Source organism: Clinocottus analis, unplaced genomic scaffold (assembly GCF_023055335.1).
Source record: "Clinocottus analis isolate CAN_PGR_092001 unplaced genomic scaffold, fCliAna1.0.p SCAF_18, whole genome shotgun sequence".
NCBI classification, from domain to species: Eukaryota; Metazoa; Chordata; class Actinopteri; order Perciformes; family Cottidae; genus Clinocottus; species Clinocottus analis.
The window spans coordinates 3,040,319-3,183,467 of NW_027175909.1; the positions used below are offsets into that span (position 1 = coordinate 3,040,319).

Consider the following 143,149-nt stretch of genomic DNA (forward strand, 5'->3'; position numbering starts at 1 on the left):
AGAAGGGACACAATCGTGGAAAAAAATATTGGTGGCGTCGCGGTCCCAAAGAAATCCACGTTGTTGTTTTCCAGTAACATCAGGAGCTCTGTGAGGAGCGCGGACCAGGACCCGGCAGCTTGAACAGAAACTTCACCAAAAGCACGTAAGACGACACGACACGCAGTTTGTACAAAGACGAGGACGCTTCTGCTCAGGTTTGTTTTTCCACTTAGGTTAATTCACTCACACACACACACACACACACACACACACACACACACACACACACACACACACACACACACACACACACACACACACACACACACACACACACACACACACACACACACACACAAACAGAGGGGTCTGTCCTCTGTTGTTCAAGTCCTCAGGTCACAGGTTAATGGTTAACACTGGTTGGAAGGGGAAGTGGGCGTGAGGGAGGAAGAGGAGGAGGAGGAGGGGGGGGATGATGTCACTAAGGTAAGTTTGGGGGGGACACGGTCGGTAACTCCAGTTCATCCAAGTGCCAAAAAGACAGTCCGTTAACGTTAACACTGATATCATTTTTCTTTTTACCTGATCCGAAAACCACATCACAGAAGAATGAGAAAAGAAAAAAAAAGAAGCTCCACGGTACAGAAAACCCGATCCAGTTCAGATTCTGCTCACTCCTTCAGGGAAGTGATGAGGTCGCCGGTTCGGATAATAATGCCACGCCCCCCCCCCCCCTTCGCCCCGGGAGCCAAAGGCCGCCACGGGGATCCAGTGTATGAGGGGAGGAAAACACCTGAATACTGGAATCCACCACATCACACGGACGTACACGCGTCACCACGGCATCACTCTCAACACGGTCCACGTGAGTCCGGATGGAGAAGGGGGGTGAAATCTGTACACCTTAATTTCATATTTTTTTTTTCATATTTCATCTATTTATTTTGTAATCTTCCTCTCCTTAAGTGCAACGCTTTTCGTAAACTGTCAATGAAGGTAAATTATATATCTATATTTGTCTCCCGTGTGCTTGGTCCACAGCAATGTTCAGTTGCGTCACAGAAAAGAGGGCAGCGGGGCGGGAAGAGGAGGAGCAGGAGCCCGGCGTCCCGCGGCGAGCGGGCGCCTCTACCTGCCGAAGATGCTCTCGTACTCCAGCAGGATGAGCTCCACGATCTGGTTCTGGTAGACCATGTGGACCGCGATGTTGCCCGTCTCGGTCTCGGGCCGCAGCAGCGTGGGTCCGAACACGATGGCCACGCTCTGGGTGGTCATGCGGTTGGCCTCGCCGTGGTCGATCACCCTGGGGAGGAGAACACGGGAAGGTTTTAAGAAGATGGGATGCGTCAGAAATGGTTTTAGCTGAGCGTATGTTTGTTTGACAACTCTGGGTTTCATCTCGCACACATCTTTAGGGCCTGAGATTGAGCCTCACGACTCACACACACACACACACACACACACCCACACACACACCCTCTAACACCACCGAACGCTCCAGGCTAGAGCATAATAGCCTTTTTAAATAGAATCTACATCCTCGCATGCAGATGCACAAAACAATAACATATTCATGGAAGGGAGAGAGAGGGGAAAAAAAGAAAGAAGATTAAATCCACGTAGAACTCCATACACTGAATGTCACGCTATAAATTTCCTGGAGAAACAGCACTTCATAGGTACTGAATTACAGCAAACACGGCGCCATATAAATGCAAATTGGAAACCTAGGCAAATGTCATTGTGAACGTATGATGTTGCCGCGGGCTGAGAATACACCCTGAACCTGTGGCTGCGCGGCAGATGGAAACAGAGACATTCATGCCCCGAGAGCCCGGAGCTGCAGGGTTGAAGGGTCAGCCGTCGGACTCGTGGAGGCAGATTTTATTTAACAAAAAAGGCCAAAATACATCAGTGTAAATGTAAAAGAACTGAAGATATAAAATAGTCAAATAAGCAGGAAGTCAGTACATACAAAAGCCTGAGAACTGTTCATTAATAAAGACACATTTGAGTGTGTACTAATATAGACGTTCAATACTCGGCCACGAGTGGAATCACAAGGTATGATCACAGTTTGTAAAGAATAAAATCGATGTTCCTGACAGATTTGGAGATTTCCAAGTAAAGCGTCTAGATGTAATAATATTGTTGGGACCAGTTCTTCCTAACGGTGTAAATGAGAGTATAATATCACCACGGGCTTTTCTCTCTTACCTCCTCAGGTGCTGGAAGAGGCCTTGCATTGTGTCGTGGTTGGGTTTTGGCAACTTCTTTATTAAGTCTTTGATGGAGTTCACTCGCTGCTTGTAGTCGGGGCATTCTGCAGCAGAGAAACGGTGGATGAGCGCACGTGTGCAGAGCACCACCTTGTGGCCACATTAGGGACACACACACACACACACAAAAAGGATCCCTCTCTAAACGTTGTCATGGTGCATCTGAACACGGGCCCCGCGTCACTCACTGATGGCGTCGACGAAGTCGTCGAAGGATCCGTACGTGAAGAGCGGCTCGGGCAGCTCCCTGAAGAACATCTTCAGAGCTCCGGTGGTGACGTGGATGTCCTCCCACTTGCTGTCGTTCAGATCCATCGTCTCATCTGACGGAGGGTTAAAAAAGAGGATGTTACAAAGAGTGCGCGAGGTCAGTCTGTGACCCACGAGTGTGTTTGTTCAGTTCCCCCGTGAGGGACGTGGTGTGTCTGAGGCGTGTTTGGGCAGAGTCCCGCTGCAGTCCTACCGTGGTTCACGGCAAAGCGCAGCTTCTGGATCACCGCCAGGTTCCCGCTCACTCTGTACAAGCCGTCGACGTCGAGTCCTGCAGAAGAAGGAGGAGAAGAGGAGTAAAGAGGGACGGGAGCAGCGAGTAGAGTCCATGACAGACCAGACAATATATTAATGATTCATCTTATTCAAAGAGCGCTTTCCAGAGTGACTTCAGATGATGAAATCATCATACTTAAAATATATCGCACCAACAATAATCTGCATGTTAGAAGCACTTTTGTCTCTTTGGTCATGTCATGAAGAATGATGCCGCAGGAGTTCACTCTGGATACCATGAAGCACCGACACAGACGCTCATATCTGGATCGGATATCGTTGATCATCAGTGATGATCCATTTAATTCATTTCTGAGTTTTGGTACATTATTTACTGGAATTCCTGTTGAAGTTTTGACAAATTATTAGCTGCACTTGAATTGTAGTCTGCCTTTATGTGGGAATATTCTGCTCTTTTGCCATCGTCTGTCTGTGTCGCAGCCTGACAGTAACGGGTTAAAGCCAACAGAAGGAGCACGATGTCCACAGGAATCGAGGTCTACATTTGTACGGATCCAAACCCCGGCTGACATTCAAAAGCACCTCGATGTCACAGAGCCTCGTGCATGATGAGGTGTGTTTAAACCAAACGAACCAAACCAGCAACGTGTTTGGGAATCTCAGCCTCTAAGATAGAACTGGATCTTTTACTCGACAAATGTTATCAGGGCTGGACAAATAAAAGACTTATGAAACACATTTCTGGCCTTGAAGCTGCTCATACCTGTGGTCTCCACGTGGTCGATGCACATTGTGACAAAGTTTGGTACTGAAGTGGTCTCCCGCTGGCACAGACTGGTCAGACTGCAGCCGAACACCTGATCTGTGAACCCCCAAACACACATTCATCACTGACTGTTCACCAGTCTCGTGGCGGCGGGCGGGCGAGGACTCGCGGTCTGCCGCCGCGTATTCAAACACTGACACGCGTCCGCACGTGGGGACCAGCGGACGACGTGTCCGGCCCGCGTACCTTTGATGTACCCCTTGTCTCGGACGGCCTGGTAGGTGGGTCGGCGCGTCAGGAACTTCTTGAGCTTCAGCCGGGTTTTCTTCTGGTCCGATGAGTCCATGCTCACGGAGGTCTTCATCACTGAGGAAGACGAGGAACACGTGAGTGTGTTTCTATGAGTCACCAACAAGAAGCAGTGCGTCTTCTCCTGACGGCCTCACCTCGGTTCTTCTTGGAGTCCCGGTGGTCTTTCTCCTTGTCCTGCTTCTCAGCTCCCGGAGACTCCGGCATGTCCTCCTCGATGGCCTCGTCTGACTCCCAGGCCTGGACAGGAGGAGACACAAAGCTCCATTAGATACACTCAGATTCAAGTCGGAGAAGACTAAAGTTTGAAAAAAGGACAGTTTGGGTTTTGTGAAGTGGGGTTGAAGGAGGTACTTCTCCAGAGTCTGTGTATTTCCCACAGTAGATGGAGAAACAGCACAGGAGCAAAGTGCTGTACTGATGTGGACGTATTTTAGACACCTAAAATAATCTATACCAGTTCATGTGTTCGGTCTGTTTAGAATATTTTCACCACCATTTTTCTGTCCAGCAGTAAACAATCTTTTCTGTGAGGGAAAAAGACTGTTTTTGTCAATAAAGTCTTGCTCACTTTAAAGAGATTCTACATAACGTCTTCAGCTCCGCGTCAAAAAGCTCTATCAGACAGCGAGAGAAAGCTGTGAAAATATTCTGAATGTAACATTCACGTTTGAACATGGCTTTGCTCATTTCTCCAAACTCCATCTCCTGGAGTCAAACACTGACTGTGGACTGGCTCCCACCACCAATCTCAACCATCACGTCAAGGCCCATCAGCGGCAGCCAGCGTGCAGCAGGAAGGAAGCGGTGACGCTGAGGGAGAGCAGATAAAACACCGGCTAATGAGAGACGCCCCCTCACATGCGTGTTGATGGCCTCCGTGAGGGCCCGGTGCCAGTCGTTGATGACGCTGTCGATCTCTGACTGGATCAGCAGCTCCGTCCCCTGACGCGTCTTCAGCTGAGGGAGCAAACGTCTGCGTCAGTCGTTTGTTTTTTTTACGCCATTAAACACGCAGAGTTTGATCAGAGTGTGGGCTCGGTACCTCGATGACGTGTTTCTTGCTGGACTTGTCCTTGGAGGCCCAATCCACCGACCCCCCTCGCAGATCAACGGTGAACTCGGGCTTCGACTGGTTGCCCCCAAACTTCTGGAATCAACCAAACCGTGTGAGTTGTTTGAGGAAGATTTACGCGTTTGCACCCGATCCCACACGCTCAGACACACGTCTTTAGTTTTTGAGTTACACAAAAAGCAAAAACACCGTTAGTTGTTGTTATTTATACGTTGTGCATTTCAACTTTTGCTTAAACTCTTAATAATAAACTAAATTGAAGCTATTTCAACGACTTTCAAGATGTCATTTTGAACATTTCCAAAACATTGAGTAAAAAAAACAACGTGATAATTGTTTCTGCATAATTACTGTCACATGTCATCATAAGTGGCGCTGTGATTGCAGTTTGTAAACCTGCCTTCAGGCCAGTGAGCTGCGTGTCAGGTTATCACGCAGAGCTTTAAAGAAATCTAAATGCACATGTTTTGGAGTAAGATGCTGGTTAGACGGCCGTCCGTCTCTCCTGCCATATTTTGAAAAAAAAAGAAGCATATCTGTACACTACTGTTCAAAAGTGTGGGGTCACTTAGAAATGTCCTTATTTTTCAAAGAAAATCACTTTTTGTCAATGAAGATAACATTAAAATAATCAGAAATACACTCTGTACATTGTTAATGTGGTAAAAGACAATTCTAGGTGGAAACGTCTGCTTCTTAATGAAATATCTCCATCGGTGTATCGAGACCCGTTTCCAGCATCTATCAGTGTTCTGGTGGTACGTTGTGTTTGATCATCGCCTTAGAAGAATAACGGATGACAGAAAACCCTCGAAGCTATACAACTGGCCTTCATTTGAGCTCATTGAGTATCTGGAGCTTCACATTTGTGGATTCATTTTACTCTCAAAATGTCCAGAAAAGAGAAGTTTCCTGTGAAACTCTCCGGTCTGTTCTTGTTTTTAGACGTGAAAGCTGTTCCATGCAAGAACTTATGAAGGAACTGAACATTTGTCTGGATGACCCCAAACGTCTGAATAGTAGTGTACAGATATAATATTTGACATTTTCTGACTAAATCAAGAAAATAAATACAAATTGAATTCTACTTAACAGTCTCTCAGAGGATTTCAAACTTCCAACTTAAGCCTGCCTCATGTCATTTGTTTACAGCTTGTTGGGGAATTGAACCAACAGGAGAGATGTTATGGTGAACACGTTAGCCAGCTGTTACTCATTTACACACTTCAGACACACAGACACATTAGCATGCACTGGGAGTCGTGTTTTGTTTCCACCTCATTAATGTTAGTCCAGTTTTCACTCTCCTTATAGCTCGGATTTGGTCTCCACCGACTACCGAGGGCTCAATAGCCCTCTTTAGCTAATAACAAACTTTTCCACACACACCCCAGAGTCCCGGTCAGTTAAAGCAGGAGTGATTGACAGACGTGACAGACAGGAGGAGCACACGCATGCAGAGAGAGAGGGAGAGAGAGAGAGGACATACAGCGGCAGCCTGCACAGGCCTACAGTTCACATAGGAGACAGCGGGGCGGGGCTTGACCGAGCGCTTCCAGTTGCTAAGGAGAGTGAGGAGCAGCTCGGGGATGGAGCCGCTGCGGTAGTAAGACTTCAGGAGGAGAGAGGAGAAGCAATGAACAGAGGAGGACACGTTTCACAGGGCGGGTGGCAAATGGGGAAGAGAGAGAAATAACACAGAGATGAACACTAAACGCTAAAAAGGAAATGAAGCTCAGAAACGTCACAGGAACATGAGCGCCCTGGGGCTGATGGGTAAACGTACCCAGCTGGTGCTGCCCCCTTGGCCCTTGGCGAAGAGCAGGGAGGAACCCTGCAGCACCGTCCACGAGGAGGTCCAGTTCTTCCTGTAAGGCACGATAAAAACACATTGCATTAATGTGTCGAGATTCAGACGAGTCTATGGATTCTTAAAAAAAAAATGCTACGTTTCCCACCTGACTTTCTTTCCATTCTCTGTGATTTTGGTGACATTGAGGACTCCGCACTTCTCTGAGGGCTGAGGAGACACAAACACAGGTAAGAAGCCGCTGGAACGCAACACACACACGCACACGCACACGCACACACACACACACACACACACACACACACACGCGCGCGCACACACACACACACGCGTTGAAGCTTGAGAAGCAAATGGGACTTGATTTCATGTCCAAATGTCACCAGCAGAGGGCGCCCTAACCGCTGCAAAGGGAATTTCTGCATGTGGTGTGATATGAAGTTAGATGTGATGGAAACAGATGTGGCATGCAGCAGAGTAGAGGAAGCAAATGCAATAGAGAGAGAGATGCGTTTTATATATTTGAATTTAGGCGGATGATGATGCGTTGCATTGCAAGAAGGGCTACTAACGGTCGAGGGGTGCTTAGGAGATGATGGGCAGGAGTCAGAGTCTGGAGAGCTCTGCTTGGGCGCCGGAGCACACTCCTGCCAACAAGAGGCACAACATGATGAGTCGCTAATAACTACCGGACGACGAGACACGTGAAGGCAAAGAGTGAGGTTAGTGAGGAGGAGAGGAAGAGAGGGCGGATCAGGAGCCTGGAGAGGAAATCACAAGGTCGGGTCAAAGGGGCACGGATGAAGGGAAGGAAAGTTAGGATCTATGTTTACGAACACAGCATGCGTTGGAGCGTTTGGACGGAAGTTATTTCAGAGTCAGAGATTCATATCGAGAGGCCGCTTTCCTCCCGGTTGTTTCTACGATTATCAGATGATTGAGTCAACGCACGGCTTTGATCATCATAGATTAACACGGCTATTTAACAAGAGATTCTACGGGACACGCTGCCGGGGCAATCGGCGCCGATCGTCTGTTGATTAGAGGAGAGGCTCTGTGGGGTACCAACTTTATGACGGCAAAGAGAGAGACCAAATCTCCTCTTGGGGGCGTCGGAAGTGAACCGCCAGAGTTTGAGTGAAAACTGCAACGAAACCGCCACAGAGTTAGCCCCCAGATGGTTTACCCGCTCTGTAAACCCCCAATAAACTTAAAATGTATGCCACAGAGTTTATTAAGCTTTTCCAAAACAAAATATGGACGTGAACCTTGTCTGTCTTTTAAAGAAAGATGAATTGTTCATTGAAGTGTCAGGTCACTGACAGAGCAAGGCATACGAGCTGTTATTAAAACAGTACATGTGGGAACACTTGGATAATGAAAGCTGCATCTGAAACTCTACATTTAAAAATGGGCCCTCCACTAATCCGACAAGTCAAGTTTGTGATAACAGTTTGTTTGAGAAACCTGCTGTGCAAACTGAGCGCATGGTGTTTTTATAGATGCAGGCATTCATGAGGCGGTATGAAATAACAATAATCTGTGGATACAATACATCATATAAATCATTTGCTCGAAAATACACAATTTGTCCATGAATAAACGCAACAGAACGTGAAGCACACTGCTTGCGTCTTAAGGGAGAGTCCGGATGTTTTGAAGTGGGGCTGAATGAGACACTTAGTTGAAGTGTTTCCTGCTTTTGGAGAAACAGACTGATATGGAGTTGTTTTTAGAGCGGGTCATAAGTATTGTTGCTCTCCCCGACCACAGCAGTACCGGCACATTGCTTTGCGTCCTTACTTGACAAGAACCTCATACAACCTGTAAGTATTCCTTTAAGGGTCATCAAGACTTTGTTGTTGAAGAGGAAAACAACACAATCTATTTCAACGTCTCCAATCCAAGCAGATCATGCTGCTCAGTTAGAGACATATGTATACGCACATATACATACATATATGCATTAGGTTACCCATATGTGTAAATATATACATATACACACACAGACATATGTGTGTAACCTAATGCAAAGTAAACAAAGACAGATGACAGGCCAATCAAAAATCAAAATAAGATGATTCTATTTAATATTTGTATTGTACGCAGAGATGAGTGAATGTGCATCTAGTCTTGTTACCTGTTGAACAGTGTTGAGTTATCTTTGATATCTAATCGACGTGTAAACATTTCCACTTTGTTTAATATTTTAAACATACTTTACACTTATACATACTGTAAGTATCAACACTTGTAGTTTTTTCCGCTTTGCCTTATAACTCTGGGAGGAGCAAAAGCCTGCGTCTGGTTGAGTGACTAAAAGTCGCTTTAATTCAGAGCATTCATTCCACGATTTGTCTAAAGGGCCACGACTTTACAGGAGGACCGTACTAACTCACTACAGCACTGTCTGCTGGAATGGTTGCTGCCACCTAAATCTCCACTGAAACGAGCCGTGATCAATGCAGAACAGACGACCTAAAGAGGGGCCTTCATTGTCCGATGACATTAAAACACGTGCACGTACATGGACCTTCAACAATACACCGTCCTTTGGCACGGCTCCCAAAAGTAAAAGACAGACAAATCCGGTGTGAGCCTGTTCCTGAACGTGTCATTAGCACTGGGGGATTAACCCCACCGCGCACAAGACAGGTAATGGAAAGAGCAGACGCACAGCCTGCCAGAAAACCTGCGGCGTCAAGAGCGCCCGTATCCACAGCGATCAGACTCCAGCGGTCCGTGGTTAGCTCATGGGCGCCCGCGTTTCCGACCCTGCCGCATCTTACCTTGTCGTTGAGGTCCAGCACGTAGGTGCTGTGTCTCCACTTGGTGAGGACGATGGGGTCCTGCTGCTTCCTCTCCAGACTGCGGCTCTTGGGCACCTCGCCGGACTGAGGGGAGATGTTGTACTGCGGAGACAGAGAGGAGCGCTGTCAGACGTCACAGAGCTGCTGCAGAGCACCCTTTCAGCATCTGTCCTCTCCCTACCTCTCCTTTCACTATCCACAGCACCATTGGACAAACGGACTTCTCCTTACAGCCCAGGCATTGTCTCGGACCGTCCATTGAAGGCACCCATGTCCCGCTACCGTCCACTCACGGACCGCTTTATTCAGATTAGCAGGTAAAGGGCCGGTAATAGTCCCGTCACCCGGGGTTCAACATAAACTTGGCTCCGGCGTGAGCTCGTCAGACGCTCATCCACTTACATTAACAGGGGCAGTCTTAAGGACACACAGCAGGAGTCACACAAAGAGGTGTCACTGGGTGACGTAAGGTGAGAGGATTGTCTCGTTGCTGTGAAATGGGGTGCGGTGCAGAGACCAGGACAAAAAGACAACAACTGTTCGTATCATATGTTCATAGCTTACCTTGGGCAGTTCCCATTCGGACCTGGATCCGTCAGCGCTGTAGTAGTAGGGCCGGCCCTGTTCATCCACATGTTTTATCCACTGCCAACACAAAACAGCCGTCAGCATCCAGGAAATAAAAATCTGCACATTTGACGCAGATGGAATTTGCAGGGGTGGATATCAAATGACACGCGGGAGTTGAGTTGTGTGTGTGTTCAATAAACCGTACCTTCTCCTGCGTGTATTCGGAGACGTAGAGCGTGTGTCCGTGCTCGTCCAGCTCCTCAGACCAGCCTCTAGGGGGCGACCCGTACTGGCTGTCAGACAGACTGGAGTGGGTGCTGTGACAGTTTTCCTCTGAGGACAGCGGCTTTGGAGGACGGAGGACAAGAGACAGAGGGCGTCACGATACACACTTTTTATGTGGTTCATTAGCAGCCAGTTAGCTTAGCAACAACTGGAATAATATTATTATTATTATATAATTGTGCTAAGTCAACATACGACAGGATAATGTGTTAATATGGGAGCTTTAGATTTTCTGGGGGTCTCATTATTTTATTTTTGGTCGGTTTCTTCCTGTTTACAGTCTTGCAAAGCTAAGCTAAGCTAACAGGCTGCTGTCTGTCGCCTCATTAACTAAATGACTGAATATTGAGTCTTTGTAAACAACATGTACATGTAATATACATTTGTTGGTCGACGAAATGCAAAAAAAAAGCTGATCCAAAGGCTGATCGTAATTTTTGAGATTCAGAAACTGGTTTAAACATTGACTCATAAAGTTACCACTGATTATATTCCAATAATACTACACACAAAGTATAATACCACAAGGCAGACGACCACATGGGGGCGGTGTTGGATCGTGAGGAAGAACTCTGCTACCTGACAGGAAACCATGACTTCCCCATATCAAAGGCACTCTTGTTCTCTTACCACAGTGACCACAACCCTGTGTTAAAAGTCATTTGAGGTCCACACCAGCATCACCACAGCCTGTTTGATCCTCACCGGCTGCCATACAGTCATACATGTACACACAGTTTATGTCCTCAGTTGGACTTCTCCTCACATACAATCACACACATCCTGCTGCGTTTCCCGCGCGTCGAAATTGTCAATAATAGAGTGATTGTGACATCTTTTGTGTGTGTGTGTGTGCTATGTCCATGCTGCTACGGAAGCCCTGAGAGGCAAGTGTAAAAAATAATAACGTGTGTGTCTGATCTAAAAAGTAAAATTCTTCAAAGTAACGTAGAAAGATCATTAGTTATTAAACACCTGTTATGAAGATAAAACAATGAAGATCAGACTTAAAAAATGGATCACTAGTAAAATTATAATCTCACCTCTCGGGGCTTCTGCATGCTGCCCAATGCAAGTTTTTAGTCACAGTCTCACGATTAAAACGACAAACTATTTTATTGATAAAATAGCTCAAATGGATCCAAGCCTACCCTCACCTCGCTCTCCGCCGTGCCCTGGCTGTCTCCCCGGATGCTGCTGCTGCTGCCGCTGGCGTCCCTGGTGCGCGGTGGCTTCCAGGTTCGCTCCCCGGTGGCCCGGTTGTAGTAGAAATGCCTGCCGCTGAGGTCTTTGTGGGTCTCCCAGTCGCCTAGGATGTGGAGAGGGGAGCTGGAGGGTATGGGAGGCAGGCTGGACTGAGAGAGCTTCAGCTCCTGGAGGTTGGTGTAGACCGGCGAGTCGGACCGGCCCTGACCCGTGGGTGATGTTGTCTGGTGGAGGAAAGGACGGAGGAGGTCAGATCATAAACAATTCTGTGCAAATCCTCAGGTTTTTACTCAAGATTCTGAGCTTTTTACAGTTTTCCACCTGACTTCTCCAGAGAAGCATCCTCTACTAATTCAATTATATTGCAGGAATTCCTCGACCTAAGACCCTCCAGAAACCCAACTTCTCTTTCTTAAAGCAGTGAGTTATGAGTCTCTATGACAGTCTGCACGGCAGGATGCAGCTGCTGATCAAATCACACGCCACATGTGGCTCGCAGATATCTTAAAAACCCCATCGGTCTTCTGATGAGGTCCTCGAACGGATGGATTTGGCACAAGAACATAATCATTCATCGCTCTACTCGGAGACCTGGTACAAAGAATGTGGACATAAAAGGCTACCACTATTAGCATGTGAGCGCTAACGTGCGTAGCAGTTCTCAAAACAGAAGTTACAAAGACAAGAGATAGAAGAGACAGAGAAGGTGATAAGTGAAAAAAAAACACAATTAATAAAAGAAGAAGAGTAAAAGATTTCAAGACGCATTTTAAAAAAATGGCCAGCCTAATTCTAACTTTTGTATTTGATTGTCCAAAGCAGCGCCTGGCCTGATGACACAGTGACAGCATCACCTGCTTCAAAAAACCTGGGGGTCACTGAATGCTGCTTTACAGTAGCTGACGTGGGGAAACCACAGATTTTCCAAATCTTTAGGCTGAAGCAGGAACCAGGAAGTAGACACCTGCAACCAGGGAGTAGACACCTGCAACCAGGGGGTAGACACCTGCAACCAGGGGGTAGACACCTGCAACCAGGGGGTAGACACCTGCAACCAGGGGGTAGACACCTGCAACCAGGGGGTAGACACCTGCAACCAGGGAGTAGACACCTGCAACCAGGGAGTAGACAACTGGAACCAGGGAGTAGACAACTGGAACCAGGGAGTAGGCACCTGCAACCAGGGAGTAGGCACCTGCAACCAGTAAGCAGGCACCTGCAACCAGTAAGCAGACACCCTGCAACCAGCGAGCAGACACCCTGCAACCAGGGAGCAGACACCCTGCAACCAGGGAGCAGACACCCTGCAACCAAGGAGTAGACACCCTGCAACCAAGGAGCAGACACCCTGCAACCAGGAAGCAGACACCCTGCAACCAGGAAGCAGACACCTGCAACCAGGAAGCAGACACCTGCAACCAGGAAGCAGACACCTGCAACCAGGAAGCAGACACCCTGCAACCAGGAAGCAGACACCCTGCAACCAGGAAGCAGACACCCTGCAACCAGGAAGCAGACACCCTGCAACCAGGAAGCAGACACCCTGCAACCAAGGAGCAGACACCCTGCAACCAGGAAGCACACACCCTGCAACCAGGAAGCACACACCCTGCAACCAGGAAGCACACACCCTGCAACCAGGAAGCAGACACCTGCAACCAGGAAGCAGACACCCTGCAACCAGGAAGCAGACACCCTGCAACCAGGAAGCAGACACCTGCAACCAGGAAGCAGACACCCTGCAACCAGGAAGCAGACACCCTGCAACCAAGGAGCAGACACCTTGCAACCAGGAAGCACACACCCTGCAACCAGGAAGCAGACACCTGCAACCAGGAAGCAGACACCCTGCAACCAGGAAGCAGACACCCTGCAACCAGGAAGCAGACACCCTGCAACCAGGAAGCAGACACCCTGCAACCAGGAATCAGACACCCTGCAACCAGGAAGCAGACACCTGCAACCAGGAAGCAGACACCCTGCAACCAGGAAGCAGACACCCTGCAACCAGGAAGCAGACACCCTGCAACCAGGAAGCAGACACCCTGCAACCAGGAGCAGACCCCTGCAACCAGGAAGCAGACACCCTGCAACCAGGAAGCAGACACCCTGCAACCAGGAAGCAGACACCCTGCAACCAGGAAGCAGACACCCTGCAACCAGGAAGTAGACACCCTGCAACTAGGAAGTAGACACCTGCAACCAGGAAGCAGGCATCTGCAATCAGGGAGCAGACAACTGGAACCAGGAAGTAGACACCTGCAACCAGGGAGTAGACAACTGGAACCAGGAAGCAGACACCCTGCAACCAGGAAGCAGACATCTGCAACCAGGGAGCAGACACCTGCAACCAGGGAGCAGACACCCTGCAACCAAGGAGCAGACATCTGCAACCAGGGAGCAGACACCTGCAACCAGGGAGCAGACACCTGCAACCAAGGAGCAGACACCCTGCAACTAAGGAGCAGACACCCTGCAACCAGGAAGCAGACACCTGCAACCAGGAAGCAGACACCTGCAACCAGGAAGCAGACACCCTGCAACCAGGAAGCAGACAACTGCAACCAGGAAGCAGACACCTGCAACTCGGAAGCAGACACCTGCAACTAGGAAGCAGACACCCTGCAACCAGGAAGCAGACACTCTGCAACCAGGAAGCAGACACCCTGCAACCAGGAAGCAGACACCCTGCAACCAGGAAGCAGACACCCTGCAACCAGGAAGCAGACAGGAGGTCCGGTGATCGAGCACGCCGGACTTGCTGAAGGGTTTTCATTGCAAGCGGCCAACGGCAGCAGAGTAACTTTGTGACAAATGTGACCCCCTGCAGTGTCGGCGTGGACAGACTTCAGAGACGGTTCAAACAGTGTTGTCTCTGGAAGAAGAAAAAAAATTGGCGGCATCTGAAGGCCGCTGAACAAAAGCCAGACGGCTATGTTACCATGGCTACTGTTCAGAGCTTTTAACGTTGTTGTGAAAGACTCCTGCTTTTTGACTGTCGCCAGCTCCGTGTCTCTGCAGCACCAAACGTTCTGTCAAACAGTGAGCGGATAAACCACCACCACGGAGTTAATGTCAGAGGCTCTGCCAGCACCACGCCTCTCCCCGTCTGTTCGTTTCAGGTGAGGAATGCACTGCAGTCAGAGTCTAAACTGTTCTCGGGACACAGATGGGACTTCCTGTCGGTTTTTGGAGTAACAGGAATATTGTTCACAGAAATGATTATTTAATATCCTGCACACATTCCGGAGCGGAGGAAAGGATTCAGCCGCGTCCTGCTGTTCTCAGTGAGGTTACACCCGCTGCTTCCCAGTTTCAGTCCAACGCACGGCGAGTGCTGCAGCGTTGGAGTCAAACTGCCGAGAGGTGAGCATTCGGCCGGCCTCGGGGCTCAGACTCGTGCCGCAGCTCTGTCTGCGTTTGGAGGGAATTATGTGGGATGGATTGAGCCGAAGTGCAGACGATTGAGTGTGAGGCTGGGACTGAGGGACGCAGACGTATCTGGATGTTCGTGACTGTAGCGCCATAAAGCCCTCGATTCATCATTTCCCATAATGCAACCCCTGTTGTGTCTGACAGTTATTTGAGACGGTTAGTTTAGGCTCGTACAAACTCAAGGAAAAGGCCGGTCTCAGTTTAAAGTTTAGACCTCTAACATAAGGATAAGAGCGAGGGGGAACGCAGACCATGTTGGAGAGCTGCTGAACCACGCTCACCTCCAAGCATTTATTTAATTTATATATATATATTATATTGTAACGTTCAGCTGTCAAACGAGAGTGTGACCCGGCCGTCAAGCTGACATCAGCAGAGCCAAAACCAAGCAGGAAACTGTTGAACACAAATATATCTCTGGAAACATCCGAGGCAAGAGACGCTCTACGCGGTGATAGAGTCTTGATTCATATTTAATCAGCGCTGCCTCGATTCAAAGTTTCATCAGAGTTTACGAGCAGTGACTGACTGCTGCGTCCTCGGCTCCGATTGGCTGTTTTCTCTTTAGGATTGTGGGATCTTGCAAATGTCAAGAGGGGGGAAAAGGAGGCAGAGAACCGTGTTTGTTTTGTTTTATCCCCAAGACTGTTTGAGCAAATATAACAAGTTATAAAGTGCAGCATTAATGAGCAGACATACAGAGATAAAGTCAATAGAGCTCAGTAACTAACTGCTCCCTTCAATCTTTAAATAGAAGTGATGTCAAAAAACAATAGGCGCCCTGCTTTTGCAAAGTTGGCCAGTTTTGTATCAGACCGAAACGCCTCATGCCATGTGCAGCATATGCTGGGGGAGAAGTCCAACACATGCCTGAAACAGCAGGAGACAGCGAGGGCTCTTTTCTGCAGAAGGTGACCAACTGAACTGCACATCAAGTGTTTTACTGGCAGGGTGTTATAGCGCGTGCTCCTTTCAGACAGGCAACCTGCTACCTGGAAGTCTATTTAACAGTTTTAAAATAGAACAAAGCGGAAAGTTCTCAAAGTAGAAATGGATACTTTGAGGAAAAGAAGGACACCGGGAAATGAATTGTTACGGCACATGCGATCCAATCTGTTAATAAGCAGCCCCACCACCACCACCACCACCTGTTCTACATTAAGAGTGGACACTGCCATGATTAAAATACCTCCTCACAAAAAGTCCACATATCTTCCTGTCTCTCGTGTCGGGTCCCTATGGGCTTTGTCACCTTGTGTCCGGAGCCGCACACAAACACCTCGTCGTCGTCCTCCCCGGCTCTCCTGTAACCTCGGAACGTACTGAACGCACGACGCATGGCGATGCTCGGCGGCCATCAAGTGTGACGGGAGACACTTTGCCTCCCTGCGAGGCACACGAGCTCCATGTTTTGTTTTTCCCTCTCCTCCCCCCCTGTCCGGTCTTCCTGGCTGTGTCAACGGTCCGGCTGTGAAGGCAGGAGGGGAATTTCAGAGCGACTGTGTGACAACTGACAAGAGGCGAAAGAGGGAACCGGATCCGTCTGCCTCACACAAACGCATCTGACGCAACAGGAAATGGCGTTAAACAATCCAGAGCTTCCTCTATCAGAGCGTGCTTCTGTGTGTTTGACTCAGGTCGGGGGCACCGGCAGACACAGTTGACAGATGAACCGGCCGGTCGGGTGGTCCTCAAACGCGTCACTGTGCATCTTTCACCTGGACAAATGAGTGCGAGGGCGACGGACGATTGCGCAACAACGTATCGGCAAAGTTGTCGCCTTGTTTCAAAGAGAGTCAGAGTTGGGGAATTAGACGGCAAGAGGAAGGAAGACAGAAAGGATGTGGCAGAAGAAAAAAATGAGAGATGAAGTGATGAGTGAGGAGTAAATTAGTATGCTCGTGTCTGTTATCAGCTTCAACATTTCCCTGCGTGTAATGCACATCTTTCAACAACACAGCGCTGGCCTTTCTGCTCTTTCAAACACATGTCTGGTTTTCTAATCACTAACAGAATGTTTGAGAGGTTTTATTTATTATTTGTAATTATACAAAACAGATCCATGAGTGATGGAATATTTTTGCATTAGCACCTGGTTGATACTGAAAAAAATATGATATACAATATTATGTGCATATTCATTTTCTATCATAAACACCTATTAATCCTGAAGTGGGCAAGATGAAGATTGAGTGCATTTTTCTTTCTTCTTTAACATAAACACATGCGATAAAACATTGTCTGTGTATAATAAACATGTCAAAGAAATTGTCTTAAGTATTTTGATACTTGACCTTGAAGTCATTATAAAATATGATATACTGTGTTATGAATATTGCCATGAAGCATTATAAACATATTAAATAGGTTCAGAAAGCATGATAGATGTAGGGATTGTAAACATGTCCTCTGCATGCTGTACTGCTTGCAGCGGATAAAAGTATATCTGATGTGTGATGAGCTAAACACTGCCTGCATCAATATCATCAGCTCACGGATCAACAACATCCAACAATGGAAGAAACTCTTAACTTTTACATATTCATAACTGGGGGTCAGTGAATCCTTCCCACAATGCACTGGTACAGAATCGCGCCCTGGCTCTGTGCTCATCCGCAGACCGTTGACTGGTTTGAGGTGAAGGAGATGTGACAGAGAGCTGGCAAGGCGGGGGCGGGGGTCTCTGACGGGCAATTAAAAAAAGAAAGCACCTGAGGGGGGGCAAGAGAGAGGGAGGTGTGCAGGAGGGATGATGGAGGGAGACACAAGACTGCAGGAGAGAGAGAGGGAGAGGTGTGCCGCTGAATGCAGAACACATCTTAGCAGCAGCAGCCTGTCTGCACGGCCGTGATGGATGAGTCCCAGACCGCGGGGCCGGCGCCGTATAGAATCCACCGCAAACTGGATGCATTATGCAGCCTGGAGAGCGAGCGTGGGAACGCCCAACAAGGAAACCTGCGACTTGATTCAACTCAGGGGGCCGAGGAGATGAGAACCGGCCCGATAATGGAGATTAGACTCGGCTGTGTGGAACACGGCTTACTGCAGCCCTCTTGTGTACACCCATGTTGGGAATACTACTCTGCACCCCCCCCCCCCCCCCTCCTCCTGCTCTAGCCTCCTGTCCCACTGGGCATGTACAATCCCGGGAAAATAACAGTGTGTGTGTGTGTGTAAGGGAGCGCAGGTCAGGGTGAGGGCAGCAATGGGGACGCGGGGCTGTAGTTGCACCCCGAGTCCCCTTGGTGTCTCTGTCGGGTCGGGCACTGCGAGTGGGAGGGAGTCTCCCCTCAAATGCGCCCGAGTCATGAGGGGCGTGGCCTGAGTGGGGAGGGGAGGGGCTTTCTCCCCGAGCACACATGGCAACCGGCTCTGCAGCATCGCGGCGCTGCACTCGCATCAGTGATGATGTTGTATCTGAGCAGCTCTTAACGCCTTGGACACATTCGGTCATGCTGCTGCGGCTGATTCACAATGTGCTGCTAAATCACGACACTGCTGCTGCCGCCAGGATCCCGACGGAGACGGAGAACATAGAAACCGTCACATCGGCCCTCCGGACCTCACAATGGGTTCTAGTTTGTCAAGGAAGAGACACATCTTGAAACTCGTACGGTGTATAAATCACCAAGTGGCGGAGCCTTGAGATATAAATCTGACCTGCTGGTACGATGTGAGTGCCAAGCCTCTTCAGTGACCAGTCGTTCACATCTCAGGCAAATGAGCACAATCAAGAAAAGTCAAAGCTTGACGTCTCCTCTCTCACTGACGTCCAGATCCATCCCCAAGAGCTACTGTTGTGTCTTTTGCGTGGCCCTTGGAGTTTCTACGTGAATTAAAATGACAATACTTTTGGACATTGTGCTGCTTTTGGTTGACATCAACTAAAGAAGTAGCTGTGCGAAGAATTGAACAAACATAAGGAGCTCTAATCTGGCCACTGTCACAAGCTCGCGTTAAGCGGGATCGATTTTATGGACATTGAAATGCATTGATGGTGGACGCAGCCCACGAGCCACGACCCATTTCAGACATTGTTATTAGTGCTTGAGACTGTGTGAAGCATACAGTAACTTTTAGCATGCTCCTAAAGGACGGCATACTGTCAATGTTGTCTTAAAAGTCACGTATTGAGCTGGTTAAGGTTAACCAACTACGCACTAAACCCTATGAAACAAAGTACCAGAGATGGCGAGGTATACTTAAAAGTAAAGTAGAATAAATTTGATTTAACAGAAGCACATGGGGGATGCTGAAGTGATCAAATTATATCGAGGTGTTTAAGACATTTTGTCCACCTCATGTACAGTACATCAAGGAGGGCAGATTATTAGGTGTACGTCATAAAGTTGCACTCAGTTTATTATCTGTGCGTCATAAATTGTCTTTTGTGTTCTCTTCCCCTTAAATAAATATTCTGTGTGACATCCTCTCTGATGTAAACAGGTCTTGAAGAGAACTAACGCAGGTAAAAAAAAGAAAACTGTGATGGAGAAAATATCCCAGCAGTGATGCTAAAATATTGACTGTGCTCCGTCTTCTGTCATGGACGTGGCACCATGTGTGCGTTTCCCCTTAACCTGGTTACGTAATGCGATTGTGTAATTCAATGAGATGAAAGCAGGTTTGAAGGAAGTGCGATGGGGTGGGGGGGGGGGGATATTATGTGGCGTGGAGACTGACGGCGCTGCCTCCGTGGCCATGGCGACAGTTGCGCTTGCACAGCCGATGGGGGTGGGAGGGGGGGTTATGGGAGGCGGGTGGGGGGAGTGTTTGAAGACAGGCCGCGGGGGGTCAGGGGGAGCCGGAGCATCAATCCACTCTGCTCCCTCTGTTCTTTTGTCCTCCGTCCTCTCATCCTCCTCCGCTGACCTCCTCCTTCATCTCCTGCTTCCCTTTCCCTTCTCTAACCCTCTTCTCTTTTTTCTGCACACACACAAACACACACACACAAACACACACACACAAACACACCGCTGCCTCCTCTGATGATCATGCACCAAACCTCTCCCTAGACCAGGAGGTATGACGCTGATCCATCTGACCAGATTAACATTAAACACCCCCCAAAATAACATTCACAAGCCTCGGTTCACTCTTCATAAGCAGACACGGACACACGCTGTTCAGCAAGGTGTGTTTAAACAACGTACGCGAGTCAGCAAAACACGAGTGGAAAAAACAACAAAAAATATATTAATTGAAGCCCGGAGATGAAAGTGAGTCAGCATCTTTTCTCTCTCGTCGGGATGACGACAGCTACTTTCATTTCACGGATCGGAGGACTCAGCGAGCCTCGCAACCTGGCGGCGACGAGAGCAATTAACCTTTTCTTGGTCCCAGGCTGATAGCGATTGGGCCAAAATGTCAGTCAGTGTCTGTGAAAATACACTGTGCTTGTGATGAACCTCCAGCGGAGTGTAACTGGTCCTATAGACACACTGCTGCTGCTGCTGCTGCTGCTGCTGCTTGGATACTGCAGACAAGAACTGCTCCAAGGCTACAGAAAAAGGGCACTTTTGTAGATTAGAGCACAGAACAATTTCACAGGGAAAAAACAGCTGCGGTCGACAGCCAGAGTTTTGGTGTCAAAAAAGGATTTGTCTTACATGATTTCAGATCCCCTTTTGAATCTCTGCTGCTCTGTTCATGTCCTCCTCGTGTGTTGCAGAGGGGCTTTGCTGTGCCTCTCCAATCCTATTTCAATCTGAAATGTTAATGAGCAAAGAGGGGGAGGGCGGGTTTTGCGAGGACGGGGAAGCCTGCAGTCCTGTGTGCATATGGGGAGACGCTGGCATTGGCCAAAAACCAGTCTGTCGTACTGGGCCGCGGTACGATCGGGCCAGTGAGCGGGCTTAACCGGAGCAGGGGGAATCATACAATTCATATCTGGGACAACACGTCCATGGTTATTTTATAGGCACCCAATGGATCGCAGGGTTTGGCTGCTATTTTTGGGGCTAAGCTAAACTAAACACAGACAGACGCCTCCTTCACAGCCCGGTTCCTCTCTTTAAAGCGTATGGAGACATTCCTGGAGAGGTGTTTTCAAATGTCTGGGTGTCCATCACAAATATCAGCGGGTCAGCGCAGGAATATACAGCTGCTGTGTGTGTGTGTGTGTGTGTGTGTAAAGATGTACGCTTGCGAGACACCGAGCCGTGGTTTGTGCGTGTGATTGCATAATGCTGCTCGCCGTCAGCGAGCATACGATATGATTTGTGCAACGAGCGGCTTGAGGCGGCGCCACCTGCAGCACCTGGGCGTGCGGCGTCTCAGTGCCCTGTGGCGTGCGTTTCTGTTCCGGCTCAGTGTGATCATCAGATCAGTGCAGCCCGGGCGCACACGCACGCAGTGTGAGATTAGGTGGCGACCTCCCGTTCTGAAAAGTGCAGCTAATGGTGACGTGCATTCTCTCTAATTACTATTAGGGGGCGACTCCTCTGGTTGTATAGAAGTCTATAGAAAATTACTCTACCCTTCTCTCTATTTATTCCCTCAGTAAACATGAGTTTATGGTCTTAATCTCTACGTTCAAGCATGATGGTAATTTAGTAAATTATGGTCTATTTGAGTCAAATAAACCATGAAGCAGGGTATGCTTAAGAGGGTCTACAAGTTGATTGACAGGTCATTGACATTAGCAGAGCCAAATACAGCATCTCTACTTCACTCTTCCAATTACCAAATATGGTCTGTTCTTAGGTTGAAAAAAACAAAGATGGCGACCGCCAGAAAGCCGAACTTGTCACGCGGCCCACAGGTACAACGACTACATCCACTTCTTATAAACATTTTTTTGCCGTAGTTCTTACTACTGATAGCTGAAGGGGCTAGCACAAGTCAGTCACAACAGCTCTTTGGGTTTACTCTCGTCTGGAATGTCTTGAATCGTAAACCATTTGGTTGCTTGCTCATGGTCAGTCAGCAAATTCCAGTAACCAGCAGGCCTCTCCTGTGAGAAACACACAGGGAAGAGGAGTGAACCGGAGACTATGGCTGCACATATGCACGCTATACAGAAACTCCTATGTTTCGCCCCTCGAGCAGAGGTCAAGGGCCACAGATCAACACAGCAGAAGCTGCCCCCCGGGCCAACCGGCAGTCTGTCCAGTCTGTGCGCTGCACTCCCTCCTCTTCCTCTGCATTGTGAGCCAAAACCTTTGACTCCGATACACTGCGATCACAGAGCCGGACTTGCGGGGTGGGATGACGGAGCAGCGCTGCGATCCGTTACCCATACAAGCGCCCCATAAAAAAAAAAGGGGGGAAGAACGAGATGTGATGGATTCGATGTACACTCCTGAGAGAGGAGATGGAGCGGGAAGGGGCCCCATAAATGAATCCTGGCTGCACAAGTCAAACGACCTGCCAGCGGCCTGACAGCATCAATTTGTTCTGTTTAGGGTCTGAGGGGGCGGGGAGAATATCGACGACACAGTCAATTTCTGTAATGGAACTGGCAATGCCAAATCTCTCGTATTACTCACTTCGAGGGGTCTTTGCCAATCAAAGACGCTGTGTTCAAACCATCAGGTTTTCTCCCACCGCAGGGCCAAAAGAAACAGAGTGCTGACACCACTAAAATATCACACTTTGAGATGAGGAAAACTTGCTCAATTAGTGCCACTGCAAACTGATTTCAGGTCAGCTTTTCAGCAAGAAGCACATCAATATCATGTTCCGCACAGGAAACCAGTCGGCTATACATTCGACATAGACGTTTACAGCTGGTGTCTGATCCAACCCCCCCGTGGCTCTGGCTATAAACAGAACAGCAGACAGCGCCGCCGTATTTTAAGACCTATTTTTGCTCCCGGAATTATTATTTCTCTCCGTTTCTCGGTGGTGTGGAGCAGAGACCGAGAGACTTAACAGCATTCCTGCGTGGCTGACAGCTAAGCCCTCGGTTAATGACTAAGCCGGCCCTCATGCCTCCAGCGTGATTGGTTCGGGCTAATTACGCTAGCTCGCTTCCATGGCTGCTGAAGAGCTGGTCGGAGGGGCCGAGGGAACCGCAGTGTGGACGCCGCTGGCCTTCAACGTACAGCAAGAAATGTGATGGATTGCTCATCAGAAAACTAATTTGCATCTAAATCAATAAGAAAAACCCAAATATTTGACAGTTACAGCTTTTCAAATGAAAGCACTTCCGGTTTGTCACTTCTTTTACATTGTAGTAAAGTTTAAGTGAATTAATAAAGTAAATAATTGGACTCTTAATAGATTGATTAAGAGTGTTAATATCAGATCGCAGTGCATCGTTAAAACAGTGTTGATGGACCTAATTTGTGATCGATTTATTATCCTTGGCCTATTCTGTAATAATACTTTGATTTTATATAACGCTTTTCTAAATACTCAAAGACGCTTTACATAGGAAGCTACAATGCAAGGTGCCACATCTAACTTTCATCCACCGTAGTTGCAGCTACGAGACTGATGCTGACCGACTTCATCAGGCCGACATATTTCAGTCAGCCTTCATGTTAGGTTTTAGTTTTATAAAATGTTTATTTGTTATTGTGGGCCTTTCATGGCTTTAGAAGTTTGGCAACGATGCAAGCCTCCATTGGTCAACCCTCTTTTCTTTTCTAAAGTCAAATATAACTTGGCGCGGGATGCAATGCATCCTCTTGTGCCTGACTGAATACATAAAGCAGCACAAACTATGTCATAAAAACTCGTTATCACTTATTCGACAAAGGCGCAGTAGCTCTCCCTCTCGGTCTCCAGCCGTTGTCTGGAAGGCGGATGGCTATAGTTTACACCAGCTTATTAATATTCCCTTAAATCTTCCTGCTAATCTGCTCGCTTTATGTGGAAACAGAGATGCTCAGGAGGGCTTGTGAGAGCTGGAGGAGACTTCCCTCTGCTCCGCTGCAGAATCTACTTTTAAATAATAACGCCTTAAATGATCATAAAAGCCTCACATTCAAAGGGAGGGAGTTTACTGAACGTTAAAACCAGCTTTCAACACAGCAGTGATTGTTCCATTTTTGTATTATTTTTTTAGAGCTGCAAGATGTAGTCGGTTAGTCAATAAAGAGATCAAATTATGTGATTTATTTTTTCTCTTCTACCATTGAAGACCCTTTAACTGTTGGTTGTAAACAACACACGTGAAGACGTCACTTTTGGACATTTATCACCATTTTAAGATGCTTTCCAATCGAGGAAATAATAGATAATGCAAATAACATGTTCATTTGAAAAGGGCAGTGAAAAAAGGGGCCAAACCCAAACTGCAATCCGTATCATATCACACAGATATTCGCAGCAAAGAGGCCCTCAAACAAACAACCTTGGCCCATAGATGTATCAGGCTTGCACCTGTCTTGAATAACGTCCTGTCGGCGCTGCGATCAGAGAATGACATTCCACATATCAGATTTCCAACGTCCAAATTGGTCCAACAAGTGCACCTCAGAAACGCTGAACGGCTTTCCATTCGGTGATAATAAGAGTAGGTCTACCTGTGCGTGTGTTCACGTGCATCACCTGACCGGGAGGCTCGCGCAACGAAACAAAGCTGCAACATTCACACCCTCCACGTGTCTGACGAAACCAATGTGAGCACGCAAGCCTCCTCATGTCAAGGAAAAATAGCACTTTTTACCGGAACACAAAGAGCTCTCCTGTTTTAGCGGATTAGGGTTCAGAAGAGGCAGATTACGTGAAGCTGTGAAGTTTCTGTGTTGGACTGACGAATTAATGGACGCTCTAAACGTGTCGCTAATATCGTTACGTCTCACGGAGCGATGAAAGCACGCGGGACTCCATCCTCTGCAGCCACCGGAGATTGAATTAGTCTCTTTTCTGTGAGTCCCGAGCGGCGCAGAGGAGAATAACAGGATGTGTCATGCACGTCCACCGCCAGTGGGATTGCATGGTCGAGAAACTATGTTACATTTCAAGCTGGTATCAGTTTTTTTTATTTTTTTTAAACTAAATAAATAAATAATGGAACAGATGTTCGGCTGAAAGGACTAATAAGTCAATAGACAAAAACAGATCGAGTTACTCGCCACCGCGTAACGGCCAAAAATATCAAGAGAGGACTGCAGCAGAGCTGGGACATCAACAATGTTAGATGGCAAAGACTTCACGGTACGCGGCAACACGTCTTCAGCGCTGGGAACTATTTCAAAGGTTACTGAAAGCTGCTGACAGCAAACAGATTACACGTGTTCATTCTATTATATCGGGTTGGAGACACTGAGGGGTCATTACTCTCTTATTGATCCACGCTGGACAAATGTCTTGGTAAAAGGGTCAAGGGTCACGCTCTCGTGAAGCATCACGTGGTGAAGTCTATATTGACCGCGTTCCAAATCGCAGGTCAGAAAATCCAGAGAAGCATGCCGACCCGCACACTGCAAAAAATGTGACCGTACGCTGGTATTTTTAGCGTACTGCATTTTACACACTATGCATTGAGAGGTACTGAATACCTTTTTGGTAAATACATGGTACAGTAGTGTGGGTATTGGTAGGCATCCATTGTGTGAGAAAGTCTTAAGCACCTGTTGTGACTAAGGATTTGCGAGCGGCTCCTTACGGATAACCATGCCTTGGCCTTAAAGCTTGTGGCAGAGACGTCGTGGTGAGCAAAGTCAGCTCATCAAAATGACAACGGTGGGGTGTATTACTGCAATGTTAAAGTAAGAAAACAATCCAGGACAAAACCTTGTTAAATAAGTTTTCCCAGATTGCAAACTAACATACTACGTAATACTCAATGTGTTCTGCATACTGCCTACAAAAAACAAAGTATACCCTTGATGTTGAAGTGTACAGTCGGCATTGTGAGCAGACATTTCTAAAAATACTAAGGAACGCAAGGCAAACACATCAGCCTTGAGAAGTATTACCTCACAACAATGGAAGTGCACTAACAGGCAACGTGAGGTCCATTTGTCTGTTATTAATCAAAATAATACACATGTAGTAAAACTTGGTCTGCATGTGCATCTAAGTAAACACACTCTGAAGAAGATCTTCTCTGCACAACAGTTAAATCGGAAATTTGTAAGAGAAAGAGAAAACAAAACAGTTTTCACGCTCAACAGTGAGGGTTTTTTGCCGGCGTGTGCCTGCAACGCAGCTTTATGCTGGCCCCCTTTTTCACTGTTTTATGACATTGTAAAATAGCCAGTGTAAAATACCACAACTCTATGTTGTATAATACTGCTGTACTGAGAAGAAAAACACACATGGCACCCTTTGAATAGCCGCTGTGCTTTAACATCAACATCCCTGTTGTCACCACTGCGCGTCTCTCATGCGTCCACCAGCAGGTGTATTCCAGTCCAGGTGAGACGGCGTGTTTGGCTGCGTTTTGGCGAACCGGCCCTGCTCTACAGAGGTGGGGTGTGTTGATGGATCGGTTGCAGCAGCCCGAGGTCTATTGGTGCCGTGGCACATGAAGTGCGGTGACGGCGCGGGACACAGCGGCTCTTGGTACCGAGGAAAACAATGGCCAGCCAGCCTCCAGCCTCCACAGCTGAGCAGCTGACAATGTGCGGAGGAGAGCTGGTGGCGGCGGGGGGGTTAAGAGAGGTGTAAAGAGTCACACAGGGTTGGCTTCTCCAGGCGGGAGGCAGCGCGCCTGAAGCACTGTGACACAGAAAGAAAGACAGAAAGGTCCTGGAGACAATAATGAAACCACAGCGGGTCGACTTGACAGCTGTGGTTGCCACGGAGAGAAGGTGGTGGGCGGAAAGAGAGTAAAGCCGACTCGGCTTAAGTCTTTTCTCGGCCTTTACGGGGGGCCAGGTGTGTGTGTGTGTTGAGTCAGGACGAGGAGAAAACCCATCCTATGTCAAATAAAATTGCGCTCGCCCGTGTGCGCTCCAACCTCGCGGCGGCGGCGCCCGCCACGTCTCACGGCATCAGCTCTGTGCGCTGACAGACTCCGTCCTCGTCAGGCAGCAGCCATTCACGCTGAGCTGCGTTTGCCCTGCAGTTAAGTGAAGGTCGGCTCCTCTTTGTGCTCTCTCTGTGAGGCAGTTATAGACTCCTTTTGATGCGGAAAGAGGACACTGGAAACAACCATCAGGCCTCTTCCGTTCTTACGCAACCCCCCGAACGCTGCACAATAGACGGGCATGGTTCACCAGGACGCCTGGGGGCAATCTACTCCAACCACTTTACTAATATACTATACACAAGTAGCATCAGTACAGAGAGTTCCAACAATGTTTGGACCAAAACTGCATGAAAAAAGTCAGAATAAGTATTGAGATCATTTACTCACTTAAAAGTACAAACTATTATTATTATATGATCAATAATACGGGATGATTATGACTCAAAATGGATTTTAATGGTGTCGCTGGTCAATGTGGAGCTGATTAAACTAACTTCCTTTAGACTATAGGTTACTGAGCCTCGTGAGCGGAGTGAGAAACACTCCAGGATGACGGAGAGTTAATGAGGAGAGAAACATGAGCTGTAGGCTTGATTAATGTGCAGATTACATTCCCGGTTTAGTCTTCTAAGGTACAAAATGTAAAAGAAAATGCTAAGATCTCAATTTTTCCAGAGTCCAAAACGCGTCTCAAAATGGTTTGTTCTGTCTGATCGGACAGTCAAACGTTCAGGTCACAAGTCAATGGAATCATTCTGAGGTTTTGTCTCTAAAATACTCTTTTTGAAGGCAAGACCACTCAGTGTTAGTGTTCATCACCGTTGAATGAAGAGAGACCTCACGTTAGTATATAGGCTGTTCTTCCCCTTGCATCATGTTAGCTAGCTAAAGCTAGAGACCAGTGTCTATTAGTTTTTAAGTAAACAAATTAATACAATTGTAAAACTGCAAGAACATGGGCCATATATTAACCTCTACAATGTGATTTTAGTTGTTTCTTTCTAAAAACTGAAAAATGTCCTTAAATAAGCTGTCAGGACTTCTCCTTATTCTCAATATTCTGAGGCAATTTCCACCACAGACAAACCAAAAATGAATCAAAAAAACCTCCCTTAGTGAAACTGTGGGTCCGTCACCTGGGACTCAGACGAGACCCACTAACGCCTGCTCTACTCCGCCCTCAGCCAAGTAGCCTAAGCCTCGCCGGCGCTACTCACCCAACACATCCACTAAGCTCGTGGACGGTGCCGAACGACAGATACTCACAATGTAGTGTGGGCTCTTCAGGTACGAAAACATGGTCCAAAAAGAAAGGAAAAGAGAGAGAGAGAGAGAGGAGAGAGAGTCCAGTAGGGGCCCGGCGGGGGGTCCCTAGCCTGAGGTATGCTGATGTCTCCGCTACTGCAACGGCCTCACTGCATCCACACTGCCGACACACTGAACAGACCAGCAGAGGCCTCGGCGGCCGATTAAAGGATCTTAAGATCTATTTAGGGCCTTTCTGCTGGCTTCTTAAATAGGAGCACTCATTAGCTGAGTGACCTGAGCCTCTCAGAGTCACAGAGAGACAGAGAGAGACAGAGAGAGCAGATGAAAGCGGGGAAGGCGAGAAAGAGGCTGAGTGGATTGCTTGACGGGTGGCCATGCTCAAAGTTCACCCTCCGGGCCATAAAAGGGCAAAGTTGTCGACCCCGGGGTCATAAAGTGTGCGGTTCACACGCTCCAGTCACACAGGCTGACGCTGCTCTGAATGTAACTGAGGTACAAACCAAAAACGACCCAATCAAACACAGCCACAACAAAAAGCAACGTGAAACACAATGTCTACACCGCGACTGACATGTGACAAGCAGCAGTCACCAAATTGCAAAAAAAAAAAAAAAAAAACACACACACACAAAGACAACCCTGTCGTTATTCGCGCCTTTGTCGAGTGTCGGAGGAAAGATTATCGAGATTAGATTTTGGGGTTGTGGGTAAGTCTGCCACCAGCTGTGTGTGTGAAAACAAAGTGATCACAGCTGATCCCCAGACGCTCGCTTTCACTGCTTCCTCCCAGGCCGGCAGCGGAAAGGTCAGCCAGAACGCTGAATAATGAGCCGGATGACAGATCAGAGACATCATCTACCTTGTTAGTCAAGCGGCAGATTGGGGGGTGGAGTTGTCCGCCACGTATTCTCTCGAATGCCCATCAGGGGGCGACTCCTCTGGTTGTATAGAAGTCTATAGAAAAAGACTCTACTTCTTTCTTTATTTATTCCCTCAGTAAACATTATAACATGAGTTTATGTCTCAATGTCTAGTTTCCAGTCTTCTTCAATACAGCATGATGTTTATTTAGAAAATGATGGTCCATTTAGATTCAAACAGCCCAACAAGCTGGGTACACTTCAGGGAGGGGCTATCTTATGATTGACAGGTTACAACCAGTGTTTTGATTTTACAACTTTAACCTTTTCACAGTGTTTTTATTTTATGACAGCTAATTGTAACATTTTGGTCGCCTAAAAATGTCTTACTCAGTGTCTTAAGACACTGAGTAAGACATTTTTAGCCAATTGTACCTAAAAATCTTAAAACTACCCAACTTGACCGTTGTCCAGAAACCAATAGGGGACGTCACGGTCACTAAGAGCACTTCTTGCATGCCTCCTATGGTGTCAGTATAATTGGGCATCAGAAGTGATGACCTGATTGCCATACATGTCTTGTTTTATTTGGACTACAATGTTCATTTTTGGCTTTAATATATAAAAATGCCCATTGTGTTTTCAGGGTGACAGGCGCAGACTGACCAGGTATGTGAACTGTGAGTGCCACTGTGAATTGCGTTTGGAAAAGTTAAGCAAGGCGCTCCAGCAGCGCTGGCTTTCTCCAGGCACGGATCCACATATTGTCTGAGTGAAGAGCTGATTTCTGTCACTCAGTGGCGAACGTCACAAACGGACTCTTCCGTTATGTTCATAAAGATTTGTTGGTAACACTGTAACATGCAGTCAAATGCAGACACACTGCATCATGATGCAAGGTTACATATTCCCAACACACACACACACACACACACACACACACACACACACACACACACACACACAAAATGGACCAAATACGCCACTGTAGCAGGCTTGCTGATGCATCAGCGCACCTCGACTTCAAATCAATAATGAATCCCTAATCATAGCTCCAGGCTGCTTCCAAGAGCTGGCAGATAATGAAGTGACACAGTGCAACAATTATGGATGAGTCACTCCGTAAATGTCTCAGCCCTAAAGATATCATTTCTATTGTTCAAACTGTGCCGCCCCTGCATGGGAAAGCACCGGAACAGCAAACCTGGAGATGAAGGCTACTTTCATCTCAAAGTCAAGGCAGCGTTTTTCGTTACGTGTTCATCGGTGTTTCTGCTTTATTCCCTCGCCGAACGGCCAAGATGTCGGAGACAAAGACGAGTGGGTCCGTACGTGCTCCACGAGATGATGACTCATTACCGCTCAGAAGAAGAGTGGGAGCGCCCCGGCCGTGGTGCATCGGGGGTATTAACCTCGTGAATCAGGTTAAATGGAATTTAAAGACGCGGCGAGAAGTGTTTTCATCTCAATGCCGTTTCGGCTTCGGGCGCGGCGGCGAAATGAGGAAGCGCTGTGCTCGAGCTATGAATATGCATTTGCTCTCATGTTGCTGATTTTCTAATGCTCCAAATTGAATGATCCTCCTCTCTAAAAGGTGACCCACATAAACGCCACGCTGCCACCCCGGAGGTTCGAGTGGCATAATTCCTCACATCTCTCTCTCGCTCTCCTCCTCTGCTGCCACACTCCAACTTGACCCTCTAACCCAACGCATGGGGAGATATAAGAGCATGTGTGTCTGTGTGTGTGTGTGCAGGCGTGCGCGTTAGCAGATATTAATGCCACCTGTCGGTATTACGCCGATTGAACGTGTGGCGCAGCGCAGAGGGGCGGCGTGCACTACTTCAACAGACGATAGCCGCCCACAAGGGAACTGGAGACTTCCTCCCAGACGGAACCAGCATGCTGTGGTAAACACACACACACACACACACACACACACACACACACTCGTACAAACACACACACACACACCTCGATCTTCAGCTCGAGGTGACAGACATGTTTCTTGGAACATGAGCCGGAAGGTGTCTGTTAAAAAAAGGGACGGTTTGCCTGTAAAGCTATTTATTTATCCAGATAGTCTTGGTGTGAGGAAATATATAATTCCACTATATTATATATGATTAGATGGCCATTGACCTGGGGTGCTCAAAGCGCTAAACAAAATACATTTTAAAAACCTCAACCGTCATGAATCTTTCCAGAAATCATGACCTGGTTACTCAAGCTGAACCCAGTACCGTGTGAAAACAATGGATCAAATGAAATAGTTTCTAAAGGAATCTCAAATATATTCCAGCCAACAGCAGACTGAAAATGTGAAGTGGCTATGTGCTTTTTCCCCCTTTGTCCATTCAAATACAACACATGACCTGTCGGGTTAACTGATTGCCATCCTCCACAAGGAGGAACAAATGTCTTTTTTTCTAATTATTATTGTGAAGGGTTATGAGAGACAAATGTCCCGACAAATGACCTTCAGAGAGTAGTGAGACATCAGCGCTAACAGAGGAGGAGGTATGGAGAGAGGAAGCCCTCAGGGAGGACGGTGAAGAGCAGAAAGCCGGGAGAGGATGGGTGGGGGGGCGTTTTTTTTTCTTATGTGGTCGGCAGACAGTATCGGCACATCTGGGCTGAGAAAGACCGCCAGCAGGGTCGCCTCCCACAGAGGGGACGGATGAAATCCACGACGAGGAAATCAAATTACCTGAGCAGAGACGGAGCCAAAAAGCCCAGCGGGCGGGCGGGACGACTCATCCTGCTCCTCCGCCTCAGAAACAACAAATAAATGCATATTTACAGAAACACAGATTTCTGTTCATCACACTACACCTCAGACATATGGATAACGTGCAAATCATTGCATAACGAGGCCTAACAGACCAAACTAGGTGGGAGGGATGCAGATGGTGTTGGTACAGGGGCTGCATTATTAAATAACAAGATAACTCTGATCAACATCTTATTTAAGTTGATCAACACACTGGCACAGCTCGGTGTGGGGAAACTGTTGTCCTGAAGCTCCCGCCACAAAATAATCCCACCTCCACCTTGGGTGTAAGGGAGCGGTCCTCCGAATAGAAAACACCTAGCCGCCTGCCACTCACTAAACAAAAGCATTGTATTCCAACGCTCCAACAACAGCACGAAAGAAGAAGACAGCAAACATAGACATGAAAAATGGAGGATTTTAAATGCCATCCATCCATTATCTGAACCGCTCATTAGGGTCGCGGGGCGCTGGAGCCGATCCCAGCTGTCAAGGGGCGAAGGCAGGGTTCACCCTGGACAGGTCGCCAGTCCATCACAGGGCAGACATAGAGACAGACAACCATTCACGCTCACATTCACGGGCAATTTAGAGTCCAATTAACCTATGCAGCATGTCTTTGGACTGTGGGAGGAAGCTGGAGAACACGGAGAGAACCCACGCTGCCACGGGATTTTAAATGCTCTAATATAATTTACTCAACCCATGAAGAAATGCTTAAAACTGCAATTAGAGATCTTGGTTTATATTGGACAGCAACTAAATCTTTGAGCGACTCTAACCAGAACGTTTTGGGCTTTTTGCTTGGAAATTGATTACCTAAATTGGCAGATTTTTTTTTGTCTATTGATTAAAAAGGAGCAGTGTGAGATTGCAAATTGCAACCCACTCAATACACCGCTGCTCAGCCCTCCCTTTACAGGACTGTAGTAACATGAGCTGCAAAGTGCGAATCTGTGGCGACGCCGTTCACCTCGCTCAGGGGCTGCCTCGCCATAATAACACTACTTTGGGAGTCGGACGGCGGCACCACGGTTTCACACTCTGCAGCTCGCGTTACCGCAGTGTCACAAGCGTGTTGTCGAACTCCAGACAGTGCAGATGTGAAGGACTTATTGTACAGGAAGTTGTACACGGATAAAACAAAGTCATGAATATTCCATTTTCTGCTTATAGATCCCCAGCACCGCCGCACACTGGCTCTTAAATCAACAAACCGTTTCAGCACTAAAAATAATCTACGGTTGAATTGATTGTGTAAATTGCAACCCTGAACATATTGAATCGATCAGGGGTAAAAGCTTTTTTTCTTGTGGTCGACATGGGTCCCGCCAGGCACTCGAGGCATTGCATATTCTAAATCAGAGCGCATGTGTTTACGTCTGTGACCCCGGTACTGCTGAGGAAACAGTCAGCCAGTTGCTGGAACATAGATTTCTCATAACATGTCACGTATCCGGTAAGAATACCAAACACCTATTGGCGATTTGTTCTCACAACATGAGAATGTGTGTGTTTTCTTCTGTAAGTAGACATTGCTTTGGGCTCTGGTTACTTGTGACGGACATTTGTCATTGTAGATTAATGAATAATAGTGGCCTTGTGGCGACGTGGCCAAGAAACATGGTGAAGTGGGCTGCTCATCATTAAAAGGGCACATTTAAATCTCCAGCCCATCTTCCCATTGGCTCACATGCCACCATGACTCAGGGTGCGTGAGCCTCTCCGTGTGCGTGTGCGTGTTGGCGGCGGTGGACGTGGAGTGACAGAAAGGTACATTGTGTCCCGTTCGTATGGGTCATGGGTCGCTCGTCCCACTACCCAGAGACCGCCAAGCCGGCCAGCGCTCCCCTCTCCGTGCCCCCCCCCCGTCCCTCTCTGTCTGCATCCATCCAGAGAAAAGTTCCAGTAGCCACTGTAAAGCCACTGTTGTGTGGCGTCTCTGTCAGGGAGAAGGCTGCCTCGTCATCTCTGTGCTGCCCAGTCACATGCTCTAAAGAAATGAACTGCATCATCAGCTGGCCACTGGTTCTGCGAGTCGCACTGAAAACATGCCCACGTCCTGAACTCTGGACTGCCTGCTGCCTCTTGAACTACACAGCAACGTATTCTCCGCTAACTGACGGCCGCCCTGCTGCCGTGTGACACCCGCTGCAAGGGGCACTTTTGCTCAGAATGATGGAATCACAATGTCTAAATTTGGGCGAAGAAAAAACAACTATGTCTGCTGGAAAAACACATACGATGCTGGTAAATAATCATGCTGCTCCAGAGTACCTTCGCAGAACCAGCCGTCCCATACAACCCCACTTTCCCAGGCTCCAACGTATCCAAGCGAACGGCCGCGTTCCCGTTCGTCCTCTGCGTGACCCATAAAAAGGGTCTCGGTTGGGTAATTGATCGTCACAGGGCCGCTTCTGTAGAAAGCAATTCAATTACCACCGGGCATGTCTTGCCACATTAGCGAGAATGGTGCTATTGTTTTGTGGAGCCGGCCGTGGCACGTAAAGGCAACTCTGTTCGCCAACTTGTCCGCGGCCCATTGACAGAGTGAGCGCCGGGCCGGGCCGGGCAGGGACTGGTGGACTCGGTAACCTTGAGCCACGAGGCGGTCCTCTCCTGCTGGCCGGTGCCGACGGGGATCTGGAGCGATGGTGCCGCTTGGTTGAAGCAAACAGGGTCAGTGGGTTTGCTTCACAGTAACAAAGAGAGATTGGATCGGGGCCCAAATAGGCACAAACATTTTTTGAGGATGGTCCAGACAGCTACTTCATGAGCTCAGGATTTTAACATGCGAGTTTGGCAATAGCTTGAAACAGGAACTATTTCAGGCATTCAGTGAACTAAAAAGTTCAAGTTATATTCATTTTCTGCTTCAAAGGAATACTTCCCTCTTAAGATTTTTGAAGAAAAAATAATTTCTTGCATGCCTCCATGGTGAACTGAGAGTCCAAAACGGTGTAAATATTTGATAATTTAAATGTATGTATAAAAACGTGCGTTTATGCAGCGTAATCCAGGTCTTGTTTAGCCATTCGTGCATTATCTCCAAAAGTTGTACTTATGCTATATTAATTATACTGCATGAGTTCTGCATGTTTTGATATAGTTTTTCTGTTAAACCTGGAGCATATTTGCATTCATTCATCACAGAATTACTCTGTTCCCATCTTTTTCTTCAAGAATTTAAAAGGTACCGCGTCATGAGTAAATGAGTATTCCTTCACACAATGTTAGGTGACTGACAGCTGGCCACTTCCCAGGCTTGAATGGACAATTTAATTCAACAAGACCAATTGTGTCAGACATAACTGGTTCAAAAATGTACATAAATTGTATTAGGGTCTGAACACAGGAGGTATTGTATAATATACAAACTATAAAGCCCTTATTTAAATTCATATTTATAGCCTTTATATATGGTCCTTTGAGTTTAGATGCCAACATCTAAAGCTGCCACGCCCTACTCTCACAACCCACCTGAGAGTGTATATTGAGCTCAAATGCAAATCTATTCTGACTGAGATTGTCCTCTTACTACTTTGATACGGAATAACAATGGACCTTAATTATTCACTAATTAAAAGATCTTTGTGTGGGCTAGATGTTTTCTCTTTGACATCACGCACCGCAACCCAATGGCCACTGGAGTGGCTGCCGCCTGATTTGAATGCGTCCCCATGGCTGCAAACGCCCACTCATTTCAGATCAATTGGGGGCTCAAGAGGCTGGAGGATTGGCTGGCAGATCAACAACAACCCTCTCTACTGGCCACCGGGAGGGGGTCCTGGCCCCGGGCCACAGAGCAGCCCCAAACTCTCAGAAAGACAGATTACTCGCCTTCCAGTTGACACGGAGGGCTACGAGCGAGAGACACAAGCGAGGAGAATGAATTAGAGGATTCGGCCAACGACGGAGATCTTCAACCAAGCAGAGAATAGCCTCTTGGAAACAGTCTTTGGGAATCAGGCGTGTGGCACACTTGGTTTCTGGACTGGAGGGGTTTTGCTACCGGGGTGAGGACCGGCAGCACGGCGCAAACGAGCGCATTGTTCGACATGATGAGAAAACGCTGGAACATGTTGGTGCGGGATAAACACGGGGTTTGAGGGGGCACGGGGGGTTTAACCCAGGAATGCACTGTACACAACCTCTTAATCCATATATGTAAGAAGATTGCATTATAGTATGTGTTTGTGTGGGCAGAGAGAGGAGGGGGGCAGTCTGTCCGGGCTGACCTGTAAGCCCCTCTGTCCCACAGTTGCCGGTGCGTGAAGCTCACCCAGTAACACTTTTTAGATGATTATGGCGCTCTGGCCTGGTCCGTCCCTCTAATCCCTACAAAACACTGGAAAACAACCAGCCGTACACATTAGTTTGCCATACACAAGTATGTTCAGAGGCTTATTCTCTGAAGCCGCCAAACGTGGCACACGGTACTCATACAACTGACCTTTGTCATGACTCTTTTTTGCGTGAACATTTTAATCAATTTAATGTTTTAAAAGAAATCAAGAAAACAAAATGTGTGTACGCCACAGAGTCACATAGTGAATGGAGCTTAAGGGAAGTCACTATAGTCAGATAATAATATGTACGTAGCGCAAAGATGTGAAAACAAGCATTAATGCCTTGTGCTCGTCTGAGCAGATGGTTCGTGGCGCTGGGGGTCAAAAGAGCTCAACTTTCTGGTGTCCCTTCACTGTTTAAACATTAGCATAGCATTAGAATGGATTTGGTCTATGTAACCTTCAAACAGTCCCTGCCTGGTCCCCAGCAGAGATTAAACAAAGAGAGACGGCTGGAGAAGAGTAACATGCTTAGCCAGTTATATCATAATCGTGCTATGATTGTGTTTCATTAGTACTTGATTGAGTAGATTTAATTAGCATGTTTGTCTTTCTGTAAGGAGGTTATGTCAAAATTGGCATATCAGGGATTAGGTGTGCTAATCTGAGAACAGACCGTTTGAAAAAAAGACACAATTTCAAGGATTTTCTTATTAACACAATTGTAATATTGACAATTTAATTTGCATCGAAACGTGAGCCTCACCGCACACATTTTGGTCCGATTTCTGAATTCCTGGTTTGAAGAATTGCTGCAAAAGAAAAGTGGAAAATGGAACTACTGCCTTATGTCAACAGAGAGGTTTGTTTTGCTCCTATTCAGGCAAGATAATGCTGACCCGACCAAGGTCCATCACGGATGAGGAAAACAAGATATCGTGCTTTGGAGAGCGATGGTGGAGTTACAAATATGAAACAAAGAGCTCACAAGAACGGGTCCCTACTTTGATTCACAGCACTTTTCTTTCCTTTTCTTCTTATCTTTTAATGCTGTAACATTTTAGGAGTTCCTCTTTTCTCCTCTGCATAAGCTGCTAGGTGTTCTTTACATTCATTGCAATCCCTCCGTGACAAAATAATCAAGCTGTCATTCAAGCGCACAAAGAGGCGATCAAACAAGCCAACGGAGCATGGCGGGAACACCGAGACATCCGTTACCGCTGGCGTCTCCATTTCATTAATGCACGCCATCAAATAGGAGGCCACTGAAAGCCTGCTGGCCTTGGACGCCTCCCCTGTGGACCAGAGAGGACACTGATCAGCCTGCTAGTGTCTCTCGGTTTTTATCTGCAAGCTATTTCTGTCCCGCTTTGAGGAAATGCACAGAGACGCGGACTGTATCCCCAAAAGGCAGCGCTTGGGATTGGCAGACTCCCCGCAGGGCCGAAAGCCCACCCGAGTGCAATTATAGGACGTGTGTTGCTGCGGCGTTAAAATGGGATTTGCCGTTTGTAATGACTGTTTGGGTACGAGGCTGTAAGGCTGGCAGAAGGATCCAGACTGATCCACGGTGGTATAGAGTGCTCTCTCTCTGCATCCCCTTTTGTTTTCCACCGTCGTGTCGCCGTTCAGCAACAGTTGCTGGTGGAAGGTTCGGAGGACAACAACAGTTTCTGGAAAATCAATTCAGCTGTACATTTTTTGTTTATAAAAACCACAGAAGTGCAGGAGCAGCCGGTCGTAAAGTACTCGCACAAAAAACCTATACCTATAAAATACCTACAAAAGCCCAAACAGATGATAAGCAGTAGAGCAAACTCCACTGATGGAAGATCAATAAACTGAGCAGCACAAGGTCATCGATAGAATGCAGAGTTTAAAAACACACACACACACACACACACACACACACACACACACACACACACACACACACACACACACACAAATTTCACAATAAAAGACCACCGTTAGGACGGTGGCTAACTGAACCATTTCTGCGGCGATGGATTCCCAGCTAGTCTTTTCGTCCCTGTCAGATACCAGCGGGCATATGAAGATGGAGATGATGCGTGAGCCTGGATGCTCAAAAAGGCGAAGGCGCTTCCTGCAGCTCCCCATTTCCAGAGGATAACAGTGAGAGCACAGAAGTGCTGGACAACTCACAAATAGTGTCTATTTGATCCGCAGTGATCTGCCGCATAATTATAATAAAACCCCCGAGAGACGCAAGCTGTTGAGCGCAACACGTCAAAGAGGAGCCGAAACATGAGGAAGATGGCCCACCCCCTTGCTGAACACAGTTTGAGTTCTTCCGTAAGAGAATAAGCTGCACAGGATCCGCATCAACCACATTAATTGCGTTTAGTTCTGTGTTTTGGATAGAAAAAAATGCAAAGGTTTTGCACAGGCGAGGGGGATTTTCGTCTTTTACGGCATGCTTTGCAGCAACTTTTTAAATTCCAGTCGATCTCCATGCGAGAGTAGCAGCAGTGTGGGCAAAAACAAGGAGAGATACAACCACAAAGCCCAGCACAGCGAGGAGGCACGGGTCTCCACTTTAGTGCTCTGCCAACTCCGATCCCTGCGGCGCATTCAGAAGTAATGGGAGAAATCACAAGCGCGGGACAACACGCACAGAAAAAAAAAAAAAAAAACATGCAGCAGGCGATAACTAAATGACTTCGCTGGCACCGTGCTGAGAGCCACATACATCTTACAGAGACAGCTTTGTAGGAGATACGAAAGAAAAACCGTGACCGTGATCGCCGTCCTCGGAGGGTTGGGTGGCAGCACAGCTTGACCTGTCTGCATGGTCCAAAGCAGAAGGCAGCCGTTTAAAATGTCTCTGGACACGGCGAGCATCTGTTATGCAACTGTGCACTGAGGGCCCGATGCACGGAGCACCATCACCTGTATGCAAACAGACTTCTGTGGCAAACACAGCAGGGGGGACACTGGTGGGGAGGGTGGGAGGTCGGTCAAGTCACTTGCTAAATAAATCCCACACAAGAACCCCAATGCGCTCCGACATAATATTGCACAGGCACGCACACACACACACACACCGTAGTTGGTGCTGTCGCTCTGCATGTTTTTAAGTGGAAAGAGGGAGAGGGTGGTGGTTAGAGAAAACCCACTGGAAGAGAAAATGTCCCAAACAGTGAGGGCAGGTGGAGGGAGAGCGGTGGGGGCGATGCAGGGAGGATGCTGGATGTAGAGCGGGGGAAGCAAGGGGGAAATAAATCACTGGCGCTGTCAGAAATAAAATAAAAAAAACAGGCCTGGGAGAGGTTCTTACCTTCTCTGGGTACATGATGTCCCAGTGCAGCGAGCTACAGCAGTGAGGCGGGCCCAGAGATAGAGAGAGAGAGAGAGACAGAGAGAGAGACAGAGCGAGAGAGAGAGATTGGGGGACAGAGGACGACGGGGCAGGGACTGAGTAAACCACAGCGAGCAATGGAGTGAAGCGAGGACGAGAGAGAGAGAGAGAGAGAGAGAGAGAGAGAGAGAGAGAGAGAGAGAGAGAGAGAGAGAGAGAGAGAGAGAGAGAGAGAGAGAGAGAGAGAGAGAGAGAGAGAGAGAGAGAGAGAGAGAGAGAGAGAGAGTGCAAATTAAATAGGTGATGTGTGTCCCCCCCCGCCGTCACGCTGCTTCACGGCTGACAGGCAGAGCGGCTTTATGGACACCGGAGTGCAGAAAACTACAACCGGGGTGGAAAGAGAGCGAGAGATGGAGGAAAGTCTCTCCTCTGTCAAACCCTGTTCTTCAGTTGCACGAATGCTGCTGCAGTTTGGGCTCTCAAAGAAATCCTGTGACAGGCCTTTCCATCTTAAATGCTTGTCTGTGTGTTCTCCACAGTCGTGTGTTTAAGAGAAGACCTGCGAGTCTGATCGTGTAATTCATTTTGAGGTAAAAACACCTTCAAAACAACTGGAGTTATTCAGGTTTCTCTCCATCAAACTGAACTTTGCCAAATTACTTTTGAACTCTCCATGATACTGTTTAGCATTTACCTTCTTCCAATACACATTTTTCCTGAACACGCCGTTAGCATTAGCCGTTAGCATTAACCGTTAGCTTCATTATTTGGCCAAACAGAATGTGCTGCCCACCGGCAGCTAACGGCTAATGCTAACTAGCTCTTCTTCTGCAAATTCTAACACTGATTTGTTGTGAGGAACGTAGCGTCATCAGGGGACAAAATAGACGGGAGCGTTTAAGTTAGTTCAGGCAGGTTCAGTTAGTTCAGGCTGTATCAGAGGCCTTTCTTAGCCTGGTATCAGTTTCGATTTTCCTTTACATTCACTTCCTTCATATAGCTTCATATTTTGCGCATGCTAACCCCTGCATCCATGATATCTTTCTGTATTTGGGACTCTGGTTCTCTTTATCCCCCAGAAAAGGTCAGCACTGTCAGGATGCATGTGGTCAAATATGATTTTGTGCATTTACTTAAAGATTTCTCGTGGAATTGTTAGTCGTCTAGTCGCACTATGTCATTGTTGTTGTTGTGGTACATATTGCTATCTATTCCATTGATCAACAGGTGGCAGCACACATATGATCGATAGGATAGGAAGGAGATGCATTCAACACATTTATGACACACAAGGCCGTTTGGTAAGTAACAGTGGATGTAAACACAAGAAAACTCTGTGTGGTGCATTTACTCTCAACAAGCTGATCTACTTGTGATTCCATTGAGACAAACAGGTTTTAGTCCCTAATCTAAATGTTCGGTAGAAATGCTGTTGTGTCAGTGTTCTTAAACACACATATCTTCCTGTGGAGACTTGTGCCCTGCCTAATGCAGCATTAAGTAGCATTTAGTAGCTCGTCGGAGTATCATGATGATCCGTTTCACTGTCCACTTTCAGCCACGTGCCCAGAATAGAATTTGGAGATAAACACTGAATATTTCATTACATTTTGTTGGCATCACTGGCTGCTTCAATCCACAATTACTCGCCTCGGAAACTTATGCCGTGATCCTGGATGTAAACAATGAGAGAATGCCTGAGGGTGAACCATTTCATGTGGCTCACCTTTAGCCAACACTTCATAGGAAGAATTGAATGCCCTGCACCTTACACAACAGGCATAACCCCCCGAGCCTGATTTGTCAACATCAACTCTTGCGGTTTGTCTCGAAGGCTCAGCCCTTCGGATAGGGGAGGGGGTGTAATCCTCTTGCTGTGTCACAGAGGATCAGGATGGATGTGGGGAAGACAAGTAGAAAAGAAATGGTGGTCTCAGGTTGAATGAGGAGCTGGTTGGACCACATCTGACAAGATGATTCAGAGAGACGGGGGAGAGGGCAATAAGAGGCCGACAAAAGAAGAGGAAGCAAAAGAAATAAAGGCGGCGAGAGCGAGAAGGGAAAAGTTGAAGAGAAACTAAAAGGCCCAGACAGAGTTACGAGAAGAGAGGTAGCAGACTCTCACATGGATGCACAACTTGTTCGAGTTTGATATCAAATTACTGAAAGGGGTGCTTTGCTTTTGAAGGGAAAGCCGACGCTCATTGACTTAGCTTCCTCGCCTGTTGCCTCGCTGTGTGCAGGCACCAAGGCAGGAATGTCAAGCATGCACTGGAAAACAAGCGGGGGCCTCCTCTTCTGCCGGTCCGGGAGTAAGACTTTCGGCGCAGCTCCAGAATTACAGGGCACCGCACACGGTTGCACTTCGCAACACTGCTCACCCTCGGCAGTATTTACTGGGCCATTATGCAATAGGAGCGCAGACCTTCTAACTTCAAACGGATCTCGGCTTATTTGAGAATTGCTCTGCAGCTGAAGGTTGTTGGCCTCCGCGGGCCGAGAATCCATTTAGCACGACATGTAATTAGCGGGTTATTGCGGCGTCGGGATGTTCAGGAACAGGAGGTCGTTACTGCGCTGTAAACTTAAGAGCTTTCTCGGGACGTTCAAGTGCGAGAGAAAGGCTCTCGCCACAGCCTCCGTGCTGTCCTTTACATGAACAATACACACATTCTGTGTCACGTGGGAGAAAACTTGCGTCACTGGACAATAATGATCTGATTCACTGCACCAAAATAGCAGCAGTTAAAATCCATCAAACCTCTCTGGAAGTGAATACATATTCAAAGTGCCCTTAGAAGTCCCAGCCACGCCCACGCAGCAGTCTATTTCAACGCTCTGCTGAGACCCCCCCACCCCTCCTCGCTCTCTCCTCCTCTTGGTGCACAGTCTCAGCCTCTGCTCTGTTGCACAAGTCAGCAAACGCACATCAGAAGCCAAAGAGCACATGCGTGAAAGAAACAATGAGCGATCCATCTGCGTTTGTGAACACCTCAACAGATGTTCATGAGATCCGCTTTGAATGCTTCCTCCGGTCGTGTAAAGTCCACCCTTTTAAGTCAGTTATGTCGCTCGTGGCGGCTGCATGGTGGATTGTTTTTCTTCCTGACTCACAACGCCATCTCCACGTTAACCCCAAAATGACACCGTATCCGTCTGGCCTCCCGTCCCCCAGGTCTCTGCCGTCCGACAGGGACTACAGCGGATCTGTCAGGGCAAGGGGTCCTGACACATTTTGTCCCCGTCTCGCTGTGACCACAAACCCCTCCCTCCCTCCTCGACAGCTAGCAGGACGACCACACAGCAGGTTGAAGGCAGACAGACAGACTCTGGCCTCCACTCAGCTGTTTCCTTATCTTCTCCAAACCCTTTGAGAGTCCGTGCGGATGCATTTACGGGCCGGATATGTCAGTACGAATGCGGGCATCCTTAAAGCCTTTCTAGGATATTTTCTGCATAAAAAAAACAACGGAATGCAGCTTATTTTTAAGATTTTAAGAGAGCGACTGATCCAGCTTGTAATCTCCAGGGGGAATTACTGGTTTATTATTATTAACACAAAGCGACACGCGTTAGTGCTACAAGAAGTTACTTAACAAGATAAATGTGTCATGAGCTGTAAAAAAAAAAAAAGGTCCTCCTCAGTGGCTGATACCTTGTTTGGAACGTGATGGTGTGAATCCGGTATGAAGGTCTTTCTGATCAGAGTGAGCACAGGGCAGCCCCCGCTGGCTCCACGGACACAAAACCACAGACACAAACACGTCCGGGGGCCTCGGCCACATCTTCCCCTCTCGGTGACACACACAGCTCAAAGAAAGAGAGAGACACAACAACAATCTGGCCTCTTGCACAATCCCACAGAGCAGCCTTCATCCGCTCATTAAGTCACTGCGCTTTGGGAAAAAAAAAGGAGGCCGTTTCAAGTTTCTCCCCTCCCCACTTTGAAGACGCGGATATCCCGACTCAAATATAACTTTCTTTGTGGCGACTGAGGATCTGTGCGGTCATGTTTTGCTGTTGAATTTGAAAATAGGCAACGAGGCAGCGTCTTAAAAACCCCAAACAGCCGCAGGGTAAGCCACTATGCCTGGGTGAGAACAGCACTTTTAAATCTTATGGGTTGCCACGTTCTTTCAAGAAAATAAACACACTATCCCACTGCCAGGTTCTTAAGAAGTATGGAAAAGAGGTTTATTTTGCCAATCCCCAATAGTGCTCTTAGAGGAGAGGAGGAGGAGGAGGGGGAGGAAACTAAGTAGGATTCAGGGGGACGGCTGTGTGACCACAAACCCCAAGCAGCCTGTCGAGGTGCCGGGGAGGCGGGCCGTCGCGCGCCGCTGCCGCCGGAGCCCCTGAGATAAGCGAATTACACGGGGAAGGACGCAGAGGCGTTAATCGACACCCTGAGATCAGATCTAATCAATTAAGAGGGGGGCAGCTGGCACTCGAGCGGAGGCATGTCAGCGACAAATCCCTCCCAACAGATCCATCCATTGAGCCATACGCCCGTTCATCCAGGCAGCTCAATGTGTGTGTGTGTGTGTGTGTGTGTGTGTGTGTGTGTGGAGGGGAGGCTGAGGAAGATGTCCTGGTGGATGGAGAACAGGGAAGAGTGTGATATGAATCTTTGTTTCGTCTTGTTAGAGGAGATTTGACAGATCAGGTACAGTTAATTCTCCCAAGGAGCTTCTCCCAGTTGTGTGCTCAGCCGTAGTCTGAGCACACTGAATATTGTTCCCACTTACCTAATACCTTAATTTAGGTTATTCATCCATTTTTTAAAGACAATTATGTTTAAAAAAAATTGATAACATACAATTTTACGAGCACATACAACTCAACCTTTTCAAAGAATATGATTCAACTCAAACGTCATTATTCTGTATTTGTGTGCATGCATGTAAACAGTCAGTGTGGCTTAAAATATTCATACATTTTTTTCTCTGTATATTTCACGTGAAACTGAAACTCGTGTTGCACTAAAGTTCTAAATCAAATGAGAAAATACCCTATTATTGTCAAGTATATTACATTCATACATGTTTAAAGAAAAGTAGGCTTCATCATGGTGTTATTTCATATAAACTAAATATGTATTGACCTAACAGTAAACCTGCTATATTGTGATGAACTTCATTCTCAAGATATGAAATGCGGATAGAAGATTTTGGCCGGCCCTAATCTCTGCACCCCCACAATGACAGGAACCAGCGGAAGTAGGGGAAATAAAATAATTGTTGGTTTTCTTTTCTTTCTTTTTACGTGTTCAGTCACTTGGCTGGCAACAGGCCAAACAGGACGAATTAAAATAACATCACAAAGACCGAGGGAGTGGGTTCCACCTGCCCCGGCGACCAAAGGCGGCGCTGAGCTTCACAGGGAGTTTGAGGCCGAATCCTGTCTGCCGTCGGTTTCTTATCCGCCTCTCCAGCACGACCGGAGCAGAACAAAAAGACACTCCAAAGAGCTGCCCATGCAAATGTGAATGGCCGAGAGTGAAATGTGTGTTTATGTTGGCCCGTGTGATTTGACAAGCGTGAAATTAATTCAAAAAAAGGTCGGCGAAGGCAGGCGGAAACACGGAAAACAACCCTTTTTCTCGCCTTGATGGGAGGGGAAGAGGGGGCTTTTGGAGGCCTGTCAATTCCGGCCCATAAACCATTTAGCCGACCCGCGTGTACGGCTCTGAAGTTGTAAACTGTGTTGGTGTGCTTCCATTCTCACTTTTCTTTCCCCTCACGTGGCACATCACACATGGCATTCACACTAAGCGCAGTGGTCCCCACGGCGGGGCGACCGGGGGCTACAGACTGATCCTCCGCAGATATGACCTACTTTCCATTCAAGCCTGTCTCTCTTTGTTCACTCCATGCTGGTGGAGGAGGAAGGCTGCAGCAGCCTGTGGAACAAAGAAAACAAGCAGCCTTCCAAACAAGCTGACCCTGCCTAGATACAGGCACCCCAAAAAAATGGCCCCCAGAAGAGCAGTGGCTCTTGAAGGGAAATCTCCTCCTTTCTCTACTCTGATCTACCGCCGCTGCAGACGAGGGAGGATAAACCTGAAGCCCTCCACCCATCCATTCTACTGGCTCAGAGGGACGAGACACATATCACGGAGGGCCGGAGAAGGTCCAAGTCATCGACCTGGGGACTGCAGCGACACGGGGAGGGAGAGGATTTATTGGGCGTTTTCATCGGGGGCTGTGGGGGCATCAGGAAGTTCAGATCCCTGCACAGTGCTTAGTCACTTCCTACAGATACCTGACACCTTGAAGAGAATATCTGCCGCAAAGCATTAGTTTTTTGGTGTGATAATACGTTTACGTGCATTCCTGCAGCGCTACACAACTACACATCCAAGCAGTAGACTTTGTGGCATTTCCTTGTACTAAATGTACCTGAAGACTAAACTATAAAAACTCTGCATTTAACAGTGAAGCTGTGGACACACCGTTTAGCCTTTAATGACCCAACTGCAACGGCCCACCCCCCGAAAAATATGCACATGTGTACAAGCCAGACAAAATATGCTTCAAGGGCAACAGAAGCAATGTTGCCACTTTCGGCAAATCTGGCAAATGAGGCAGGAATATTGTTTGGAGGCAGAGCGCTGGAGGGGCTGATGAAAGAATGCAGCTCTGTACGAGACGAAGAGGGAAGAGCATGCAATCACTGGGCGCCCAATATGACAGAATCTGATGTGGACAGGGGCGCTTATCTGCAGCCGACCCAGGAGGGAAATAAAATGAGCCACAGTGTGGAATTAATCAAGGCGAATGGAAGAAAGGAAAGGAGCGCTGGGCACAAATAAAGAAAAACCCAACGATGCTGAAGAGAGCCTGTACTCCAAGTTTGCTGTCTCGGAGGATCTATGCATTGTGTTAAATGCCTCTACACTCTTTGCCACAGTGACTGATTGATTATTCTCTTAAACTACCAAAGAATGCACGGAAAGCAATAAAGCGAAGCTCCTAAATGCGCCAAATGAAGCAGATCCTTGTCGGACACCATTTCTGAAAGATTGAAGTCGCAGCGTACCTGCATGTGTTCTGTTGAGCTGCTGCTCAGCTCGTCCCCGGACTCCGAGTCGTTGTGGAGCTTGTTCAGCCGGTCTCCCGGCAGGTCGCCCGGCGGGGAGGCCTTACCGCTGTCCGGACTTTTGTCGTGGTTGTTCCCCGCCTTGAGCGGGGGCGAGTCCGCCCGAGTCCTTGGCAACGTGGAATTGTTGGCGTGATGATGGTTGTTGTTGTTGTGCAGAAGCACCAGTTCGGCCACCATCTTGCAGTGGTGGGGACTCCCCACGTTCTGGTTGGCGTCCTTGGACAAGCCCGGCGGCGTCACGCGATCAGAAGATGGCGACGGGGTGGAGGAAGGCGACGGGCGCCCAAAGCTGGACATTTCCGGCTGCGGTCTGTTGAGGTTTTCATTAGACGCCCGGCAGATATCCAAAACGGTGGGTTTGGCTCTCACGGTGGGCTTCTGGGGGGGCATGAGCGCACGCCGCACCTCCCGGACGTACTGCGCCGGCACGTAAAAGGCCTTCAGGCCCTCCTCCTTCCTCACCTGCCACCAGTCCTCATTGGTCTTCTTCACCAGCATGTAGCACTCTCCCTGGCGGATGGCCACCATCTTGTCTTTAGACTTGTACTCGTAGTCGTACTCCACCTCGATGTAGATCTGGCCCGGGGCGATGGGAGGCCCCTCCCTGTCGGCCATGGCTGCCGGAACGCGCACTTGAACTCTGACCTCAGCTGCTCAGCGACGCAGGCCAGGAGGGCTCCTCATGTCTGACTGGGGGGGAAACTGCTGGGCTGCGGGAGATAAGACAGACCGTTAAATGTCACATGCTATTTTTCCTTCTTTTTGAAAAAAGGTGCAAGACATTCAGCAAGCACAGACACATGACCATATGGCTTCAAAAACCACATCAACATCAAACCCCGAGGTATTGCTCACCTGATTACCACAACCGCAAAGTACTGCTGCTGTAACACACTCGCATTATGACACAATCCACCACCAGACCTACCCCATTGGTGAGTCAAATAAAGATCACCACATGACTAACCCTCCTCCCTGTGATCACCTAAAACCAAAACAGACAGTCAACCCTGAGTGCTCTGGAAACCGACACCGCCACCGAGGCCATTCAGCTCGAAACCCGATCGCCCTTCGTGGAGCTGAAGCTGATTACAACCGAATCCCCGAGATCCTGCACGCGAACCACTGGCTGCAAGGACTCCCAGGAGCTTGCACTCCCTCAGAGAATGCACCCAAAAATTAACAAAAAAGTTTGTGTCTTTTCTGCAGTTTTAGGCATCATTACTCATTAATGCAGCTGCAATTTAGAAACCTTTAAAAAGCTTTCAGGTGATTTTGTGCTGTTCTTGGAGGGTTTGTACTGGGACGAGGCCTGTCATAGATCCGTCTGTCGGAGAGTCTCCCATCGCCCGTTAGCCTAAATAAATACCGGGGCGCTCCCAGAGCAGAAGAAGAGCTGCCACCGAGCACGCCGCGGCTCCCCTCATATCAAATTCTCCCTCTTCCTCCCTGAAATAGCTGCCTCCCCCGTCGCCGTGGACTGACATCCTGGCGGTAAAAGCAGGTGCTTTTAGTGAGGCGTTGGAACACGGCGCTGAATCTATAAGGGGTCGATCCTTCTGTAGAGGAATATGTACACACGCTCTGGAGCTCAGACTGACAGCTACGCGCCCAGAATAGATTTACGGTGCTGAGAGCCGCCTGGACCCATGAGAGCCGGGCTGCTTTTTCATAATGGGCTCAAATAGTTTGTTTCATCAGTTTCAACACCATGAAACACACAGTGTTGCATCACGCGAGGGCATTTTACATTGTCTGTGTGTGTCTGTCTGTGTGTCTGTCTGGTGTTCAACACCAGGCAAGTTCAAACCTGCCCCAATACTAGCTTCAGCCATGATGTCCACACACACACACACACACACACTTTGTGAATGGCTGCCTCTCAAGGAACCGTTATGGTCCATTTTAGTTTGTGTGGCGAGTCACACATCCTTGTGTAACGCCACACGGTCACAATCTACAGTTCACACCAGCCCCAGAGGTGCCGGGGATGTAGTCTGTCGAAGCTCCTGGTCACCCACACGATAGGGGCCCCACTATCGGCGTTGCCGCAATGAAGGCGGCCGCTGGCCCGCTGCACTCTAGGAAATACAGGCCGTGTTTCCGGTGTGTTTAAGCTGCGCGCTACAGTCCAAGATAAAGGATGAAACCCTGTGATGGGTGAACTGGCGGTGCCGCAGGGTGAGAATGTCACGCTGTTAAGTCAATCCAAAGATAACTCTATCGGCAGCTACTGTCCTCTTCATGTCATTAGCATTTGGAGACACTTATCCAAAACAGATAAAGGCTCCCAAATATACACCAGTGTAGGACCAAGTCACTTTGCAGTCCCCACAAAGAGCTGATTACTAAACCGACCAGCCAGACAAAGCAAGCATGTGGCATTAAATAATCAGCCGTGACTTTGATTTTCTTTCTGGAGATCGCGCGTGACATCGCTCACCTTTTGACAAAACCAAACGGCCAAACACCAATTGAAACGGGCTCCTCGAGCACAATACAGCAGAAATTTACAACTGCACTCTCCCTCTCTCCCTCTCTCTCTCTCTCTCTCTCTCTCTGAAGTGCTGTGGCGTCTCAGGGTCCTGGCAAGAGGAGTCGAGAGAGTAAATTCTGCTGCAATAGAATGGCCTGTCGCCGCATGGTGTCAGGGCGAAGTGAAGTCTCCGGGGAGAGCGCGGGCCAACTTGTTGCTCTGTGGAGATTCAAAGGATGGTGCTCATGTGTAGAGAAAAAAAGGGTGGGGGTTGGCACAGCTCAGCACAGCCCTGAGACTGAACGCTGATTGTCCATCTGTGTATATGGAACAAAGCCCCACTGTCCCTGTGTTTTTTTTTGCTATTTAGAAATCGATCAGTAGTTTTCAAAGTGGGGGCCAAGGTGACAATAACAGTCAGTTTATGATAACCATCCAGTTTTACTGTTCATGTTCTTGCCTCATTTGCTCATCAGATCCTCTTCAATCAACTTTGTGAAACTGCTCTCCATTTGATTTGTCATGCATGTCATTTCCCCAGACGTGATTGTGTTCTACCCAAAGAGAGACGTGTAATTCAATAGAAAACCTCAACCGGTGACCAAACGTGTGATGAAAGAAGCGGAGATGCCTTCATGAAACCATGTTGGAGCCCCTTGGCCTCATGGCTCTCTGCTGAGAGACAGGGGCGTGTTGCAATCACGTGTCGCTCCGTTAATAACACGCTTGTATTTACATGGCATCATGACAAAGCACTGTCACGTAGCACTCAATAAGGACGTGTAGCTGGCAGAGATATATATAATAATAAAAAAAGGAGGAAGGTATGCGTCAACGCAGAGATCACGACCTGCGCTTTTGTCCGCATCTCCATCTGCAGACCAGCAGCAGCAAAACACTCTGAGACCCCGGCTGCCTTTGTCCCCTGCGCTTCATTCAAAACAGATGTGGCCGAGCAGCATCCACTCCAACATGTGCTGCTGCAGTTCACTCCATCTATGCGGGGTTATGCGCTGCATGCGCGTTGCATTGAAAAAACGCCATTATTTTTTTACATTGATGCAATGTAAAAACATTTTTTTTGAAAAGCCCTGACAACAAGCAGATTTGTGTCTATAAATCGTGGAGGAGGGAGGGAGGCTGCTGAGATACAAGAGCATGCCTGGGGCGGGGGGGTGGTGGGTGGGGGACATGGGCGGGGGGCAGGGTCCCTTCCAGCCCCATGGACCGCAGGAATACAACACAAAAGGGAGTTTAATCCCTGTGCATTTATGACAAAGGGACTCCGAGTCGACACCGCCGAGGAACCCCAGGAGCGAGGGAAGGGCGAGGGGACGTGCCTCACCGGAGGAGGCGCCGACCCCGAACAGGGTTGACCAAAAAAAAAATAAAAAATCGACAAATACAAGCTCACTCAACCATTTCTGTAGGTGCGGACCGACGCTATCACGTGGAATGTAGAACTACCCGGCACGTGAACCAAAACCGCCTCGAGCCGAACACAACGGTCTCCTCCGAGACATATTTTGGGGCACGTTCCCAGAAGGCTGCGCGCTCGGACGCAAAAGCACTGCAGGTTCACTCAGATAGGAACCGTCCAATCTGCAACAGCGTGCATAGCAACAAAGTAACTCCGACAGAAGCCAATAGTCTCGCGCTGACCAGGCGACGAGGAACCGGGGGGGCAGCCACACACACACACACACACACACACACACACACGTTAAACATACTAACCTTTACGCAAACTCCAGTCGCGTGTCTCTCGTGTTCCGCGTCGACCGCAGAGGTAGTTGGGAGCAACTTTTCCCCTCCACCTATTTCAGCGTCGGCTGCTCCGACTTATTCCGCAGCGGACCTCCAGTCTGTCGGTCTGTTCGCAATCCCCCGCCTCTCTGCACGCGGTCAAGCTCGCGGCGGCAACACGCCGCATATCCGCGCGCGGCCGTCAAAGTAAAAGCTTTAAATTGATAAACCCGGCTTGCATTGTATTTGTTGTTTGGCCGTTTGGGGCTTGGAATTAATGACGAGCAGCTGAAAATAATGAATGAGGGGAAAAGTATTTTTATTTTTGTATTTTTTTGGATGACACTTTGGGTCATAACTTTCCCTACATGCTCCTTTATTGTGTAAGGGGAAACGGGGATATTTGTATTAATGTGGGGTAGGATCCGTTGCCTACAGTGAAATATATATTTGTATTCAATGAAAGCATATCTTTAAATATTAATCCAAACAATCTCTCTAAATGATATATTCGCGCATAATGGCTGAACTGTCTGAAATCAGATAAAATTCAATTTAATAGTTGTTGCCTTAACACACATGCGGTGCTATAATGTATTTTAAAGTTATTGTCTCCATATGTGATCAAATGTTGCGGTTTTGATCCACATTGTGTCCGTACACGCACATGTTACCTTATTTTGGATATAGTGTGTTTTATTTTGAAGGAAGATTCAAGTCAAATCCGAGTCTGGTCCCCGTGTTTCCGCTCAGCTTGGCGCAGTTGTGGTCTTTAACCCAGCAGACGCTGGTCTGCCGCTCCCACCCGACCCCCGGTCTGTCAGCTCGGATGCGGATCCGACCCCCCCCCCCCTCCCCACCCTCCGGCCGGCTCCCAGGTTCAGCACCTCACTGTCCCGAGCTTTTCAATCTCGGGGACACTCTTTGTTGGGATCTCCTGGAACCCCATCAAAGTTGGAATAGTTTAAAGTTCACTTTTGCTTAAGTCCCTAAAAAAGGTCATTGGTTCTCATTATTTGCTGGAGGTCTCATTGTCCTAATCTTAAACCTATTTCGCATTGTTAAAAATGCGTATGATGAACATGTCAAGATGCTCCTTCCTCTCCTCAGCCGAGCTCCAGCTATCTGGCCGTCACAGCGGGGAGTCTCACCATCCAAGCTGGGTCGTGAATGATTTAGAGCTCGGGTGATCCAGGAATACAGCACGTGCCACAGTCTGTGGTCTCAGCCCATAGAGAGGCTGAAAGTAGCCTCGAGCTGTGTAACTCCAGGTTTACATTGTTTCAGAATAATGTATGAACGTCTGCGGTGGAGTTTAATCACATCTCTTCTCGGTGAGTATTTGCATAAATGTGTGTAAACGCACACCCTGCTGGTGTTAGGATGGAAGTGGCAGACATTAAGCATCGTTAGTTTCAGTGGCTTCCAACACTTAGGGACTGAGAGTGTGATTTATTTGGTAAAATAAATGAATCAAAAGCAAACACCAGACAGAGCCTATTGTTGACTTGTTGATTCAATTCATGCATTTTCATATAAATTAGATTTTAAGGCTTTCTATTTATTTTTCCAAAACTGTTAACCCATTTCTACAAGTGAGCAATCTCTTAAATAAACATTGCCTGCTGTAGAAATAAACACGTGTTTAGGATGAATAACAATCTTGATGTGAACAGTTGTCCTCTCATGATGCGTTATAGGTAAATATATTAAACACAATAAAGCATCCTGGTACATGTAGGCGCTGCCATGCAGCACGGCTCCATGAGCAAGAGAAATCATCTTCCTGGGTTAATATACGAAAGAATTTATTGACACTGGTATGACATTCACATAAGAAGGCGGGACATTTTCTCTATCAATCATCAGTCATACCTCAGGTGGTATATGTTCATTGTATGAAAGTAAATAGCATAATAAGTGTTTGAAAAGGTTCATCTCAGCAAAACAGTGAATGAACACTTGATTCATTCAGAAGCTTTAACTTTATATTCTGTGCAATTACACGATTCAAGGGCTCAGGGACTCAAGGATAATTTATTGTCATTATGCAACACAGGGTTGTATACGATGCCATGAGTATATCATTGCACTTGTCAATAATAATATTACAAGGCTCCAGAGCTGACAGACTTTTATAGTGTTACAGGCTAAGTATCAATCATCCACTTCCCTACTGGAAATTCTGGATACATTAGCTACATTAAAAACAAAACATAATTAATGCTTTCCGAACAAAGTGATCATAAGTGGACGTTTGCCTGCAGCTATCAGGGATAAATTTCATGTTTATACCCACTCCCAGGGCTCTTCCTGCCCTGAGCCGAGAGACAAGAGTGCTGTTGCAGAGTCGAAGCCTCTTTGGGAAGCTGAGGAGTGAAAGTTTAGAGATAGTTTCAGGCCCTTGCCAATGAGCAAAGGTCCCAGGGGAGGGGCCAGATCAAGAGTGGCTCAAAGATCCTATATGAATTGACCAGAAAAGAGTTGCCGCACCTCGGTAAACCGGGGCCCCCTTCGGGAGCCAGACCTGGAAGGGGCGCTCAACGGCAAGCAGCTGGTCGCCATGGTCTAGGTGCGGGGGCTCGGTCGGGAACAGCCCAAAAGCACGTCATGGAGTCTCCTCCCTGTGGGCCGCCACTCGCAGTTATAAACATTGCGGTTGGGTGCATTGTGAGCTGGATGAGAAGCAAAGGCGGGACCTAAACGTGTTGATACTTGTTTGTGATTGTGCACCAAACAGCAGTTCGGCATCAGGCTGTTCATCAGTTTCTGATCACCGACTGGTCTAATCGTCAGATCTGTTGTGCTTGTGTTGTGGTAAGAAGGTCATGGGTGCCAGGAAAGAGACTCGCTCAGAGTAATGAAGGCTCTGGGCATTGTTGGGATGTCTTGGCTGACATGGCTTTTCTGTGCTGCTTGGTGATCAGGGGCAGTGAAAGGGGCGTGGCAGCTTAGGGTGGTGCTTCTAAAAAGGGCTGCTCAAATAAACACAATTGTTGAACCTGAGATCCAGGAGGAGCAATGCAGGTTCAGGGGGAGTGTCTCAGGGTCTGGCTTACAGTTGAGGGTAAAATGGAGCGTGAGATGGACAGCCGGTGCAGCAGGATGTAGGCTGTTGTACCGGATCCCAAGGTGAAGGCAAAGTTCTCCATTTAACAGGTCATCTATGTGCTGAGCCTCGCCTATGGTCATGAGCTGCGGATAGCGACCGCAAGACTGAGATTGTGGATGCAAACAGCCGAAATGACCTTCCTACGTAGGGTGACTTGGCCCAGGAATCTGGAGGGAGCTCGTAGTAGACCCGCTTCTCCTTCACTTGGTTCAGGCATCTGATCAGGGTGCCTTCTGGACGCCTCCTTTCAGAGGCGTGTCCAACTGGTCAGAGGCACCATGGTAGACCCACAACACGCTGGAGGGATTATGTATCTCGCCTGGCCTGGGAACGCCTCGTAGTTCCCAGAAAGAGCCGGAAAGCGTTGTTGGAAGAGGGATGTCTGGAATTCCCTCCTAAGCCAGCTGCCCTCACGACCCATCTCTGGATGAGCGGATAGTACATGGATGCATAAATTGATGCATAGAAAACAACTGTGCTAACACTAAAGGGCTCCTCTAAAAGCAGAACCCTCACAAGCAAAGCATGGAGAAAAAGGGTCGGTGCTCTTTCTTCACTGAACACCATGACAGTAGTGTCTTCTTATGTTCAGGGATTCATCAAGGTCACATACTTTAGGCTCATCACTTAAATGATGATAGAAACATAAATGTCTATCATCAGAGTAGTTTTGAACGTTATGTGTTGATTTTACAAGGCAGTGATGAGTTTGGTTTCTTGTAGAGCCTTAGGCTTGAAAGGCTACACAGTACATGCCATATTTATATACAGTATTTACACACGTTGATGTTGGAAGACTGGTGCAGTGTTTCCAGGTGAAAGTTCAATATTTAAGAATAAAACTTCTGGAGTCTAGAGCTTTGGCTAGCTGCTTGCGTGACTGTGCTTCGTCTTCGGCAGCTGTGAGGGAAACCGGAAAAGAAAAGGAATGCAAAGCAATTTTCATGTCGTCTATTTGGAAGTCTTGGACGGCAGTAGCTTGGGAGCCGAGTGGTTCAAGTCCGACACGGACCAGGTACGGAGAGACGCCAGTGGGCCTCCTGGTCACTGCCGAGATGCCCTTACGCAAGGCAGAGAACCCCCATAGGCGCTGTGCTGCGGCGGCCCATCATTCTGACATGTCGTCACAGTGATTCATGTTCCTGTATGAAAAAAATGAATTTCATCAAAGGGACGAATAAAGTCTGCTAAAACTGACCCGGATAAAGATGACAAAAGAACACAAATAGGGACAGAGGAGTGTGTTTTCTCCTCTCACCTATTGTTGCCTCCTCCCTTGATGCCGCCAGGCTGGTTGTTCTGGATGAGGTTGGACCTGTTGACACTGGTGTTAATGGGAGAGGCTCCCGGCAGCTGGCCTGGTCTGATGGGCTTAGCTGGGTCGGACGCAGAAAGAGAACATGGGTCACATCCTGAGAGCATCTCACATCGTCATCGCAGGTTCAGAGTATACATACAGTTCACATTTCTTTGTTTGAATTGAAAGAAAAAAGGCTTTACGGTACGCACATATTTGAAACTTAGACAGAGCAAGGTTTTTTGACTCGTCGGAAAACCTCATACACTGAATTTAGTTTTCAGAATATTTATATTCTATATTGAATATGTCCAGTGTGTATATGTGTCTGCCTACCTATGGAGGCTCTCCTGCCCATGTTTTTGGGCTTGACGGCGTCCTTAATGCGCTCCATCTCCTGGTCGTGGCGCTTGCGGTCGGTGGCTGCGTTCTCTTTGGCCTCCCTCAGAGCCGCCTCCAGGGCTTTGACCCGCTCAGCGGTGGCCCGCAGGCGCTTCTCCAGCTTAGGCAGCTCCCCTCGAAGGTCGGCGTTGTCCCGTAGCAGCTACAGATGGAACAATGAGAGTGAGAGGAAAGGGACAGGACACAGAGAGCATGTCGCATTAACACACTAAATCTGGTTAAAATCCCTTCTAAATGACTTCCGGCGGGAAAGCTTTGTGGCGATTGTGTGTTCATACATATTTGTACCTGCTTGTGAGCTTTGGTGAGCTGCTCGAGGTTGCTCTCCAGGAAGCAGATCTTCTGTTTCTGGATGGTGCTGCTTTCTGCATCATCCAAGTTCATCTTAGCTTTCTAGTGACGCACAGCACACAGATTTACAGGGACACTAATTTCATTGAACGAATGCAGACATACATGTTTTATGTCTGCATTCGTTTATCTGCCACAGCTGACTTGTCCCCATTGAGATCATCCAAACCCAGTGTGTTCAAAATCTCAAACCAACACTCAAGAATCCAAAGCGTCCCATTTGTGGCTAAATTAGATGCTAGGTATGATCATGGAGACGGGTACCGCATCAGGGCACATCCTCTACCCTCGAAGAAAAGCCTGATGCCTTTGTTTATCTCATCCAGCCTCAGCCTGAGGGTTGGAGGCGAGCGCCACGCTGAGAGCCCGGGTCCCTAATTTACAGCTGCTCCCTTTGAAGAATCAGATGGCCTACTTATTGCAGACACGTTCTGTTGTGTTCCCTGGATTCATCAAAATTTCATCACGTTGCAAATTAAATGCAGTACAGCCGGTGCATGGCTGTGTTTGTCTGCTTCCAGGTAACTGTTGCGGTCGTGCTTATGTGATATCACACTAGATTCATTGATACAAGATCACACACAAAACCAGATCACAGCGAGGATGTACAAGGAGCAGCTTGAGGAGGACAGGAGGTTATTCACATACTGCCTTTACCTTTTTCACTCGAGTGGCCAAGTCTGAGACGAAAAGCCTTCGGAGGTTGTGGAGTGTCTGCAGCTCTCGGGCCTGTGTGACGGCAATAAAACCCAGATCAGAAAAAAACTGTTTGGAAACATTAAAGACATGTTTTGAGTTTTCCATCCCTGACAATTCTGCTTTCACCCGAACACAAATGTAGCTTAAAGAATTTGATTTGTTACAAAAATGAAGACCAAAATGTTCCGGACATAACCATGGATGGATTACTGAAAGGGGCTTTCGGGGTATAGGGAGCCCTAATAGTCAGGGCCTTGGCCTTCACCGACAACATATCAGTCAAAGAGATATGTACCAACAAGGAAAAGATTTTAAAAAAACATGAAACAACGACAAAGTGATGCAAAACAGCTGCAAAGAGACACAAAGAGATTCACAATGACTTGAAAAAAGGGGGAAAAGACCAAAAAAGAGACACAAAGCAACTAAAAAAAAAAGTCAAAACAGAAAGAAACTTATATTTGTGCCCATATAGCTTGCTAATATTCAACTCAATTCAATTCAGTTTATTTTGTATAGCCCAAAATCACAAATACAAGATTTGCCTCGGATGGCTTTACAATCTGTACAGATAACATCCCTGTTCCAGGACCTCACATCGGATCTTGAAAAACTCCCCGAAATATAAGTGAAAATCTATTGAACCGGTCTGCTTGCATACTCTTTATACAGTAAGTGTCCGATTTACAGAAATAACCAACATGACCTGATTTGACCCCCATTGTGTGTGACCCAAATCCATTCTACATACTAAGTGTTATTTATAATCTGTGTGGTGTACTGTTTTTTTCCTATTTACTGCACTGTGAGAGAAATCAACATACATTACCATCATATACTAAGAGGAAAGCAATATGTGATACGCTAAAGGAAGTCACTGAAGTTGTATTAGCGCCATCCACATTCATTGTAGTTTGATCCTCCTGCTTCTTTTTTTTAGGTTTTTACTGTTTCGTATTCTCAATTCCTTACTCTAGCATTTTTTTCAGAATACATGAGACATTGTTTCTGGATCAAAAAGTCACTTTGTCAGTTTTAAAATTGAAAAATAGAAATTATATGAAATTCTATTGAACTCCAATGTATTCAAAATAAATGCAAAACTTGTTTTCTAATTCTGGGGAAGTGATTGAAATGGACTTGCTGATAACTCACCACGGTCTCCTCCAGTCCCTTCATGTCCTGTCTGGCCTGCTCCCGCCTGTCCTGCAACACCCTGCACAATGTAAAATGAGTGTTAACCTGTTGCATTATGGGACACAATGGCAATGACCGACACGTCGAGGTGTTACGTGAGCTCCTGCAGCTGGCGGCTCTTCTCCTGGTCTGCCGCCTTGAGCTTCTCGTGCTCCACCCTCAGCCTCTCCTGCTCCAGCATGATCTTCTGGTTCAGACTGCACACAGGTCGGCAACACAGTCAGCCTCGTTCCATTTACAGAGAGAAAGTGTTTCGGCCGTGTCGTGGTCTTACTCCCGCAGCTCCGTCATGAGCTTCTCCTTGTCGTCCACCTCGTCCCTCAGGCTGCTGATCTGCTTCTGGTGACTCTCTCTGTGAGACTGGATCTGCTTCTCCACGGCCTCCTGGAGACACACAAGCAGCACACAGCTGTAGCACAACGCCGCGGCCCGCATGGGACAAGTCTTTAACCCTTTAGAGACGCAGTACCTTGACTTCATTGGCGGACTGGATCTCGTTCTCCTTCTCCATGGTGTTGACCTTCTCTGGAAAGAGAAAAGCTGATATGGTATCACTATCATTCTGTGAACACTTCATCATTTAATGCACATGTTTGATACATTTTGAGCTTTCATCAAACATCGGAGATGTCAATTTACAGCGAAAGAAGGCATCTGCCGTGATTTAACAGCACAATAGTGAAATAAAGGCTCAAACGTGTGTGTGAAGATGTCAATGTCAACAGTTGCTATTTCGTTATTGTGTTTTCATGAGTCTTGGAAATTAATTGGAAAATTACACTGAAATAATAATTTCAACAAAAAAATTAAGGATTTTACATAGAACTAATTATAGTACTATATATATACTTAATTAAACAATAGCTTCAGAAAAACAACCTTTCTCAATAAAGTTTTTTTTGAAGGCTGGCGGAACAAAGCAAAAATATGAATCACAAAAACTGCACAATAAACATGCCAAGAGTGATTTGCCTGGAACACAGACACTAGTTTTAAGAAACTGCAGTGCACCCTGGGGATTTTTCTTTGGGGCTCAGTCCATTGATTTAAGCGCAACACATCTTTCAACATGGCATCACATGCTGGAGCATTGAAGGCAGCATAGCGGGTGATGCTCACCTTGGGCTTTAATCCGGACTATTTCCTCATTTAGAAAGTCCACATTTTCCTCCAGCTGTCTTTTCTTCTGCTCCACATTCTGGAGGCTGTCTGTCAGGGACTTGATTTTGGCTTCGTGCTGGCCGACGACAGTAAATTGAAAAAGACATGAAAACGGTCGCGTGTGATTAAAACTGACACAGAGTTTAAACCCAGAACAAAGACATGCAACAACCCGTCAACTAGCGAAGCTGCTGTTGGATTGACAAGCACATAATCTGGCACTTTAATTAACCGCCACATTTTGTCCATGATGGCGGAGGCAGCGGCGGTTACCTGGGAGACTCGGAGCTGGAAGGCATTCAGCTCCATCTCCGCCTCCTCCATCTTCTGGGTGCTACCCGCCTGGGAGCTCTCCAGCTGTTTGCTCTTCTTCACCATCGTCTTCACCTCCGACTTCATCTTACTGATGTAGAGACGGGCCATGGTGAACTCCTCGTCGATGAGGCCGCTGCTCTCTTGTTGCTGTGAGGTCAGAAAACAGTAGTTGGGCCTTTGAGGATGTGCTTCAGGCTTTGTCTTTGTCATTTTGTCTGTATGCAAAACATTTTCTTTTGAATGAATGCCTGCCTTTTGCATAATTCTGTCCATATGTAACCATAAACCACTGACTAACCATTACAGTTAAATGTACAGAAAGCCCCGTCTACAGAGGTGACCACAGGCCACAATGTGATTGATTGAGTTGTTGAAATTCTCTACACATCCTGACAGCAATAAATCAATCAAATGGTCTGACAAAACAAAACAAAATACATCTGGTATTGATGGTTATCACAGGGCTGGAATAATAATGTCTAGTCTACTTACCGACTTACCTAGTACTAACTACCTACATACATACATACCTACCTACCTACATACATACATACCTACCTACATACCTACCTACCTACATACATACATACCTACCTACATACCTACCTACCTACATACATACATACCTACCTACCCCACCGACATACCTACCTACCCAGTACTACCTATCTAGTACTACATACCTAGTACTACCAACCTACTCCAACCTACATACTGACCTAGCTATCTACTTACCTAGTACAAACTACCTAGTAATACCTACCTACCCTACCTACATAACTACCTAGTACTACCTGCTCAACCCATCCTACCTACCTACCAATACCTACCTCCCTCATACTACCTACCTATCCCACATACCCACCTACCTAGTACTACCTACCTCCCTACCTTCTTCCTACTTACCTTCTTCCTGTGCCCACCTATGAGCACTAACATTCACCATGTTTATTGTTCATGTTCATGATGGTGGTTTTGGGGGGAGGGGCTTTGGACAGAGGCCTGAAGGTTCTCGTCATGTTGTGATGTTTCTTGTGCAGGACTTATACATAATATATATAATATATTGCCGTGTACGACGAGGCCACAGTGAGTACATGGGCCGGATACACAGTGGCTGCACTTGAGCCCCATAAAGCGTCGTCAGACCGGTAGATACACTAGATGGGTTGCTATGGTGATGTCACTGAAATCAGCAAGTCATTTCTGTTTCAACAGCCACCCTCCTCTGCTACGATCGTGAATTATTGCTTTGAAACGGTGCGTCATCACACGGCTGGTAACCTTTATGTCGTTGCTCCCCATGGCGATGCCTATCTCAGCCAGGTCTTTGAGTAATGATGACATCATCTCAGTCACCCTCTTCTTCTGGTGGTTGGTCATCTCCTTCAGCTTCTGGAGCTCAGAGTCAATGGAGGCCAAGGAGTTCTGGTGGTGGAGGAGAACATGAACCAATACAGACCTCACAAGGTTATCTATCGCGTGTGGCCGCTGCTAGAAGTTGCGTATAGAAGTACCGATTTCTCGTTCAGCTCCTCGCTGAGGGCCTCAAACTCTTGCGCCTTGTCCTCGACTTCCTGGCTCTTCTCGTCGTAGTTGAGGGCCAGCTCCTCCAGGGCCTGCAGCACCTCCTTCACCTCCTCCTTAGAGGCTTCGTTCTCTCCCAGCAGCCGGTTCAGTTCTGTCTGCAGGGTGTCGTGGTCGCGGCGGGACGACGCCAAGAGCTACAGGCGAGGACAGAGAGTGAGGGTGAGACAGTGACGCTCAGCGACTAATGGTCTGCTATCAGCTGTCAGGCTGGGTTTGTGCTAACGGGAACAGCTGGAGGGGCTGAGGTGCAGGGAGGGAGGAGAGGGGAGGAAGGGCAGTGGTGTCACCTCCTCCTGGTCCAACATCTGCTGCTGCAGCGACTCCAACAGCTGGGACTGCTGGTTGATCTCGTCGTCCTGGAGACGGAGGAGGAGGAGGGAGCAAAAGAAAATAGGATGCACTTATCACTCGTTTTTTTCCACCAGAAACACCGGCAACACTGAACAGCAGCCAATCACGCCATCTGCTGGCTAACAGAGGACACTACACGGAAGAAGGATTATAAAATTAGAAATGTTGCGTAAAATATTACATCCTAAGATCATACTATTTATCTTATTGGAGATACATTATTTAGAATATGAGTACAACAACATAGTCTGTCAAGAGAGTTTTTAGTGTGACGTGTGAACACTTCATTGTGTGCCCGTCATTACTTTTCAACACAGGTTACATATCGTGTCTGTAACAGCAGCTGCAGTGTGAACATCTCTGTTACACCGTCCGCTGGAGGAGGATGGCTTCGAGGCTCAGTTAGTTATACGCTTTACGTGAGAGTGTAAAGGAATCACACTTTATTGTTTAATATATGGTGATTAAAGGAGGACACGTTTTTTGTCGTCGGACGAGTATCCCAACTGCTTGTTGGCGATTAAATGTTTTATGTGTAAAGTTGTTTTCTTTGTCCGAAGTAAGTCTCAAGTCTGAGCTGAGAAGGCCCGAGTCAAGTCCAGGTCATCCTGTTGTCACAAATAATATCACTTGGAAACACGAGCAGGGTGTCTTTTGAACAACCATTCAGTCCAACTATATCGTCAAGTATTTGTTTTACCTTTACTGTATGATTACGTATTTATTATACTTGTTTTGATCGTTTTTTCCTGCTTGTGTCTCTTGTTTGTTCGGTTTGCAGAGTCCACTCTGCTGCAGTAATCCTGCAAAAGGCCCTGTGGGACTAATAAAGGATGATCTTATCTTTTAAGCCCATGTGTGTGGCAGGACTCGTGCCCGCACATGACACTAACAACCATCACCAAAAACAACTAATATATATACTAACAGAACAAACATATGCAGTAAAATGATCCATACCATTATTATTAAACAATATTAGCACATCTTATCTAAAGGGATGTGCATTTAAGTGTATTAGCAAATCATTAATACTATTAAAAGAACCCGACTGATCCATTTTTATCTGCTATTTATCACTTAAGAAATCAGGATAAACATTGGAAGGCTGAATGTCGTATGCAGCATAATAATAACACAAAACCGCCGTAACTTAATGTTCATTAGTTAGTCTTCCTGTTAGTTTAACTGATATTGTTGGGTCTGATTCAGTAACCTTTGTTTAGTCACATCTGATACTTCAGGAGCTCCGTTATGTTAATGTTTTAAATCGCATTGCTGCCACGACGGTTGATGGATTGTCCGACTCACAAAAACTCACTCTCACATTCTCCGTGTGATTAGCCGGTAGCGCCCGAGATCAATAACGTTCTCACTCGATCGATGAATCCACACATGAACTCGACGCTTGGGGTGTATGTGTGTAGGTGTGTGTGTGTGTGTGTGTGTGTGTGTGTGTGTGTACACATTGCACTTGCTGCCACGCCTCCCTCACCTTGTCATCCATCTCTTTGTAGAGTTTGGCCATTTCCCCGGCGTACTTCTCCGTCTCGGCCTGAGTGAGTTTGACCCCGGGGAGGCCGCTGAGCGCCGGAGTGGCGGCCATCTTATCGCCGTTGAGCGCGCTGTCCAGGGCCTGCACCTCTGCTTTGGCCGTCTCTTTATCGAACTGATCCTCCACCGGCACGGTCTCTCCTGCGAGCAGAAAATGAGGGACATCCGCTCCAGTCTCGGTGAGTGTCTGTGCCCCCCCCCCCCTCCTCTCCTCCACACACACACCATTTCCCTCAATGACACCTCAATGACACGTCTTTAGATTTCTGTAATGCAGGCGTGATCGTGCAAAGAGAAGCTACACCACACACTGCTGATGGGGAAACAAAGGACTCTTTCTTAAAGTCCAAAATAGGCCCAATGTGTGATTCAGCTCTCTGGAGCGTGACTGACTGATAACACCTCTGAACTTCTGTTTGTTTTTAGCTTTTTTTCCTTCTCCATCTTATCCAAACCATTTTAAAACAAAGGCGTGGTTATCGCTCATTCACAGGAACTGGGAAAATTCCTACGCTGGAGGGATTTGACCAAGTCGGCAGAGATCTCCTCAATCATTCTTCAAAAACACCCCCGTGTCCTTAGTTTCGACGTCATAATGCAGCGCTCGTAGCAGACAGAAACGAGAGACGCTATTGGACGGCGCGGTCCTCACCGCTCCTCCAGCGGTTCAGCTCGGCCTCCAGCCAGGTGACGCTGGATTTCAGCGTCTTGTTCTTGTCCCTTTCTTTCTCCCACTTCTTCTTCCACTGCTCCGCGGTCAGCTCCACGTTCAGGATCACGGTGTTCTTGACGGTCTTTGCCCTGGTGAGACAGGACGGTAAGGAAGGTGATGGTTGCTCTTTCAGAGAGTGGTTCACAGCTGTGTGTGTGTGTGTGTGTGTGTACCTCTGTCCAAACAGCAGCGTGGTCCTGGTCTCCGCTTCATTGTAAGCCGATGGCGAGCAGCAGATGACCATGGTGGTCCGACAGTTCCCTCCCAGGGAGTCCTGCAGGATCCTGGTCATCTTACTGTCTCTGTACGGCACGTAGCTCTGACAGAGGGCACGCGTTACAAACCTGCTCGGGTCTTTTATTAACATCGGCATGATGTCGTCACTTTGACATATGTTTTACATGACACATCATTATTATCACTCGTTTAAATAAAAATCATATCAATCATTATCCTTTCTGGGGATAATAATCATCCACATTCTCCCTCTCAGGGCCGATCCCCGTTAAAAAAAGCTTTTAAAAGCTTGTTTGTCGTCTGTCACTTGCGCGTCTCACAGAAAAGATGCTCTTCTATTTTATTAAATGTTCAAATCCCCTGCAGACAGCTAATACGCCGGCGTGGATGTGTTTTTTAAAATCTGTTTGAAAACAACAATTGGATGACAGGACACTTGAGCCCCATTCACTTTCGGTGGGGATGCCCACTTTAACGCCCCCCCCCCCCCCCCTCCCTTCCCCCCGTCTCACCGAGCCCTCCGCCAGAGCCGAGATGACGTTCCCCAGCGAGGACAGAGACTTGTTGATCATCTTGGCCTCGTCCAGCACCGTCCCCTCTGCTCCCGTCTTCCCCACCTGTGAAACACACGACACAGCGGCGTTCTCAAAGAGGATCAGGACGTGTGGTGTTCACGGAAAAACAAGTGGGTTCACGAAGGAAGGCAGATCCGTGGACTAAGTCACACTGTACACTGTACATGTATATAGATATACTGATGTATATATGTTATGTATGCTGCATACATATATTTTGCATTTTGCACTTTTTGTACATTTCAGTTTACATTTAATTTAAATCAAACCTCTGAATACACTGAATACACTAATTTATCCTCCGAATACACTGCTGTGTTTTGCTTGTTGTGTATGTTTTGCACATGTGTATGTGTATATGTATGTGTACATGTGTGTATGTATGTATGTATGTATGTATGCATGCATGCATGCATGCATATGTATGTATGTGTATGTATGTATGTGTGTATGTGTGTGTATGTATATAGATATGTATGTATATATGTGTACATGTATGTGCGTGGGCCACGGGTGGGTGTGTATGTGTAGGTATGTGTATGTATGTATATATGTATATGTATATGTTTGTATATATGTATATGTATGTGTATATGTATGTATGTGTGTATATGTGCATATGTAGATATGTATGTATGTGTGTATGTATATGTGTGCGGGTGTATGTATATATATATATATATGTATCCATTCCGCTTGCTTGCATGTATGTGTATATATATGTTTATACTTATTTCTTACTTATGCATACATCTGTTACCCGCTGTTCCTGTTATTATTTATTTTATTTTATCATCTGTGTGTTTAACTTAGTTTACGGCATTGGGATGCTGCTAGTACGACAAAAAATTTCTCCTTGGAGATTAATAAAGTACTTTTCATTTCATTTTCATTTCAGAACAAAGCATGGTTTATGTCTTGTCCTTGTCTTATTAACATGCTGATGGACCCATTGCTACAGCGCTGCCCTGTTGGAAGGAAGCAGCAGCGTGTCATTAAAGCAGCTTTATGTAACTCCAACCAATGCAAACTGCGAGAAAAGGCCCGTCCACAAAGTGCTAATGGTGCAACGTGTAAGATCTGGCCAGGATTTTAGTATAAGCATTCAAAATATGAACTAACATTATCAACAGATGTGAGCGGAGGTCAAAGTGTTGAAGAGGACATCTTCTGAAGCCAGCATGGTCACCAGCCACCATTTTGTTTATTGAATTGAATCCAAAATGGCAGAAATGAGAAAACAAAAATCTGATTTCTGTTTCGTCCTCTGTGGTTGGCTTTGTTGTTGTGTTTTTTTTATAAGTGATGATAGTCAATTTTAACAGTACGGCCCGAGGAACAGGGGGAATGCTGCCCCCTAGTTGTAGGAGCAGGTGGTCAGATCTTACACATTGCACCTTTAAAATAAATAGCTACAATAACTGTAATGCCAGGAGGAAAGAGGAGGACGAGAGCAGGAAGGAGGGAAACTCACACTCTCACTCCCGGCAAGGTCGACCAGGTACAGCTTGCCGGTGAGCTTCTGTCCGGTCTGAGAGTTTTCCTGCTTGATGTTGATGAGGAAGATGCTGTGACTCCTGGAGCTGTGCTCGTTCATGTCTGACACACACACACACACACACACACACACACACACACACACACACACACACACACAGAATTAGCACGGTGCTAATTGTACCTTTTTAGTATTATTTATTACAACTGATCTATTAATCATGTAATAATACATATTTTTGGATAATTTGTATGAATAATAATATAATTATTATCAATTGTAATGTGTATGCTATTACTAAAGACACAATTGACTTACGGATGTTAATGGATATAAACAAAACTTTTAAATATACAAAACACAACCCAAACCACATTAACATGTAATCAGATTATTTTTGCACTTTAATTAATTTGTCTAATCTTTTTATGAAAATGTTCAAAAATGTAGATAGAAAGAAGGATCAGGTGGGTCAGAAAATAAAGAAATGTGTTTTAAAGTTAACTTGCGAGAAATAAGTTAATGTCTTCTATATTGTTTTAATATGTTTTAATCTAAATCAGCCGAAGTCAGAATTACAGAGAGAAATCATGTGACGGTGACGAGCTGTTTGGTGTGAAAAGAGGCGGCGGCAGAGCACAGTGCTGGTGTCACATGCCGCGACTGAGCACGACACATGTGGCCCTCAAGGGCCGCCCGATCCGTCTGAAGCGTGAAGTACAGCTAACCGGTCATGGTCCTGCATGTCATCAGGATGTCTTCAGGGTTCTGGTCCTTGTTATGCAAGAACATCTGTTCTTATCTGAACTTCCTCTTACTTTTGTCCCACCGTCGGAGCCTGCCACCTCAGATTACTATAACATAAAGTAAGAAACACTACGTATATATATATATATAGATATACATATATATATATATATATATATATATATATATATATATATATATATATATATATATATATATATATATATAAGTGAATAATAAGTAAGACTAACACCATGGCAATAAAAAAAATAAGAACAAGAGTAAAATGATTAAGTGTGTAAGAGACAATACTAAGTACGTTGTCTAAAGGAATAATAATAAATGTAAGATAAAAAAAAGTGTGTAAAATAAGTGAATTAAAATATAAAAGTAACACCCTGCATGGTTTAGAAAGGAATATAGTTAATGATGTTGAAAAAGTAATAGAAAGTAGTATTTAACAAGATATTAAAAGGTCATAAGCTAACTCCCCAAACTCCAGCTGTGTAAACATGATGAATGCCAGCTGTGTGTACATTTAGTCATGGGCACGATTAGTCCAACTCTATAAACAGTAGTCTGTAAAAATAGAGATGCTGAGTCTCAACCCCCGGCGGGTCCACCATGGGACCGTATTTTGGAACAAACATATGGTGTTTTTCACTTTTTTTTTCTCAAGAAAATCAAGCCGTGTGAGATCGAAGCTGATCGGAGGCTGCAGCAAAGACAACGATCAAGCTCAGCTTAGTCTAAACCTAGCGTCCAGGAATATAAATCCTTGATGTGAATCACTGACTCCCCTGCTGTGCGTGGAGCACACGCAGGGCGCCCGGCATTGTGCCTTGGCTGCAGTCAGGAGACCCGGTGAGGTCGAACCCATGAGAGGCAGCAGGCCCCGGGGGGCCGCTCGGCGCCTGAACTCACTCGTGACAGCCACGTGTCTGCTGTTTTTGCCCTCGTCGATGGCGTCCATGACCTCGTCGGGACAGCTCACGAAGCGCTCGGTACACCCCTGAAGACACGCAAGCACAAGCAGCCGCTGTGTTCAGAGAGAGTCGACTTCACAGAGACACAATTATACGCTGAAGAAGACAAGGACGTGGCGATGTTTTCAGAGGGAACTTGTTTTCCCTGTCGCTTTAGTCTGTTGCGTCCTCTCTCCCCATCCATCCAACTAGAGACATGAAACTTACACTTAATAATCTCATGTTTCGAAGTAACGTTTCTCAACATGTGTCCCACCTTGACATAGGGCACCCTGTTTTTGTCTTCGTGCACCGAGAGGTTGTTCTTTGTCACTGCGGGGAAGAAGGAAAGCAGACGTCAGGTCGGAGTCTGCCGTGTTGTTGATGTTAGCATGTTAGCATCGAGGTCTGAACGATGACGAGACGAAGCCACAAGGGACCTGAGACGTACCATCCAACAAGTCCTTGATTTTGTCCAAATAGATTTCGAAATATGAAACCTGCAAAGAAAAAAAAAGCATCCGTAGGCGTATCATTATGACGTGTACTTGCTGCTATCTTAGCGAGTGTTTTTTAACCTTCTGTTAGCTGTGGCACATTTTCTACAATAAAAAAAAACAAACTGCGACACACTAACAACCAAAACTGTTACAAATTGTCACATTGTAGCATCATACAGCGTATGTGGTAGGTAATTATTGCGCTTCCTACCAGCATGGAAGAGTATTTAATTACTAGGCCAGCCACTATATTGCAAGCTCAGACGCTTAACAACGGAAAGTTATTTGCGGCAACTAAATGATATTTTTTTGAACCTATCAAGTGAAGTTGGACATTTTCCCACGGCACACCTAACAGTGGTTGAAAGTCCCTGCCTTAGAGCTTTCAAGTGCCTGATTGTGATGCTATCCTACTTTGATGTGAAACTCCAGGTTCTCGTCCATGGAGTAAATGTAGTTGAAGATGTCCTGGACGATTCTGGGAATGATTCCCATCATATCGGCGTCGTGGAGTCGCCCCTTCAGGAGACAAGTACAAGAGAACGAGACATGGATGTGCTGGACAAATACTCCAAGCCTCCTCTGGGGAAGTTTTGACACATTTTGGACACGGTGGAAACAAATATTACCTCCATTGTGTGAGTTTTACCAGAGGACGTCTGCCCATAGGCAAATATTGTTCCATTGTAGCCCCCCAGAACATCTGGAGACACCAACACAAAGAAAAGAAAGGGACATTTGGTATTGAGGTTTGGGCTTTTGGTGTGTCAGCCACTTGGACTCCATCTGCATCCCACTCCTGAGCGCCTTACCTCTGACGATCTTCTGAGCCACGGCGTTGTAGAACTCCACCTGAGTCGTGGTGGACTGGAACACGCGGTCAAAGTAGTACGGCTTGCCCTATGAAGAGGAGTGGTGAGCACCAGAGACATGTTGCTACAGAGCAGCGACACGCCGACACAACTCAACATAGCTCGGCTGGATGTTAGCAAGTCAACAAGTCCTTTTCTGATGGCCAGGGGATGTGCTTTGAGTTCTAAGCTGAGCTTTGTCAATGGAAGACATGTGTAACGTGGCTAACGTCCTGCGGTGCTCTTAAGGAACACCACGAATAAACGACACATTCTTCCTCTTACAGATGAGGAGTTGGATTAATGAGCAATAAAACACGGCCTCGTTCAATGTGATGCACTCACTGCTGCTTTACTCGGTCTGAAAGGACCAGCAATGTATGGTGGCTAATGTTAGCCCATATTAGCTTTTTCTATTTTTCAGGGTTAAAGGTTGATATTTTTTTTTCTCTACCCAGTTTTAACTTGCCCCTGTACAACGTGTTTAATCCATTAGAGGTTATCAAAGAACAAAGTTAATTGTAAAGTTTTATCAGTATGCAATTTAATAAATATGAAGAGGCCCCGGGGAAGACCTAGGACACACTGGAGGGATTATATCTCCCGGCTGGCCTGGGAACGTCTCGGGGTCCCCCAGAACGAGCTGGAAAATGTTGCGGGTGAGAGGGAAGCCTGGGTCGGTCTGCTGGGTGTGCTGCCACCGCGACCCGACCCCGGATAAGCGGCGGAAAATGGATGGATGAAGTTTTTTTGCCCGTGTACTTGAGCTGACTAAACCAACGACTAAACTCCTGTTTGCGGGATAACTGAAATGCTAGCTTAAACTTCTGCACATAAACTTTGTCTTTACCCGACGCCATGTTTTCTCCCCGAGTGCCTCAATCACTACTGAGCATGTGCAACTCTCCACGGAGAAGAGAAGAAAGCAAGATGGCTGCCTCCTGAGTTGCTACTGTACATCATCGAGAGCTGGTATTTTACTAATAGTAAACAATCCTTATTGGTGTGTGTCTGGCGTTACTGAGTCAGCTCACTGACACACTACTTGTGCTACTTTACATTTACAATGATTCTTAAATGACACTTGTATCCACAGGAGCTGCTACTTAGCTGAAGTTAGCATCGCAGGAGAGCAACCACAGCACAACAGATACAATAGACGTCAAACTGCTCAAATGTTACGAGAGAGCAACATCTTGCCACACATACTCCCAATGGCTGCGACACACAGCACAAACACAGGTACCCTTTCATTTTAGATTATATTTGCTCTACAATGCAAGTCCTTCATATGCAGCTGAAACGCATTTGTAATGCTGGTTAACGGCACTGAGGACAAACACCGAAATAGAAATGCGAGTTGCCTTTGAATCTGAAATAAGTGTTCATGCATAGATTCCACCTGCAGCAGGTTTGTGCACTGACGAGTCGGCTTTCTGGCCCCTGAGCCAACCTGCAGTGGAGGAGGAGCCGTGCAATAATAAGCAATGTAGTGTGTATGGTTTTATCTTTGTGTCTGTATTATGCAACAAAAAACTTTAACTATAAACACTGCAATCAAAAACTTGTTAAATACATTTATAATTATGAATCTACTAAAGTTGATCAAAACTGCTTGTTTTAAATCCAAAAGTTGTTCTTGCTGTTTAATATGATACGTAGGGCTGTCGTGTCACACAGAGAAGGGATTTAATTTAATGAAAATCTTGAGAGCGAAAGACTGTCTAATTATCAATAAACACACAAGGACACATTGGCAGTGAGAACTTGTCCAAATGTGTGGATAATATTCAGAATCTTTTGTTCATTGTGTATCTTCAGCTAAAAGCAATGGCTGGCCGATGACTGGGAGTCAATGTCACAGGACAAAGAAGCCATTCATTTTTGTTTTCATCTTTAATAGTCATGAACATCAGGGGTTGCAGTTTGCCAAGTTAAATCTATTTTTTTCCCACCAACATGAATACATAATGGTTACCAATAAAAGGCTGATGCAACACCTATAAACACTGCAGATTCACCTGATGCTGGTGGAGACAGCAGAAACCTCCCATACGTGTTGTCGGGATCTGGTGACATATGACTCACGCCTTTTTCATATTCACCAGCGTCCACCTTGTACACTGTATGGAAGACGCTGCGTTTGTCATGTTTCTCTACTGTTTACTGTTTATTCAGGTTTTGCAGCAGTCACAGGGCTGCACTGGGACCATTTGGGGACTTTTCAAACTCATCTTGTGGGATTCATGTCTTTAGCTGCTATTCAGGGCTTTTGACTAATTGACACTGAAGTGTTTGTTTTTTTATTGACACATTGCTGCTGCCAACTAATAGTTTTAACATTACATAACATAAAAAAACACTTAAACTCTACATCGCATCAAAAAAAGAAGCTTGTTTGCATACAGGCTTTTACAGCTAAAGTGATCCCTGGTGATTTGTTTACATGCTAATTGACGTTAAGTCCCATTAAATTGCTAGAAGTTTGTATTTAGTTTATACCCTGGACTTAAAATCACGCTACATTAACTTTGTAAAGGTGTCTTTGGTATTTATGACACCAAAAGAGACATTTAAAATATAAAACAAGGACAACTTTGATCCAAATTGTAATCAACACACTAAAATGATATTCGACCGAGTCGGGCGCATCTTCTGAACCGGAGCCGGCAACAGGGACGCGCACTCACCAGCATGTGCACGCAGTCCTCCCCTTGAAACTTCGGGATGTACTTGTCTCCCCGGGCCAGCTCCGAGCTGTTCAGCGGCCGGAAGCGGCACACCACCTTGATGGAGGTCTCCGATGCGGGGTCCGCCATCTCCACCGCCGCTGATGGATGATGGATGGACGCAGCGCTCCGTCCTCCTCCAGAGAGAGAGAGAGAGAGAGAGAGAGAGAGAGAGAGAGAGAGAGAGAGAGAGAGAGAGAGAGAGAGAGAGACCACGCCCCTCATCCAGCTGACCGGCTGAGTGGTCCTCACTTAAACAACGTGGAGTTTTAGAGACATGACACCAGCTGTGGGCTTTTGTTTGTTTGTTTGTTTGTTTGTTTCAGAGCAGGCTGTGTCATGTGACATTCAATGAGAGAGGAAAAACATGACCAATATCAGCGATGGACATTCATTCCAGCACGTTCTGGTTTCCTCATAACTTTGGTCAACTACATGTACCGCATTTCTCTTTGCACACAATTTAATCACATTTTAAATGTTGGCAGTTTTTAAAAGGTTCACTTTTGGATTTTGTAACATTTGTGTACCTCTGGTGCCACCTTCAGGCCAAACGCCATTACTACTTTATTTGTGTAGCCTTGCGTTGGCCAAGAATAGCAATGGTTTTGTGCTCTGTATCCCACATTCTTCCAATATGTTTGATTACATATGACCCTCCCCACCAGCATGGCTGTTGTTTTATTACATTTAATGTTTGTCTGTGACGAGCTGTGCTTCAACGCAGATTGCACAAATTGTGTTGAGAAAGTGCCTTTTGCTTTTCTCGTTGTTGGTCACCACTGTAATGTTTGTAGACACTTTTACTATATATTATACATCCTTTCTCTTCACATGTGTATTCATGTATTTCACAAATGTGTAGAACCTGTTTAGTCTTGCTGATCTGACAAAACCCGCAGCGGGGAGGCAAACACTACCTGTACCATCGTGGAGCCCGCGGGTTCATGCTTGTTCTGCCATGGTTCTTCTTCTCCCCTTTTCTTCTTCTTCTATTTAGCTTTGACCGCAGAAATGGAAGACATCCAAGCTAAACATTTCTTCAAACTAGACTTCAATCAAAACGTGAACTGTCAGGCAATGGGAGAGCGATTCTGAAGCTGAGGATAGACTACAGCATGCTGGACAACATCCATTTCCAACTGAAATCTAGGTTTGAGCATTTCGCTGAGCGAGCGCTAGCTTTCCTCGGTTTGGTCGATTGTACAACATGTCATGAAATGTCACTACATTTTGATGGAGTTACTCCAGCTCTACCGGCTACAACAGCGTCCATGGAAAGGTCCTTCTCCGGTTTGAAAAGACTAAAAACCTACGTCGGAATCGGACAAGGAGGACTTCTACAGCAAAGTCATGCAGGTTTTTGTAGAGACGAATAGACTTCATTTACATTGACAAGGGAAGGTAAGACCATGCCGAAACGGTAGTGAGCTTTATATCCTATTTTTATTTGTATTGAAGGAGTATGAATTTGATCAGCCCAACCCCGTCGGGTCATCAACAATGCATGTTGTCCATATCAACAACCAACCAGTCACATTTAGTTGTAACAAAACCGCGGCAGTGCGGCGACCGCAGTGCGCGTTGGCGCGAGTCGAGGCCTCGTTTACAGCCACCAGCAGCCCCAGGTGCAGCAGCAGCCCCAGGTGCAGCAGCAGCAACAGCGCTGTGGCTAGTTTATGATTAAATATGACTGCAAATGTATAAAACAGTAACTTAATCAGCATTTCACTCACCAGATGCACATAACCCCTCTGTGGGAAAGGGGTCATCAGTAAATCCTGAGATTCTTGTTTCTAGGTTTGAGACGGTAGCTTCACTGACCAATCACAGCGCATGTTAATGGTCACGCGGGCCCTGTGACCAATCACACGTCTAGGCCTTCGAGGAGGCTCTCTCGTGTATTTTAACCAGGCTACTCTTAGATCGAGGAAGACCGGTTGAAATGTGATTGGATAAAAAAATACTCTTAAACAGGTCCCAAGAAGCCGTACGAGAGGCCTGAAGGAGCAGACGAACAGATGAAAGCACAAGTGCATTGAGAGAATAAGCTAGAGACAAATAATTATAATACATGTAGTGTATTTGTGAAAAACAATTACATTATGAAATAGTTATAACCTTTAATTATTAAAACTATATGTGTGTATATTTATATATATATATATTTATATATATATATATATATATATATATTCTTCTATATATATACATTTTAAATAATTATAAAATAGCTATAACTTTGTGATTCTGTTTCGGCCTTCAGAGAAGGCTTCGGAGGCCCTGACGGCCGCCACTGATATAAACACTGACTGGTATTTCACATCAATGCATACAGAATGTACTCTGCTCTCATTACGATGTCCTGGGAGCTTCCTGTTGGCAGCACAACGTTTATAGTTCCACATTTATGATGCTTTTTGAAACATAAATGCATTCAAATCCCATCTTTGTGTAGACCACATTTCACCAACCAGTAATGTGACTTTAGAGAAATACGTTCACAATGTCAACTCTTAAGTAAAAAACAAAAGGGAGACATTTATATTCTATATGATTGTACTATTATTGCATTCATGTGACAATACACCGTCCTAGTATGAATCTGTCTTTTAATAAACCAAATCAACGATGGCCTGATGCATTAAAAGAGCACAAACGATCTCTGCGGCTTTGTGGGAACTCTGATTAAACTTTCAGGTCTTTTCCAAACGCAGAGTTGTTCCCCTTTTTGTCCCTATTGGGATCCCAGATGTTACAAAATATTAAAACTGAAGAGGCCTAAAGAGGCGTTACCCTAAAATACAGTGCAGAAACACATAAATAATTGATTTGTGGCTGACGTAAATATATACCAACACTCTTATCCGGGGGGAAAAAAAACATATGACATTTGTAAAATCCTGAAAGCATTGTAGTAAAGATGCTGAATGAGTATATTAAAATGCGGTTCATCAAACTGCATATCAGCTGCAGCCTGAAAAAATTACAAAAATGTTTCTACTCCTGGACACATCCACCCGCGCAGAGCCGTTTCATTCGTTAGGCGCCAACTAACAAAAGAAGAACTGCTGCCTTTTCATGTGTTTACTGAAGGGGAGCTGGAGCTGAGCGCTGCTCTGAAGAAATGCTGCCGTTTCTTGTAAATGGTCAGGAAGAGGTGAGCATGGTTTAAGGTTTCACATGCAACACAGGGACTTCCTGTAAAATACAGCAGGGCCGGATACAGAAGTCAGAGAGTCAGGAGACAAACTGTGATACTGAATAAGACTTTTTTTAAAGGCAGATTGTAAACAGAACATACAAGTCAACAACAGTGGGAACTTACAAAGCAAAGTTACGTTTTAGGAAACGCTGTGACAAATAAGCCAGCATGTGGTCATGGAGAAAAACTTTTCTCCACACAAGTTTCATATTTATTTGGGATATACAAGTCATTATCATGAATGTATGCAGAGTTTGATGATGATCTTTTTTTATCAGTATTTTTAACCTGTAGTCTGGTACGTGTTTTTGGAAAGGTCTTTCAAAAAAAATTGAAAGTAAAATGTATACTACATGAAAGCTCTAGTCATAACTTAATGTGTTATGTGACAAAGCTTGTGTAATATGTTTACGCTAATTGTAATACTAGCTTAATTAATTCATCTTGATATAATAACTAATGTTTTAATTTCCTTGTTAGACGACATACGTAAACTCATCCAAAATGATTCAAGACCGTATATTGTATTTGGTATATATTCTCACTTGTACTTATACACATACAAACTCATTCCACAACCAAAACCTCCCTGAAAAGCTTTAGTTTCTCTTTCTATTTGTGGGCGTGGTTTAGTACACAGGGTTGTCGTACCAGAGCTGCAGGAGACACTCTGAACCGTCTGAACTTCAGCTGCAGTATCTTCTCCTCTCTTTAACTCAAACATGGCCAGAAACCTGGGTAAGTCTGAAACTATATTCATGTTTTAAAGTCCAGTGATTGTTTGGTGATATAGCAGAACTCACTGATGAACCGAATTTCATGAGATGTTCCTCTGTACCTCCTATAAACTAATACTTTAATATACCTATCGGGTAAGAGTACATATACATTCTCTAGTTTCTCTGATTTTAATACCAAGATTGTAATCTGATTACAAATAATGGAATACTTCCTTTCTCTTAAAATCATGATTTGTTGATCCCTAGAAGAAAAAGAAGTTAAAAAGATGCATAGTTGAGTTAGATGAATGTGGTTTTTGTTCTTAAGAATGTGAGTCTGAAGTTAATTTGTGCTGTTTTTGTCATCTGTTATTTGGGAGGGAGGTTAAATGGTCTTTTGGAGGTTCAGTTGAACCTTTTCAAGTGGTGTGACCGACATAAACTGTTTTATTATTAACATTTTTATTCAAACAAGAAAAATGTGTATTATTAAAATCTTAGAAACCCTTAAATAAATGCGTCAGTGTGGACGGGTGGACAGGTTTCCACTTTATAGTTCCACTTTCAGCTGACGGAGGGAGGAGTTTAAAAGCCCTGCTGCCTTTTCCTGTAAGTGGTGAACTGAACATTGTATTGAAGCCACGTTAGATCATGGAGAGAAAGTCTGATGGCAGCATTGATTCGTCTCAAATGAAAGTCTGCAAGAAATGTTGTAAATTGGAACCTCAACACATTGAACTGTTTGTCTCTGTCGAAGCGGCAGAACGGATGCTTCTTTTCTTTTCTGTACAAGTTGCACTGAGTGTACAACCTGATGTCGATTCTTATTCAATGTCACTTATTATTCCTCACAGGAAGCAGCAGAACCAATGATAAGGAAGTGAGGATCGTGATGTTGGGGAAGACTGGGATTGGGAAGAGTGCCACTGGAAACACCATTCTGGGACGAGATTGCTTCGTGTCAAAGTGCAGTGGAAAGTCGATGACTGTAGACTGCTCCAAGGGCAAAACTACAGTGGACGGGCAACAGGTTGCTGTTATCGACACCCCGGGCCTGTTTGACACCAGATTTGGCATGGAAAAAACCACTATAGATTTGACCCAGTGCATCTGTTACTCTGCTCCTGGACCCCATGTGTTCCTGGTGGTCATCGGGCTGGGCAGATACACTGAAGAGGAAAAGCAGACAGTGAAGAAAATTCAAGAAATCTTTGGCCAGGCCGCAGACAGATACAGCATGGTCCTCTTTACTCATGGTGACAATCTGGACGACACTATTGAGAACTTCTTGAAGGACTGCCCAGACCTCAAGGGACTTGTGGACAGATGTAGTGGCCAGTACCATGTCTTCAATAATAAGGAGAAGGAGAATCGCTCTCAGGTCACTGAGCTGCTCCTGAAGATCAGAGATGTAGTCCAGAAGAACGGAGGAAGCCACTACACCAACGACATGTTCCAAGAGGCCGAGAGGTCACTCAGAGAGGAGGTACAACGCACCCTGGAAGAGAACGAGGAGAAAATACGCAAAGAGAAAGAGGAACTGGAGAGGAAACTACAGGCAAAATTTGAAAAAGAAGAGCAGAAATTGAATGAACGACTCCAGATTGAGAGAGAGAGGGACATGAAAGAGAGAGAGGAGGAAAAGAAGAGGGAGAGGGAGTATTTGGAGGAGGAGAGAAAAAGGGAGAGGGAAGAGAGAGAAGCAGAGAGAAAGAGAGACAGAGAGGAGAAAGATAACATGATGACTACAATGAATGCACAACTCCAGGCTGAGAGAGAGATGGAGAGGGAAGAGAGACGGGAGGAAAAGAAGAGGGAGAGGGAGTGGAGGAATGAGGAGAAAAAGAGGGAGAAGGAAGAGAGAGAAGCAGAGAGAAAGAGACACAGAGAGGAGAAAGAACAGCTTATTGCAAACGAGATGAAGGCAATGAAGGAAAAGCATCAAAGAGAAGTGAAAGCAGGAATAGAACAGGTTCAGTCAAAGCATGAAGATCAAGCCAGAGAGAAAGCTGAGCAGTTTAACCCGTTTCGTCCTGTGATAAAAGTACTAACCGTATTAGGAAATAAAATTGGAAGTTGGTTGAAATGATGTCTCAGGCATCTAAAATATAAAGGAAGCCTCCAGAAGCTCTCACTCACAGGGTGATATGAAATAAAAATGATTTCATCAACAGAACTATAATCAATTTCCTGTTTTTATTTACTAGAATTCAAGATAATGAAAGCCATTGTGTTGAAGCTAGAGACACTTGTGTAGTCAGGCAACATATTATAATCTCACATTGATATCTTTTTTTTTGAATGATTTATTGTGAATAAGGCCTAAAGTGATATTGTCGCAGGTGATTTTGTAGTTTGTGTTGTTTCCTCTGTCTCCCTGATTGTTTCATTTCCTTCACCCGCCCTCCGATTGTTTTATGGTCTACATCTGTCTCCCCTCTCTTATCCTGTACATACCTCCCTGCTTTCCCTCGTCCCATGTCAGGTCGTCGTTTATCTGTGTGAGTGTCCCAGTTTTGTGTCTGCCCTTTTTTTGTGCCTGTTTTTGTGAACTCAAGTAAAGTGCCTTTTGATTTGATATTCAGTGTTTAACATTTCCAAGTATTACATTTCAATCGACAGGAGTTTGTCATCAAAGCATTCTTTTCACAAAGCATGTAATGCTGTAGTGTTCATGTGCTACACTGAACTAGTAATAAACATGTGATATTAACACCAGAACCTTTTCCAGAGTCATAATTTACTGTTCAACCGAAAGTTCAAAGGTCACAAGTCTTTGTTACTATATGTATAAACAGTTCTTTCTTTATTTATTTTCTTTAAATAAATCCCATGAACTGAAACCTGTCGCGTTGAAGTGCAGAAACAATCTGTGCAGCTCAGCGGGAGCTCTGAGGAAACTTTTCTGCAGAAGTATAAATTCTGTATAATTAGGCTGCTCACACAGAAAGTACAATATGCAAGTTTAAGACGAAGAACAAGACAAGATTATCAAGTGATCATAAGAATATGCAGATAATAAACACAACTCAGTGTGACCTAGAAGTGTTGACTTGATAGTGTTTTATAGTAATGCAGTTTGATCTCTTTACAGCAGTTTTGAGTTGTGTATTATTCAGTCAAGCGCACTGGATTTTGCTTTGGCTCCAACCAACCAGCCCTTCATTCAGTAGAGCCGTGACACAGAGACACCGTACCGGCAAAACAACAGACACACATTTCCTCGTAGGCCACCGCTTCGTAATACGCTCCAGAACTGACAAAGCAGACGATCCTTTTTAATTATTAACAAATATACACTTATTTAGACACCATAATGGAGCTTACTACTGATCCACTTACCACAAAGACAACCTGCTGTGGAGAAGTATAAAGGGTGCACCGCCCAAGTCCGCAGGGGCCCCGCAGAGGGCGCCAACATCCCCCAGCACGCCGACAACAACCACGATCAGTGCTGCAACCAGCAGGCGCAACAGATTATAGAAAGCATTTCCAAGTTATGCAAATAATTATTTACATGATCTGCGTTTTTCAGTGATAATCGTTTGTTCTCGTGAATGATGCGTCACTTTAAATGTTGCCGCCGCAAGGAATTGTGGGGCCGCATTATCTCCATTCCTTTCATTAAGGAATGTCCGGTGGTTCCTTTGCTAAAGGAGCTAAGTTAGGAAGCATGAAGCTCTTTTCCTTTGTGTTTAGAGAATTCAACCAGATCTTATCATGGCGGCCACTTAGGTACTTCTGGGTCATTTCCCTCAGTGGGAAGGTTCCTAACCCAAACGGACTTGTCGACCACAAACCCTGTTTCTCTCCGGCCGCCGATTGGATTGTTTGACGTTTATCTTTTTTTTTTTTTTTACAATCAAGGATATCAGAGCTTTGTTGTACGTTCCTGGTAACTCTCCCAATAAGAATGATTCTTCATACACAGTTGTCAGGATAGGAGCCAATTTATCGATATATTTCTTGTAATATTCGGCGTGGAGCCATCGAGCAGGCGACTTTCCAGGCTTCATTAAGGAGATAAGGTGTTGACTTCCTCTACTGTTCTGGGAGTTTCCAAGCAGTTTTTCTGATCTATTGATATGTCTGGCAAGTTACATTTTGAAAAAAAATCCTCATAATTACCCACCTCTGTATCTGCCTCTGATTCATAAAGTTCATTGTAATAGTTTGCAAATACCCGATTGATTTCCTCTGCATTGGTCATCAGTTTCCCCGTTTCATTTCTAAGTGCCGGTAACTAGCCTCTTTTTGTTTTAGCTGTCTGGCTAATAGTTTCCCAGATGTTTCCCCACTCATAGAAATGTCTTTTTAGTCTAAATAGAGCATACTCTGCTTTTTTAATGATATATTTCATTTAATTTTAATTTAAGGTCACACCATCGTTTAACCAGGAGATGAGTGTGATTTTTGGACAGTGTGTGTTTTTCGAGTTCTTTAAGCTTGAATTCCAGATCACTCACTATTTTACCTTGCTCTCTTTTTTTTCTACTGGGGTAAGCTACGTTTTCCCTTCTTATATGAGCTTTGGAGGCCTCCCATACTGTTCCAACCTTATCCGTTGACCCATTGTCCCACAGGAAGAAATTGTCAAGTTCATCTCCCATTAAACTGCTAAATCTTTTCATTTTTCAACCGAACAACACAGCTTTTTGACGTAAAATCCTTTGCAACAACCCTAAGCTTCGTTTTATTGTGATGATCTTTGCAGATTTTGATTCATTACATCTGAATCTTTTCAAAGAGGTGTCTCATTAGTATGTGGGATGTTTGCATAGGCCTGAACCATACATTTTTTTAAAAAATATATTCATTTAAATGAATATATTTTGGCAGCTAGAACAGCCGTAATTCTGAAACCTTGAATTTTGGGTTCTAAATGCTAAATATACCCAGCTATACATACATATATATATATATACATATATAGCTATACATATATATATGCCTGACGCTGTGGTCTAGTGGTTAAGGTATCCGCCTGGCATGCTAGGCTGTTGTATTAGATGCATTCAATTGTACCGGTACCTAATGATCACAATAATCACAGCGTTCAAGGCAAATGGCCTTTGAACACTGTTAAGTAAAATGATTGCTATCAAGATCGATATTTTAATCAAAATGTCAACATTAAATGGGTCTAAAACACATACATATAAACGTTGGCATATAAATGTTCAATTAATGTGAACAATTGTCCCTAAAATGACTTCATATAGTGCTTCGCGCATTAAAGGAGCTGCGCACAAGGCAGAAATAAAATAAAAAGCCAAAGATATAGTTTCACCTTTAACCCTGAACAAGGACACATAACCCCTGGTTAAAATATGAATCTTATTTATCTGTTCAGCAGCAACACAGAAGATAAACGCTGAGTTCAGTCAGCGAGTTGTCTCTATTATTACCAGTAGATGGTAGTATTTGTCTTTCACATTCATTGGGAAACCATCCACTATCACTGGAAACACTGCCGCCCACTCGCTTATGACGCTTTAAGAAAGAGGAAGAGTAGGCCTGAGCCACAGATAGGAGAAAAACACCTTGCACATTTCATTTGGGTTTCCCTGATTCATAATCATTAGTAGATACGGCCCATGACTGAATAAGAACAGTTCAAAGTAATGTAGGAGAAGGCTTTGCAGAAACGTGATTCACGCCTCTTCTGTGATCTTGCTGCTTGCTGGGGAATCCACGAAAGCCCACAAGCAGTTTCCAATGAAATGGTGGTTTGGGATTTTTTTCACATCACTTTATTGCTGGTTTTCGATGACATCCTGTAGAGTGTGTAGCAGGAACATTGTCAGGTGTGAAGTTTTGCTTTACACGGTGTAATAAGTATTCATTAACAATCACCATGTCAGGTTTAAAATGTGCTGTAGCAACTAAACACATTTAGTCATTTAAAAAATGTAAACATAGGAGAATACTCCATTGAGTATTTTTATACAAATGTACTTCATGTATTGGAATACATTAAATGTTTGTTTTTGTTTGCAAAATAAGCAAAGACACTCATAACCATAGCTGTCAAGTACAAGTAAAAAAATACTTTTTACTTGCTATGAAAGTATTAAGCATTGTAAAAATAATATACAGTAGCAGGAAGTATAAAGTAGCATACACTCAAAACTGTCCATAGTTACAGTATTAACTGTGTATGTACAGTACAGATGTGTAAGTGAAACAGACCAAATGGTACGTTAAATGGTTTGTGAGGCTTTTTCACTTACGCTAGCAAAACAATGTTCACTACGCTTGCAGCGACTGTGACGGTTGGTCTGGATCAAATCTCAACAACTATTGAAAAGATAGTCATAAAACGCAGTGCAGGCCTCCATGCTCTCAAGAGGATGAATCCTCCTGAGTTTGGCGATCCCCAGACTTTACCTCTAGCGCCACCACAAGGTGAGGTTTTGACTGAACTGTCTCTGCAACTATTGCAGCTATAACTCCCCTCCAGGAAATACACGAGGCCATAGTTCTTTGCTACTGATGGATTTATTCTTCGACTTGTAACGCCACCATCCTCAATCCACCTTCCATCATAATGGCCAGCTTGTTCAATATGTTAGGCATGTTTGGGACCAAATATCTGCATAAGTAACAATCCCATTTTTGGAGGGTAAGGGTAAGAGTGCCGTTCGCTAGCTGTTTACTGTAAGTGTCAAAGAGAACTGCTGCACTAACACAAAACACCACACAGTGAAATGTAGTATGTACTGTTGTATATACAGTGGAACATAAGGGTTCACTATTTCCCAGCATACAATTAGCATAACGTTAGCTTGCTTACCTTTGTCTGAATGACTGTGTAGTTGGCATCTGGCTTGTAGATTTGATTGATGGGCATCCATTTTATATTTTTTAATTGCTGAGAGTTGAACACGTCAAACATTGAATTCATGGCAACAGCAGTGACCATAATGGCTAGCAAGCTTTCATGGCCGACTATTCTATGTCTCTAGATCCTTAAGAATCAATATCATTTACTAGCTTGAATTTTGCGATGTTTCTGAGAGCTTTACTTTATAAGGGCATTTGTCTTTTGCACTTTCTTATAGTTAACAATTGACAACTGGCCGATGACTGGACGTGTGAAACGTACGCTGTTTTCCAAGAGAGTTTTAGTTGAGAGCTAATTAGCTAATGTTAGCATGCTTTCACGCTAAACTAAGATGGTGAACATTATAGCCAGCCTGCTTGTTTAAAGTTAGTATGAGCATGTTTGCATGCTGACAGTAGGATTAGCTGCAAGCAGCACATGCTAATGTGCTATCTCACAGCACAGATAGCATGGCTAATACCGTTAGACTTACAGAGTGCCATGCCAGGGTCCACGTCGCTGCAGAAAGGGATTTCTTTATTTACTTTAACAGTAAAGAGAAAGAAAGAGCAATTCATAGAGTGTCCCTTGCCTATTTTAATAAACAACCAGAACATAGGTCCATTCACTTATTAATTTGGTATTGAATATCAAATAAAAATGTTTAATTTTCAGGACATCATGTTAGAACAATAAAGGTAATAAACAGACCTGATGTGAAACCTTCCGTTATAACAAATGTTTTAATTTGACAGGAATCTCTCTTAGTTGTGTTGCTGCAAATCTAAAATGAATAATCTTTTTTTTATGTGAAGTCAAACTAAAACATTACAAACACACTGTGATGTTATTTGTTATTGCCTTTATTGCATTATGACACATATTCAAACTTGGGCAATTTCTATGCTCAAAAACAGAAGTAACACAATTGTAACAAAGTAGTTTTTTGGTCAAAAGCACAACAGGCCTCATCTCACAGGATGTACAGAACACATATTGGATATGACATGCATCCCACAGAAGTGTCTTTTGCATAGTATTGTGTTGCTATTCATATTCCACGGGAATTAACAAAAGGACGTCCATAAAGAACTACATACACATGTTTGCATAGTGCACACCTACTTTAACAGATAGCTTGCATATGAAGTGATACATTAATTATTTTCCAAGACTATTAAACATTATTTCATGAGAAAAAAACATCTGCATTTGATTACTGTGTTAACTACCACACTGAAATATAGCATGTACTACAACAACGTATGGAGCTCTGGGAAATTATACCTACAGCTGACAGTTAATGCTCAATGACACTCATGGCATCTCTTCCAACCACTGTCCTGCAGTGATGAGTCACATCCGCCCACTTCAGAATCAAGGTGGAGCTCATTCCATTCTTGTCACGTCATCTTGAGCCTTGTAAACAGTTGCAGTTCGTCGATGTTGCTTGCAGCTGTCCACCTGTCTGAACTACTGATCAGTCCTCCGACAGTAAAGCCATACTTTTAGGCTAAAAAGTAAATAATCAGCTGGCTTTGACTAAAGTTCATCTACCCAAATGGTGAGCCGTGGTCCGGTGCTAGCCATATTCTGAGGTGGGGGGCCCTGTCACCAGTTTACAGTAACCTGACAAGGCTCCCAGGTCAATGTACAAGGAGCCTTTCCTCCTCATATGCCCGGAGTCCTCAGAGTATAGAGAAGAATCTGCTGAAAAAAAAGACGTACATGTTGAGAATAAAGACAGTTTCTTCTTGTTAATTACTGCAACCTGCAATAACTTCAGCACATAGGTGCTTACCCTGTGTGGTGTCCTGGTGCTGGCTCTGCTGCCGGAGCATGGTGTGGGTAACCTCCTCCAGGGCCGAGTCCAGGCTCCAACAGCGCGGCTGATCCTCCCGCGGCGGGTTGATGGCCTCATCCTTCAGCAGCTCGGACGCCGAGCTCCGCAGAGCCGGGTTCCTCTCCAGGGCTCGCTCCAGGAAGGAGCGCATGGCCAGGCTGCAGTCCTCCGCTATGTCCTCCAGAGGCGGGGCCTGTTTGTGGATCTGTAAGATGAGAGATGAGCAAAATATTGGCACTTCCAAATAACCAAAACAGAACAAACAAACAAACAAGCTACATAGAAGTCCTCCAGCAGCTGTGACCTAGTTGTATTGTCATTGTGAGCAGTAGCTTGTAAAACAGGTTTGGTTGTGGAAGACAGAAACAGGGAGAAGCAGCACAGCTCGGCCTGCAGAAGCGAACATTACTTTTCCATGACAGCAGTTTCACGAGGAAGTGAGTAAATCAAAAGACTTGATCAGCATTTAGAAAACAGAAACAGGACTTCTTGAAATCAAGGAACCCATGTAATGGAAAACCTTTAAAAGAAGTGGTGACTGACTAAACGGGGCCACAGGTCACAGCCTACAACCAGTCATCTTAAGCCTTTTTTTTAATCTTATGATAATCTATGCGGTGGAAGACCTGAACAAGGTCATGGAAAAGTGTGTCACTTTTTCAAATGCAGCTAGATACGAGATACCGTCCATCTCTCGGCATGTCATTGTGATACTATAGCTATGCTGGCAGCGCTGAGCAGACGCTAATGGTCAGATAAAAGCTGTGATGCAAAACTTGATTTGAACATTTAGCAGTTGCGGTGAAGTAAAAGTAATAACTGGCCAGAGGGTGGGGTCGTAAAATAAATTGGCAGGAAACGGCAAGTGCTTAGCTGCAAATAGAAATACTCCAGTGCGTCTACTTGAGGATAAGTCCTCAAAGAAATAGCTTCTTTTTCTCACTTAAATGACGGTCCCTGGGTTTAACGGTGCACGCACAATGAATGGCTGTATCAGCTTTCATGGCGATTCATCCAATAGCTGTTAAGGCATTTTACTATAAAACTTTAAATATCAACTGTCCAATTTGGTGGCGCTAGAGGAAAACAAGGTCACTAAATTCAGGAGACGTCATCCTCTGGGAACCACGAAGGCCTTGTTATTTCAATCCTGACAAAAAAGAAGCAGCAACCGCTGAGCACACTGGCAGTGACGTGGCTCATAATACATGTACAGTACTTACGATGTAGAGGTAGGATGGGTAGGCAGTGCGTGGGTATCTCTGGACCCACGGAGGGCTACCAGTCTGCATGTGAATGATGGTGGTGCCCAGGCTGTAGATGTCCGTCTTGGTGTTATGACCTCGACACAGAACCACCTCCGGACTCATATACATCTAAATGAAAGAAGGTTGACACACCATGAATGAGATATAACGGGGGCTGCAGAGGATAATGGCAGGAAAAGGTTGACCTACTTTTTGTTTGTTTCCCACTCAAATGTATTGGTGCTAAACTACAAAGAGTAAACAACCTCTTGCAGTGTATGTTTTTTCTTCCGTTTCAACAAACAAGATAACCTTTAGACCCGGGCTGTGGGTGTCACGGTAAGGCTCGTTGGCCTTTTGGAGCGTAAAAAGCAAACACTCTAACAGAGCTCATCTTTTTTTTCTGCTGGAAATTCCAGCCTGCTTTCCCATGTCAATGAGCAGCCCGGTGTATTTGCTCGCCGTGTCTCTCTTATTATTACTCCCTGGGACTTTCCACAAGCCAAAGCCACGAGTGCAAACACCGATATAGACTGACACACACACACACACACACACAGGTCAAAACATGGGAAATCTAGGCAGATACACGGTGGGAGAAGAAGCGCGTGGGACGTCTCTTGGAATAATCCCAACATTTCCAAAGTGCTGATAACATCTGTACTGAGAACCCCATTCATAAGCAGAGTATTATGAGCACCAGGGAGGTCAGTGCAACTCATCGACTTTCAATCATTTTGGAAAAGACAGAGGCAAGTGCTGACAAGCTTTAAGACTGGTTTTAAAGAGTCATTACTTAAGAAGAGTGCTGCCTTTTGAGTAAAAATGCACACTCAGGCAAAAACAGGAAAACAAGTTTCTCGGACCAAGCAAATCCATTTAAACAAGTAGAATTCATGCATTGATTATGCATTATACATTTTCTTACCTCTGTTCCTCTCAGGTCTCTTGGGATGTATACATCCTCTGTCATCTGCACCGTCAGGCCAAAGTCCACCAGCACTGCCTTGTCTGACATCAGGACAATGTTGCTGGCTGAAGAAAACAGAAAAAAATAATAGTTACGGCACCGTCTGTGTTCAGTATGTTCAGCGTTCAGTATGTTCAGCGTTCATGCTTCGCTGTGCATGTTGGCATTTTGAGTAATAGTTTGTGGCTCTTTAAACACACTAGGACTGTCTTGCGATGTGTTTGCATTGATTTCACCTGAGGACAACAGGCCACTGAGGCCTCCGGAGAAGAAGTGAAGCTCGCCACGAGCTCTTAGCGAAGGCCCTTGAAAGATAATTTGAGGGCAAGACTTTTGTAATCGGTCTCATCGTGACGCTTTAAAAACCTCACCGGAGTATAATTACTTATTTTGATCACAGGCAAGAAACACTAAAAACCATTGCATGTCGGAGGGCTGAGTCATCCATCGCCGTAAGTCACTTGTCTCTCTGGACGCTACATTTAACCCGGAGGGAGCACCAGAAGCGGGCTGGAATTCCCAGACTGAGGCTGGCAGGTAACTGCGGGGAATGCTTTGATCCCAGCAGCAACGCTGTGATTGAACCAACGCCAAATACCGCACATCGGACCTCAGCCCCGCCCCACTCACTGCCACCAGCATGTGTTCTCGTAAACACAGTCATTAGCTCCCAGACAGCCTGACCTGTCTTACTGTTAACGTGTTCGTCATACCCACAGAGGAGGAGACTCAGCCATAGTGTGTGAGACTGTAAGCGCCGTGGTCTGCTTTGGTTTGTGGCTGTTTGCACTGATTCACCTCCCCCCTGCTCGCCAATGAAGACTCTCCAGAATTGGCTGCGGCTTAACTTTGACTTAAAGTCGGTGAAACACTGGCATTGCATCATTTCCTGAACCAGGCGTACCAATTTACTACAATGCCACAAGACACACACCCAACATGTGAAAAACAACAACTTTTCTCACGTTTGATGTCGTGGTGGATGACGTTGTGCGAGTGCAGGTACTCCAGGCCCCGCAGGACCTGCTTGGTCACCCAGATGATCTCGAACTCCCTCATGGGCCCGCAGCTGTCCAGCTTCTCCAGGACCGAGCCGCCCTCCCCGGCCTCCATGAACAGGTGGACGCTCTGGTCCCAGAGCACGGCGCCGTAGAGCGCGGCGATGTTCTCGTGGCGGAACCGGGCCTGGAACTCCACGTCCGCCGCTTTAAAGTGCTCCAAGGGGATCTGTGAGGAGGAGGAGGAGGGTGTAAATATATGCATCGGCACAAATCTGCTGATGTGCAGGAAATCTATCGTCGCTCAGATGCCGAGCACACACAGTCACCTGGTGCCAGTTCTCTGTGTACAACACACTGTGTCAATAGAGCAATTTGATGATAACACTGGGACGGGGAGGAACTGGAACTTCCTTGTTTGTGTATATTATGTATATATTCCAAGTAGCAAAGAGTACATTGTTCACGGTGCCCGCCTATTCGAAGAGGTCAGTTACACTACAAGTGTTTCAGGGAGTCAGGAGTCAAATTCCAACACAGTGATTTTTCAATTTTGTTATAGATTTTTGTCACAAAACATCCAGGGGAATCGTATTAAGCTGTTCGATTTCCATCCTTGACCCATTTTGTATGTTTGTTAAGAAAAGAAAAAACACGGTTTGTACATTTCTTAAGAGAAGAAAAAACCTTGTTCTTCTTTTGGAGCGTATTGTTCCCCTTTCATTTCTAGGGACGGCATACCGAATGTCACACTGACATTAACGTTCAGCGGCCAAACACAGGAGTATATGCTCCATGAACAAACAGTTCTTGGCAGGAGAAATATTTGGCAGCGAGGACAAGAGTTTCGAGAAGTTAGCTCAGGCTGGATTCCAGCCGCTGCTCGGCAGCACTTACCAGTTTGCAAGCCATCCTTTTCCTGGTGGTGATGTCCTGAGCCAAGTGGACTTTCCCAAATGAGCCCTTGGGCACGAGGTTGGTGCCGTGGTTTTTGTAGGTCAACTTCCACGGAAACAGGAGCACGTCCATGTTGATCTGGTAGCGGCCTTTTTTCACAGCCATGTCCTTCTGCAAATAAAAGTCAAGTGAAGAAATTGATCATATGAAAACATAAAGGCCGCTGAAGACTAATGCTCATGCACACAAACGTGTTGTTTCGTCCCGGAGGCGCAGTCAAGAGGCAAACAAACGTCTTCTCACCTTGTTCAGCAGGACGCCCATCTCCTCAGGCAGGTGCTGCAGGGCCGCCGCCGCCTGCATGCTGGAGAGCAAGTTGACAAAGGAAAGCAGGTCTGCCACCGCCCCGTACCGGACACCCCCGTCCCCATCGACGTAGTCCTTCTTCGGACTCCCCGAGCACACCGAGTCCCCCGCCTCGTCGTTCTCGTCCATCTCCTCCTGGGAGAGATCTTCCTCTCCGAACGACAGGCCCCTTTCCTCCTCCTCTTGCTCCAGCTGATACAGAGTCTCTGCGGCGTTGATGATGTCTTCTATATTCATGTGAGCCAACAGCAGTTCTACTCCATTGTCATATTTGTAATCCATCTTGATGCTTGACTTGTGCTGCTCGCCCTAAAATGAAACGTCAGAAGGTCAGCAAAGACAATGTGATCCTGTCAGTGAACAGTTGGTGAATAACTTGAAAAGTTCATCTGGATCTGAGGATCCACAGTGACGCTTCAGTGACGCACTCAGCTCGGTTCAGCTGGCTGGACGCACCTGGGAGGGGCGAACAGCCTTTCAAGTAAACAAGGGGAGTTTACAGTCAAGCCGGGAAGCCCCCGGGAGAGCGTGGGCACTGTTTTACAGCTAAACACCAGCTGCTTTTAATAAAAAAAGAGACACATTTGCAACTATAAAAGCTCATTAGTAGTCGTTGGTCTGTGACTAAACACATAGATTAGGCTCCTGCGTGCAAAGCATACAAATGCAAAACACTTATTTATTTACGAGACAGCCTACCACAGAGAACAAATAAGACACTGAATTGCCTCTCTATATCACGAGTATATATGCCTCTACAAAATACATTATGATAATAATGCGTGATGTTGTAGATGTTACAACAAATCTCTAAAAAAGTAGCTGCTAAATGTTTTAAATCAATAGATTAAACACCTTATTATGTATCACAATGACATAGTAAGGGGAAAAGCACGCATACTTACGTAATATTTGAGTCTATGGCTTAACAGGACTGTCGTCTCTCCATCGTGCGGCTCCAGCCTCCGACACTCACAGACTGAGGAAGGTCTGACTGTGTTTAGAGGGAAGTAAACAGAGGAAGTGCAGTCGATCGGCGCGTGGGCGGTGATCACTATGTCAAGTGCCAGCGCGTTACTCCCTGTAGGTTTCGTTTTCCCTTCATTTTTTCTTTCAAATGAAAAACAATTTGTGTTCTGATTGCTGAAACACAGGGGATCGCCTTCCACAGAACCGCCGGGTGTTTTCCTGTTGGAAAATGTGTTTTGTTTCTTGCGACTTTTAATATAATTCATAATGGAAATATAACATATTACATCGATTTCGTCATCAGCCATTTTAATGTATAGCTGTAGTAGCCAACAAGGACACTGTAGACGTAACGTTGCAAACATTCATCATACCACTGTATGTGTGTATGATCCAAATACTGTATGCTATTCATAAGGCATATTATAATCGCCAAAATGTTGATTTGGTCCCTCTCTGTTGCCGTACACAAAATCCCGCGCATGCGCTTTTCCGCTTCTTTCGGAGCAGCAATGGCGTCCTCCTTAGCGGTGTGCAGGTTAAATATGAGAGGAAGGGGCAGCCTGTTGAAGTGGCTCAAACAGGTCGACACATGTCTCCACAGGACTATTGGAACCCACGTTGCTGCTGCGCGAGGTAATGCTTTAGTTTATCAAGCTGTTAAATGAATAAAGTGAGCCTGCTCGCTCGCTCTGTCTCCCGTGGACGTCATTCCAAACTACGTCTGTGTTTTCTGTGTTTTTAAGCAGCCATGCCCATGGTGCAAAAAGCGTAACTTATTTAATAAAAAAGAGAAAACGTAAGACATTTAGGTGTCTCTGGAAAATTCGGCGTTGTTTTGTCCATCATGGGGTCCTAGTTAAGTAACTTCAGTGTATAAAGGTGTGTCTGTCATATCAGATAATAATTGATTTTAGGAGATAACGTTTTTTAGGCGATAACTATGCCGAATTGAGTAGCTGTTTCTCAGAGTCCATAGGAGCTTAAATTAGCAGACTGCTGCAAAATTTTTCTGAAAACAACAGTATGCTAACAGCAAAGGGTTGAACAATGAAAATACATAAAGATCTTCTTGAAAGAACAACTGAAAAGTTATTTATGTTCTTACTTTATGTTCTTACTTGTTAAATATTCTGCCTCTTTGTCGACAGAAGAAAGGAAAGGATGCAAATCTTTATACGCTGTCGAGGCGGAGAGACAAGAACAAGCAGAGAGATCTGTTCTCATCAGCTGCCCCACCAGAACAAATGAGAAGAAGTTCCTAAAGTTTCTATCAAGACATGGAGATATCAATAAATACTTCTTTTATGAAAGCTACGTAAGTGAATCAATAATGTTCTCTGGTAAATAAGCATTGCTTGTTTTAAGATCCACACATAACAAACATTGCTGTCCTGCTACGATCCAATTAGATGATACAATTGTGTGTGCTGGTGTTTATTTTCCAGGGCATGTATGCCGTGGTGGAATTTGCCAACCGGGAAAGTATTTCCTCGTTATTTGAAGCGGCCGCCGTCCCCAGCATAAGCCATGAATCCATGGTGCCTTTTAAATCGAGACTGTTGTCGCTGAGGAACCTCGGCTTAGCGGACTCCCCAAACTCCCCAAACAAGCTATCGGGCCAACTGCAAACCTCCATTCCCATCAACGAGCTCATCCAGAGACTGTCCAGGGAGGAAAGTGTAAGTGTTTTGCCCCCAGATTTACAGTTTGGATTTTTATTTTTCTTGACTGTTTTAATGTTTTCTTAACTGTTTTTAAATCTGCTTTTATGTGAAGCACTTTAAATCGCCTTGTTGCTGAAATGTGCTATACAAATAAACTTGCCTTGCCTTGGATGAAAAGACTACTCGTGGATTCGACTACAGAAACAAATATACCTGTGAATCCATTTCAATAGATGTCGTTAAGTTAATATATGGCTCAAGGATTGGGTTAACCATGGCCGGTCGACTCATTTCCCTTCAGATGGACCAACAGATAACCTTCCTAACGGATGTCCATCAGCTAACGGAGGAGAACAGCCGGCTGCGTTTCCTCGTCTGCTCTCTCCTCCAGGACATCGCTGCTGCTTATTTCCCAGAATGCACCATCAAGCCATTTGGCTCATCAGTGAACGGCTTTGGAAAGCTGGGCTGTGACCTGGACATGATTCTGCACCTGGATGACATCAGTGGGAAATATGCAAAGATGGTAATAATGGGAGTTTGAGGTTCGTCCCTTAGATTAAATGAAGCCAAAGCCAGCTGACAGGGAGGGATTTTGTTAATATTGCTAGATATAACATTTCAATTTATAAAATACAAAGTTGTTACACACCTGCCATTAAAAAAACAAACAAGAAAGTATCTTGGTAAATTCTTTCGGTGCACTTTCAACACACATTTGGACCCATTTCAGGCTGCACTTGCAAAGCCTTTCAAAAAAAAAGGAAAGAAGTGAAACAGCTACCAGCTGCTGTGGCCACAGTTATTTGCCGCAATTTGAGTTTTGTGTGAGCTGAGTGCTGCGGAGTGAAACTGAAACATCTGTGAGTGGCAAAGACCAAAAAAAAACAAACAGGCCGACCAACCAGCCATTCTCCAGACATACGTTGCTGCTTCGCATCAAAGCTCGTCTTTGAGATTCTGTGACGCTTTTACTTTGAAAGTCAACAAACATTATCTCGGTCAAAGCTGTGCATGATTTCGGTTTCTGATGCCTGGAATCGCTTCGTTATACGTTGGCAGAGCTATAAGTTTGAGAAGTTTCAGGTTTGTGATTTCTGAAGAACGTGGCATGTAGAGAGTATATTCCCTCCTCGTTTTCTAAGGTAACATACACTCAAAGAATAGCATTTACATTCATTTATAATTCCGTGGATATTATAAATGGTTTAATACACACTATAATGACGTTGTACATAGCTACACGTCTTTATTAATAAACTATAACTCCATCTGTGAGCACCCTTAAGTGCAGGCAGGTTTATGTTAGTAGGTAGTAAATGACAATATAATAAAACCTGGTCGGAGTAACAAACAATGCCTTCATAGGGTACGTTATAATTGTTGACAAACTCATATCGCCATAAACTAAATTATTGTAAACCATTTAATGTTTGCATGCTGCTTTTAAAGGCATTGCGTTTTCTTGCATAATGAAAAATCACAAGTTTACTCTATAGTAAGCCGTTAATCGAGAAACACTTATTTCTGATAGGTTTTGTTTTGCTGTAATTTTCACATTATGGAAGGCCGTGCCTGTCACTGTGAACTTTCATCCAAACGTTGCGTATGTGTTATAGATGATGCTTTTTTATTCCACTATGAGGTTTTTAGAGCACACAATATAATGCACTGGATATGTGGAAACCAACATTGTAAAATATTGTGATGTCAATATTAACCATCTCCAAACTCTCGTGTGTGCAGCCAAAATCAGACATGCGGCTGGAGTTCCAGATGAAGCGGGTCAACTCTGAGCGGGCCGTCACCCAGACCATCCTGACCGTCATCGGGGACTGCGTGGACCAGTTTGGGCCTGGTTGCGTTGGGGTGCAGAAGATTCTCAAAGCACGATGCCCCCTGGTCCGCTTTTCCCACCAGCCCTCTGGTTTTCAGTGTGACCTCACGGCCAACAACAGGTACTCACCCTGTGCACATATATTATAAAACAAATGCCTTATTAGTTGTTTTTTAGGGCCGGGCAGATTGACGCGTTAACGCAAGGTTAATCTGGCAATCGCTTGACGGTGTAACTATTTGATCATGCGTTTACTGCATGTTGTTTTTGCATTGGAAGGGGCTTATTGCTTTATATCTCTCCAGACGGTGTCGTTCAGACCTGGGCGTCTTCCGGCTCTCCCAGCCCGGCCCGCGTGAGGTCAATCAAACATGAAAAATAAATAAGATGCCCTCTATGAATGCAATAATACGGCAGTGCTTTTACTTTTAAGGCGATTTATGTAGGTGTGCGTGCACACTTTTGTAGCCTCACCGACTGACGTGAAAGCACGTATTGTGATTTAGCTTCTGCTCTCACCGAGCAGCGCTGCTCCCGCGAGCCGCTTCACCTAAAAAACAAAAAGCGCTCAGTCTACCGGCAGCCTCCGCGTCCACATTGAAAGTTAATCGCGCATTTGCAAAGCTCCTGACCTCGCAGTCTGATCCATGCAGAGCACTTTAAGTCAGGATCACTTCTGCATCTTCACTCTTCTCTCAAAGAGGAGAACTTTCCTCACATCACGAGATGTTTAGTGCACTCGTTCAAGACAACACAGACTGGACTTTTCTCACTGAGGAAGAAAAACTGAACTGAAAAATATGAAAAGCACTTATTGCTTTTGTATAAAGTGAATCAATTGCTGGTCTTTAACATCTTTTAAAGTAAGCGACATACTGAACAGGGACCAAAGAATGAGTGGTTTATCCTTCACAGGGACCCTTACTACTGAACAGTACCTGTTTAGAGTAAAAAAGAAAACCGATGTATAAACTATATAAGTATGCATTTATGTTAACTTGATGTTGCTCCAGAGTGCTGTTATATTGTTCTGATAACATTACTTTAGAATAAAAACCTGCAATATACTAGTTTTTACTTCATTTTTGAATTTTGCACATAATGCGATTAATTGTGATTAATCACAGGAAAATCATGTGATTAATCACTTCATTTTTTTCACCTTTGCCCAGCCCTAGGCGAAGGACATATTATTATTTTCCATACATAAAAATAGTATGAAACAGTTTTTTTGCCCTGGTGATGCAGTGGTTTCAAAAAATACACATAAGAAAGGGTCAGTTTCACAAAATCGAAGGGTCATGTCTCGAAATGCCAGTTGGAGTTGGTCATAGGCCTCTTGCTTCACAGAAACTGCTAGTATTGTGTCGCCCTGACTATCGTTTTAGCCACACTGGCGTTGCAAAAGCCCCAAACAGAAACCTGTCGCTGGCAGGAAGTGCAGGCCTGCCTCAGTGAAACTAAACAGGAGGGCCAGAAGTGGGGGCTTGTTTGTGCTTCACTTCTTCCCTCACAAACATTCAAGGCACCGTGGTCTCGGCCGCTGGTGACACAAAAAGCACGCACACACCTGCTTGTGTACAGAAAACCACTCTGCAGTTTCTAAGGAAATGGAGTCAAACCGCCAACTGTGGGTGGACGTGAGGGGGACTTTTCTCAGATCTTTGAAGTGCAGCACTTTCCTTCCTGAGGGGTGTGTGTGTGTGTGTGTGTGTGCGCGCGTGTTAGTGAGAACTAACAGCAGTGCTACTGAGGCGGTCACCGTGACAAGCTGAAGGCTGCTCTCTAGTGGTAGCTTTGTTAGGATTTTAGTTTCACTGACCTTCACATTCAACACAGCATTTTGTTTTTGAATCTCAGGACGCTGTGACGTATCGGGATCAAAAACAGATGTTGAAAATATGCTAATTATGTGCACAAAGACAGACACTTAAGAGCATGAAGAACACTAAAAGGCTTGGAGTGACATCAAGAGGTTTATACTGATGCTTTCCTTACAAAACAATACTGGGGGGCCTACACTGAAAATATGATCCTCTTACATAATGGCATATTTAACACAAATAATTAACATTATGATAAGTATGAGCATACTAAGCATGAAATATTCTGATGGTAGCAGCATGTCCTATTTGGCAGGACGCAGAATTTCTATGCAGTTAATAATTCTAAATCATTTTGGATAATTTTGCAGACTAACAATGCAAAAAAGAACATATTTTAATACTCACCTTGTGAATTGTGCTGCGCGAACTTGTTTTGGAGGTCCTACCTGTCAAATATAAAAAAATGGGTAGCCACAACAAAGCCCAAAGTGCAGCATGACAGGTGGAGTGACTCTGCACGTTCCCCACAGGGTGGCGATGAAGAGCACCGAGCTGCTCTACCTGTACGGGGAGCTGGACCCGCGCGTGCGTCACCTGGTGTTCACTGTTCGCTGTTGGGCCCGAGCGCACGGCGTCACCAGCAGTATCCCCGGGGCCTGGATCACCAACTTCTCCCTCACCATCATGGTGATGTTCTTCCTGCAGACGAGGAGCCCGCCCATCATCCCCACGCTGGACCACCTCAGAGACCTTGCAGGTACCAACCAGCACCGCCTCTCACGCCGCAGCGATCACGTCACTTTAACTCACCGGAGTGTTCATTTGTTACTTTTGAGGATCAACCTTTTGTTTGGCTTTTTCTAGACACGAATGTAAAGGAAATCGCGTCATAATATTAGACAAAATTAACCCAAAGCAAACTGCAGCGTTCTGCAATAGTCACTTTATCAACTGTAGAAGTCCATACTTTGTAATGTATGGACTTCTAAAGTGAAGTCCTCCGTTTTGTGTCCATCTCCTTCCTCAAAGCATCAAACCAGGACTTCAGACGTCCGCTCCATAGGGCTGATGATGCTGCTGTACCCGCTGCTCACTTCCACCCAACTGTAGGCCGTAGTAGAACTATAAAATGCTTAATTTAACTGCACAACAGCTATATAGACAACAAGGTCAGTAACACCTGCAATCTGTCGTCCATGTTTAATTAAACTCTGGAAGTCGGTCGGTAATCAAGGCCGTTGTTAGTTTTTTCGGCGGCGCGACGTCTAAGACCCATTTAAGTAGCGGACGCAGATGTCTGTCATCGTTTTTGAAGGTCTATGTTTCCGCCCTACCTCACTAAGAGGCAACCCTGGAGATTTGAAACTAACACAACGTCCAAACCACGTCGTTTTTGGGTGCTGAACACTGGAGTAGTGTGGACGCAAGGCATAAACGTAGCAAAAGATATGCGTTTTAAAACGGAAAAGTAGGATGGAGCCTAAGGTCGTGTCCACACGACTACGTTTCTATTTTTCATCTTTTGCTACGTTTACACTGTCTGTGCACACTTGATAAGGTCTTAGCAGTCACAACGTGCCCTTCCCTGATTCGTCGCACACCGATCACATGACCCTTTCCTGGAAGAAAAGAAACAGGCCGGTCTGCCAGGGATTTCATTCCAACATGGGCGATGAATTTCAAGCGTTACCTGCTTTTGCTGTCGGTACCAGCAGCAGTTGTACTGTTAAATTCTGCAATCTGCTTCCTGTTTACACCGTCACGCGCATGCCCAGTGTACGTAAATGGTCATGTGATGTGCATTTTCCAATTTGCCATTTGGACTGAGATCATTTTAAGAAAACGATGCTGAAATGCGGAGATCGTTTTGTGTTTTAAAACGGAAACGTATTGGTGTGACTGTAGCCTCAGTGCACTGCAGCTCCTCCATCTCCCCCCCTCTCTGTCACCTTGGCTGCCTGATAATTGCCTTCCAAAAGCAATCTACCTCCTCACCCTCCACCCCACAGCCGCCGCTGCCTCCCTCTCCTTCCCTCTCTCCCTCTCTCCCTCCTCAGCAGCCCCGTTTAACGCAGACTATCACACAGAGTGCTTACGGGACAATAAAAGGCCCATCACTCTGGGAAGGTCGATGACCCCGCCTCCTCCGGACACACAAGCATGCAGGCAGCTATTTAAACAGCGGCGTAACACACACACACACACACCCACACACACCCACACCACCACATCGCGATGAAGGAGACTGGTAACAAGGGCATTGCTTGGGAAGCAAACCAGCCAAGCAAGGACATGATCCAGCCACCTCTTTTTTTCTTTGACCACCTTTATGTTCTCTCTCTCTCTCTCTCTGTGTCGCTCTCTCTCTCTCCCCTTGCCCTCATGCCCATTTCAGTCTCTTCACCGTGAGCACACCCACACCATCCATCTGTGTCTTGTTTATGGCCATCATGGGCGTGTAGAGGCAGGCGTTTACCTTGTATTTCCTCTCCCGTCTCACAAGGTCCCGCGGACAAGAGCGTGATTGAGGGGAACGACTGCACGTTTGTCAGCGACTTCAGCAAGATCCGGCTGCAGAGCAACACGCAGACACAGGGTGAGCAGGAGAGCGTAGGGGCGGGGCCGCCGGGCCGCAGTTCACTTTGTCTGCGCGCCGCTAACTTCGCTTCCCTTGTTTTTCTTCCTAGAGAAACTGCTGTGGGAATTCTTTGAGTTCTACTCCACCTTTGCATTCAACAGCATGTCCATAAGTATCCGAAAGGTACGTGCCTTTATTCACATCCATTAAGTTCCATGTAGTGCAAGAATTTGCCCTATAATGACAACTTATATTATCTTTAGTTATTTTTTTTCTAATCCTAAATCTTTTTTTTTTTTTAATCAATCTGGAAAGGTCTCGATAGTGTCGTTTTCAGCAGGCATAGCTGGAGACTAGCTGACTAGCATAGTGGAGCTTTAAGCAGCTAGAGAGACGGATATCTTCCTCAGGAGATGGTAGAGACCAAAAGAGGAGCTGGATCAGAGTGAATATTTGACTTGCATTCAAGGTTGGACATGAAAAAGACTCCTGTAAATGTTGAATGTGTAAATAAGAAGCTGTCTGCCAAATTTAACTTAAAGGGTGACTATAAGTCTACTTTGTGTTCAGTTATTAGAAATCGATGGCCACATTCATCCCCTTTAAGACGGTAGTTATTTCATTTAATTTATTGAACCAGGCAAGTCATTAAGAACAAATTGTTATTTACATCTTGAAGGAAAAGGGGTGGGGCTTAAAGAAGTCAAATCAAAAGTTTAAAAGACCACAAAAGTGCACCCAAACATTGTCACGCATTACCGGCATGCAGTCACAACAAGTATACAAGTGACACGACAAGCAGCACACAAAGTGACCGAAACTTTCTTTATACATTAACTGTACGTGTCTGAAGAGACACAGAACTTGTCATTTCTGTAACACTTTTAAACGCAGTACAAGTCTAATTTGAATGCTGCCAGATTAACATAAAGTCTCCAGCAGCACATGGTTAGAAACTAACACGCATCACGGTCGCCTCATTCAGAGAACTGTCACCTTATTAATCGTACAAAAAGTTTGTTTGCACGAGAAACACGGATTGAGTAGCTCTGTCACAATTATTACTATACGGACATATGGTAGAATACAAAGACATGACCTCAGTCATTTTATCGTCCCGCGTGGTAACATTTTGGGTTTCAGTCCAATGGGAGAGCAGCGTTAACTTATTGCTCATATGTTGCTACTCTGCTCTTTTCATTAACAACGGTCCTCACCACCGAGGAACCGATCGGGCCGGATAATGCCTGTTAAAGAAAGTATGACTCTCTATGCCGAATGTGCCAAAACCCCCCCATATTTTCAATTTTCATTCATGCCACTTCCTTTCATGCAACAGGTGCCAAATATCACACAAGCACTGTGTCGCTCTCCTTTTAGGCTGGAAGGAACATTAATGTAACCGTGTCTGGATGACAAAAAGGCGTCACTTTCCACAGTGAGGCGGCTTCGGGCTCGTCCTCGTGGCAGCCGAGCACGAGCCGACTGAAACGCTTTCATGCCAAAACATTTCGGTTGATTTGGGAAACGATGTCGCTGTTACTTTGTCTGTCCACCATAAAGCCCTGGCCAGCTTTACAATATCAACTTTAAGGGACCCTGATTGAAAATGTTTGCATATGTGTTTTTACAAAAAACAACAACAATCACTTGCCATAAATTGTAACGGCTCAAATACCTGTTCTTAACCGCCTCTGAAATCCAGTTCCAGTCCGCCTCTACTCACAAAATGGTCCATCAAACCATCATTTCATTGGATTTTTCCCTGAGAAACCAGAGCGTGAATAAAAATGTAAGCGCTCGGTGGAGCCGCCAGTTCAACCTTCTTTCAACATTTCCTCCCGGCCCTGCCGCTGATCTCCAGCAGAGAAATGTGTTGGTGATAAAAGCAGCGTTTGGTGGATGGAGTCCACACACACACACACACACACAGACACACACACACAGACACATGACAGCTGTCCTTGTCATATGTGATTGATGGCGGCCCCACAGGGCCCGGCGCCCCTAAGCTGCGATCCCAATTAGGAGCTCCATCAGGCTGAGAGTAAACAAACGCATATTTATTCCATTTGGACCCAGTAAGCCGTCGCTTGTTTACCGCTTCACCAGAAGAGCGTCCGCAGTGGAACTTTTATGAAATGCAAATGGAGAGGAAAGAGCATGCCAAAACGGTTGGAAACATTAGGGCTATGTTTCCCTCTCTAAACGTACAGGATAGTTAATTAACGTACCTTTTTTAAAGCGTTGTAAATAATATCCTCTTCATCATCGATGACTTTTGCCCCCTGCACTATGAAGTTGACAAAGTGGGCGTTCGTGCTTCGGCGGCACGTCATACGAGATGCAGGCACTGTAATGTGCTTGGGGTTTAATGAATGGATGTCTCTGGGAAAGAGAGACCCTGCGGCTTTAATATACGAGGCTAATATCAAGTATGACACGGCAGAGGGAGCCTGCAGGTAGACGGTGGCCGTGACCCGTACCTATCGGCTTTCACCAGCGGCGCAACAGCCATTAATCTGTTTTACGGTGCTGCAATTCTCCGGTTGGCTTCCCTCCTCTGACTGATGGCTTTATGTTGCCATCTTCTGTCCCTTGCACCACCGCTTCATCCCTTTATCCTTCCCGCACCTTTTACTGTCAGTCTTTAGGCTGGATGCGGCATGCAAAGGACCACGGGAGGTTCTTGACTTCTCTCTGACCCGCGTGTTGATGGTTTATTCATCTGCTCGACAGCGGCACAGAGCGTACAGGCGTCCGCTGCTAACGCGTTCGGTGTGCATAGCAGGTTTGCTCATTCTTGGCATTTCTTATTCCCCCTTTTTATACTATTCTCACTTTTTACAACTCAAGTCAAAATGTCTTCCAGAGCCATGTCCACGTGTTTGTCTCTCCCATCTGCTTGCCTGCTGAGAGCTGTCCCAGTCAGCTATAGCCTCCCCCAGATAGGCCAGCAGGGGCCTAAAACCATGACCAACAAGATAGATGGACCATAACATACAGTCCATACAGGACTGAGCTCACGGCTGCTGCTCACAAATGTGTTTTCATCCGTTTCTTCTCTCTCCAGGGAAAAGAGCAGGGCAAACCAGAGTTGGCCCCGCTGCACATCCAGAACCCGTTCGAAATCTCCCTGAACGTCAGCAAGAACGTCAACGCCATGCAGCTGGAGCGCTTCGTGGCGTTGTGTCAGGAGAGCGCCTGGCTGCTCCAGCAGGGGGAAGCCAACAAACCCAAAGGTGGCAATGAGGGAAAGGCCTCCACACCGTGGGGACTCGCGGCCCTTCTCATGCCCTCGAAGGTTACTGGGATCAAAGGTCGCAAGAAGAAGAGACGGGAGCCGGCCAGTGAGAGAATCAAGAGCTTGCTGGAGTCCTTGAAGATTACTAAATAGCGTAATAAAATCTAAGACTCTTGGGAGATCTCAGAAAGCAGCTCCATCCTCTTCATATCACCCTGACTGCATTGGTGGACACCTCCTGGTGTCACGTGCCTCACCGAGGAGGCGAGCAGCAGCTCCTGCGGTTTAATCCATCTGCTGGTCTGTAGTTCCAAACATGGACACCGGAGGGCGCTACAGAGGCCTGTGTGAGCACATGTTTGGGATTGGAATAAGGGAATGATTACTGTGTACTTTACTGTAGACTGGCCTACTCTGTTGTAATTAAAGCCACTCCTAAAGAGTCCTTCCAGTGGCTCTTTAGGAGCTCAGTCTGTTGATTCACATGTTCATCGGATTCCAAATATGTTGTGCATCTGTTTACGCCTCAAACTAAATCACTGGAGATAATTCTTTGTATGAATGTTACATTGCAGATGGAATAATTAAGCGTGTGTGTGTGTTTGTGTGTGTTTATGGCCCTCCAGAACTGACGAGATGCAGTAAAATGGTGTCAGACACATCAGAGATATAAGTGAATACATCAATACTATGAGGTAAAAGGAGCGCAGGAAGAACAATTAGACTGAGTGAGAGAAAGAGAAAAAGATTGTTTCCTCCTTCTACCTCGAGTAGCTTGATGGAATAGATTAAAGCCATGTTTACTTCACTCTGTTCATCCCTGAGCAGCTCACTTTATTGTTTCCCTCCTGATGTGCAACATCAAAGCAGGTGGAGGACTGCGCAGCACGCTGAGCGCCAGCCTTTATTCACCTGTAGCTACTGAGCTGAAGCTAGCTTGTGATTGGCTTGTTAGCATTAGGTTAGCTTCAGCTAGAGTAGCTGTAGGCACAGTAGCTAGTTGAAAAGGCTGGTTCTCAGTGTTAAAACCTTTTTAAACACCAACCTATTTTCAGGCCTCTGCTTGAGAATTACATACCCAAACTAAAAAAGGTGTATCTCTGTAACCACGAGGGCGATATGATTATAATAAAAAAGTATATTGTGAGATTTTGTTCAGATGTGTAAATATCAGTCTACATGTTACTGGTTATAAGTACTACAGGTTTTAGGCTAACCTAGCTAGCCGCCGTAGTCTGACGCTCTGGTATTTTTTGTTCCGCCTTTTAACTATTTTAAATCGTTCATGTACTTTTTTATTTTTGAACTCGTCTCCTGACACTTTACTGCCTTTTGTCCGCAACAAAGAGCACTCTTCCTCTCAAATCGTTGCATCTGGATTTCAATTGTTTTAGCAGCAAATGATCTAAAACGCTGACATAATGGTGCTAGCGTGCATACAATTTATAGAGAAGCAGACAGCCCATTAACTTGCTCACCCAGTTCACTGGAAGCAAAGTCAGCCAGCTTTGTGGCAAAGTCTGCGGAATCGATCGGCCCCTCTGAAAACCCACTGATTGATATGTCACGTTAAATATGTGAAAAGAGACAAACCAGCAAACTCTTGATTCAGTTTCCAGCTTCCAATCACTTTGCTCCAAATGTGGCTGAAGCACCAAAAGGTCAGTCCCATCCTCCTCTTTCTTTCCCCCCAAAGTTCCATAACTCGAGTGTTTGCATGCATGTGCCTGTGAAATAGTGGAAAAGGAGGAGACCTCAGGGTGCACGTGTTAAGAGTGCATCTACAGGTTCACATCCTATGAGTGTGTTTCAGGCCCATGGGACGCTGTTGGAGGAGCAGGGAGTGTGCAGCCCACAGCTGTTTTTCCGCTTATTTCTGTGGGAGGTCAGAGGGTGAGAGGATAGACTTTTAACTACCTCTCCTCCTACCGCCCGTCCACCCTTTTGCCACGGGGGCACGGATGGGAGGAAAAGAGTGCAGCAGGAAAAAAAAAAAGCCCCTCACTGTCCTCCTGCCTCCTCTTACTCTTTTCTTTTTGCCTTTCTTTCTGTCTTAGTCATCTCTTTCCTCTCCGAGTGGCAGCGTTTTTTTTGAGGTTTGCAGAGTTTGTTTATTCCCATGATTGAGTTAAAGTCTAAGTGACGGATCTGCTCCGGTGGAGCAACAGTGGTGGAGCAACGCGGCGGTTAGAGATGCATCGGGCGGGGGAAATCAACACCTCGGGAGGGTTGGATGAAAAGGGATCGCTATAGTGTTTTTGGGGTTCACTTGAAGGAGCCAGATGTCTCCGCCATAGATCTTCTGATTTGTGTTTGGTGGTTTAAATGTGCTGTACTGTTTTTTTTATAATTTATGGAGCCCTCTTTGATGGCGCGGTCTCCATTTATTGAACAGTTTATGGGGTAATTACAGGGATAGATAGAAACGGTGGCCACTCGCCAAAAGGTTGCCCCAGTTCAATGTCAAGGTTAATATCTTTTTTCCCCAAGTCATCTTTAACCATCGCAGTGGCGAGGTTTCATGTGGCCGACTGCCGTCGACGGAGCACTTAAGTCTGCAAAGGGACCAAGGTTGTGTTTGGCTGACCTGCCCAGCGGCGACCTTCCTCAGAGGGGTTTGCAGGCGGCACACCGTGGCACGCCGCTCTTGATTTATTTGGGAAACTGGTGAAAAGTCCAAGACGGATTGGCCCCCCTGTCAGGAAGTCCAGAGGTTCAGCAGGGCGATGGCCAGAGTTTACGTTGCTGCCTTTTCCTCGGCTCCTAATGCTCCTTCAGAGCCTGAAAGAATGTAAAGAGGTGGCCCGAGGGTTTGAGAAACATGGGAGGGATCTCAAGGAAATGTGTTGGGGAGGAAAAGTAGAAAGAAACAAAGAAGTGGAAAAGCTCTTGGCACCCATTCGAGGTTGTATGCCCCCCCCCCACCTCCCCTCGAAATTTGCTGCAAGCATTTGAGGGAGCCAAACAAAAAGGCTTTGCTTCTGGAGAGCGTGTTTGATGTGCAGACCTTATCAGTTGGAACACTGTCAGAACAAATTTTATCACGCTGTCCGATCGCCACGCCACTCCTTCCACTTACCTCCGCCGGCTCCACAAAGACCCGTGAGCAGCGTGGAGAGCGTAATCTCCAAAGCACTTCCCCGGGCAGTTCCATGAATTGTCCCCCCTGCAACATTGTGAGCGGTCGGTTGAGGGACGAGCGTCCTGGCGGCCCCTGGGTGGGTGAGGGAGGAAGGGGGCCCGGACTCCCGTTCGCTCCGATGTTTCCCACTCGTCAGCGCCGCGTTTAGCCGCTAATGGGGACCCGAGGCTGTGGTGAGGTCATCCCTGTGTGCGTCTCCGGGTTACTACCACAGAGGTGTGCACCGGCCGAAGAAGGCGCTTGTTGAAAACTCCAGCCGAGAGGCCCCAACCTCTCCATTTCCCTCCACAATGAAAACATCTGGCAAACAATTGGCGACCAACTTGACGCCCGGGACCGACTGTACCCACGAGCAGCAGCATTGTTTCAGCGCTGGACGCGCGGCCCGCTTCTTTGGAGCCTGGCACGAGGTCGCTGGGGGCCAAAGCCTTTTCCAATGTCAGCGACCGCGCCGGTTTGCACATTCGTCCTCTCGCTGGACACGAGAGAGGCTGCAACCATTCAACAGCGGCCAGATCGAGGCCCGCCGTGGCAACGGTGGACCAACTGTCACATGGGTACCACACACACACAGACACACACACACACGATGAGGAGGAGGCCGAAACCGGTTTGCTTTAGTTCCTCCTCAAATTAAACATGATCAGGGTGATGCTTTTATTCACATTTCCTAAAGGACATGTCCTGGAAATAGGTCACTCGGTGTTACAGGGAAACATGGATACTTCATGTTAAACTGTGTACTTTCCTGTCGACACACAGGCGCATACTGAACGTAACGGTTCTGTCAAAGTTCTGATTGGGAAGCTGTCCACCTCTTCCTCGTGTCGTGCTGAAATCCTTTGCATGAATCCACCATCAGTGAAGACGGTGTGCAGGAGCAGAGTCGTGCTTATTATGATGAAAATAGAAACCGTTCAGTTCCGTTCATTAATTTCACTTAATTGCCAGTGTAACCTAAATGTATATACACGTATGCAAAGATTAGGTCCAAATTACACAGCTCTTTCCCAGGAACCTCTGAGGAATTGCTGGGGCAATATTTGGTAAATTAGTGGCCACACTGCGCTGTTGTAGTTGAACTGCAAAGCCCCGTTCAGCGTTATCAGGGCCCTTTTATAATTGCTATGTGAAAGCAGCTCATGACTGTGATCATTTTTTTTAATCTCCATTTGCCAAATATTTTCATAATGTCATGGGAACAAATTAATATTGGACCTTTTTTTAAAAAAATGTGCTGTTGATGCACTCCTCAGTCAGCTTCGCCCAGCGTGTAGGAGGACCCTGAACGCAGCACCCGGCTCCTAAAGGAGGGAGTGTAGACGAGGCTATACACAGGAAGTAGTGCTGGAAAGGGTACAGTGTTGGGGCTGCAGAGATAATAATGTTGGCCCCGTGCTGGCGGGTTGATCACTAACATCCTCTCTCCCTCCTCATCCTCACCAGCCAGATTTCTCCTCCCCTTTTCTATAAGAGCGTAATCTACAGTCTGCACCGCGGCCAGCGAGGGCCTTATCAGCTGTGGCCGCGTGCCGACTCCAGCACTGGCTCCCTTCACTGGACAGACCTGGCTGAGGACACACACACACACACACACACACACGGCGAGCTGAAGTTCACACTCAGGCCTACAGCAGTGTTTTACATTATGAAGGCCACAGTATTAATATCTGCTTTAGTGTTTATTGGCTCCAAACTCTTCTGGGATGTGATTATTTATATCCAAGAAAATTGGTGACCAGTTGCGTAATACGTGAGCTACGAGCAGACGGATCAGAGTGATGTTCCCTTCCCACCAGTGGAGCGGAATAGTAAACAACTCCTGTTTTTGCGGGCACCAATAAATGCGGCGCATCATTTATTTGAGACGTTATATATTCGTACGTCTCGGCACAGACTGTAAAGTTGATTTGGTGCGACACCTCATCTAAGCAACTTATGGCTCCAACGACTTTGTGTAGCATCCCCGGATTAATACTTTAGTCATCTAAATGGATAGCATCCTGCCAACTGTTGGTTCAAATTTCACAAACGCGGAACACTGATGCAGCACAAAAGTAAAGTGCGTTGTGTTAAACAGTTTGTCGGCGGACGCCTCCAGGCCAGACTCTCCAGTGTTTGGCTTCCTTTGCCTCTCATGCGTTCACACTAAATGGCATTCATTCCAGGAAATCATAACGACACAATTCAGAGGCTCTGTTTTTATATTCAGAAACTAGGGACTCTTTTTTTCTATTATTTTTCCAATCAAAGCCGCAGTATTTCATTCCCCCCTCAGTGTAAAAGATTGTTTTCCTTCAGCGTTATTGCTCATGCGATATAGACCGCGGCCTCCACGCGTTTCACTTCGATGGAAAACATTTTCCTCCCTCTCCTCCTCCATGCACAATTCATTTCAGATGTCACTTGTAGGTGGCTGGTGAATTCCTGAAATGCTGCAGTGTGTTTTCTCCCTCCGCCTCACTGTATTCCAGTAAGCACAAATTCGAGATCTGTGTGTAAGAGAGAGCGACGGAAATGAAAAGAGACAGACTGAGGGACTTATTTAAACTTAGCATTAGGCTGCTGTTAGGAGCTGGGAGGGGAAGGATAACCATCCAAATGCCACGCTCAACTTGATTAAAGTGCACAAATGACTCGGCGGCGGTGTGGCCAGATGTCCACGATGCCCTTTAAAGGCAGAGCAGTAACTGCGGCTTAGTTTTCAGGGTGAACGCTTCAACTGGGGCACATGGAGGGAATGCTTTCTTTTCTTAATTAGATCTGACAAAATAATTGCCACAGTCCTGTGGAATATGAAAAATAAATGTATTTATTTATTAATGAGTAGCCTGCAAAGAGCGATGAAGTCCACAAAGGGCAGGCGGGTCAAGCTGACACAGGGCTTCACCCAGGAGGCCGTAAAACAAAGGAGTTGAGTTCACGCTTGCTGCACAACAGTGTGGTGAAGTGAGGTCGTTACTGTCGTTACTTTGCTACGTTATTAATTTAACAAACCATCATTTTTTTAACCTCAATAAAGTGTTGTTGCCTGAACCAAACCAATCATTTCAACATTATAGTTTTGGTGCCGTCATGGATGTGTGATGTATTGATGTTTTATGAATGAGTGATATATATATATATGTGTGTGTGTGTGTATATATATATGTGTGTATGTATGTATGTGATTCTTTTTTTATGCATTGTTGATTTTGTGTTGCCGAACTGTTGTGCGATCTGGACTGTAGTTTGTTACTTGACCTTTTCCTGGAGGACACTCAGCCTGTACGCGCTGGCAGGGGGTCAGGCAGTGGACATCAGCCTTGCGGCTTGAATTGGGTGCATTTACGTTTTAATTTGAAGTGTTCATCAATGTACATCGTCCCTCTGGAGCAAATAAAAACTTGAAAACTTGAAACATTAACCACATGGCATTGTGCGTTTCTGCAAGCGTGATACAACGCTTCTATAAAATGTATTCACTTATTTGCTTGTTCAGAAATGTTTTTTATCGGATCTCGTGGTTTGCAGAAACGTACAACACCAAGATCTCTGCCGACATCGGGCTGGGGTCAAAGGTCGAGGTGGCAGCTGGTGAAAAGCTGCTTCGTTTCCTTTTAGCAGGACGAGCTAAACTATTTTAATTCCGCATGAGTGATTGCCACCTTTTTATTTAGGATACTTAACTACGAAGTTAGCTAAACAACATTTTTATATTTCAGTTACAGACAGCAACCACAATATAAAAAAGGCCTACCTCCCTTGTCGTGAGCTCAACCACAGTGTTTTAATGGCCCACGTTCAACCTTAACTAGCTTAAACTGCTGTTAGCTGAGACTTAACAGGCTGATTTCTCTGACATTCTACTTTTCTATGTCATAAAATCTCTCCACGGCAATATAAATAACAAGTTGGGTCTGGTTTTATCAACATTTCGACTAATTACTGCGTATTGGCTTTGTAAGGTATTGTGAGACAATGCTCTTTCTTTTCTGAGCCCCGAGGAAGGTGGAGATGCTACACGGGAGGGGCGGAAACAAGCACATGGTGGGCTCGGCTCAGGACAATATGGGTGTGAGGGTTTACGCCACAAAGGCCGCTGTGTGTTTCCGTATGAGCTCCGAGTGGCTCTGCTGGCAGCCGCACATAGATCAGTATTGTCTCTGTTGAGTCCACGGGACCCAGCCTTCAGTCACACCCCCACTATGTCACATGAACTCATCCAGATGTGTGCATCATGAGAGGGGAATCAGATTTTTTTTTTTAAAAAGAAAATGCCGAACTTTGCCTGTAGTACTGTACTGTCATGTCAGCATCACTACGAGTGTGTGTTGTCTGTCAGACAGAACAAGGTCTACAACTCCTATTTATGCAGCTTAAATTGGGCGTGCAGATCTTGGATCACCTCTTGCACTCTGACATGACAAACCCACGCAGAGGTTGGATAAATATAGGCCCTGAACTAACCGCGGAGCTATCCATACTTAGACTTAACCCAAATTCCTAAAACATCTGAAAAAGCCTCCCAAGCCAGTTTCTGTCAGACATCACAACTCCTCGCCTCAAACGGCTCCTGATGCCTGCCATCGGCACAACAGGATTGAGGTTAGCTGTGCAGCAATGAGAGAAAGGGAACAAACATAAACTCATCCTCAGGAGTATTATCCTATTTTTGCGGCACATTTCCCCTTCATCTCTCTCCTCGCCTCCACCTCTGATTTCCTCAAGATCAGGGAGAATAGCGGAAAAGGCAGGGAGATGAAACGCAGTTTACCACCTCGCCCCCTCGCCCACCAGCTCCCACCTTCCTCGGTGGCTCCAATTAAACTGGCCCTGGTTTCTCTTGCGTAATAAAACCCTAATAAAACCCCCTATCGGCTTCCTGTGCAGGTTCATAGCGTGGTTAATGAAGGCGCTATCAGCTCACAGAGCGGGACGCGGTCTTATTAGAGCCAGTGGAATGTGGCGAGGCCCGCTGGATCAGAGGCTCACAGCTCATTAGAGAGCATCTCGCGGCCCACTTCCATGGGAGACTGGCTGATAGACTGGCCGGCCAGACTGATTGACCTGCTGCTTTTTACGTATCCATTTTCTGTCAATGTGCCTTGTTTACTTGTTTCCTCTTAGTGATGTCCAGCTGAGGATTGGCTGAAATAATTACCCAGTCATGCTGACAGTCAGAAGTCCAGACAGAGAACGAGGTGGTTTACTTCTTTAAAGACTTTGCGTAGAGCGCTGGTGGATCACAGCGCATAAAACCATTCTGATGGAAGAGATCTTTGGTTTGCAATACCGGTGAAATGAGTGCAGTCTGCGTGTTGCTTCCAGCCCATTGGTCAATGTCCTCAGGTCAGATCCGTGGAGACGTGCGGGCCCTACTGTGAGTAAGCTTATCAAATCAGAAATGTTCAAATCTTTGACATAGGAGCATTAAATGTGTCATTATAGCAGGACACAGAGCTTTTCAATAGCTCTCATTTAGAGTTCAAATTAACCGAGTCTTGTTTTCCAGCGGCTCCCGATGAAAATATGTGAGCGAGTTGCAAACTTTTTCTGTCTACAAATTAGCAGTTGATACTACTTAGATGGTGCACAGAAGGTTTATTGGAGCCTTTTGGCTGAAGCTCTGATGAGTGATGTAAAACAAAGAGCTGAACGCTCTAAAATGCTTCGTAGGGAACTTCAGAGTTAGATCATAATTCGATGTGCAGAGCAAACCAATCATTTCCAGCTCCTATCATCATGGAATTGATTTGCACCTTGGGAAATGGGTTAATAATCTTTTATGCCATGCAGCAGATTACCACCAACCAAACAATTAGCCAGCCTTAGAAAATGTGACTTTTGCACTTTTCCATTTCCTTGAATCCCTCGCAAGAAATGTATGACAATGTCATTTGTGAGTGGCTGCACATGTGGAGGGAAGAGGGCTGAGTGTCAGGATGTTTTCCAGCGCCAGAGAAGTGAGACTCATGCCAATCACCCCTGCAGGGCCGACCCCAAGAGAAGCCTCCAAGCGTCATTCACAACGAGGACTAAATCAACATGAATTTGTCTGTATTTCAGCATCGTGGACCCGGCTACACTAACTGTTTGCATAATTAGATTCCAGTGGTGGCTGTGGATTTGTTTCATGTGCTTCAAATGAAAAATGGGTCCCAAAAACAGATTAATGCAGTCATTTCCAAAATGTTAAAGTTAAATGTCAAGTCAGTACGTGCTACTATCGGCGGAGACGTCGAGGTGTGTGTGTGTGTGTGTGTGAAGCTGCCCTGCAATAAGCAACAGTTCAGGAAGCAAGTGCAGGAACATTACTTTTGAAAGATTATGCCTCGGCAATGAATCACTCGTTGAATCACTGTGTTTTACGTGCCCAGTGTAATCGCTGAGATGTCCCCATACTATACTACTTTTACCTCTCCGTCTGTGTGATGTGTAATGGAAGCGATCTCGTGTATTATTTGGCCTCGCGTGCTCCCCTCGAGCAACGTCAAGAGGTCACATGGAGAAAGGGGACGAGGGTCAAGCTCCTTGGGGCTTTCATGTCAGGAAAACCCATTAACCAACCTATTATTGTCCATTTCAGTCCTCGGCTTTAAGTTATGTTTCTCTTTTGCATGTCTAATACCTCCTGGCCCAGGAGTCTTCTGCACGAGGAAGCAGCCCATCCTCCCATCAGTCGTCCGAAAGGGCCCCTGAAATAGAGCATCATTGTCAGGGGGTTTCAGAAGACGGCGATGTTGTGTGTGTGTGTGTTGCGTTTCCGCTGCTGCCGCGCTGGAGTTCATGAGGTCATCTCCTTGGAAAGAAGGGGTGAAAGGAAAGAAGAGGGACAGACATTAGACGTGAAGAGAGAGGGGGAGGAGGCTGACCGGGGGTCCAGGAGAGACGGGCCCTTCCTCTAAAGGGATTCATTATGGTAACACGATAGCCCTGTCTGGGATAATGGAGCAAGGAGGAGAGGAAGAGGCCTCGCGGGCGAGAGCTGAGCGAGCAGCGTGATGTTGATGCTTTTTTCCTGGACGGAGGCCCTTCTCCGCAAAAATCCGGCCTCAAATACTCTGCAACAAGAGCCGTGTTGTGGTTCGGAGGAAGCCCCAAAAGCTGTTTTGTCGGGGATGGAGAGCTCGTACGACTTCAGCTGATGTGGAGGCGGAGAGGAGTCTTTCGGAAGCGGTTACTCTCTGGACGCCGGAGTTCACTGAAAGCTCAAATGCTACATCAGGAAAAAGACAGTTGCTCATTTCCGGGCTTGGGACACCCAAAATAAATTATTTTTCTTATCATATTCCATTATCCTTCCTCATGCCTGCATGTGGAAAGAAAAGGCAATTCTGGAAAGCTATTTATTCAAAAATTGTCTTTGATAAGAATGTGAATCACGAGCCACATTTTCATCTGGGTTCATTTTCTCCAACGTGATGTTTGAGCTGAGTGCAGGGCGTGCCTCGCTCTGCTGTGTTTAGGTAGCAGGCGTGGGGGTAAAGAGGCACGGGGCAGAAGCCTCCACGCTCCAACAGCAGGTTTCAATTCCCCGCCAGCGAGGCAGGTTAACTTAGGCAGACACCAATATGTGAATTTGGCCAGGTTTATTTTCTTTTGATTAAATAGGCATTTGGGGCATGTGCAGCCGGGCTTGAGCCTCTACAATGCCTTTATTCTCCGGCCCCTCGCCACAGGGTGGACGAGGGGGGGACGGGGGGGAGGTGGGGGTGAGAGAGGAGCCGGAAAGGGAGCGCCGCCGTGAGGGAAGAAGTGTTCCCGGTTGGTTTGCCGGACCCCTCGTCTCCGTTCCCTCGACACCTTCGCTCTCTTCTCCGTCGTCGTCTCTGCCACGTCAGAGCGCCGGCATGAAATTCCACACGTGCCTTTAATTTGGAACGAGGCAGCTCAGGAGTGAAGTTATCTTACCGCTGTGGAATTTTTTCCACTCGTGCCTCCGACGTGAGCCCAGAAGCAATTAAGCCAAAAATAAAAGTGGGGTGCACTATCGGATTGGGGAAAGCGGGGAGGAGGGGGAGGGTCTGTGAATGAAAGCAAATGGGGCGCTGGCTTCCGTTTGCTCGGGCCAGTGTTTACCGGAGAGTGTGAGCGAGAGTGGCAGGATGGAGAGATAACGACGAGAAGGTGAGAGGTGACAGCAGGATAAATACTACAGTCCTCTCCAGAGTCTCTGCTAAAGGGGCCACAAGCACCGAGGACGAATTGAGAGAGGATGGGTGAAAGCAAATTCCTCTTAACCCGGACGACCCCCGCTCGTTATCTCCCTTTCCCCCTTTCACTGATTCAGAAACTGTTTGCCCATTACCCTCCTCACATGACGAGCCGAATCACGATCTGAGTCATGTCTTTTAATAGGCTCGCCGGCCCCGGCAGAATAATGGCCACTGTTACATAAAAATGGAAAAGACAACGTTTTATACGTCCCGCAGAACAACTCCTCTGCCCTCTCACTCGCCGCCCTCGAGGCAAATCTGCCACGAGTTACCCAATCGCTGACGTGCGCGATGGATCTGTCACGTTCGTTGGATCCGTCGCTCTGCGTTTGACCGCCTGGCCTGCCTTTGTGCTCGCGTCCTCGGTTTGGTTTCTGCTCCTTTTGTCTAACCGCTGAGGAAAGAGCTGGGTTATAAAAAGAACAGTGACGGAAGGCCTTTGAAGTTTTCCACGAGAAAACTGTGAAGAGGAGTGGGGGAAACAGTTGGGTCCCTTCTACTTGAAATAGCAATTATGCTAACGCTTTGATATTTTGGATCTGGGAGCACGCGTTCAAGCCTCCTATTCTCTGCCTCGTAGTAAAGGGAACAATTCCCATTCTCCTGAATAATAACCACATCCGTGTTCAGAAAAGATCTTTATTTGATAGTTCAGAGACCTCCTTTTCAAACATTAATTGATATAGAGTCTAATGACCAACTCCCCTCTCTCTCTCTCTCTCTCTCTCTCTCTCTCTCTCTCTCTGTCTCTCTCTCTCTCTGTCTCTCTTCCTCAGTAAATGGAGTTTTGCCATCTGCACAGCTAAAAAGAGAATTCACTCTGCTAACCGTCGTATGAAATATAGGCTACACGCAGGCCCTGCTCCAGTTTCTGCTTGTTCAGGTCATAATCTGAGAAAAGCTCTGAAATGTATCGGATCTGCAAAAGGGATTCTGTCCTGACTGATATGTATTACAAATAGGAAGGGGATCCTCAGGGTGCAGCAGCACTTTGGCAGTCAGTCATCTTCTCTGTCATCCGTAGTGGGGGAAACTGCTCTGCAGTGAGCTACGATCAGGAAGTGAGGAGCGGACAACTCCGAGGCCCTATTGCACCAGTTTGAGTTACATGAAACCCAGCCCCGCTGTCTGGCCAACTCCTGCTCTCTCCGCCCTGAAGTGCAAATGAAAACATTGCTGTGTGCCGGAGGAAGAGGGAAGGACGGAAGAAATAGCCGTGTTTCTTTTCATTTCATCTGGCTTTTGAAGACGTCCAGAGATTTAACAAAAAACGAAGTCACAGAGCTAGCCAGGTACGAGATTGAGAGAGTACAAAGAATAAAGTGCAGGAAAACCAGTTCCCAGACACATTTTGGGATTGTATATTTCTGCAAACCATGGACGTTTCATATCACGTTTCAAATGCACAGTGAGGTTAACGTTGTGAAATGGTTGGTTAGTGTTTAGGCCAAAAAACGAAAGAATTGGTTACGGTTATAAAAAAATAAATATCTGTGACATCATGACATCATGACAGCACAACGTAATGTAAATATACAAGAAACCGCCCTTTGAGACCTTTGTACGTAATGTTACGTAGCTAGCATAAAATTACAAAATAAATGTCATCGGTTACTTTTAGTTTCCCACGGGACATGAACAGGAGTCTCCTGGGTGAAAGTCGTGGAGTTGTTTGACCCATCCTCCAGTATTATTCCACGTAAACTCTCCGTAACATTCCTCGATGTGTGAGTCACTTATACACTAACCCAACGCAAAGACCTCAACATCAAACGTATCCGTGGTTTGCAGAAATGTTACATCCCAACATTTTTTCCCTGGCGCCTGGGCTGTGAGACAGAGACGGAGGAAGCAGTGAGAGGAAAGACCGAAGAGTGTTTTCAGGTCGTGCAGCGGTCTGTCTGGGCCGGCTAACGGGACAACGTGTCCTCTGCCTGAACTCCTACACAAGGAGGTGACACTGCCGTCTGGCTCTCAACAGTCAATATCAATAACCACAATTGCCGTCACAGGAGCAAGACGTGGGAGGGAGGAGCGGCTTCTCTCAGTTGGATGGGCAGCGGGTGTGAAACTTGCCCTGTTACTGGTCTTGTGAAGTCGTGAAGAGGAGGTTTAATGTTGGGGTCAGACTGGTCTGGAACACGGACACTTAAATCATCATTTTGTGAAATCTTTGAAAAGTATTATCCACAGTAAGAAAGAAAGACCTTTTAGAGAACAAAAACGCTGGACTACTGTTAGCATTAAATCCTCAAAGCAGCTTTACTGGATCAGCCTTGCTGTTACTGCCGCTTCCTGTTTTGTAAGTCTGCAACATTTTGTGTTTGACCCTGGAGCTTCATCAGGATGGTGAACTACTCCCTTTTCAGCCGTCAGAGACAGCAGTACACTTGTTTCATTTATGTGGTGGATCAGTTATTTTTTATGTAACTGGCTCCCGTTATTCAAATACAATGTATTCAAGGCCAGAGCTTCGGCCATACAAACTCGTCCAACAACCTCATTCACTGACTCTTAAATACAATGTCACCGGCAAGTAGTCGACGTCGTCCTTTGATTGGTGGATGTGATGCCCCTGTTTTGTTTCCCGACATCGGATTATTACCTTGTAACCCATTTCCTTTTGTTTTTTTTACTGTGTTGAACACAGAGGAGTGAAAGTGAACCACAACAGTGAAGTTGCATGTTTTAAACCAAAACAATGAGCTGAAAGACGCTAATACATAGTTTTATTGAGTCATCTTTCACTCTACAAGGAATTGGATCCATTGTTAATATAAAACATAATAATTAACGCTGCTTTAAATTCTAGGTGATTTACTTGAGTGAGAATCTGTAAAATCCTAAAATCTAGAGCTTTGCACATTTATTACTTCAGATATAGCTAAAGCTAATCCTAGCCTCCATTTATATGATATTGTACCATTAACCTGTACAACTGACGGACCAAAGGCCATATGACTAAAGTCATTAAGATGACGTCCGCTATACTAGTGGAGCTGATAAAAATGTTCACTTCGTAGATGATGGTTTTGTTTCTTTTTTTTAAGAGCACAATTTATGTGAGCATGTTGTTTTTATCACAACATCAAACAATGGACTGACAATTTTTGCTAAATTTTAACATCTGCTGGCTCTATTTTTCTTTTCCAGCAAAACACAGACACATATACACCTTCACGTTTTAGAAAGGTGACCAAGTAAAGTCATGTCGGTGGCGTAAACAAGCAGTTTTTTTCCCGGCTCATCAGTAAATCAAAGAGAAAACATGCTCGCCTTTCATATTAGCTTAAATGTTACAAGTAGGCTACAGTTATTAGAACAATATGCAAATCCAGGCTCCCTCATGTGGCTCAAATGTGTACTACAGATCTGAACGTATTTTTGTTGAGCCAAATGAAAAGACCCAACTTTAAAAGGGTCTCTCTGAGAGAAGGATGTAGTGAAAGCATGTGGTCCGGGGCGAGAGAGGGACACATTTCTTTGGGTGCTCATGAGACTAAAATACCCCAAAATCAGAAATGTAGACTTCGGGCCAGCCACGCTCACTGAACCGTAACCATTCATCTCGCCATGTGGCGACCATCTAGTCCCGTGACCCGTCACTGAAGTCTGAGAAGTATTCTGCCCTGAGCGATGAGGAGCGGGCCTTTCCTTGTTGTTTTTGGAGTCCAGCGTTACCCACTGTGAACTTTGCGGGTTCAGTCCAGACTGGGCCCGCTGATCCGTGCTCTGGCTTTCTCACCAGACCCTTAGCACGCCGCTCCGCTCGCCTGCCTGCTGGGCTTCCTGTGCCGGGGGAAGAGAGTTAGAGCGGGAGGCGGGTGGCAGGCAGCCAGGAGCCAGGAGCATGTGTGAGCAATCTGTAGAGCCAGGACCAGTCGAGGTGTGTGTGTGTGTGTGTGTGTGTGTGGGGGGGGGGAGTGCTTGCCATACCTGCTCTGTGTAATCACAACTTAATCATACCTTTTCCATCACTCTCTGCATTTAGCTGCATGCCGTCTTCCAGTAGACGGTCGGTGATGAGAGGTTTCACTTGAAGGTTTAGTCTGCTTCCCACTGAGGTCTGAAACCTGAGTCACTTGATGTGTTTCTCTTATCTGCGCTGGGAGAAATTCCCCCAGAAATCTCATCTCGATTTCCATGTAGGACACAAAATGTACGAAAGGCGGATTTCTCTCCTGAGGACCTGTTTGTTTGTTTGTTCTGATTAGATGCCCGGATTAGTGTAAAGTGTGCTGTTGCGCAAGCCTGCGAACCGGTGGCTCTGATCCCTCAGGGCGCCCGTCCCCACCACCGCCGTACGAGGCCTGGAGAGCCTCCGAGCCCTGACCCATGACAGTGACCGCCCTGACCTCTGAGATTAACCCTTGACCTCTACCTTCACTACTATCTGACCTTCATTCAACCCCCACAGAGACACAACAGAGCCCCATTCACGCGATAGACTCCCTGGCTGCTCGTTAGACGGACAGAGGCGCAGAGCCGCGTGGGCTCACTTTTGGGCTAGACCAAACATCCCACTTCAGATTGCTACCCTGAGACGCACTTTACAGTTTACTCCAGCGTGCGCGAGCCGCAGTGTTTGAGACACATCCCTCCAAACTGTTTGTCCCAGAGCAATTTATTAGTATAATTTCCTCTCCCCCTCCGGGACAACAAACTCCCTTCGTTTCATAACTTAGCGGCGCTGTAGATCTCAGCTGATCCAATTTCCCCCCCTAAATAAGGAGCAGCCCTTCCGTTGCCTTGTTTACGGAAATGCTTTGTATCGGCGTCACGAGGGCGCTCGCTGTGGCGTACGGTGGCCGGCTTGGACTTGGCACTCAGCTTGAACCCCTGAAGTCGGTCTGTTTGTGAGTTCTATGTGAAAGTGTATGAGAAGGAAGCTGCATGAGCCCAAAACAACACGCTCCCTCCTCCTCCGACCTCCATGGTAGCCTATTAAACCGGCATGACACACGGAGCCTCTTCGCTCTCCAAACAAATCGGCATGTGGGAGTAAACTCAAAGACTCACGCTGTAATTATGATGGAAGCCTTTTGTCACTGTACTCCTTCAGCTCGGCTGTCAGAGGAGCGCTCAAAGGCAAAAAAAATCTGCTTATTGATGGAATCAAGCCGTCTTGGAAGTCTTGTATTCATAGTGTGTTATCGGGTTTGTTTTGGAGTGCTATCAGTCGGTTTTCCCATGCCGTTATCTCTTGGAATGCGGGTCGCCACTGGCAGGGGTCCCGCGGACACGGGGTCGGGCGTGTCTCTCAGCGGAGACGCTGTCCAGGGCGAGCGAGGACGCTGCAGATACGACTGGAAATCCAGAAGTGGCATTGACGTCCGGCCACAGAGACCGACTCCACTGAGTGTGTGAGCTTGTTTGCTAACTGAGCATATTTAAAAAAAAAACATTCAATAATTTAATTTAATGAGTCGCTACAATTACTTCAATAGTTTGTTTTTTATTATTGTTTTAAAGCAGTGTTGCAGGATTTCCATGCCGATTTTAAGAGCATTTTCCTATTTTCCAGGAATAAACTTGTGTTTTCTTCATCTGGAAAAAGCTGAATCAGATGAGCTTATTAGAGTTACTTTGATAGTATCTACTCAGCCATGAGTTAACTACTCTATGTGTATCTTCCAGTGTGCTTTCAGTTTGCAGGGCTCTCGAGTGTCACGCTTGGAGCGTGACTGTCACGCATTTCGGTCTTAAGTCACGCCCTCTCGCCACACATCGTATTTCTCACGCTGAAAAAAAACTTGGCTATTTAATGTGGCGCAGCGCGCAGACGTGACCTGGTGGCGCCGCCCTCACCACGGAGGAATCAACCCCGTCTCCCCGAATCCCCTGGAGGTCTGCCGCGAGCTGCCACTCATCAGCCAATCAAAAAATAAATAAATAAATGAATTTCTTGGCCACTGTGGAACCAACTAAACTCCAACAACACTGACATATTATCGCTAAGTTGTAATGGCGAACGTGTTAGCAAACTGCATTCATTTGGTGCCGTGTTTCTGGCCACCTGGTCAAGCTAAGTCTTTGTTCACTTGGTTTTTTGCTCTATGTTTGGTCTCGACCAACTCCTGAGGAAAATATGTTGCTCTTAAGCTGCTAAATGCTCCACTATATTCACCAGCAATAGTCTAATTGAGTCCATCTGCTGTTTGGTACCAGGCAGGTAGCACGTTGTGAACAGTTGCTGCTTTGGCTCGGAACAGGGTCGATTACAGAGAAGAGACTGAAACAAAACACTTAAGTTGCGGGCCGTAAAACAACAAGCTGAGAGACGTTAAAATGTTCCGTACAGCCGACGGGAACTGATTGTGTGATAATTCCCTGTGGGTCCGTCACTATGACTGGCATTTCTTTTCTAAATATATTGAGAGGTGCGGCTTTCATTTGTGAGCAATTGCTCAGGTTGCTAAAATCCCCAAACTCATAGTGTGACCGTGTGAGGAGATTGTTTTCGCAGGTGAAAGCTGTGATTCTCACTCAAAGCAACATCTGCATTGCATTCTGGTTTACTGAGGCCACAGCTGGTTGGGAAACTGGGATCTTCTTGCACCTCAACGAATACTACACTTTGTTGTTAAAAATGAACAAAGAAGATTGTGATTAATCTACGTTTGGCGACAGGAAACAAAACCCCAAAACATAATATTACATCACCTACAGCCGTTTGTAATAGCGCCGGTGTTTGATGGTGTTTGATGGTGTTTTTTCTTCTTCTTCTAATCCACTTGTAAACCAGCAGGTGTCCAAGCATTCATCGCTGGCCCACATACACACAGCAAAGTCCTTCTCCGGGAAGGAGCGTTATCACAAAATCTCCCTCTCCCGTCAAACCGCTTGGATCAATAGATTCAGAGTTGTCTTTTACCTCGTTTCCACTGACGTCAGCCAGGGCTCATGTGGCCGGACGGTAAAAGCCCGTAATGCCCACTAACTGTGGGGCGGGCGGGGAGGCGGTAGGAAACGACCACTAAATGGGCCCTCCATCGGGCCTCGCTACGTAGGTGGTCCTCCCCTTCGCCTCAGATCTTTATGGCGCAGTCTAGTCAGTGCTCTCGGGTCTTTCTTGGATAGCAAAAGGGGGCAAGCACAAGTGGAATGCTGTTAATGTATCGTACGTGGAGAAGCACCCTGATGTGTACGGACGTCTATTGTTCCGTCGAACAATGATGGCACTGGAGGCTCCGGTGAAGCCAGCATTGACACGGCCTGCTGTGAAATTTAAAAAGGACAAGATGAAAAACAACGAAGAGGGCCAAACATGTGGATCACAATCATAAGTGCAGGCGGGTTATGAAGCTGTTTTAATTATCAGCCACATTCGACTTTCTCCCATCTCCCCCTGGGCGGCGGCGCGGAGGCTCCTCGGCCGCCCGGTGCCCCTGACTCCCACCACTGTCCCTGAGCTGCAGCTGGACTGCAGATTACTGCTGTTTACAGAGGGAGAGGGAGGTGGAGGTGGCTGGTTGGATAGTTGGTTGCTGGCTTCAGATCACAGGTTGCGTGCATACAAACCTCAGTGCAAAACAGGCCGTGCCAGGCAACCCCCCTGATCTGCCCCGCAACAAGCCCGGCCGCTCAACCTGCGCGGCTCCGTCGGTGTTTCCACCAGAACGCGTCACCTTCAGGATTGATTTAGATTGTTTTTTGCAAAGCCCAGCATTTTTATCTGCAATACCCATCAAATCTGCAAAATCGTGTCTGCAACGGCAACCATGATTAAATATTTACGTGGATGTCTTTAAAGACTAACTATGCCTGCACCAACACACAATGTTGGTGACTAAAAAAAGACAAGGCTGAAATGAGTAGGCGACAATATACACAGTTTGTTTCCCCCAATGCAGCAGTTTCATGCACAGCATGTCAGGACTACACACAATGAACACTGTCAGGACTACACACAATGAACACTGTCAGGACTACACACAATGAACACTGTCAGGACTTACTTACTTAAGATGAAGTTAAAATATAATATATACAAAAAAAGGTGATATTTTGGCAAAACTAGACTGACTGACAGGTACAATATAATTTCACTTAACTAGACAAAAATACCCAGACTTTTAGTCAACAAAAGCAGGACTACGAATATATGAGTTGCTGGCAACGTGACCCTGGAGGACACCTGTACGTCACATTTTGTGAGCATTCAAACCGAAAACAGCCCCGATGTTAAAAACCATCACAAAGTAATCCACCAGGAATGTGCGCTTGCAGGTATTTCATTGGTCAATGCAGTGCGTTGCCAGATGACATTGCGTTGCAGCAAAACCTTCGCACGGTTCAACTTTTTTAACGGAGCGCTGGCAACCCCGCTGCGTTAATGGACTGGTTCCAGTTAAATGAATGACGATCTTTCTCTTTTTTTGAATGCCAGACTGTCGCTGCTTTGAAAGGCACATACCTGCAAAGTTTGGGAAATTCATTTCTTGTGCGATTGGAGTCGTAGAAACATCTGATACCCAGCAAGTCGTGCACAGCTTCTGTTACGCCCCTCCTCCGCGGCACACGTTATGTAATCATGTGTGCGTCTGCTGAAAAACAATACACGTTGGAATCACATTACATGTTCCCCCTATAGAGCAGATTGACGGAGCACCTAGATGCATACATTTCCATACTAATGTCGGCGCCATATCCCTTTAAGACCCATTCATATTCATGGCGGTCATGTGAAGTGGGCGGATTAGGACGTCTGTGCTAATTATCGCGTTCGTTTGCTGAATGAATGACCTCTGGCACCACAGGTTGTGCCGCACACACCGCGGCGCTGAGAACGAGGACGGCAGGCCACTCCAGTGCCCTGACATGATGTTGTGGAGCTGAATAGGCAAATTCTAACACACATGTCCTGCCTCCCAATTAATCTGTGCATGGATTATAGTGTACGTGCACCTTTTCTGAAAAAGCTGAAAAGTGAGGACCGGTTGGGCCGCATTGATTCGCTTACATCTGTATTCAGCAGCCTCGGCCTTGCGGCTCGGGGTAAACTCTGGAAGAATGATTCAGCGCTGATGCACCGTGTCTGACCCCCCCCACCCCCCCTCCGCCCCGCACGCTGCTTCCAGTCAGCGCCGATGGACTCTCACTGAACCGGCCAATTGCTGATAATGTTCATAAAACGCGTTGCTGGAAGTCAGTGGGACGTGCTGACCGATGTTGTGCGCGTTGGCAGCTGCATCCTAGGAGGTCTACACAATCACTGATTGGTAGCAGACCTACTCGGGCCATTTCACACAGCACAATGGAGCATCCAGATTTAGCCCCCCCCCCCGCCCCGACCGGCACGTTGTTTACTCGTACACAAACTGCTGACGCGTCAGACAGATGCGTGAATCATAAATCCGACGCAGATGACACCCATCCCCATGTCCATCTCCATCTCCGTGCCCGCCCTGTGCCCGACGCGGACCGGCCCTTTGAGAGCCGTCGACTTCATCCCCGGCCGCAGACCTCCAGCGTTGCACAGGCCGGCGTGGAGGGAGCTTAAGATTCCTCTCAGGATCAACATGCTGAAAGACAACAAACGCTCTAGGTCCTCTTGGCTCAACCTCTGTGCACAAGTCTTTACCTCTCAAGAGCGCTTGCATTGGAGCCGGGCAAAAAAATAACAGCGTGTCGTATTTCCCCCTTCGCCAAAAAAAAAGGAGAAGTGATTTCATGTTGAATTGTGAAAAGGGCGAGAGTTTTCTGTTTGTTTTGATACACTCAGAACATACCTCTCCCACTGCCCCGCGCTTCACCTCCCCGTTTCTTCCTGCTTATTTATTTGCCTTCTTTTTTGCCCCTCTCCTCGGGTCAGCTGCTCTCAAATATCTGCATCAGTCCAGGCCAAGAACTCCCAAATATCATCCCTTGGAGCAGGACACACAGGTAAGCCTCTTTTTAAAGTGCAATGGGGGTTATGCAACACTATCAGAAGTGCTTCTCCGGCCATCGGCTGCTACGCAACCCGCCCGTTACAATAAAGTAAGAGTGCAAGCGAGGAGCGAGAGTTGTGTCTTGTTCTTTGCATCCAGTAAAAGGAAAGTTTTCCGTGCTATAGGCTGGAGCCAGGGAGTATGTGGAACAGCTGGGTGCAGGAATGGGGCGCAGATAGGCTGACACTATAATTAGTCACTGCGAGGGTTCGCTGGAAAGCTAACAGTGGCCGCTGTGAGTCCTCAGGGTGGAGGAAGAGAGTTCCTTATCCCTGAGCAACATGTCAAGAGAGGGAGGGAACCTGCTGAGGAATCCTAACCATGTCTGCTGTGTGTGTGTGTGTGAGTGTGTCTGTACGTACACTCTCCATCAACCGCCGTCGCTTATCCATCTTTCACGCCTGTTGGCCCCCACAGAGCAAATCATACTGCTAATGTCTCTTCTGGGAAGGGTGGGTGTCGTTTGGTGTGTGTGTGTGTGTGTGTGTGAGTGAGAGAGGGAGTGATAATGGAGCCTCCATGGCATGCCCCTCGGTCTAAGTCATAACTTTTGCATACCGTCTGTGAAAAAAAATCACCCGGCACGGAAAGGTTTGCAGGTTTTAGGTAAATAAACAAGTTATCATCACCCTCAGCTATTTTGGAATTCTGTTTTAGTTTTGATAGGATAGACTTTACAGACATTATGCAATCCTGTGGTTTTGGTCAGTTTTAATGTTCCCTTTTCTGCCTCTTGTTAACCACGCTGCTGAACAATGAAGAAGGAGAGGCCCAGTGTCGCGCACTCGATGGAGGAGAAGCGTTCCAGCTGACTCAAGTGAGGGTTTGTTGTCCTCTCTCCGGCGCCTGAGTGACTCCAGTGAAAGCTGAGCGGGGACCCTGCTTGGAGCTCCAGATGTGAGTTATCTCCCATGTCAGAGGCTCAGCATGCAGACCATCACCCCGCTGGTATGGCCTCCAGGAAGGGGGAGGAGGAAGGTGAACTGAGGGCTGATGGGTAGGGATGGGTGCCTGGTACTGGTCAGGGCAGGACTCCAGACACACGTCGTCGGCTTTAAAGATGTTGAAATAGCAGCAGAAAATAGTTTTGGCTTCCTTCGGATGGCACCTTGCCCTGCAAAAAGTCGCTTTGTCTGCCGATGAGATTTTTGCTTCTGGTCCAACAGAGAGCTGAAGTGAAATGGGAATTTCAGAGCTTTATTCTAGAAGTATTAAACAACATCTCAGACATTAGCTCGCTAAATACCACCCTGTGCTGCTCTGCATACCGGCTCAGTGTGCAGAGCGGTTCACTCTACACAAGGATGACCTTTTTTTATAAGTATACATTTTTATTTGTATTATTTTTGTATTATTTGTATGTCTATAATAAAAACAAATAAATATGGCAATATGAAAAAAATATTACAATAAGTGTGTTTCCTTCCATCAAACATTGTCATCCAGTTGATGGTTTGACTGGAGGACGACGCCCTGATATTCAGCCCTTTCTTTTGCTGGTGCTCTTGAAATTTGGGTGAAATTAGAGCTACATTTGGATGGAAACCTGAGATCTACCTTTACACTGACAGAGAGACAAAATGATACACATTTATTTTAACACAAATGAAGGGAAAAAAAGTAACTTTCAAACACAACCTTGCTCATACTCGATAAAACTGAGCTTGCTTGCTTGTTGTGTGGTTCCAGTTTTATGTCTAGATAAAGGTGGTAATTAAAAATAAAAAAATACATATATATACATAGTTTTCTCTCTTATATTTCCTGCATTTGACAGCATTAAAGAAACACTATTCCCAAAAGCCTATGACCCTCAGGGTGTAAACGTCACCCGCTCTACAGAGGCAAGTTCAGACATGTCTGTGACTGCAGCAGAACAGAAAGATGTTCTTTAAACACAAAAGATGACACTTAAACAAATGGGATAACCTGAGAAGGATCTATGGATTAGGGAGAACCCAACAGTTTGCATGCTAGGCTAGTAACACCTAGTTGGAGCTAATGCTAGCACATTGGCAGCGCTTTAATTGGGGCCCTGCCTTCGTTCCGACAGCCCATTATTCCTAAAACACAATCCAGCCGTCTTCCTGTAAACTTGGGGTTTGAGTTTATTCAAAGTAAGTGCTGCATCGGTTGCACCGATCTAAGAATATAAATAGTATTTCATGAAGATGGATGAGTGAAACCTTCCAGATATTGCATGAGCTACTGGAACCGAGGGCATGCTGGGTGATAGCAGGACTTTGGCTCTCTAAATCATTGTCTGGTTTCTAATGCTTCAAGCATTGACTAATGATATTTTAAAAGTTTTTCCAGCAGCACGTCTCTCCAGAAACAATTTGTCAGTTACTCTGGAACACACAACCTGTTTTTATAGAAACTATGAACTTTGTAGATAACGCTTCCAATGAGAACTGTCGACAGCGGTCGTGTTTCCAGTCAGCTTATTTTTATGCACATTTCCAAGTATGGCTTTCGAGAAGCTGAATGGAAACGGCTCAATTAAATTACGAAACAATGTTTTTATACTCGCTTGAGGTAGTTTCTCCCTTTGTCAAAAGAGTTGATGCACCAAATGGATTATGGTTTTGCAGATTTTTTTGGGGGGCTGAGCGAATATCACAGATTAACGGCTTTTACTGCCGTTTTATCTGATTTTCCTACAACGTGAAAATGCAGAAAAGTGGGCCAAACAACAACAATTCTTGAAGACCTCGCGATGGGGGAAGCCAGCTGGTTTTGTTTCCGGTTCGGAAACCTCTTCTTCTACTCGGCTCAGTGGCGGACGACAGCCATGCGGAGCTTCTAGCGCCATCCTCTGAGCAGACATCGCCGTAAACTGAGTTGGTTCACTTCATACCAGTTGATGGAAACGCATTTTATTCTCATTTCTTTTTTTTTTTGCAGACGTTTCAAAAGTTTGCCGAAGTTCGACAATTGAATGGAAACGTGGCTTGTCTGTCATCCAGAGTGACACATTTTCTGGAAAATTATTTCTGGATTGCTTGAAACAAATAAAAAGTAACAAAACAAAAGTTATGTGTGTGTGCAAAAAGTTAAGTGAGAAAACTGTTTTTTCTTCTTTTTTCCAGGAGGTAAAACTGTCTGTCACCTTTATGCCATCCACCACTTAGCCCTGAAATAATGCACTTTCTCTGCATTGTCAGGCTGGTAATTAGGCTGGCTGTGGTGCAATTACGCTTTGCTTCTAACTTATAAAACTTTTTTTGCAGATTGGAAACACCAGGCTGTCTACACGATAAGCCTGCATTTTCCCCTCTGGCACCCCTCCATCTTCCTTCCCTCTCTTTTCCATGTCTGGCTCACTCGGCTGTCTGTGTGTCTGCTGCACTCAAGTCAGATCCCTGGAGAAATTCAGGACAGCCTATATTGCTGTGACCATGTGTGTGTTTGTGTGTGTGATGTGTGTGCGTGTGTGTGTTAATGGGATCGTGTGTTTCGCCATATGACAGCCCAGTGATACTTCGAGCAGCAAAGAGTGCAAACGGCACACCGGGATGGCAAAATACACACAGAGTGATTCACTTAGTCGTCGGCCAAAAGCCTGGCAAGCATTTTCCTGAAAGAGTGATCCATGTGAGTGCACACACTCGGGAGGAGATCTGTCATCCAAATGATTCGTGTGGTGAAATGAATTAAACCTAATGATTTATGAAGGACTGTTTTGTGCAGAGGGATTCAGTGTCCCGGCCGCAGACGGTTAATGCGAAATGGATCTTCATGATTCTGTCACTACACCCATCCCCCCTATACTTCTTCTGTAAAAGCACAGAGGTCGACAGCCATCAGTCATACTTGACTTTCTCTTGTGTCGTCCCTCTGCGAAGTGTACTGATGTCACCCCCCCTCCTCCACTGTGGACATATCAAATTAGGCATGATGTCCGCATGAAAGCACTCATCTGTATGAGTCATATACCAAACAGAGGTCAAATGTCTTGCCCGTGGGCACCTCGTGTCCTGCCTTCACAGAGCGTCGATATCTTATCTAATTCAGATAATGGGAGACATACTTCTGCATGCAAACAGAGGGCCCGGTGCCCTGGGCTGTGTCAGTCCACAGTGGCGGGGGGGTTGCAGGTCTGATCTGGTGCGTTTCCCTCCGCTGTGCCTTCTGAGCGACTCGTCCAGCCTCAGAAATTCGCTTGAATGTAATCAAAACGAGAAGTGGGGTCCCGTGACCTTGCAGGCTCCTCTCGGGCTGGCAACAGCCGAGCGAGGGATGTGGATTAATTTCATTTACCAATTAGCGCGAGGAGAGAATGGGTGTATCATTACTTCATTGGTTCCAGTCCTACCAATTATTTCAACGCTTTTAAACAAGCAGCTTAAAGCAGATTAAATGAAAACTAAGCAAAGCAAAGAGGAGAAGCTGATGAGGTCCGCAGCCAGATGGCTCCATGTTTTGCAGTCCTTGGCTAAATATCTGAGATCTACTGAAACAAGCAATTAACTCCAAGGATTGTATTGACGCAAACTGCTTCCTCAGTGCTCGGCAGTTTTGTTTGTTTTTTTTCTCCCGGGCCGTGCTCAAAAGGTCCGCGCATTACCAGAAAGCCGCTTGATGAAATTTCTTAAGACACACAAACATTTTGACAAACGCTAAATACAGCTATTGCTGATGCAGCTCCTTGAATTCTTGACACGATACTTTCTCCACCCACCGAAGAGGAAGTGCAGTGCAGCGCCAAGGCGTGTTTGGAAAAGGCCTCATTGCTCTCTTTTTCACTGTTTCACCCATTCGTCCACTACGTTGAGATTCAACTTGCTAAACTAACACACGAGGTGTCTGATAGAAGGCCGCCGCTTGTGTCCCGTCTTTGTGTTCACAGCGTTTCACTGAACAAAAGAGATGTGTGGTTTTGTTTGAAGTCACAGCGTTAACCACATGTTAACCCAAGACCGTCGTGGGGCGTCATAGCTTCGTAGAAAGCGACGCCAAGGGGTCCTACACGGCATGTGACGACATGGGAATGAGAACACGGTGCCAATATCGGCTTACAGGCCTGATACGTGACATGAAGTTGCTGTTCAGAAATTCAGAGATATTTTTTTGTGGTAATTAGGAATCGGTATCCCCAATCCATCGTTTGTCTTCCAGAAAGCACTGACAAGTTGACATTTTTTCAATCGGACAATGTCCTCGTCTTCTTAAGATCAGCTTGTTGGTGAGGTTGTTCATCACTGACTGCATTAGGGGATTGTTGTGAGGATTTATGGGAACTTGTAGGAAGTCATTTATTGGAGTGAGTGGATGACATGAAGGAGGAATTCTCTTTTTTATCCCCAAATAACTGCAGGAATGCATGGATCATCACAAATTGGTGATGTAATTTGCAAAGAGTATCTTTGGGTGATGAGACTTAATACCATCTGTCAAAATCTGGCAACTTGCCCAGGCCTCAGGTTCACTGTGAGATATTCTCATGTACAGATTGGTACGGCAGTCTCTTCTTAGTCGGTTCCTCAACCAAGATTTATTTAGCCAATAAGCAGTTTTTGGGGCTTTTTTTAATGCTTTTTTTAAACTGAGAAACCTCTGAGCACCACTCTTAAATGTAAGAGTTAAAGTGGTGTTTTGGAGTGTTTTTGTTGATCAAATCAGCTCATCAACATAGTTAGTACAACTATAGTTGACAAAATCGTATGATAGTTAGTCAAGGAAGAATTTATTTGGTTGAGGACAGCCCTCTTGCTTAAACGTTGTATTCACATTAAATAATGAGATATAATGAACTGACAGAGTTGGGGGGCTGATGGCTCACTTTTTGCCCCTTTGGCCCGCAGGGCAGTTTATTCCGGCCCTGGTGGGAGAATATTTCATCACAAAAACAGGTAGATCATCGTGTAATTTCCAAAAGCAGCTCCCCTACACAATGTGAACACTGTTGTTCGCATGAGTCTGGATCAAGGTGGATCAAAGTGAATCTCTGCATCAACACGAGGCAGCTGTTCACACCACGGGTTCAGAGGTGAGGCGGCTTTACATGATCCTCATGTGTTGAGAGTGGGCCGCGTGCCCTCTTCCCCACAGATCTCTTACCTTAAAACAATATCCACAAGCCACGGCCGGACGAAAACACCAAAGGAAATCCCCGGTCGGCCCTTCAGATCTCCTGAGCAGATGCCTGTGGGTGGTGTGATACCGCGAGGGAGGCTCAGACCTCATACGGTCCGGCCCTCTCCACATCTGTCCTGAGTTACGGTAGGCAGTTTACTCCGTCAAATCCCAGCTGTTTAGGGATTTGCTTGCTTGGTGCAGAACTAGTTGGATCGGGGCTGTGTTCTGTGGGAAGAGGCCTTTAAATCACATTTGAGAAGATTCAGTACGTGCGTGCATGTGTGTGTGTAAATGCCTTTTAAAATCATTGCTTCCCCCCCTCCCCGTATTTCTGTCCGCTGTCAACTTGTTGCTGACCAGTTGCTGTGGGATCTCAGCCCAGGAAAATAAAAGCTGTCCGGAGGAAGACACTGAGCAGATTAGATAACCAGTGCTGGGACACAATGCGGTGAGCTCACTCTTTCTCAGCGTATTTGAAAAGCGATCACGTCGGAGCATGTGACATCGGAGGAACACGCTCTGTTGTCAGACGGCTTCGGTATCCAGATGCTGTGTTTCAGACAGGCAGCCGTGTTAGCGAGCAGTAAACAAGGAGCACATGTTCACAACCACATGCCCCGACAATCCCCCAAATGTTGACAATGGCTTCCTGCCGTTGATTCACAATTTCATCGGAGGCCGCCGCGATGGATTGAGGAATGTAGCGCAGAACCGTTTTTTTTGTGTGTGTTTATGTTGCACTGTGGTGCAATTGTTTGGGTTCCTGGGCAGCTCAAGTGGCTCTGTGAGATAGATGGAGAGGATGCCGCGGCCACTGGATACTCTGGCCTTCCTAAAATAATCCTAATTGTAGGTCTGCGGATGGATTCTTATGGGAAATGGACAATTTCGGTCCACGGAGCCCACAAATGCGCAGTTATTATAGCCGAGCCAAGTTTAGCACATTCTTTCTGGATGAAAAAAACCCATCCAACTTTTGAAATCAGCCAGATAGAGTAGAAGGCAGCATAAAAATCATTCTTTGGCATTCTCTTTGAGAGCGAGCCATCCGAGGTGACGTTAAATGGAATCCGTCTGGAAATGGTTTCACGAGCCCTGCATCTTTTAAAACGGCCGGGCAGGTTTTCTCTTTTGTTGCCAGGGAGAAAGGTTAAATCATCATCGGTTATTTGTCAGAAGAGAGCGGGGGCCATAAAATTACAGCGATCACAGAAAGGATTGTGTTTGCCAGGTGGCACCGTGGCCCCCCCTCCCTCCTCCTCCCCTCTCGCCCTGATGGTAATCTGCCCGGCCCATGCCAAGCTTTAAAGGGTGGCCACACTCGCTACATTAGGATCGCTTCAATTATAGCTTTCCAAAGCCCCATTACCTGCTGATCTATTTAAAGCTACTGTAGCAAGCCTCTCTCCACGGCCGCCTTTGATATGAGCCTCACCTCAGTGACAATACACCGTGTACACTGATTGGACATATTTATAGGGACATGTCTCCTCAGACACGTCTGTAGTTCCAGTTGCGGCCTCCGAGTCAATATCCTCTGTTTTCTTTTCTGTTTTTCCTGTAAGTTGAGACTCCCTCCAGTATTTTTCAGACTCAATGTGTTTGAATTTAACTGCTTATTATTAGACCCACGAAGTAAAATGCTATGTTTTTCCATTTTACGCTCTATTTTTTTCTTTTCTGTGGTTATGTGGGGCAGGATATTAAAGTGTAACAAGAGAACATTATTGAGGAAAATATAATAGAAAGAAATGTAAGTCTAAATTGACTAAATATCGGAAACGTCTGGTCTACTTGCTCCTGTTTTTAGACAAGAAACTGATCATGCAAATCTGTTTAACTATATTCCACTTCGTTTTATTTTGGAAAAACGCTCATTCGTTTTCTCGCCGTGACTTATTTGTGTCTTTAAATATGAAGCTACATTTGGAGGATGCTTAGCATAGCATAAACACCGGAGACAGCTAACCTGTCTGAAGGTGACAAAATCCTCTTCCAAGCAAATCCAAAGCTGTGGTATTATGGGAGGTTAAGGCTGGACTAGAAGTAGTAGCTGGTAGGTGACTTTGTTTAGCCAGGCTAGCTATCTTTATGCTAAGATACGCTAACTCTTGTGGCTTCAATGGCATATTTAACAGAAACAAACAAGTGTCTCGGGAACATAAATAAACGTCTATCCGCAAATGTCAAGCAGTTCTTTCAAATCTTTCAAAAGACGGAGCTATTAGTGAACAAATGCAGAGGAGTCAGAGGAATATTTGCAAGAAACAATTCGAATGTCTGTGCCAACTGGACTGCAACTCCATCAAGATGTCCCCGATATTTCATTTTAGTTTTGTTTTTTTTCTTTTAAATTGGCCAGACTTGGCTTATCCAATTTCCTGCTCTGCCAGAAATCCAGCCGCCGCCCTTTGTATAATGCCACTCTTAAGATTCATGAATTCATGGAAGAGTTTTCCCAGGTTTTCTTATGCTCTCTGGGTTTAGAGGAGCAGAGAGAGACAGACCCAAAAACCCCTCCCGCCCCTACAGAGTGGAGATGTTCGACCAGAGATCTGGGGTTCAGGCCAGCAGCCCACAGCGGGCAGCGCGCTGCTCCCCGAGCTCAGACTCCCAAAACCACAACTGGCAAACGGAGCGGTGACATCAGCGTCTCTGCGCCGCATTTCGGCGCTCTGCACATGAGCTGCATGTGTGCGGCGCCAATTGAAAACAGACACGGCCAGGCCGTAGGGGGGCAGCGAGCGCTCCGTGAGCACGGGGAGCAGCCGAAATGTTGACCCTCAGTGACACCGAGCAGATGCCGGCGATTCGTGGGGCCAAATCACACGACAGGCCTTTTTTCTCCTATAGCCGCAGTTAAGAGTTCCTATATCACTCCCGTTGTTCCTGTTGGGTTCCTCTCACTTCTTTGACTCTATTAAGTCATTATGGATGTTTTTCTCCGTATCGTAGTGGCCGCAGGATATGGAAGGTCAACAACTGGAACAATGGCCGGCTTCACAGGAAAGGAGATACTCATCGAATATAGTCATTTGAGAGTTCAGCTGAGTGAATGTAAACACGATCGCCAGTGTTGCAGCGCTTGCTAACGGGACACATTAAACAGCTGTGATCAGGCCAAGATGTATTCCAAGAGTATCGCTGCCATTTTTTGAAACGCATATCTTTCTGCTATTCACACTGAGCGTCCTCACTACGCCGGAGTTTTAGAGCGCCGAAAAACGGAGGAGTTTTGAAACTCCGAGGATTCGTCCTCATGCGGGCGTGTAAGCTCCTCGATTAGGTCTTAGCAGTCGCAACGTGCACTTCCCTGATTTGTCGCACCCGATTACATGACCCTTTTCCTGAAGATCAGATGACTTCATGTCAACAAATAGCTCCGTCACTGCGAGCTAAACACTCAACAAAGTCGCGACTATTTGCTGTCCTGGCTCCTCATTGGTGGAATGAGCTCCCCGTTGACATCAGGACAGCAGTACTGTGGAGCTCATCTTCCGCCGATAACTAAAAACATCATTTTTTTCCACTACACCGTGAAAAAGGAAAGCAGCGTCGTCGTAGCACTTAAATGTCTCATTAATATCACTTTGTAGTTTAACTTTATTGATGAAGTTGTACTTTCTTGATTCTTGTTGTTTGGAGTTTGTACTCATGGTTGAATGCACTTATTGTAAGTCGCTTTGGATAAAAGCATTAGCTAAATGTAACGTAATGTAATGTCTGCCAGTGATTCATTTCAACGTGGATGATGAGTTTGAAGCCTTACTGGCTTTGTTGTATATAACAGCAGCTGTTGTACAGTTAAATTCTGCATTTAACAATACTACACTGCTGTCACATGAATGGTCACGTTGCTGGGTGGACGTAAGTTGCTTTTGTTTTAAAACGACTATGAATTTCTTAGTTTGAGGACATCCCTAATGCTTACACATGTATATTTACATATATATTCATAAAAACATGGCGGGAGGGAGTTGAGGATGGATGGGGCGAGGGGCGGGGCGGAGGGGGGGCTGACAGCTCCTCTTTGGCCCGACAGCCATTTTTTCCGGCCCTGGTGGAAGTTCATCACAAAAAACAGGCAGATCATCGTGCAATTTCCCAAAGTGGCTCCCCTACACCGTAAACACTGCTGTCTGCATGAATCTGGATCACGGTGGATCCAAAGTGAGTCTCTGCATCAACGGATAGATAATCATCTAGTCGGTAATTTGAAAGTTAAGTTGAGTTCATGTCAACAAGATCGTTATTGTGGCTGCTCTCGCCAACGGGACACGTTTAGCAGCTGTGATCAGGAAAAGATGTATTTCAGTGTTCTGACTCGAGGCGGTCCACTGGGATGATTCCCACTGTGGAGGGAATACAACAGGCAACGGCTGACAGAAGCCTACCAGCCTCCCTGACGTTTCAGGGGAATTCAGTTGTGCGCAACATCTGTGTCAATATTATGGAGGTTTTAGGGTCCGTTCTATTTAAGAGGTGGGGAGGGAGTACAACTCTCGGCTCTGATGGACTGGAGCCAGCTGGGTGTGAAGCGAGCTTCTGACGAACCAGAACAGAAAACAGAAATGTGGACCAAAGTTTGATCAAACGCTGTCAATGACTTTGTATTTAATTTGTTTACAATAATGATGTAATACACCAAACAAATGGTTTCTCCAACATGAGATACATGTAAAGAGTTAATTTTGCCTAATCAATTAGGCTGCTGAAGCTCTGCTAATAACAGAAGAAAAACAAATATTATTATAGGTGTTGAAATAGAAAAACAACATTTAGCTTGTGCATATGCCAAATGGAGATGTGATGGTCAGGTTACAGCTGTAGTTATTACGGTGTGTAAATAATGTCATCATTTACTTCCTGTCGTCAGCCCACTTATGGACCAGACACACAGACAGGCAGACAGACAGGCTCTCTCTGTGAGATGAGGCTCCTCTGTCTTGAAGCGCGGAGTGCAAAGAGTCCCTATCGCTAAGCAGCATCCAGCTGCCTCCCCGCTGGAGAAGAGGGATGTTTCCTCGCTGCTGCGCTGTGGGCTCGTGAAGAGGGGCTGTTCCCTCAGCAGATCCCAGGTCAGTCCGTCCAGAGCAGCGGCGGGGATGAGCGCGGAGGACCAGGAGGCGACGCAGCAACGACGCATTTCTCAGGTAAGACTGGCTGCGGGTCGAGCGAGACGCGCCGTCTCCAAGTCAGGCTTTCTGCTTTGGTTCTGTATTTCTTTTTCTTTTTTTCCTCTCTTTTTTTTTATTATTATTTTTTATTTCACGTCCCGTGCGCTCGGCCGAGGGAGGCGCGCGCGCGCCGCTTGGCAGCCGAACAGTCGCATCTGCTCCCGCGTTCAACATTTGCAGCGGTGCCTCAACTTGCAGCCGAGAAGCGGCGCTGCCTCTCGGCTCTCCGCTGCGCCTGGTCCCCGCTGCCTCCTGCGGGCTGGGAGAAGAGGATTTTGGGGGAACACAGGCACGCGTACACATAAACAAAACCCCCCCGTGCCACTTCCAGGACGCGACGTTAGAAGGTGAAGGAGTGAGGAGGATGGCGGTGTTTATTATGATTATTTTTTTAGAACTTGAAGCGCGTGCGGGGAGGAGGAGGAGGAGGAGGAGGGGGGGTGCCACTGTGTGCGGACGCGCTCCTATCAGCTGAAGGTTAAAGATTGCTGATGGAGCTAGCCGGGGCTAGCGTTAGCCCCGTTCTCCCTGCTCTCTGAAGAGGCCAAACTACGTCCAAATTACGCAGTTTGGATGTGTCCCGGCTTCCCAGCAGAGGGTTTATGTCGGGAGAGGAGCCGCGTGAAGGTCTGAGGCGGAACGCCGCGGCCGCGGCTCGTGCTCGGTGGGCTCCCCGCGTGACTCTAACGGCTCGTACTTGTGCGGGATTTCTTTAACTTCTATAATTGCTCTGCCTTAAATATCCCACAGTGTGCTGTGGATGGAGCGACCGTGAGCAGTTGGAGTTATAAAACAGAGCCATCATTGCAACACAGTCTGCATTAGTGGGTCATCCGTCTGTTGAATTGAACCATGTCCCTGAACCGATCCGCATCGTGCGGTCCTGTGACACCGGCTGTGCACGTCACTGTACCGGAACCTTTAGCGGGGCGGATGTTTTGACGGGATACGGCGGGGGTTTCTCCCGCATATGTGAACTGCGCGTCCAGTGCGGGGAGGAGGGGGGGAGGAGGGAGGGGGGGGTGCTAGGCTAGGAAGCTACACCGAGCAACCTGCAACGGAACCAGCGGAGCGAGCGACATGCCAGAGCCTGTCAATCATCTCGCGACGACGCGGTGACAACACTGGGCTCCGGCAGCGTGTGTCTCTGTGTCTCTCTCTCTCTCTCTCTCTCTCTCTCTCTCTCTCTCTCTCTCTCTCTCTCTCTCTCTCTCTCTCTCCGTCCTTCTGCCGCCGGGACGCCCCGGAGCGCCATATGGCGGCGGGACTGAGCTGCGAGCAGCCTCCTTGGCAAATGGCATGCCAAGTTTAGGCTCGCTTTGATGTCCGCATGTTGTCACTTTGTCACACCTGCTGTTTGCATGATGATGGCTGCTGCTTGACCTCTCTCTCTCTCTCTCTCTCTCTCTCTCTCTCTCTCTCTCTCTCTCTCTCTCTCTCTCTCTCTCTCTCTAATGCACATATGCTGTGAAAACAGGCATCCTGCTGCCAGTTTGGTAAATAATAAAATGTGCTTTATATTTACGTTTCGATATTGAATGCTGACCTCGAAAAAGGCTTTTTATTTATTTATTCTTTTTTTTTTTTTTTTTTACAGCGTAGTAATATTTAATGGCCTTGGTTTAAACACTGCTCTCTGCTCTTTTGCTCGCACCTCACATTATGTCACAGTGTGTGTGTGCAACTGCTTAATGGCTTTCATTTTTCAGAAGGTCTCAGACATAAATTGTTCCTGTCACTTAGGGACCTCTAGAGGCCACATTGTCAAAGCCCAGATTCCACCTGATCGCCTCATGTTCGACACGATCACTTGGCGTATGTTGCTGCAGTGAACAAACACAGCGCCGTCATCTCAAGTGGGAGTAACATTCCCCCTATTTCATCTGCGGGCCGCTCCGTCAGGGCCTCTGGTCTGATTAATACGGCTTGTGTTAGTACTTATGAAAGTGCTATTAACATTGCCCGGGAGTGATCGGCTCCTTCTTGCCAAGACCTTTCATAGCTCAGTGAGCTTGCATCCAAAGCTGTTGGTAAATGTCAGTAAAGAAGCGTTTCCCTGACAGCGGGCAGGATTTGTAGATACTAAATATATAAAAGACAAAATAGTGCAAAATCAGCCCCGACCGGCGCCAGCTAAATGTGCATTTTCACAGAAAACGGTGAGACCGTAGGTGGCTGTGCGTGTGTGTGTGTGTGTGTGTGTCGGCGCATGTGTGTTACGTTGGTAGGTCTTTCGCACATCCTTGAGACCGGGATGGTGTGTGAACACAAGGCCCTGCTAGATGCCCCGAGGAGAGGATGAGGGGGGGGGGGGCATTAAGAAGGGAAGCAGCTCATTAATTCCTTCCAGCAGCGGAGGAAAGGGATGGTCAGCGAAAAATATTCTGGAGGGGCCCTCCACGGCTACGGAGGCTATGGAAATGAGTCATACCAGTTCAACTTTCACGGGTGGTACAAACAGCCAGCGATAAGTGTGGGCCGGGTTCACTTCCTGGTGTTGCAGGCTAGACTTTCTCTTTCCAGTAATCATCTGTGTGTGTGTGTGTGTGTGTGTGTGTGTGTGTGTGTGTGTGCGTGTGTGTGTGTGTGTGCAGTGGTTGTTGTTGTAGTTTTGTCAGATTATCTTTCTCTCTCAGTCCACTCCCTGTCTGCCTTCAGTTTCATTTCTAGGTCAAGTGAATCAAGTAAATGATTTTTTTTTCCTTCTTTTTCTTCTTCCTCTTCTGCCTTTGGGTAACGGCCAAAGCCCTTGAAAGTCAGCCGATGTTTGCCCGGCTACAGGGATCCCCTCGGAGGTCCTTTGCCTGATGTCACGTGTGATGTCAGAGCAGGAGTGACGCAGGCAGGAGGGAAGGAGGCCGGCGGACGGAGCCAGCCGCCGACGTGTGAAAGCCACTGACATCTGCCAGTGTGCCTCTCTCAAGAGTGAGAGTGCGGGGCAGAGAGTGTGATCCGCGTGTGCGTGCGCGCTCTGGTGTAGACGCCGCCGTGTCCTCGCCGGTTGATGCTTATGTGCCGAGCTGATCGTTGAGCTGCCCCGCGTTGTGGCGTCCGCGAGTCGAGGCGTGTCCCCGTGCGCTGATAAAGCCCTTGAGATAACCCTGACCGCTCGTTTCCACGCGTCCCACATCCCACATTCACCGTCCAACACTTTACTTCCATTGCGTGGGAGACCTTTTCCTCCTTCTTTTTTTTTTAAACCCACCTGTAATCTGCATCACGGCCATCTGTCACCATAGTTCTGCCGTTGCCACGTCCTGTCAGCTGCCTTCAGACATCAGACTCCAGATGAGCTTAACCGGCCTTAATGAGGCAGAGTCTCGTGGATTGGTAGAATCTGTATCAACGTTGGGTTGTTTATTACAATTTCCCCATTTATAATACTGTGCAAGAGGCGTGCGGAGTCCATCTGATTAGCAGGAAGCAAGAGCGCGCTAACCCTTTGATCAGTGTGTTTTTGGCTGATAAACCATACCACTGTCATCTCTAGCAAGCCCCGGACTTTGACAGACACTAATTACCACGAAGCCGGTTTGGCATGCTCAGAAACAGCATGGGGTTGGGAGCAGTTCAGTGCAGGTGAAGCCCAGCGTGCTGCAGAATAGTGCCTCGCCGGACCGCCGTGACTAATAACCCCCTTTTGTCTTTTGTCTCTCATAGGACATTATACACTTTTTTTCCTTTCTCCAAATGTTGGCACGAGCTGCGGCGTTTCGGAGCAAATGCCCCGAATCTCTCCCTCCACATGCGAGTGTTTAAATGCGTTCAGTTGGAGGAGATCTCGTGACGTCAAATCGCCACAGTTTCTGCTGAACTGCGCTAAGCCCGCCATACAATGGGGAACTGAGCCCATTGATATAAAATACCCTCGCACATCGCCAGTGTCTTACTGGTTGCCTCATGCACTAATGAGCCATCGGCGACGGCGCTCCGGTGCGTGAGCCATTTGTTATTGGACATTTTCTTTGGATTGAAACACGTTTGGCTGGACTACTTCTGACTGAAATGAATCCGAACCAGACCCTTCTGATTCAGACCGGGATGTGTTGGAATATGGTGAAATAAACCCTCCTCCCCCTCCGACTCCCCTGTCCCATCCTGCCTTTGATTTTGCTGCCAGCGGAGTCCGACTGTAATACGTTTTTTGGACTGAAGCAATGCAGCGGGAATATCTTAGCAGCCCACATGCTATTGTCTGAGGGCGGCCATTCACAAAAGCAAAACAACCGTTGCCATGGGACATGCTCAACGAAATATTGTAAGTGGGTGTTTTTTTTGGCTCGACCTTTCCGCATGAGCTAATTGACTCGCAATGCGCGGGGGCCCGGCCTGCTTCTGCTCGCTTCTACGAGTGCTGCAGGAAGCACACGGGTTGCAACGCGGTGCCGAGCTGCGACGGCTGGGGAAACCTCTCCGTGGTTGTCACCCGTCACCTAAACACACGTCCACTTGTTAGTTTACGGACCCGCTCCAGAGAGTTTCAATCCTCGATTCCTCATCGTCTACTGATGTCTGTCATGAAACTGTCTTCTGATTAATGTGACCCCGGATGATGAGCCCACATTTTATGTTGCCGAGTTCCAGCCCTCCTGAGGTGGAGAGCATTGGGCTTCCTCAGAGGTCAGCAGGGGTAAAATGTGCCCTGAGGTCGGCTGTTTATTCCTCCCGCCCCAAAACACCCCCCACCTTCCTTTAACGTATATCCGCGGGACAAATAGGAGCCCGCAGAGGGCCTGATTGGAAACATTTGCGACACCGTCGGCTCCCCCCCCCCCCTTTCCCACACACACCAACAACGACTCACTTCCTCAGGAAGGGAGACGGCCCCTCCGCTGGACACAGTGATGTCACAAAGATAAACAATCTGCGCAGCGTTGCTGTTTGCTGAATGTGATGGGCTGTCATGCCTGAGAAATCCCATGTGCGTGCACAGTCCTAACAGATGCAGGCCAGAGATGAGCCAAGTACACACCCACTCGGGTCAGTCGCTGTAGATGCGAGGAGACTGGGAACAATGTGGCGGAGAGGTGCGGCTCTGGTGGAATATTTTGAAGAAGCGGGATGAACGTCTTTTTGCTTCCAGGCTCTGGCGTTTGAGATCCCTTTTGTTGTAGCGTTTGTTCATTTCAGACTTGTTTTTGTCTGTCGTTTGTCACTTCTGGGAGGTATGTGCCATTTTAACACATCCCAGTGTGTTTGTTGGGACAACATTAATCACTGTTACCCAATTTGTTTTGACCACAGTGCAGACCATCTTCTGTTTTTTGTTGTTTCTTTTTTTGCTTCTTACACAGGATATTTCCATCCACTGCTATGGCTGCTCACTATCTCTAAAGGTTATTTACATAATCTGCAATCCACCCCCACAATCTGGACTATTTACGAACACCCTCTTGTTCTGCACTTCTGTTCACCCGGAGGCCTGATCTAGGTCTCCGTCCTGCCTTGTCTGCCACCCATGCTGTCCCTCTGCTTCCCTTCCTCCCCACCTCCCCACTATGCCCTCGTCTCAGTTGGGCCATGAATAAGGAGCTGACACCAAACTGTCAACCTGCAAGCCGTCATGCCCCTGCAGCTTGCCGCTGGTGTAGCCGCCAGTAAGGGCATGCCCCCACCTCGCGTAGCTTAAAAAAAAGAAAAGGTTTGTGTCTGTTTTTAATAAGCAAGCCATGGCCTCGACAAAAGTTCACTTGACCCCCGAAAGTGCCCGCCTTCCATCTTCCATCAGTAAATGTGACTGATGTGCCGGTGATGGTGTACAGTGGCTGATTAGAGAAAAAGCGGAGGCTGGTGTGAGGGTCGCCTGTAGGGAAAAGCCAGCCCTCTTGTGGTCCCTTTTTATTTTTAGCACATGTTACCCTTAAACTCTATCATTAATTTCTCTGTTTGAATGAGCCATGTCATTAAAATACAGCAGATCTGCCCCCCCCCACACCCACACCCCGACCCCCATCCCCCCAAGTTGCCAAATCCAAGAGCCTGTAATGCCAGTCCTTTTCACACAAGGCGGCATTGTAGCGAAACACAATGTTGTTGTGTTTAGGGGGATGAAAGCCGACCATTGTTGCATACCGTTGCTTGAATCCGAGGTTTTATTTGATATAAAATGGGTAATTCCATTGCGTAACAGCATTAGCAGTATTTAAACAGGGCTTGCCATGGGAAGGAAGGTGGGGGGGGGGGGCACACAACTGTATGACTGTATGCGGGCAGGTCACTTTACAGGAGGGAATCCTCACTTTTGCTGATGATGGAGATAATCCTCATTTGGTGATGACACCAAGAGCAATTGCCTCAGATTAAGGGTTTAGCTCAATCAGACAGCATATGGCTGTGCAGATAAAACAGGTTAATGTGCAACCATCATAACGAAAGTGTATTATCATATTAATGAACATAGCCCTTGACCTAAGGCTCACTCGGGCTAATTAAGCCTTTTAGCTGGTTGGAGGGATGAGCTTCATCCACAGGGAGAAAAGGAGGTGATACCAATCTGACTGATCTGAGTGTGATACGGGCTTCTCCACCGCTGGAGGGACACCTGGTGCTGTTTCCTAATTCATAGCAGTGTTTAAAATTTCAGAGGAACATTTCGGTTCATCAAATGAGTTTGAATAATCTGTTATGACAAATGACCCCAAATATTTCCACCTTGGTTCCTTTTTGCCGGCATTTACAGTATTTCAGCGACACTATGTTATTGAACATAGTCACTGGCCTGTTGCCAAGAAAGTTCAACTACAGTTCATGAAATAACAGTCTGAAAAACTGTTTGGTCTGCAGCAAACCCACCTTTATTTTCCTTTTTTTTTTAATCAACATTGGTCACAAGAACCTCCCTGACCTAGCTTAGAGCTAGCTCTCCTTGAGGAGATTAGTAGGTCAAAACGCAAATGGAAAGAGTTAAACTTAACAAAAGTATTAACTGGGTAAGCGCCAAGAGTCAATCCTCCAAAACTAACAGGTTTAAGGTTTTAAATGAAAAAGATAATCGTATTAGAGAGCCTGATGTACAAAGAGAGCAGCATTTCACGCTCTTGGATCGTGTTAATCACCTAGTAGGCTATCCTCGGCTTCAGGTAGGAGGAGGGAGGAGGAGGAGGGGGGGGGGGGGCGATGCTGCCCTCTGAGTCAGGGCTGCTTTAGATGGACTTTGTCATCTCAGTGGGACTATGGCTCAACAAATGGTAAGAAGCACAAGAAATGCTAATCTGTTTGCAGCTGAATTCATTTGCGTGCGAGGCTGCGTCGCCAGTCTCGCGTTTCAAAAACCCAAATCCAAGGCGAGCGAGAGCTGGCCGTGCCGTTAGACGATCATAGCGTGTGATTGACTTTTAAACTGTCTGTACAGCATCTGATTCTGGCAGCGAGTCTGGCGCTGCTGTTCCCGAATGCCATTTCTTATTAAGGACAGCCAGGTTGTTGGCAGTATGCTCCAGTGGAGAGTATTGAATGAGGGGGCCGCAGCAGCATCTGTCCTGTTGACAAGGCAGCAAGCATGACTTCATCAGGGGCGTTACATCATGAGCAGATGCACCCTGGGTATCACCAATTCAATTCTTCATCAGTCCTTGATGCTAATACTTATGGCGTAGTCATTTTTTAGGGTCGCAGAGAGCAAAGGTCGTAATGCTTGTTTCCCTTCATACTCTTTGGAGATTATGAGGGTTTATATGGTGACCGCTGTTCCACCTTCAAGCCGAATGAAAACACTGTTTGTCAAGGAGAACACATAGATAGGGTTTCACCGAGCTATTCCTTTAATCAATGAGTAATTCATTCATTTTTGCATTGTATTGTGTTGTCTATAAAGTGCCAAGAACCACTACAAATTTCCCATCCATTACATTACATTACATGTCATTTAGCTGGCGCTTTATCCAAAGCGACTTACAATAAATCCTGCTGTTACATGGCTTGCTTTATCCAGCCAATTTGAAAACCTGAATGTAGTCGGAGATCAAAATACAGGAGCAGGAAAACAGGAAATCTTTTGACATTGTTGCTTAGTAATAATTATTTAATGGATTGATTTTGTGTTTATTGGCACATCATTTCAACCCTACACACGCACGCACTCACACTCACATTGTGTCATTCCTCATGTAATCTTGTAGTTTTGTAATATGCAAACCCGTATCCCAGACTGCCATTTTTATTTAGGGCATGTAGCTGAAAAAAAAGTCCTCATCCTTTTAGACTGGCATCAGAAAATACCTTTGAGATGAAGAAAAGATGTCGAGAGAGAGAAAGTGAGCGAAGAGAAACACAAACCCCCAGTCGCCTCATTGGTGCCAAGCATGAGCAGTGGTTGGCTGCTAACAGCTACCTAGCAGCCAGTGTATGGAAGTCCACAGGGAGCCTATTGTAAACAGGGACGTTTCCCCCGCAGCACCAGCAGCTCTCTGAAAACTCCTGTTGCCGCTGATCACCACGCTATTTAGGGTTGTTCCTCAGGGCGTTTGTTTACCTCCCTGTCCTCCTCAGTTCCAGACACCGATGGGTTTGGTGCCGGTGACTCCTTGTGAGATGGAAAGGTTGTTGTTGTCAGGAGGACTGGAGCAGAGAGGAGGGAGGGAAGGGCTGCTGGGAAGGCGGGTGATCTTGGATTTGTCGTTGCGGCTCAGAATTTGGTTTTGCGAGGGGGGCGGTGGGGGGGGGGGGTCTCTTTTTTTGTTTCAATCCCGATGGGTTGGGACCCTTGACAGGAAACTGGACACGGGTAACGGGTATAATGGTTTTAGCGTCACCCTCTTTTCTCTGTCTCCTCATGTCGTCCTTCTCTCTCTGTTTTTCTCTCCTAGTGATGGCCTCAGCTGCGCAGCTGTGCCGGTGATCCTGCCGCTGCACGTAGGGAAGAAGCAGAGACGCCTTGACAACCGACCTACCTTCCTCTCTCTCGCTCTCGCTCTCTCGCTCTCTCTTTCTCTCTCGCAAAAAAAAAAGACAGAGGAAAAAAAGAAAACACACCAGCATAAACAAATGCGACCATGTACAGTGTGGAGGACCTCCTCATCTCTCATGGATACAAGCTGCCCAAGCATACCACCTCCGCCACCCCCAGCCCAGCCCCCGCGTCCTCATCCCGCCAGGCTCCCTCGTCCTCCCCGCCGTCCTACAGCAAGCACCATGAAATCCTGGAGAACAGGCCCGGCTCCAGGACAGTGAACGGCTACGAAAGGGGGCCCGGGATGCCTTATGGGAACGGGGGCGGATCCAGGCAGCCCCAAGCGTTCGTCAGCGGCTGTCCCAACAACAACAACGAACCCAGGGACAGGGGCCTGTCTAGGCGGGAGGGCGAGATCCGGTGCCAAATGGACACCCACTCCTTGGGAGAGTCGCTGACCTCAGACAGCGGGTAAGACCAAGTCTGTGCTGTGGTGGGCTCCCGTCCGATCGACCCTTTTGCATGCCCTGTCCCGATTGGCCGATGTTTGTCGTCGATCTTTATTGATAAAGGACAAAATCATTCATTGTAAGGATGCTTCGATGGAGGGGAATAAATAAAAATATGCACCTCGGCACAGAGTTTTGCATGGGGATTTTGCATGGCATCTTAGATGGAACTGCCTGCTCAGTCCCTTCTGCAATTTCTGTCTTTCCCCTTGCGTTCAATTCAGCTCTATTCCCTTCTCTCCTCTACTTCCCAATCAAGTCTTCGGGCAGGGGAGGATGGGTAGTGTGTGCTGGAGTTTTAATCTGTCACATGGGACCTCGGAGTTGTAATCAAAGCAGCTATTGGGCAAACCTGTGTGCTCTATTTGAGCACCCGTTCCCCATTCTGCCCTCAAACATAACCAATCTGCCCTACAGACTTCCACTGTTTCACAAGTATTATACCT

At 46.4% G+C, this 143,149-nt stretch overlaps 6 protein-coding genes across 20 annotated transcripts in view; 3 read left to right on the plus strand and 3 right to left on the minus strand.

Moving 5' to 3' along the window:
* Positions 1-270: 270 nt before the first annotated feature.
* On the minus strand, positions 271-50,970 carry arhgap12b (Rho GTPase activating protein 12b). 13 transcript variants are annotated; one of them, XM_068581650.1, is made up of 19 exons: positions 50,734-50,970; positions 46,458-47,230; positions 11,548-11,820; positions 10,311-10,451; positions 10,100-10,180; positions 9,515-9,637; positions 7,298-7,372; positions 6,877-6,938; positions 6,705-6,786; positions 6,408-6,530; positions 4,889-4,990; positions 4,705-4,803; positions 3,981-4,083; positions 3,781-3,900; positions 3,532-3,630; positions 2,725-2,802; positions 2,450-2,584; positions 2,200-2,305; positions 271-1,285 (listed from the first exon to the last, which is right to left on the minus strand). In XM_068581650.1, the coding sequence occupies exons 2-19, from the start codon at positions 47,133-47,135 to the stop codon at positions 1,111-1,113; spliced, it is 2,655 nt and encodes an 884-aa protein (XP_068437751.1). In that variant the 5' UTR covers positions 47,136-47,230; positions 50,734-50,970; the 3' UTR covers positions 271-1,110. The 13 variants fall into 13 exon arrangements, with proteins under 13 accessions (XP_068437751.1, XP_068437750.1, XP_068437749.1 ...); XM_068581649.1 differs by having other exon boundaries at positions 4,889-4,993; XM_068581648.1 differs by having other exon boundaries at positions 11,542-11,820.
* Positions 50,971-54,935: 3,965 nt separating this feature from the next.
* Positions 54,936-71,675, minus strand: LOC137788565 (kinesin-1 heavy chain-like). The gene is made up of 26 exons (XM_068581426.1): positions 71,547-71,675; positions 68,818-68,905; positions 68,635-68,708; positions 68,420-68,524; positions 67,957-68,005; positions 67,783-67,838; positions 67,465-67,552; positions 65,770-65,894; positions 64,233-64,337; positions 63,657-63,802; positions 63,424-63,572; positions 62,713-62,912; positions 61,154-61,222; positions 60,794-61,000; positions 60,561-60,704; positions 59,235-59,423; positions 58,920-59,037; positions 58,270-58,325; positions 58,075-58,184; positions 57,896-57,997; positions 57,759-57,819; positions 56,562-56,633; positions 55,842-55,946; positions 55,488-55,695; positions 55,113-55,230; positions 54,936-54,996 (listed from the first exon to the last, which is right to left on the minus strand). Exons 1-26 carry the CDS (start codon positions 71,673-71,675, stop codon positions 54,963-54,965), a joined length of 2,907 nt encoding a protein of 968 aa, XP_068437527.1. The 3' UTR covers positions 54,936-54,962.
* A 3,781-nt stretch (positions 71,676-75,456) lies between these two features.
* LOC137788742 (GTPase IMAP family member 9-like) lies at positions 75,457-78,184 on the plus strand. The gene is made up of 2 exons (XM_068581796.1): positions 75,457-75,528; positions 76,364-78,184. Exons 1-2 carry the CDS (start codon positions 75,513-75,515, stop codon positions 77,596-77,598), a joined length of 1,251 nt encoding a protein of 416 aa, XP_068437897.1. The 5' UTR covers positions 75,457-75,512; the 3' UTR covers positions 77,599-78,184.
* Positions 78,185-83,202: 5,018 nt separating this feature from the next.
* Positions 83,203-89,660, minus strand: map3k8 (mitogen-activated protein kinase kinase kinase 8). Its single transcript, XM_068581997.1, has 8 exons — positions 89,562-89,660; positions 88,594-88,965; positions 88,291-88,461; positions 87,361-87,622; positions 86,354-86,460; positions 85,402-85,554; positions 84,137-84,383; positions 83,203-84,042 (listed from the first exon to the last, which is right to left on the minus strand). The coding sequence occupies exons 2-8, from the start codon at positions 88,936-88,938 to the stop codon at positions 83,918-83,920; spliced, it is 1,410 nt and encodes a 469-aa protein (XP_068438098.1). The 5' UTR covers positions 88,939-88,965; positions 89,562-89,660; the 3' UTR covers positions 83,203-83,917.
* Positions 89,661-90,107: 447 nt separating this feature from the next.
* mtpap (mitochondrial poly(A) polymerase) lies at positions 90,108-102,026 on the plus strand. Of its 2 annotated transcripts, none has more exons than XM_068581916.1 (9): positions 90,108-90,261; positions 90,777-90,943; positions 91,074-91,307; positions 91,594-91,818; positions 93,039-93,250; positions 95,486-95,712; positions 97,459-97,551; positions 97,643-97,716; positions 100,607-102,026. In XM_068581916.1, exons 1-9 carry the CDS (start codon positions 90,108-90,110, stop codon positions 100,928-100,930), a joined length of 1,710 nt encoding a protein of 569 aa, XP_068438017.1. In that variant the 3' UTR covers positions 100,931-102,026. The 2 variants fall into 2 exon arrangements, with proteins under 2 accessions (XP_068438017.1, XP_068438018.1); XM_068581917.1 differs by having other exon boundaries at positions 90,137-90,261; positions 90,780-90,943.
* A 30,606-nt stretch (positions 102,027-132,632) lies between these two features.
* Positions 132,633-143,149, plus strand: part of jcada (junctional cadherin 5 associated a) — a 21,299-nt gene continuing 10,782 nt past the window's right edge. The window contains exons 1-2 of one of the 2 annotated variants that reach the window (XM_068581807.1): positions 132,633-133,283; positions 142,112-142,665. In XM_068581807.1, coding sequence (XP_068437908.1) covers positions 142,298-142,665 — 368 coding nt within the window. In that variant the 5' untranslated portion in view covers positions 132,633-133,283; positions 142,112-142,297. Of the gene's footprint in view, positions 133,284-133,987; positions 134,007-142,111; positions 142,666-143,149 lie in introns of those variants that run through there. The other variant, XM_068581808.1, reaches the window with a different exon arrangement.

Coding starts and splice junctions, on each gene's coding strand:
- arhgap12b (XM_068581646.1), bottom strand. CDS start 47,135: ATGGCCGACAGGGAGGGGCCTCCCATCGCCCCGGGCCAGATCTACATC. Junction 11,821..46,457: donor GCTCAACAGAACACATGCAG/GTACGCTGCGAC, acceptor TTCCTCCACCAG/ACAACATCACCCACGGGTCA. Junction 2,803..3,531: donor CGACCACGTGGAGACCACAG/GTATGAGCAGCT, acceptor CTTCTTCTGCAG/GACTCGACGTCGACGGCTTG.
- LOC137788565 (XM_068581426.1), bottom strand. CDS start 71,675: ATGGCGGACCCCGCATCGGAGACCTCCATCAAGGTGGTGTGCCGCTTC. Junction 65,895..67,464: donor CAGACACGTGGCTGTCACGA/GTGAGTTCAGGC, acceptor TGTGTGTGTCAG/ACATGAACGAGCACAGCTCC. Junction 63,803..64,232: donor CGGCTCTGGCGGAGGGCTCG/GTGAGACGGGGG, acceptor GCCCTCTGTCAG/AGCTACGTGCCGTACAGAGA.
- map3k8 (XM_068581997.1), bottom strand. CDS start 88,938: ATGGATTACAAATATGACAATGGAGTAGAACTGCTGTTGGCTCACATG. Junction 88,462..88,593: donor TGGGCGTCCTGCTGAACAAG/GTGAGAAGACGT, acceptor TTTTATTTGCAG/AAGGACATGGCTGTGAAAAA. Junction 84,043..84,136: donor GCACCAGGACACCACACAGG/GTAAGCACCTAT, acceptor TTTTTTCAGCAG/ATTCTTCTCTATACTCTGAG.
- mtpap (XM_068581916.1), top strand. CDS start 90,108: ATGCGCTTTTCCGCTTCTTTCGGAGCAGCAATGGCGTCCTCCTTAGCG. Junction 90,262..90,776: donor CCACGTTGCTGCTGCGCGAG/GTAATGCTTTAG, acceptor CTTTGTCGACAG/AAGAAAGGAAAGGATGCAAA. Junction 95,713..97,458: donor CCACCTCAGAGACCTTGCAG/GTACCAACCAGC, acceptor CCGTCTCACAAG/GTCCCGCGGACAAGAGCGTG.